Source organism: Myripristis murdjan, chromosome 1, assembly GCF_902150065.1.
Source record: "Myripristis murdjan chromosome 1, fMyrMur1.1, whole genome shotgun sequence".
Taxonomy (NCBI): Eukaryota; Metazoa; Chordata; class Actinopteri; order Holocentriformes; family Holocentridae; genus Myripristis; species Myripristis murdjan.
Genome location: NC_043980.1, coordinates 8,910,881 through 9,030,805, shown reverse-complemented (window position 1 = coordinate 9,030,805; position 119,925 = coordinate 8,910,881). Strand labels below are relative to the sequence as shown.

The 119,925-nt window shown below is 40.5% G+C and overlaps 5 protein-coding genes across 8 annotated transcripts; 1 reads left to right on the top strand and 4 right to left on the bottom strand.

Moving 5' to 3' along the window:
- Window positions 1-11,156: 11,156 nt before the first annotated feature.
- On the bottom strand, window positions 11,157-36,369 carry LOC115374458 (ras-related C3 botulinum toxin substrate 2-like). 2 transcript variants are annotated; one of them, XM_030073444.1, is made up of 8 exons: window positions 36,349-36,369; window positions 35,593-35,667; window positions 30,019-30,090; window positions 28,967-29,084; window positions 27,376-27,438; window positions 15,066-15,225; window positions 12,585-12,718; window positions 11,157-11,766 (listed from the first exon to the last, which is right to left on the bottom strand). In XM_030073444.1, exons 2-7 carry the CDS (start codon window positions 35,625-35,627, stop codon window positions 12,588-12,590), a joined length of 579 nt encoding a protein of 192 aa, XP_029929304.1. In that variant the 5' UTR covers window positions 35,628-35,667; window positions 36,349-36,369; the 3' UTR covers window positions 11,157-11,766; window positions 12,585-12,587. The 2 variants fall into 2 exon arrangements, with proteins under 2 accessions (XP_029929304.1, XP_029929382.1); XM_030073522.1 differs by lacking the exons at window positions 35,593-35,667; window positions 36,349-36,369 and adding an exon at window positions 34,579-34,643.
- A 5,462-nt stretch (window positions 36,370-41,831) lies between these two features.
- On the bottom strand, window positions 41,832-58,292 carry LOC115374372 (ras-related C3 botulinum toxin substrate 2-like). 2 transcript variants are annotated; one of them, XR_003929618.1, is made up of 7 exons: window positions 58,193-58,292; window positions 53,006-53,077; window positions 51,185-51,302; window positions 50,690-50,752; window positions 45,722-45,885; window positions 43,282-43,415; window positions 41,832-42,439 (listed from the first exon to the last, which is right to left on the bottom strand). XR_003929618.1 is itself a non-coding variant. In XM_030073270.1 (7 exons), exons 1-6 carry the CDS (start codon window positions 58,225-58,227, stop codon window positions 43,285-43,287), a joined length of 579 nt encoding a protein of 192 aa, XP_029929130.1. In that variant the 5' UTR covers window positions 58,228-58,292; the 3' UTR covers window positions 41,832-42,439; window positions 43,282-43,284. The 2 variants fall into 2 exon arrangements, 1 of the variants encoding a protein (XP_029929130.1); XM_030073270.1 differs by having other exon boundaries at window positions 45,726-45,885.
- A 1,911-nt stretch (window positions 58,293-60,203) lies between these two features.
- Window positions 60,204-76,749, top strand: cyth4b (cytohesin 4b). Its single transcript, XM_030062801.1, has 13 exons — window positions 60,204-60,295; window positions 64,791-64,873; window positions 65,172-65,236; window positions 65,379-65,445; window positions 68,393-68,511; window positions 69,134-69,214; window positions 70,323-70,435; window positions 73,035-73,183; window positions 73,974-74,085; window positions 74,474-74,550; window positions 75,357-75,428; window positions 75,588-75,742; window positions 76,460-76,749. Exons 1-13 carry the CDS (start codon window positions 60,277-60,279, stop codon window positions 76,539-76,541), a joined length of 1,194 nt encoding a protein of 397 aa, XP_029918661.1. The 5' UTR covers window positions 60,204-60,276; the 3' UTR covers window positions 76,542-76,749.
- Window positions 76,750-80,820: 4,071 nt separating this feature from the next.
- Window positions 80,821-92,195, bottom strand: fam83fb (family with sequence similarity 83 member Fb). Its single transcript, XM_030062789.1, has 5 exons — window positions 91,618-92,195; window positions 84,810-84,977; window positions 84,028-84,149; window positions 82,029-82,762; window positions 80,821-81,471 (listed from the first exon to the last, which is right to left on the bottom strand). Exons 1-5 carry the CDS (start codon window positions 92,098-92,100, stop codon window positions 81,425-81,427), a joined length of 1,554 nt encoding a protein of 517 aa, XP_029918649.1. The 5' UTR covers window positions 92,101-92,195; the 3' UTR covers window positions 80,821-81,424.
- Window positions 92,196-93,465: 1,270 nt separating this feature from the next.
- On the bottom strand, window positions 93,466-103,813 carry grap2b (GRB2 related adaptor protein 2b). Of its 2 annotated transcripts, none has more exons than XM_030058084.1 (7): window positions 103,754-103,813; window positions 101,157-101,248; window positions 99,740-99,831; window positions 97,476-97,598; window positions 96,385-96,547; window positions 95,231-95,302; window positions 93,466-94,133 (listed from the first exon to the last, which is right to left on the bottom strand). In XM_030058084.1, the coding sequence occupies exons 2-7, from the start codon at window positions 101,232-101,234 to the stop codon at window positions 93,927-93,929; spliced, it is 735 nt and encodes a 244-aa protein (XP_029913944.1). In that variant the 5' UTR covers window positions 101,235-101,248; window positions 103,754-103,813; the 3' UTR covers window positions 93,466-93,926. The 2 variants fall into 2 exon arrangements, with proteins under 2 accessions (XP_029913944.1, XP_029913952.1); XM_030058092.1 differs by having other exon boundaries at window positions 93,466-94,112.
- Between the last annotated feature and the right edge of the window lie 16,112 nt (window positions 103,814-119,925).

Here is a 119,925-nt window from a genome sequence, read left to right as displayed (position 1 = left end):
TATAAATTGGGGAGTGAGTGTAAATACAGTTTTTTTAAATTGCTAAAACACAAAACCCAATTCTCTAAACCAAATGACCAGTTCTCTAAACACATTTAATAAAACTAGCCCCCATTTGCCAAAACCATAAACACATTTCACATGAAGACACAATTCACAAAACGCAATCCTCTTTTTCTCATAAATCTAAACACATTTTGTCTTGCTAAAACACAAGTTGCAAAAAACTCTGCTCAGATTCTCAAATTAAAGCTCATGTGATGCAAAATGCTTGCCACAGTCAGCAAAATTTGAACACAATGAACATACCTGGCTTCATTCATTAAACAAAGCAACTCAAAATTGAAGACAGTTGTTGCAAATGATGTGACCACACCTATATAAGCCAGTTCAGAGTGCACAGTTTGCTGAAGGTTCCAAATGTACACAGTTCACAGTACAGTGGGTGCACATATTGTGTTGCTCAGTGGTCTACAGTACTACTGTACAATACTGTGCTAGTGTATTGACTGTTGATCTGAACACCTGAAATCACTTTCACATTTTCACAGAGGATACCCGGTTGGACTCGATGGCTGCACAAATACCTTTTTTGGAAAAATATTATTTATATGGACAAAATCTTGTTTGCATAAAAAAGCCTCCAGTCACCATCAGGCGTGCTGGCCGTGGCACCGGTTGGCATCAGGTGAGCCGGTCGGCATCAGGCGGGACGGGCATGGCACCGGCCTAATGCCGACTGGTGCCGCGCTCACCCGGTCATTTCTGCCGGATCTGACGGGTGAGCAGCGCACACATACTGCCATATATGCCTTTCATTATAAATCAACTTTTGTTCATAAGCGGCTGCAGCAGCACAACGGACAGCGACACAGACAACATGGTTGATTATTGACTGCACAATGCGGCCATTCGCTGGTAATCGCGGCATCAGGCGAGCCTACCTACTGGTTTACATATGCAAGTACAATACATGTGTATTTGCTTTGACCCCCAATATTAGACAAGGGTGTTTTTTCAGGGCATTTTCAATGGAAAAAATATATTCCTATATTCAGATGAATACGGTAATAGAAAACTGCTTTGCAGCGCTGATGATGCCGCACAATGATTGTGGTGTGTGTGGTATAGTTCCATAAATAATAATAAAAAAAAAAAAACATCACACCCTGAACATTTTGTTTTCAATGATGTGTGTAATGGATCCTCTGTAGTGTTTGCACTGAGTTGTGATACAGTACAGTAGTGTACATACTGTATTTTCTGTAGATTTACATACTGTTCATATGAAACACACAAATCTATGAATGGCCAATACTCTACAGTAATATATTTTGAGAACAGATACTGTAAGATTTCTAAAATTGTGCTTTGGCAGTTGTGAAAAAACGTAACGTAAGAACATTCTCACACACTGAACACTGTTTTCAGTTGTTTTGTTGTAGAGTGTAATGATGCGTATAGTGTTTAAATTTTTGCAGGCTTTGAGCAGCTGTTTTGGTGTGAAAGTTTGAGTTTTGAAAAGAGAAGGTGTGGTTTTGTGTATGTAGCTTTAGAAAAGTGTGTTGTGTTTAGAGTTTTGAGAAAATGGAGGAAAGTTTTGTGAAATGTGTTTTAGCAATTTAAAAAAACTGTAAAGCTCATGTGATGCAAAATGCTTGCCACAGTCAGCAAAATTTGAACACAATGAACACACCTGGCTTCATTCATGAAACATAACGACTCAAAATTGAAGACAGTTGTTGCAAATGATGTGACCACACCTATAAAAGCCAGTTCAGCATGTACAGTTTGCTGAAGGTTCCAAACGTACACAGTGTACAGTACAGTGGGTGCACATACTGTGTTGCTCAGTGGCCTACAGTACTACTGTACAATTCTGCACTAGTGTATTGACTGTTGTTCTGAACACCTGAAAACACTTTCATATTTTCACAGAGGATATTCCGGTTGGACTCAGTGGCTACACCTCATGAGTACATCTTCCTGGATGAGGCTGTCTTCAACCTCATGAAACAAAGGAGAAGAGGCCGTAACATCATTGGCCAAAGAGCTATCATTGAGGTTCCTGGCCAACGCGGGGGTAACATCGCTCTTTGTGCTGCCATGAGTTCGGAGGGGCTTGTCCACCGGCATGCCGTCCTTGGCTCATACAATACCCAACGTCTCCTCACCTTCCTGGCAGAGCTACGAGACAGCCTCCAGGACCGCCAGCAAGAAAATCCTGGGCCTGCAGATCATCCCATTTATGTAATCATTTGGGACAATGTTAGTTTCCATCAAACGAACCAGATTAGAGAGTGGTTCAACATCAACCAACAATTCCTCAATGTCTGTCTGCCACCCTACTCACCTTTCCTCAACCCCATAGAGGAGTTTTTCTCATCATGGAGGTGGAAGGTGTATGACCGCCAACCTTACACAAGAGAGAACTTTCTCAGGGCCATGGACCTGGCCTGTGATGACATGCCTGTGGAGGCCTTCCAAGGCTGGATCCACCATGCCAGGGCGTTCTTCCCACGTTGCCTGGCAAGGGACAATATTGCCTGAGATGTAGATGAGGTCCTGTGGCCCGAACCAGCTCGAGGACGTGATGGGCTTCGGAGGGGCCTCTAGCAGCCCCTCCAGCCGCTAGAGGCTATGAGGCCAGGGTCGCCTCATATCATATATGTGCAAAACAAATACATCTGCCACATATTCACACTTAAAGTTCTTACAGTTTTTTTTGATTGCTTGAACTCATTTTACAAATGCTTTGCTCACTGTGCCAAAACTCTAAACACAACACAAATAAGACACAACACCTGGAAATAAACCATACACATTTATGGCAAACTGAAACTCAGTCATCAAAACTTAAAAATCCTTTGTCAAAATGCAACTCTATTAACAAAAGGATACACATTTCTATAATATGAACACACTTTCACAGCAGCAAGCAACACAACAACATACTTAACACAAAACACTGCAGTTTTTACTGCTTTTCATTTATTTCTTCAAAAAGAATTCTGCAAAGCTCAAAACAGAAATTAAGCATCTTTTCACAGTAACAGCTGTTTCCAAAACAACCAAAAAATAAAAATAAATAAGAAAGGTGTCAACTCTGTCAACTGTATACAGTATACAGTATATTGTACTTTACAGTACAGTTTTTTCAATCACTTTTTCCAGTATAATGAAACTGGGATCCACTTTGCCATCATCTTCACCTCCAAACCACAGCAGAGGTTTTGTTTTGCAAATATGTTCATACCTTTTCATTGGATTCACACATTTTTCACACTCTTTTGCACCTGCATCTCTATGAAATCACTAGTGCACCTGCATCACTGCCCTTTCCACCAATCACCAATCAGTCAGGATGCACCTACAAAAAAGGGGCATATAAATTGTTTTCTGTATTTTTTTCAACTCCTTTGAGTTTTTCTATGTAATACTGTATGTGAATTAGTATTTCAGTTTTTCCATCAACACAGTAAAATTTCACTTCAAAGTCTTTCTGAGTTTGGATGCAATTCTTCAAGTTCACATTTGAATGTGTAGCACACAGGAGAACCTTGTTCAAACTAACAGCTGTATTTTGTATTCTGCTGTCAGCTGTGTTACAGTACAGTAGAGCTGACTGAAGGAATCTACTCATTTGGGCAGAAGTTGAGTTGTTTGAGGGAAATATTGGCTTTTGCTACTTGCTTTACAATATGTGACGATGTAAATCGTCAAAAAAATATGACTACCGTACACGCAGGAAAAGTAAGGTTGAACCTGCTCAGACTGAAAAGGCTGTGTTGCATTCTGGTGTTGAGTATGAAGTGAGTGAGTGAGTGGATTAGTTGTATTGGGCGATGACAAAATGTGCTTTTGCTGCATGTTTGAAATTTTTTGTCAAGGTAAGAGCCTTTTGCAAACAAAATGTGTTATTTTGGGAAGAGAGCCTCTCATTAGGCCGATGGATTTACTGTTTTGAAACCAGGGTTTGTGAGTTGACAAACATAAATAAACATACATACATAGTATGTAAAGCAAAAATAAAACAGTACAACAAAATCAAACTACATACAGCTACAAAATATCATCCACATCGCATACGATGTCTTCCTGTGCCTCTTTCTCTCACTGCCTCCATGCAAAGTACTCAACATGGCTGACCTGGGGCCACTTTATAGTGCTTCGGCCCTGAATGATTGGTGTTCAGTTTTCTAAGTAAGTGCTTTCACGTGTGTGTCTCAGGTTTTCTTATAACTTGATGTGTTTTATATTTTGAACATAAGTGTTTTCCCAATGTTACCACATGCTTTCATTTTTGAGCGAGGTGTCTTCTGTAGGAAATAGTGTCTAGTGTTCAGGAGGAAGTGTGTTGCAGAATTGCAAACACAGTTTAAAGCAGCACTTGTGTCTAAGGTATGGCCACGCTGTGTTTAAGGTTTAGTTCCAATGACTTCAAGTTTTGTCACATTGGTTTAAGAGTATGTTCTTAGTGTGTAAGCAATCGAAAAAAACTGTAATATATGTGGAAAATAAGTAAAGTAATCCAGTATATGCACATACACTACTCACAAAAAGTTAGGGATATTTGGCTTTTGGGTGAAATTTATGGAAAATGTAAAATGTTCACGCTACAGTCATATTATATCATGAAAGTAGGGCATTTAAGTAGAAGCATACACTGGTAATTTCCTCATCTCAAACAATTTCTTGAAACAAAAGTCAACAACAGTGGTGGATATACCACAACAAAAAATGTCAGTGTCAATAACTTGTCATGTGCCCTTGAGCATCAATTACAGCTTGACAACGACGTCTCATGCTGTTCACAAGTTGACTTATTGTCTGCTGAGGCATGGCATCCCACTCTTCTTGAAGGGCGGCCCTCAGGACATTGAGGTTCTGGGGTACAGAGCTCCAAGCCTCTACGCGGTGACTCAGCTGATCCCATAGGTTTTCTATGGGATTCAGGTCTGAGTAAGTGCAGGCCACTCCATTTGAGGTACCCCAGTCTCCAGCAGCCATTCCCTAATGATACGACCTCAGTGAGCTGGAGCATCAAACACCTGATGTGAATTTTGCCGTTAAACTCCTTGTTAGAGAACAGCAACTTGTGCAAAAAGTACTGAAACATTGAACAGTTGGACATGTGCATTCAAAAGTTTACAGAAGGTCACATTAAGTTCACCTGTAAAGGTTATAATGCATTTTAGGTTCATCCTGAAATTTCACCCGAAAGCCGAATATCCCTAACTTTTTGTGAGTAGTGTATATGTTACCTTATGTCAGAGACGAAATATTTATTCTACATATTTGCGCACATATCCTGAAATATATGTGCTAAACAAATACACTATATTACCAAAAGTATTCGCTCACCCATTCAAATGATCAGAATCAGGTGTCCTAATCACTTGGCCTGGCCACAGGTGTATAAAATCAAGCACTCAGGCATGCAGACTGTGAAACAAGACATTTGTGAAAGAATGGGCCGCTCTCAGGAGCTCAGTGAATTCCAGCGTGGAACTGTCATAGGATGCCACCTGTGCAACAAATCCAGTCGTGAAATTTCCTCGCTCCTAAATATTCCACAGTCAACTGTCAGCTCTATTATAACAAAATGGAAGCGTTTGGGAACAACAGCAACTCAGCCACGAAGTGGTAGGCCACGTAAAGTGACGGAGAGGGGTCAGCGGATGCTGAAGCGCATAGTGCAAAGAGGTCGCCGACTTTCTGCACAGTCAATTGCTACAGAGCTACAAACTTCATGTGACCTTCAGATTAGCCCAAGTACAGTACGCAGAGAGCTTCATGGAATGGGTTTCCATGGCCGAGCAGCTGCAGCCAAGCCACACATCACCAACCTTGTGCTCCCAACCTTGTGGGAACAGTTTGGAGCGGGCCCCTTCCTCTTCCAACATGACTGTGCACCAGTGCACAAAGCAAGGTCCATAAAGACATGGATGACAGAGTCTGGTGTGGATGAACTTGACTGGCCTGCACAGAGTCCTGACCTGAACCCGATAGAACACCTTTGAGATGAATTAGAGCGGAGACTGAGAGCCAGGCCTTCTCGACCAACATCAGTGTGTGACCTCACCAATGCGCTTTTGGAAGAATGGTCAAAAATTCCTATAAACACTCTCCTCAACCTTGTGGACAGTCTTCCCAGAAGAGTTGAAGCTGTAATAGCTGCAAAAGGTGGACCGACATCATATTGAACTCTATGGGTTAGGAATGGGATGGCACTTCAGTTCATAGTATGAGTAAAGGCAGGTGAGCGAATACTTTTGGTAATATAGTGTATATCTGCCACATATTCACACTTAAAGTTCTTAATATATGTGGAAAATAAATAATGCAATCCATTATATGCACATATATGTTACCTTATGTCAGAGACCAAATATTTACTCGACATATTTGCGCACATATCCTAAAATATATGTGCTAAACAAATATATCTGCCACATATTCACACTTAAAGTTCTTAATATATGTGGAAAATAAATAATGCAATCCAGTATATACACATATATGTTACCTTATGTCAGAGACCAAATATTTACGCCACATATTTGCACACATATCCTGAAATATATGTCCAAATATGTGAACTTATATGTCCCATTATTTAAAATATATGTTCATATATGGCCATATATCAGATTTGCGTATGGGAATGCCCAATACTCTACAGTAATATATTTTGAGAGCAGATACTATAAGGTTTCTAAAAATGTGCTTTGGCAGTTGTGAAAAAAACGTAAAAAGAACATTCTCATACACTGAACATTGTGTTTTCAGTTGTTTTGTTGTAGTGTGTAATGATGTGTATAGTGTTTAAATTTTTGCAGGCTTTGAGCAGCTGTTTTGGTGTGAAAGTTTTGAAAAGAGAAGGTGTGGCTTTGTGTATGTAGCTTTAGAAAAGTGTGTTGTGTTTAGAGTTTTGGGAAAATGGAGGAAAGTTTTGTGAAATGTGTTTCAGCAATTTAAAAAAAAAATGTAAAATGTCACATAATGATGGGAAAAAAAGATGTAATGAATAAAAACTTTGATGAATCTGTTGGCATTTATTGGCTTTGGGGTGTTTTAGGTAGTGGGAAGGTCTAGAATGCAAAATAGTGAACTTGAACTAAGGTGTATTTGCAATGGTGGATATGGAATTTGGCCAAAAAAAAAAGAAGAAAGAAAGAAAGAAAGAAAAGGAATGCAACTCCAACACAGCCGTCACCTTTTACACACAACAACTCAGAACTCACATGTTTCTAATGATGTGATCAGACCAGTTGGGCAGGATAAAAGTCAGTTCAGAGTGCACAGGTGGCAGAGGAGGAAGAGTACGTATGAGAGGTGGTGAACGAGGAAGAGGCTGAGGAAGACCAAGAACTATCATTACTGGTGAAATTCGGGCAACTATTGTTTACCATGTCCTTGTTCATGGGATGACAATGAGGGAAGCAGGACAAAGAGTCCAACCCAGTTTGAGTAAATATTGCCTGTGACATGGATGAAGTCCTCTGGCTGGACCCCCAACAAAGACATAATGTTGGAGAGTGAATTGTGCAGTAATGTGCTTTTCATTTAGTTTTATTTTTTGTTATGAAAGTGCTGAATGTAGTCTAGATATTGCTTTGACTATGATATTATTTTGCTAAATGCATTTACAATAACCATTTTCTGCTAACTACATGTCCTGGTTGCTGTGTCCTAAATTATTTGATGTCGTGTCTTACGAATGCTCTGAGGTGACTGTGTTTTACTTGCTGTGTTTATGACCTGAACACAGTGTTTGGTTTGGAACACAGGAGAACTGGCCTGCTCCATGGCCTGAATGAGGGGCAAACGGTTGTAGGGCCAAAGGTCATATACCTTCCACCGCCATGCAGAAAAAAACTCTTTTGGGTTAAGGAAGGGGGAGTATGGTGGAAGGTATAGGACTGCAAATTCAGCGTGCTGATGGAACCAATTTTGGACCAGAGCGGATCGGTGGAAAGATACATTGTCCCAAATGACAATGTACGGCATCAGGGGTCCGTTTCACAAAGCAGGTTCAACAAACTCTGAGTCTTACCCCGAACTCTGAGTTGATCTACTCTGAGATAGGATACTCTGAGTTTTCGGTTCCAGAACAGCTGATTTGAGTTAGTTTGATCAACTCGGAGAAGTTTCACCTGGAGTTAAGCGCGTGCACCACAGCTATAAAAAGACAGTGTCAATGGAGCCCTGACTTGATGATTCACCATGGCAACGGTGAACTCATTGCAAGTGAACTCATTATTTATGTAAAAGTGTTTTCACAGTTCTTACAGTTTTTTTCAATTGCTTACACACATTTTCAAAGTTCTGTGTCTTTTTCTCAAAACTTTACACACAAATCCAACTATTACGCTGAGCTGCAATAGAAAATGTTATTACCTTTTTGTTTGATGTTTGTTAGGTATGGCAGCTCCACAGCTCAGCAGAGGAAGTAGCTGGAAAGGTCGAAAATCCTCTGCTGCAAACTCGACCTGTGTTCAGAGCAAAGGTCTGCAAACCCCCTCTTAAAAACTCAGGGTCCTCAGGAAAAAGACTCTGGGCCATCCATACTAAGACATCCCATTTCCCAAACAGCTCTCACTGCAAAACCATCCAGTTACTAAATGGCTCCCCAATTGTGCATCAGCACTCTGTGGAAGAAAAGTACTAACTACCACTGTACTTTACTGTATTTCGCATTTTACTCTATTTTAAAACACATTTATAGACTTAATTCTTATTTTGCACTAGATATTTTCATCAATGGATGTATGCAGTTTTTTATGGGGTGGAGGGTTATGTGTTTTTATTTTTTACTGTGTGTTATGCTGTGATTGTTTGTTGTTTTGTCATGAGCACTCTGAGACAAATTCCTAATAAGTTGTATGCAATAAAGAAATTGAATCATGAATCCTTTTAATTCCTGGATATCTGTGAATCTGCATGATAACAACAACTTAGTCATCATCATATCTTTCCTGATTATCTCTGATTATTTTTTTCCCCTTTACATAACATAGTATTTCTTTTTTTTTTTCTTTTTTTGACTTGACTTGTCTTTGTGCCTTCCCATCGATAGTTTATCATCATCTTGGTGTTACAAGGTATTTTTTTTTAACCTTTATTTAAACAGGAAGGCCTCTCTAAGATTAAAACATGTCTTCATTTCAACAACCTAGAGATATTTTTACCCATCCTTATCTCTGCTGAAGTCTAAGGAAGCTGGTTCATGAACTTCCTTAGGTGGTTAATCAACACGCTACCTTAATAAATAAACCAGTTCAGTTGATGATGGGAGCTTAGTGGAGGCGTGTGGTCTCCCCATCCCCCAGGGCAGAGCTTGTTCTCCCACTTTTTTTCTAAACAATTTAATCATTAAGGCAATAGTGACCTGGGACGAAAAAAACCCAGCACCTCACCACTTCAGGTGGCTATGGACAGATAAATGGATAAGCCTTTGAAAAGACTTTGGACTGGCAATCAAAAGAAATTGATTTTAGCAGGAGAATTTCTACAGACATGAACAACAAAAACCCATTATTTCACAACAACTACAGTAACACCGACAGATGGTGTTGAGGAACCCCAATGATCAAGATGAATAAAATACTCTTTATTACTGCAGAAAGTCCTTATCCTCCAATTTACACCATTAATCAATTAGCCGCTGCTGATTACCACAAGCAAATAAGTCAGACTGACATCGCTGGGTGTCATGTGGTTGGACCCATGAGGGAAGCTAAGTGGGACAGATGATCGCAGGAATGCTGCCACAGTTTCTAAAGATGTGTGCGACAGATGGTGCAAATGGAATCAAATGAGCCTGAAAAACTGCTCATTAATGTCACCAAATTTGGCACTGCTTCCCATTCATTTGACTGCTCATTAGCATGTTTCTCTACAGAGTTGTAAGGTGGGTGGAGCTGCGGGTGTTTTCCCTATTGTTTCAATTTGGAGTTTTACTTTTAACAATAACCACCATACTACTCAACACAGAATCACAGCAGTCTCCTGGATAAATAATGAATACTATAGGTTTATTTTATAAGCATCACTTGTAAATATTTCAGTTTCAGTTGCTGAGAAATCCAACCCTATCTCACAGGAGTTTGTGCAGCAGTCATGAAATTCACAGATTCAGTCACAGATTTGTGTCCATGGACATGAATCGTCCATTTTTTTTTTCATGCATATGGACACAAATTAAATCAGTATCCATGAAGAGGAATTTTACCTTTTCATGCATATGGCATAGGCTAAAAGTACTTCCAGAAGGGCTAAAATTGTAGTTCTGTAGCTTTAGACAACAAAAATGTATATCGAGGTAGGGAAAGGCTATATATGTGGAACATGCACAAAATATACTTCCAATTGAAATACTGTACTTTTAAAGTCGTGCTGACTGATGCAAAAAATGGGCAATTCATGTCCGTGGACACAAATCTATCGATTCAGTTCTTGTACCCAAGAGCCCCATCAACAGTTACTATGGTGCCACTTAAAGCCGTGAAACATACTCACTCATATTATTTAGTTTTTCAGAACAGTGACTGCAATCTAAGCTGTTTGAAAAGTGTCTATAAAGTCAATGCAAAGCTACAAAGCTCAAGTTTACTTTTTACTTCTGGAGCTCTGGCTGCCAAAAGTCATGACATCGTTGATTGTGGCAGAGCAAAGTAACTACTGTGTTTTGTCAAAGTCAGGCGTCCTGTGATAAACTTAATCCCATCCGAATGGAAGCCCATGTATGAAATCAAGAGACATTTTCACAAACATTTTGACAGCTATTGGAAGTGCTATTTGATTATTTACTTATTGTCCAGATGTTGTAGTCCTGGATAGAACAACATACCATTGCAGCTGCCTTATGATGGCTCTGGAAATTTCATCAACCATCTTAAAAAAAAATGTCATGCATCGCCTGGTAAGAATCAGCCCTTGACCAAACAAAATAATACTACAGGCTTAAAACGATTATGCATGAAGTGCTTCAAATGATTTTGCATGCTTAGCATAATATCTACCAAATGTACATTTCTTCTCATCCCAAAGCTTGCAGTCATATCAGAACCCTGATATCATTTTTCCCCCCTTTTATCCAGCCATTGGTTTCCATTTATTCCACGACAATATGAAAATGAACTTTCAGGCTTCAAACTTTATTTACATTATTATTCCATCACCTGAGATAATATTCTCCAGTGTAAGCATGTTTTATTTTAATATCACAAAAAATAATATTTATATTTTTTCTGTTAAATTATCCTTCCAGTTATTCTTACATATTTTCATTGTCCTTTACTCTCAAAAACACCATGATCTGAATGCTAATCATTCCAATGGACTCCACGTTTTCAGTTTACAGTATACAGTGTACAGTAGTGTGTCTGCATTTGATCAAAATTTCATGTTTGCTCTCATGAATAACTGTTATGATTCTGTGAGGCTGCATTTTGCAGCGTTGCTCACTGGCAACCCCTGATGGCAGTGAGAGGCAGCCTTTAACATCATTTAATGTGAGCAAACACGATGAATCCACAGTGTCATCATTACAGGAAATGGGAAATGGGTTTCAGTGCCACCTCCTAATTTGCTTGGTTACGAAATATGTCGTTCTTTTATTGTAATCAATATTAACTTCTCTATTATCTTATCATCATTATTACCCTTACAACTCTAAGGCAATGCTGGTTGTAGTTTCCCATCAATCTTCTTTCAACCTCGGGTCAGTAGCCCGTCTCTCACTTTCTCTCCCCACTGGTCCTGGGAGAAATACAAAATAATAGAGACATTATCAAAACTTTAATATCTTTACTACCAGACTCACAGGTTGAAATTACAATATTAATCAAAGTGGCAGAGTGGTATGTTTTTTTTTCAGTTGCCCCCAAACTTAATTTAATCTCTGCTTCAGAAATGAAATGAATCTGTCTCAGAGGAGAAATGAGTCATCGTTCTGTTACTTATAATAGTTTTTTCTCCCATTACATTTCCTTCCTGTCACTTTCTCACTTTACCGTCACCAAAATCCATTCATGCATTCAGTCCTGTTTTCGTCTGGTCTGTGTGTTTTCAGGTTGCAAATATATCTTGATGTGATAAAAAGAATATCTTAATGTGTCAGGTTGACTGATTATGTTCATTGAACGGTGGGATTAATAAAATACAAGGAATGCACTGAAGTCGAAGATGCATCACCACTGGCTGCTTTCTAAATGTGGTTTAAGATTTTAAGAGTTTACATTTTGCATCATGTACTAAACAAAGATGTTGCATCACAAGCATCACAAGCTTGATCATCAGCCGCATCTTGTTGCATGGTATTCAGCCAAGATTATCTCCAGTTTTGCAATGCCACAATTGAACTAAAGATGCAGTAAATCCAAACGAAAAGCAGCGACACCTTGAGGCTGTTTAGTTTTTGACTCATTTCTTTTTCCTGTGTCTTCTTCCACATAACTCCTCCACTCTCCTTCTTACTTGTTTCTTTCGTAGTTCCCTCAACTGCTATTCCCTACCTTCTTCACTCTCTTCCACCTTCCATCTTTCTTTCTCTCCCTCTGTCTTTCTGACACTCTTACCATTTACATCACTGTGCACCTCCTTTTTTTGATCTTGCTGGGCTTGGGGCTGAGCGCAGCCAGGATGGCCTCATCAAACACAGTTTTCACGCCATGCTGGGTCAGAGCCGAGCACTCCAGGTACTTCACTGCTTCTACACATGCACATACACACATACACATGCAAATCAGTACCTTTCAATTTGATGTATTTTTCAAGATCATTTTTTGGCATTTCTTCTTTATTTGATAGTGACAGTAGAAAGAGACAGGAAAGGCTAGAGAGGGGATGACATGCAGCAAAGGTCAAGCAATCAATGATCAATTTTGAATGGTTCCTCGATCTCTGGTCTAGTTATCAGAAGAAGGTTCCACGCAGGGCAAAGAGAGTTCCCTAAGCTCTTGTGTGTTTGTGTTTCTGCCACATCACAAGGACATCTCCCAAACGCTATGTATCATCTTTATGCTGATGACACTATAATTTATTGCTGTGCATCATCTGCTCAAAGTGCCTTTGAATCTTTACAGACAGCTTTTGATGTTGTTCAGTCCCGCTTGCAGAAGCTTAAGCTTGTTCTAAATGCAGATACGTCAAAGGTCATGCTATTCTCCAGCGCTAGGTCACTAGCTATTCCGCCAGACCTTGTGACGTTCCAAGGAAATGTCATTGAGCTAGTCCCAAGTTATAAGTATCGTGGCTTCATTATTGATAGCCAACTGTCTTTCAAGGCTCATATAGCCAGCCTGGTCACTGACCTCAAGATCAAGCTAGGTTTCTATTTTAGAAACAAGTCTTGCTTTTCCTCGGCATTTAAGAGATATCTGGTGTCTGCAACAATTTTGCCTTTACTTGATTATGGGGACATACCTCTGCCCAATGTTTGCGTTCTCTTGATACTGTGTACCACTGTGCATTACGATTTGTAACCGGTTGTAAACAGCTCACCCACCACTGTACCCTGTATGCCAAATCAGGCTGGCCATCTCTGTCTGTACGCATGTGAACACGCTGGTTGAGCTTTATTTACAAATCTCTTTTGGGCGTGGTTCTTAGTTATCTAAGTGTTTACCTCCAAAGAAGCCAGAGCCATTATGGCTTGCACTCCCACGAAGTACTAAAACTGATTGTTCCAAAAGTAAAAACGGTGAAAGGCAAAATGGCATTTAAATATGCTGCCCCTGCAGATTGGAACACCCTCCAAACTACCCTGAAGCTTCCAGATTTAGTTTCTTTCAGTGCCTTTAAGGACACCCTTCAGGATCTGGAGTGTGAATTTTGTGGGGAATGCTCCTGTCCTTGAACTCATTTGCTGCCTACTACATTGAAGCCTTGACATTGTTTTTTGTTTGTTTTGTTTTCCCATGTCATGGAACTTGTTTGGTCATGTGTTTAATGTGCTGCCGTCTTGGCCAGGTCACTCTTGAAAAAGAGATTGCATTTTATCTCAATGAGTTTTATCTGGTTAAATAAAGGATAAATAAATACATAAAAACATCCAGCTTAACGGAAATAAGAAAGCGGTGTCTAGTCATTCTGTGTGACTGATGCCAAAGATGCCAAAGCCATCGCTATGTTCACGATGATGCTGCTGTGATGCTGCATTTGCTTTTAGAAAAGAGGAGCAGAGGTCAAAAATGAGATAAAAAGGCACAAGAAAAGGAAGAGCTCAAGGAAGGAAGTAAGGAGGGAAGGAAGCTTGAGGAAACTGCTTTTACATAATGGAGTAACTGAGATCAACTGGAGACAACTGATTACTTTGACTTTCACTCTCGTTTTTAAAAGTGGTTGGGGTGATTCTTTTGTGCATTTACCCATCCTGATACCTCAAATTTAGGAACTTTTTTTTTTTTTCCCAACTGGGGCCAATTTGACCCCAACAATTTAAACCTCCTGAAAAATGATTAGAATACAAATTGTTTATGTGTCAGGTACTTTATGTGTCTTGCGGACTATCTAAATAACTGTTTAAATCAAACATAACTTCACCTACTCATCCCCTCTTATACATAAAAGTTCTTGAGGGAATCATCTTTTTCGTTCCCAAATGTCACATGAACTACCAGTGGTTCTCATACAGGTATGATCATGTTCAGAGGGAAGTTTTTTTGCCATTTATTTTCAGTATTTCTTATATGTTTTATACTGTTAAAACAGCCTGGGATGTTATGTCAACCCAGTCGTCCCCATTAAACTAAGAAAATTCATTAAAATATGAAGCTACAAAATGATGTTGATTATGTATTTAGAGATGTTCAACACTGAATGGGGTAAAAGTGACCACAAAGACAATAGGAGGGTTAGCCTAAACTCCACCCCAACGGCTCCCTGGAACTTGGACAGTCCCTACCTCGGTCACAGGAGCCATTCTGGGGCACAAGAACTCAACAAAATTAAAACAAAAACACCGACTGGTTCCCCCAATGCAAGCAGCGGTTCCTCAAAAAAGGGCTCTGTGGGTTCCAGTGGTGGAAAATGAGTAATGCGAGGCCTGAGGGACTGACCTATCTCCTTAGCGAGAGCCAGGCCCTGAGGGTAGGTGATGGGTGCCAACTTCTTTTCCTTCAGCATCTCAATAGTCTCCTTGTCATCCCGCAGGTCCAGCTTGGTACCGACCAGGATGATGGGCGCGGCTTTGCGGTAGTGGTGCACTTCATTGTACCACTGGTGGAGGAGAGGGTGAAGGGAACAAAAGAGGGAAGGGGTGTGAGGGTGGAGGAGTGAAGGGAGACCGTGAAGGGGACAGGGAGTGATGGAGGCAGACGGAGAGAGAGGGGGTGAAGGGAGACGAGAAGAGAAGGCAGGAGGATGGGATAGCAGGGCGAACAAAAAAGCCTGGTGTCAAGAAACTTTGGCAGATGAATGTGACATCAGCATCAAAAAAAAAAAAAAAGAAAGAAAGAAAGAAAAAATCAGCACAATCAGTCATTCTAGATGGTTTCTGTGTGTTGGAGTTGGACGGGTATTAATTTATGGAGCTCACGCCATCAATCGGCGTGAGCTCCAAAATTTAAGTGCTGCTTTAAGTGCTCCATAAATTTAAGTGCTGCAGCTCAGTATCAGTACATAGATAGAGCTTTGACAGTGCCACACAACTTGAATGGAGTGAAATGATCTTTCCCCATCAGATGAATGAATGAATGAATGAATGAATGAACTTTTTTTTATATAGCACCTATTGTGCACACAGTCCAGCTCAATGCGCTTAACAGTCTGATAAAAACGAAACACAAATTGAAAACCAGACAGAAACACACACAAAAAAATCACATTTCATTAAAGACTCACTAATAATAAACTGCAGTATCTCACAAAAGTGAGTACACCCCCCACATTTTTGCAAATATTTTATTATATCTTTTCATGGGACAACACTATAGAAATGAAACTTTGATATTACATAGTCAGTGTACAGCTGGTATAACAATATAGATTTACTGTCCCCTGAAAATAACTCAACACACAGCCATTAATGTCTAAACAGCTGGCAACACAAGTGAGTACACCTCACAGGTTTCTCTAAATGTTCGCTCTGTTGCTCACCCACCCACATGTACGCTTCCCCTCTTCTACTTTCTCATTTGCTTTCTTTTCACACCTCCTATCTCCATTTTTTCCTCTCTTGCCTAAGCCCTTCCCTATGATTGTTATCACAGTGACGGTGGTGTAATCTATATTATTTACTGTATGTTTTTATATATACATGTTTTTTTGTTTGTTTGTTTTGTTATTTTAATCAGTTTTCCTGGCTCAGTGAGTAAATGAGAAATGCTATCTGCTCAATGAATCTAACACAGCTTCAGATTCAGATAACATTCAGAGGCTGATGATATGACTGTCAGCTCTGTGATCGGCTAGTCCAACCTGCTTCAGCGCACCAGTGCCGGCCGGTGGATGCTGGGGTATTACCCGGGTGTTAACTTTGAGATTTGCTGCCAGACACAAGGTTTATTCTTCCTTTTTTTTTAAAATTTCTTGCCACATATACCTATCTCCTCATCTAGAAGCACCATGTAATTTAAACGCATGGATTCCCAGTCTTCCCTGAGCCTCTCTCTCCCTCTGCTGCTTTATCTCTGTCTCTGCAGGACTGTAGGAAAAAAGAGAAATTTAAATGTAACCTGGATGCTGACATCATGTCATACTCACAGCCGTCTCAACTCTATTCATGTGGTAGCTTTGAAACTTCATATTTAGTTTCAGATAAATGAAATTATTCAGTCTTAGTGTGTCCCGTGAAGACAGATGTGTGGCTCTTACTAGTCCCTAATGTATTTTTGCACATCCACAGGAAGTAAAGGTGAATTTCCCCACATCCACTTGATTAAGTCCAACTGGAAACATGCAGTTACCTGCAGATACGTCATTTTACGTCCAAAAATGTCTTGCTCGGCCGGTTTTGTCGGTGTTACATCCGTTCTGTCACAATTCAGGACGCAGCTCCTCAATTAGCCATGCACAGCCAGCATTTCAGTTTCCTGCTCGGTTTTGTTTCCCAGGGGAAGATGATTTCTTGAACACCGTGTCGTGACAGTAACCAGTTTCGTCTTGCACCTCAGTTTTAGGCGGCTGCAGCACGGGCACGTGGAGGAGAGAGGCTGGATTTAGAGACGAGTTTGTGCGACATGAAGGCTGTGTCATGATGACCAAATGAAAGTGCATTTTGAATTGCTCAATAAAGCCTTGTTAAAATGCAAGAACATCCCCGGTCTGTTCTCTTGCATTCACTGTGACACTAATTTATTGCACCTAGTTTGTTTTTTCTGTTTCTGTTTCTTTTTCTTTTCTTTTTTTGTGATTAATTGTGCAGCAGTGCCGTAGTAACCAAAGTGGTGGATGTACTGTAATTACACACATCGCACTTTTTTTTTTTCCTATGGAACTACATTGTGAGTCTTCTGGTGTGTCTGTATTGCACCTGTTATTTCTAAAAAATACCAGGTGCAATTTTTTTCGTTTAGCTTATTTCCATTTTGCATGAAGAAACTAAAACTCTGAACAGTTTTTTTTTTGTTCAATATAGGTACTGTCAGGTGTGGATGTAGGGCCCAAGTTCAGCACAACGCCAGGTAGTAATTAGAAACTACTTTACTGACTAAAGCTCACACACTGTAAAAACGCAAACTTATGATTTGTTCTCCTAACCTGTTTTTTTAAGTCAAGTGAACAACCACTTGGGCAATTTGCTGAGCTAACTTGAAAAAACAAATTTACGCAATGTTTCTCAAAAATAGTACTGTCAATGTGAATAGTTTAGTTCAGACAACTATTGTTTGTGAGTTATACAGCACTATAAAAACTCCAACTTATGAACTGTAATTCTAACCCATTTTTTAAGTGGAATGAACAACCATTTGGTCAAGATGTTTAGCTAACACAAAAAAACAAGTTTACTCAATAAATTAGTTGAGAAAAATCACTTGTGTGACTTGTACATTGAGAACACTATTTGGGCTCTAGTTTCCCGGCGCAGCGCAGGGTGGCGCAGTGAGGCGAACCCAGCGCAGAGCTAGTTTCGACCGGCGAAACGGCAGAGGCGGACAGTGTCCAAGTTTCGCAGGCGGAGGTGCCGACAGATTCGGCTTGGCGCAGTGACAGTTTCGTGCCAAAAGGCTTCGCCGAGGTGCGCCAAAAGCTCGCCATCTGAAACCACGTCTACTTTCAGCGCAAGGCGGAGCGGAGCCGGCGCAGTGGAAGTTTGGCTGGCTGGCGCACATCACCAAACCTCACAATCAGCATAAACGGTGCCAATCTCCTTTGATCTGACATCAGCTGTGACGGGACAGTTGATATGGAGATATATGTATGTGCTGATTGTGATCGTAGCATTGAATAGTGTTTTTTTTCGGTATTTATTGCATTGTTCATGTGCCTGACATTCCGGAAGCCTGCCTGTGAGGTTTTGGTGACGTGTCCGCACTGCTCGCCGGTCTCCGCTCCGCGCCTGTCTCCTGAGCTCCGCTCCGCCTGCAGCAATAGGCCTCCATGTCAGCTGTGTAAACTTTCATTACGCCTTCGCGCAGCGCATTTTAAAGGCGAGGACAGGAGCTCATTTGATTGGTTAAATGTGAATCGGCTGTGTCAAACCCACTCCACGCCTTCTCTCCTCCCCTCCGCCGGTAGGAGGGACGGCGGAGTACTTGCGCCACCGAGAACGGCGTGCCAAACTTGGAAAATCCGCCTGGCCACACCCAGTTGGCGAAGCGCATCTGCGCTACGCCCCCGCCTCGCCTGGTCTGCGAAACTAGAGCCCTTTGACTCTAAAGGTTATTATCACAATAATTTGGACGGGGGCAGCCAGGGTTCTGGAAGCCACCGCAAAGGAGTGTGCTTAAAAAGCATTAATGATGTTGTAGAAAGGTTTAGGAGATGAACAAGACAGGACGAGGTCGCTCTGACCTTGACCTTTGACCTCCAAAATCTAATCAGCTCATTTTTTTAATCTATCTATCTATCTATCTATCTATCTATCTATCTATCTATCTATCTATTTGTGTGTGTGTGTGTGTTAATTGACTTGTATGATATACTGTGTTGAGTGTGCTTGAATCTTGAAACAATCCATCAGTCTATCTATATCAATATACTTATACCTTTACCTCTCTCTCTCTCTCCCTCTCTCTCTCTACATGTATATATATATATATATATATATATATATATATATATAAACACACACACACACACACACACACACGTGTATATATATATATATATACACACACACACACACATATGTGTGTGTATGTATGTATGTATTTGTATATATATATTTTTAATTTAATACATTTTTTCTTTCATTTATAATTATTTGTCGTTTCTCCTCCCTAATGTGCAATAACCTGAGACTTGTCTGTTGTCTTATTTCATTGCTAAATGGCATATTCACAAATGTCGTCACACTAACCAAAACCATCTCATTTGCATATATTAGGACCATTAGCCACTCCACGAATATGAAAGCCTTTAAAAATTTTAATTTATTTGCTCTTTTTAATATATTTATGTAATATGATATTCTGAATTTGTCCTTGAACGTATGTCAGCCCCTGGTGATTGTCTCTGTATGTTTTGTGTGTTTTAATAATAATAATTTAAAAAATTACAAAAATATGTATTTATATATGTACTTCCGCCATAAAACTCAACAGAAGAAGAAGAAAAATACTTCCCGGAAGAAGAAGAAGAAGAAGAAGAAGAAGAAGAAGAAGAAGAAGAAGAAAAAGAAAACAAACATTATCGATCAAATCTATTTTTAACGCGGAATTTGACATAACACCTGCACCGGCACTGCACGGGCCAAAAGGCAGAGAAACTCTCCAGCTACAGCAGCGCACTGACATAGATTGTGTAACAAAGCGAAGAGTTGCCACTCCGCTATATTTTCACTGGCTAACAGCAGCACACTGGCTTAGCTTGTCTATTCAGAGAAGAGGTATCACTTCGGCTTATTTTTCAATCTGTGTTATCACAGGCATACTACTGCTCATTCTTTGGTAGCTGAATTGTTAGGTCTGTTTGATAAGTAATTTACATTTTTAAAACAAATAATAATTTAACACTGGGTCGGGTAGCATGAGCAGCACTGACATATAACATGATTACTAAATTGCATGTTAACTCTGATGGATAACTAGACATTAACAGAAACAATAATATTGTCAGCAGGTATAATCTGCCAGCCATAAAATTGATAGTGTTATCAATTATTATATAATATACATAAAAAAGATAAGACAAACAGAAAAATCTGTGATTGAATGAATATTGATCACAATACATTCTATGTATTTGAATTTGTCATGTACCCTTTTTTGAGTACAGTTTTAACTATTTTGTTGTTTTGATCTATTTTTAGGAGTTGAATGCAGTGTAAGGAGTGCAAGTTTTCACGCCCTGATCGAGAGGTCCTCTTCAAGCATTACAGACTTCGACATTGCCAAGGGGCGATTCTGGCCACTGTCGTGCCTGTACACAGACTGCGTCTGCACTTTCAAGACAACTGGTGCACTGAAGTCCCATCTCACTAGAGCACACAAACAGGCCTCTAAACCTAAAGAGCATATCACTTTTTTCTGTGAATTGTGTGATTTCTTTGCACACCTGCTAAATATAGTAAATCTCTGTGACTGTAATGTTTAACTTTTAAAAGAAAATGTTGTTACATGAATGAAGTTGTTATAATTTGTGAGTTTTGGTACTGGTTTGTCATGTTTTTTTTCCCCCTAAAGAGATAGAATATTTTAAATCATTGTGCAAAAAAGAAAGAGGTACTTGTACAATTATTGACAAAGCACTTTAAAAAAAAAAAAAAAAAAAAAAGTTAAATTATTGAGTCAGTCACAGCAAATGTTTTTCATTGTTATTAAAAAAAGAGTTATGTTGGAAGATCAGTGTTCTTGTCTGTTACTGAGAAGGGTCCAGCAGCAGCTTTCAGACTTAAGGCGGAATGCTCATATACAGCAGTCAGTTTTGTTGTAGTTATCCCAACTTAAAAGCATGTTTTTTTGTGTAAACCTGTTTATGTAACTAAATTAAGCTAACTTAAAAATGTAAGGCAACCAGCTGCACATCTTTTTTGAGTTTACTGAACTTCTGGGCACCCAAGTTGCATTAACTGCAAATCTTGAGTTTAAATAAAAGTTAGCTCAACAAGACATATAGCTACAGTCCAGTGTACCTGTAATTATAATTTTACTGAACAAACAACTTCAAGTTGGCTAAACTTAAGAATTTAAGTAAAGTTAACCTATGTATGTTAGTACATCACAATAGTAATTTTGAGTTTTTTCAACTTGACATAACAGTTTGAGTAAACAAGCAGTCTAACTCACAAATTTAAGTTGTTTAAACTTTACAACCCCAGAAGTTGAAGAAACTCAAAAAGGCTGTGCAGCTGGTTGCCTTACATTTTTAAGTTTTCTCAACTTCAGAATTTTTACAGTGTAGAACATAGTGGAATGAAAGTGTCATTTGCTGATCAACCTGTCTATGGCACCATAGCACAAGTCACAGGTGACAATTTAGGTTTGAACTCAATTCTGGGTTATGTGGAATCATTCAGTGCCAACCATTACGGCAGAATGTGTCTTATTGGTAAAGCCTCCGCTCAAACAGTCTTTAGTGAAAGTGATCCACGTGTGATGTTACGGACCAGATCAAACAATGAGGAGCATTATAGTCATCTTGTTGAGAACCTAAGAGAAAATTCTTGTTTTGGAATCAAACACAACAGTATTCTCAATTCCTTGTCGTACTTCAATGTATCAGATAACTTTGTGTTTGATATTATGCATGATATCTTATAAGGTGTAGGACAATATGAGATTAAATTATTGTTTAAATACACTCCTGATCAAAATCTTAAGACCAGTTGAGAAATTGCAAGAATTTACATTTTGCACTGTTGGATCTTAAGAAGGTTCTAAGTAGAGCTTCAAAATGTGAGTAAGCAATTTATTGCAAACAACTATTAAACTGAGATAGGCTGTTCATCAGCTGATCAAAAGTTTAAGAACACAGCCTTTAAAAGCCCAAATCTTGGCAAAAATGTGGATTCAGTGTCATTTCCTGTCAGGTATCCACACTGTCATGACCTCCTGATGGCAAAGGCAAAAAAGCTTTCTCTCTTTGAACGCGGTCGGATTGTTGAGCTGCATAAGCAAGGCCCAACAACAAGGCCCTCATAGCATGCCATTGCTGCTGAGGTTGGACGCAGTAAGACAGTCATTTTTAACTTCCTAAAAGATCCTGAGGGTTATGGAACAAAAAAGTCAAGTGGTAGACCCAAAAAAATTTCACCGGCCCTGAGCCGGAGGATCCGATTGGCTGTCCGTCAAGACATGGGACGATCCTCAGCCCAAATTAAGCTTGTCACTGGTGCCAACTGCAGTCCCATAACCATCAGACGGCATATGCGAGAGAAGGGTTTTAAGAACAAAAAACGTCTTCAAAGGCCTCGGCTCCTTCAATGGCACAAAATTGCCCGTTTGGAGTTTGCACGAGAGCACCAAACATGGGACATTGAAAGGTGGAAGAAAGTTTTATTCTCTGATGAGAAAAAATTTAACCTTGACGGTCCTGATGGCTTCCCACATTACTGGCATGACAAGGAGATCCCACCTGAGATGTTTTCTAAACGGCACAGGGGAGGGGGCGCCATCATGATCTGGGGGGCTTTTTCCTTCAGTGGAACAATGGAGCTTCAGGTTGTGCAGAGGCGTCAAACGGCAGCTGGCTATGTGGAGATGTTGCAGGGGGCATCCCTCATGACTGAAGGCCATCGTCTGTGTGGTAATGACTGGGTTTTTCAACAGGACAATGCTGCAGTTCACAATGCCCGCTTGACAAAGGACTTCTTCCAGAGAAATAACATCACTCTTTTGAACCGTCCTGCATGTTCCCCTGATCTAAATCCAATTGAGAACATTTGGGATTGGACGGCAAGGGAAGTTTACAGAAATGGACACCAGTTCCAGACAGTGGATGCCCTCCGTGAAGCCATCTTCACCACTTGGAGCAACATTCCCACTAGCCTCCTGGAAACACTAGCATCAAGCATGCCGAAACGAATTTTTGAGGTGATTAGCAAGAAAGCTTTTTTGCCTTTGCCATCAGGAGGTCATGACAGTGTGGATACCTGACAGAAAATGACACTGAATCCACATTTTTGCCAAGATTTGGGCTTTTAAAGGCAGTAGTCTTAAACTATTGATCAGCTGATGAACAGTCTATTTCAGTTTAATGGTTGTTTGCAATAAATTGCTTACTCATTTATTTATTTATTTATTTATTTATTTATTTTTTGTCTCACTCCCATTTCTTCTTTTTGCATTTTGAAGCTTTACTTAGAACCTTCTTAAGATCCAACAGTGCAAAATGTAAATTCTTGCAGTTTCTCAGCTGGTCTTAAGATTTTGATCAGGAGTGTATTTGAATCAGAACTTCATTTCTTATGAAAACATACTCCAGCATGTATATGCATTCAACTATGGATTCATGGATAAAAAAAATCGACCAACAGGCATAAACATCTTTTGTACTGGCAGTGGTATTGGGCTCAAACATTGTGCCTTATTCGGAAACTCCCACTTATCTTTGGAGATATTGTACCAGAAGATGATAGACACTGGCATTTGTTTTTACTGTTGTTGCATATTGTGAACATAGTGTTTTCACCTTGTATTACAGAGGGAATGACTGTTTTTGAAACACCTAATTGAAGAGCACCATAGATTATTTACAGTTTTGTATCCTCAAAATAATTTGATCCCAAAACATCACTTCATGGTCCATTATCCTGAATGTATACGTCAAATTGGTCCATTAGTACATTTTGGATTATGAGGTATGAAGCAAAACACAAATTCTTTAAGTCCAGCATAAAACATTTCAAGAACTTAACTAAGACATTTGCCAAGAAACACCAAATAGCTGTTGCCTATCACTGGGAATCACTTTCTGCTAAAGGTATTGAGTCTGGACCTGTGTCATCTAAAATATTGACTGATGTTGAACATGGTGATGTGATTGCAGATTATTTTCAGATTGATATTTCAAGTGAAATAAGTGTTACAGCTTGTGTTCTGTCTTGAGTATGTTTTATATGTTGAATGATAATTAAGTTTGCTGTTAAAATGTTTGCACAGATGATGTGAAGAGCCTTTATTTTGAAATACAAATAGCTACAGGAAGCAGGAAGTAACTATGTAAACAGTGAGGAGACATGACATGTACCTCATCTCATGGGTGGTTGAACTTTGTGTTATCCTTCAGAAAGCAATGGCTGTATGTATTATGTTCTTTACAGGTTGATGTCATGTCATGTTGATTAGTTTGCGGACATTTTTTCTGAGTTTCCATTGTTAACTGTTAATTACATTATTCTTTTTTATATTTACTTGTCTGTTGTTTACATAGCAGTCCAGTAAGTTACTTTTGTATTTTCTTTCTTGTTTTTAGTTTCACTCCAATTCAATGTTGTCATCCTGACTTACCTGATGTGTGAAGTTATTAAAGGAGCAAGCATGCTCACCTGGCTCTTGAAGAGGAGTTTGGCTGGCTGTTTATTTACATTAACACTCAGAAAGTAAAACACGTAGAGAGAACAGTACAACTTGGGTTAAACAAAATGGCATTGAGTTTCACTCTGGTCTTGTTGTTTGCACAGATTTTGTTAATGAGATGCCAGTGATAAATAAGATTCTTTGCATCTGTTTTAAAGTTGACATTTATTTTTTATTATCTGAAATGGAGACTGAATTTGTGGAACATTTCCATGCCTTTCATGTTGCTGACATGGCGCATAATGTTTCAGTTTTAGACCTGATGACCTGAGATACTTGAAACCCTTTGATATTCAAATGTATTTTGAATATCATATGTAATATTTTATGTTGTGCCACACAGTTGCATTATTTAAGTTATGCAAATATATTTCATATGTAATTTTCCTTGTTAATGAAAAATAAATATTTTTGATATAGTCATTTTTGGAGTGATTATTTCATGTACATGTTATCTTAATACCAGTGCTCCATAAGCTGTATCAGCAGCACAGTAAATACTAGTTAAGTATACATTTTACATCAGTGTTACTGGTCATGACATAACTGGTCAATGACATAGTGTTGATTAAAATGAACTGGTGTTAATATTTTACACTTGGTTTGTTAAGTAACACTGCTGTAGTGCCAATTAATGAAAATGTATCTACATTTGTGTCACAATTTTACACTATCAGAGTGTGAAGTAACACTACTGTAGTGTGAATTAATGTAAAGTATTGGTGTCAAAATGTTACACTATAAGAGTTTGAAGTAACACTATTGTAGTGTGAATTAATGTAAACTTATCTATATTGGTGTCAATATTTTACACTATTAGAGTGTTTAAAGTAACATTGTTATGCTACTTGATTTAAATGGATCAATTTGGGTGTTAATGTTTTACACCATCAGACTTTGATAAGTAACACTATGATAGAGTTAATAATCTCAACACTCTTGAAAATGTTAATTCAACTTTGGACCAGTGGTTCCCATATAAACACTGGGTCAGTGTTAATTTTAACTCTGGGAGAGTTAAATTAGCGATTTCAAATTTGCAGTGTAGATTTTCTTCTCTGAGAAATGTGCTTATCTTACCACACAGCAGCTCACAGCATTTTCCGGGAATCTGAAAGTAGTTGCTTGATGGCAAGACTGAGACTTTGTCAACTCGTTACACTCTGTTTCGCTCTAAACTTTTTAAAGTGAACGTGCGATTCACGGGTCTGGAGCCGGGCTACCTTACAGATGAAGCATGCAGTTTGCACTTGGAGTTGGTGATAATGGGGGCGATTTGATTTGCTTGCTTTTGAACGCTTGGTCACAAATCTATTTCTCTCTCTCTCTCTCTCTCTCTCTCTCTCTCTCTCTCTCTCTCTGTAGTAGTCATCTAGTATTGACTGTGTATTTCATTTTGGAAATTTGAAAGTTCATTTCATGTGACTTTAAGCAGAGTTTTTTATCCTCGATCATGTTTGCATATGAAGTGCTGTGAGCACCAGCTGTTTTATGGAAAGCGCTTCAGAAATAAACTTTCGCAAATGCTCTTTCTGTTATTTTTCATTCTCACTCTGTTTCACTCTCACTCCTCATCTCATTTCATGTATTTTTAGTCTCGCTCTTAACCTCGCTATGTTTGTCTTTCTCTCATTGGTGTTCTTTTCTCTCTGCTCGTCTTTTAATTTCCATTTTTATTTGTGAATGTCACGCAGCTTGAAACAGAAACCGCTGTCGTCTCACATTGTCCCTTCATCTCTTCTTCCTTGATGAAAGACAGAGGTCTTGTTGTCACCTCATAACCCTGCTGTTGTCTTTCTTTTTCGCTTCCCTCCTCGCTGACATAAAATCCAGCATAAACTCCTTTTTAGCACTCCACTCTGTTACTATGGCAACTCGATTGGGGATTCGGAGGAAAGACTCATCTTAGATCAATTTAATCAAGCTTTTGGCTGTAGCTTTCTTAGTGAGTGTTAAATAAATAAATAAATAAATAAATAAATAAAAAAAATGGTGGCTTATATTGTACGTTTTGAAAGTCAAGTTGCATTGTCATCAAAACTCTTTAAAAGCAGGGATTGGTGATTTGAATCACATTCCTGGTGTTATTTTTCCATTGGTAAAGCTGCAAATTAAAATGGAGCCTAATGGGAGAAAGATTAGTGCTCTCTCTTTCCTGTGCTGGATTTCTCCCTTTATTTTTACTTACTGTGGCTTCAAGCAGGACTTAAAAAAATACTTGTTTTTTTTTTTATTATTTTCTTTTCTTTTAGTTAGTTCATTCTGCACAGAACCAGTATTTTACCATTTCTCTTCTAGTGCTCCTCAACCGGACATTTCTACACAGGTTATATACATATAAACAGATCATGTCATTCTTTTGTTACATTCATTCATGCGGTCAGTCTTAAATGAAATGTTATCTATATGAGACGGTACTGTATGTCACAGAAGCCTGGGCTTAAGATAAAAAAATGCATTTTAAGCTGTCTTCACATCATCAGAATAACCATATGAAAATGTTTCTCTTCCAAATCGAGACTAATCTCAACATAATCAGTTTGTTAGGCTTGTTATACATTTACTACTCAAAAGGCTGAAAATTAGCTCGTCAGGCTTCGTAAAGAGCTCCATGTCACATGACTGCAAAACACAGACTCATCAGATCTAATCAGATAAACAAACAAACAAACAAACAAACAAACAAACAAACAAACAGGTGACTGATTAAGAGGTCCAGTCAGTAATGTGACAGACCGGGCAGGCTCACCTTAGCTCGTACGTTCTCATAGGACGCAGGGCTCACCAGGGAGAAACAGATGAGAAATACATCCTGGATGAATGGAGAAAATGTTCAGAGAGAGGATGGGGAGATTAGCTGGCAGATTATTCCAGATTATTTTAGGCACAATGTCAATATACCGTATTGATCTGAATATAAGACGATATTTTTTCCATTGAAAATGCCCTGAAAAAACGCCCTCGTCTTATATTGGGGGTCTAAGCAAATACACATGTATTGTACTTGCTTATGTTCCATGCTTGAATGTGTACACTTCCCCCGCTCTGGCACGGTTGGAAGTGGTGTGCTCCAGCACGGTACGGGCGTTCATGCACGAGCACATGAACGGTCACGCACGCAGCGCGCGAACGTGGATACAACGTAAATCATGCAACTTTCCTCCTGCCTCCGCAAAATCGTTTAATGCGAAGCGCGATTACCCGGTTGAATGTAGAAGCCAGCTGACATGCCGCTCCGGCTGTCAGTTGGACGCTTTCTGAAGTTATCTCCGAAACTGTCAAGGTAAATAAACATCCCTTAACCCTGGCTCTGAGTGCAATGTGAGACGGTGGCGGTCTCAGAAAGAAGAGCTAAAAAATGCCCACAGCCAGAGGAGGGCTTTTCGTGGTCCACAAACTGGTCGATTCAACGAGACTGACAGGAGGGTGTGCAATTTTGTGAATGAGAAACGTAGTGAAGGACTGCCCGTTACGAGGGCTGTGATGCAGCAAAAAGCACTTGAAGTTGCCACAGAGCTCAAAATACCCCGCACTGAGTTCAAAGCTAGCATGGGCTGGTGTTGCAGAATGCAGTGGCAGATTTAAGAAATTTGGGGCCCAAGGCAAAGGCAGGCATGGGGCCCTCTTGAGATGAGAGGACAACACACAAAACAGGGGCCCCGAGACACACATAATACGATAAGCATTCTGCTGGCATTTTAGCAAAAGTATTTTAATCAAAAACATAATTAATGTGCGCAAATAAGTAATAACTGTATTAACCATAAGTGTATGAGGAGTTTTATGGGGCCCTCAGGAACTTGAGGCCCTAGGCCACCGCCTAGTTTTGCCTAATGGTAAGTCCGCTCCTGGCAGAATGTCCATATAAAAAGTATTTTTCCAAAAAAGGGTCTTGAAAAAGAGGGGTCGTCTTAAAATCAGGGTCGTCTTTTATTCGGGTCAATACGGTAGTTAGATATTTCATTAGATTTCGTTTTATAAGCACCTTGCATTTTATTTCACCTGAGCATTTGGTCTAATTTGTCACTGTAACTGCAACTGCAACTAAATGAAACAAAAATAAAATAGAATAGAATCCAAAAATCAGGCTTGTTTTGATTTTCCCTCTCTAGGGTGTCAGTCACATGACCCATCACACAGTTTTTTCTGTCACCTGCCTTCTCTTATTTTCATTTTCCCCCTCGGTCTCCTCATTTTGTGAGTCTAAGCCTGGAGTAAGTGTCTGACCTCAGCATCATCCAATCAGTGGTTAGTCAGTTACAGTTGTTAATCAGCTGATGACAAGTGTGTGTGTGCGTGTGTGTGTGTGTGTGTGTGTGTGTGTGTGTGTGTGTGTTTACCGTCTGGGGATAGGAGAGTGGGCGGAGCCTGTCATATTCTTCCTGTCCAGCCGTATCCCAGAGGTCCAGTTTGATAGGGCGGTCGTCCACCATCACAGTCGCTATGTAGTTGTCAAATCTGTTGGGATCATTTCATTCAGTTTAGTTCATTTGGTTTTAAAACTGCGGAATCTGATAATGTCTCAGAAATTGAAGAAAAGGAGGCATATTAAAGTGAATTTTAGAGGAGGAGGTTTTATTGTTGTTTATTGTTTGCAAATGTCACTAAAACTAAACTGTTCACCTGTTTCTTAGTCTCTGAGGATTACATACACTTTCATTTATTTCATTTCATTTGGCTGGAATAATATCCTGCAGAGTCTTGGGCCTAAACTGTACAAGATTACTCACTATGGAGTTAAAAGAATGAGAACCAGTGGTGGCAAAGAAAGCACTAAATGCTTTACTTTAAGAATAATTAGCAATATCATGATGGAAAAATAAGCAGTAACTAGTGAGCACAACAGTCAGATGAATGTGGTGCAGTAAAAAATATAAACTTTCCCAGTAAAGTGTCAGTATCTCATCATTGCACTGAAGTACAGTGCTGTAGTAAAACTACTTTGTTACTCTCCAGTTGTGATGACCACTGATGGACACTCCTCTATTTAAGGCGTAATGCTGTATGTTCTATATATTTTAAGCAGTGCTGCGTCCTTGTGGTTAAACTGAAGCACTACAGCTTGTCAGCTCTGCGTCATCATTCTCTCACTGTAACATAACATGACATGTGAAACATATATATATATATATTTGTTCTGCAGCTTTTAATCAACTTTTAATTTAATTAGTTTCACATATTAATGTGCCACATCAGCCACTGAGAAATGTGACTGGAGCAGTTTTGCCTGCCAGGGTCTGAACTCTCTCTCTCCCTCTCTCTCTCTCTCTCTCTCTCTCTCTCTCTCTCCCTCTCTCTCTCTCTCTGATATTTGGTTTGGTCTCTCTGTGCATTAATATAGTAATACAGTAGGTGCAGTATGTGTGTGTGTGTGCGTGTGTGTGATACTCACACAGTAGGAATGTACTCCCCTGGGAAGGCATTGGTTATGAAGCGGATGAGAAGACAAGTTTTTCCCACACCGCTAAAACAGACAAGGAGAAAACGCACACTCATAAAATGACAAGTTGAAAATGGCAGGAAGAATGAGAGAGAGAGAGAGAGAGAGAGAGGAAGAGAGACCCCTTAGCCAACTGGTTCAAGGTCTCTGTTCACAAACACAAACAGAATCTCAAAACAGGAACCCTATTTTAACTAAACCAAATGATAAGAAAACCACAAGAAAACGATTTGACACACTGGAAAGAATCAGAGCAAACTGGAAGACTAATGGGTCCTAAACAGAGAATATTTGTTGGCAGATTACCATGACCTCTGTGAGCAATCCAGAACTGAGGAAACCCCTGACACAGAGACTCTAAACACATGGCGAACAACAAGAAAGTCCCACAGCGAGCCAACACACTGAGCTGCTGTGAGCGCAAAAGACAACCACCATGACGACCAGAAGAAGTATGGTAATATCGGCTTTGGTTGTCAGTTTCCTTCTTGTCCTCCACACATTTTGATCATAGGGTTAGAGGTAACACAATATGAACACAGAATGCTTACAGGAAGGCTTTTGCTTTTTTTTTTTTTTTTTTTTTTGTGGCTTACAATGTGATTTTCACATTGTAAGCAGCTGATTGATGGCCACTGGTGGGTGCCTGGTTGATATCACATATGAGTGAAACACATGAAGTCAGTCTCCGCTCTAATTCATCCCAAAGGTGTTCTATCGGGTTGAGGTCAGGACTCAGGCCAGTCAAGCTCTTCCACACCAAACTTGCTCATTTGCAGTTTGAATATCAAATCAACCTGCTGTCACTTTCAGCACCATGGACAGCGCCGCGAATGATCCGCGGGTAAGCTGCAGCTGTGAGTGTCAGTGGGTCAGGGCTCATTAGGGACTGATGCGCAGCACCTGAGAGACGCCACTGAGAGAAAGCTACTCTCGCCAGACGCTAACTTTGTTCCACCTCCCCTTTCCCTTGATTTTAGAGTTGTTAACTAAAAGGAAATAAAATCTATATTTTTTTACTTGCAAAAACCGACTCCTCCTGATATCCGCACCTCACATCCATGTCTTTATGGTCCTTGCTTTGTGCACTGGTGCGCAGTCATGTTAGAACAGGAAAGGGCCATCTCCAAACTGTTCCCACAAAGTTGGGAGCATGAAATTGTCCAAAATGTCTTGGTATGCTGAAGCATTAAGAGTTCCTTTCACTGGAACTAAGGGGCCGAGGCCAACTCCCGAACAACAACCCTACACCATAATCCCGCCTCCACCAAACTTTACACTTGGCACAATGCAATCAGACAAGTACCGTTCTCCTGGCAACCGCCAAACCCAGACTCGTCCATCAAATTGCCAGACGGAGAAGCGTAATTGGTCACTCCAGAGAACACGTCTCCACTGCTCTAGAGTCCTGTGGCGGCGTGCTTTACACCGCTGCATGCGACGCTTTGCATTGCGTTTGGTGATGTAGGGCTTGGATGTAGTTGCTCGGCCATGGAAACTCATTCCATGAAGCTCACTACGCACTGTCCTTGAGCTAATCTGAAGATCACATGAAGTTTGGAGATCTGTAGCTATTGACTCTGCAGAAAGTTGGCGACCTCTGCTCACTATGCGTTTCAGCATCCGCTGACCCCGCTCTGTGATTTTACGTGGACTACCACTTGGTGGCTGAGTTGCTGTCGTTCCCAATCGCTTCCACTTTGTTATAGTACCACTAACAGTTGATTGTGGAATATTTAGTAGCGAGGAAATTTTATGACTGGATAGGATGCCTGGCACATTACTATTACAGCACCACGCTGGAGTTCCCTGAGCTCCTGAGAGCGACCCATTCTTTCACAAATGTTTGTAGAATTATGTTTGCATGCCTGGGTGCTTGATTTTATGCACCTGTGGCCATGGTAGTGATCGGAACACCTGAATTCAGTGATTTGGATAGCTGAGTGAAAACTTTTGGCATTATAGTGTATATATTATTTTATGTGATTGTGGATGATTTTTCAGTTTGACTTTTTCTGAGCTGGCTCCAGTTTGAACTATTTGAGCTGAGCACACCAGTTCTCCTTTTTTTCAGTTTCCTGTGACACCCAGGTGTCTGTCATGTGGACAACCCTGCACATTGTAAGGCCTTTTTTCATTTTGAAAAGTTTAATTGCATAATTCATAAATGAGGTACTTTTGAACAATTAAGTGGAATCTGAGAAGAAAGAGCCAATAAATTGTCAAGTTTGGAGACTGTATGAAATATTAAAGCACGTGTCTTGTTAAAGAAAGAAAGAAAGAAAGAAGGAAACAATGACGTAACAATGACAAAAAAGTGCCCACAATGTAAATGTGCAGTAACTAAATATTGCAAGTGTGCAACATGTCATGTCACACACGGTCACCCTTCAGCCTTGCCTGGACGCGACGCTGGCAAACATGCCAGAGATTTTGCCACGGTAACGGGCCACATGGTACATGGACCTGGAGGCTGGTGTGTCATTTGCAGAGAGGAGATTTTCCTGTCACCTGCTTACTCAACCAGACAACGTGACAAACCAGTTTTGACAGCACACCTCAAGGAAACAATTATCTCTTCAAATGAAACTGTGCTGTTCATGCAAAGTGTTTGTGGTGAGCCACATTAATAAGAACCCAGCTGGGAAGGGAAAGCCCCAAACTGATGTATTTTTAGACCAAATTTCTATATAAATCATTGCGAAAAATCAGTCCTCTTGTGTTTTTATGCTTCCATTCTAGGCTCACCTTTCCTATTCTATTCTATTCTATTTTATTCTATTCTATTCTATTCTATCCCAACAGTAGAAGAAATACTAGAAATTGCTACTCAGGCACAGGTGTTATTACAGTTTTTCTCAGTTGCTAAAACACTAAACTCCATTCTCTGAACCAAATCAGAAACACTCTTTGGGCCAAACCTTAAACACTGTTCAGGTACTTGGACACAATTTGCAAAACTCATCCACTCTTTTTTGCTAAACCTTAAACACATTCTCAGTCGCTAAACACATTTCACACTGTCATACACTTGTGCTGCAAAACTGTAAACACAGACAGCTAAATGTGAACTCCAACACAGCCGTCACCTTTTACATACATCAACTCAAAACTGAACACATATGTTTCTAATGACGTGATCAGACCAGTTGGGCAGGATAAAAGTCAGTTCAGACAGTACAGGTGGCAGAGGAGGAAGGGTACAACATGTTCTCACTCCCAATGCGTCAACAGCCTGATGAATTAGGCACCCGTGTCTCGTCAGTTTTCGAGTTGGGTAACCCGATAGACTTACATAGAACTCCCACAGCGTCTGAAATAGACGCCACAAGAATCATTTGGGGCGTCAACTGACTCTTTGTTGTCATGGTAACGTGACGTTTTCTGCGTCACATAACGTGGTAATATGCTGCGTTCCAGGCCACCCGTAACTGGTGATTTACCGGTGAAAAGTGGGCGGGGCTATAGCCAAACCTGCGAATTCACGCCTGTGAACTCGATTGTGCTCAGCGTACTCCAACTTCCTCGTTCGACGTCACGCAGTTTATGTTTTGTACACAAGAATGGCAGCCCAACTGGAGACGGTTGTTCTTATCGGCTATGCCTGGAATGGTTTGAAGTCGTGACTCGTGACTTTGAAGTCGTGATTCACAGGGATTCACTGGATTAGGGATGCAAAAATTATTATGGATTAGGGATGCAAAAATTATTATTATTATTCTGAATGTTTTTTAACCGATCACTTAACGCTAATCAGTTAACGAGCGTTCGTTAACCAATTAGCCAATTAACTGATAGGCTTGTGCCAATCGGCAACCCGATTCACTATTAGTGATTGAGAGGATGATCGAAGACGTTTCTTTGCCGTTATAAAACACACACACACACACACTCTGCTACAGCCTTGCAGACACATCCGCTGTGCCCTGTATCAGCTGATCAGCCAAACACCAGGCTAAAGAGAGAGGAGCAGAGCTACTCCGACAGCTGAGCTCGGTCAGCTGCGTGCTCCTCGCAAACAGTGTCCTTTGAAAGTCAATTAGGATCAGTGAAAAACTCACTTCACATTTAGTTTGAACACAAAGTGATAGATTACGTGCTTTTTCCATGTTTTTTTTCTCCTCAACTGGCCCTCTAAAATTCGGCATCATGCACCTATTCTGTCCCTGATACGCGTGTCATCTACACACCACTGACAGATAGCTAACAGACAGGATTCAGAGAAAGTCGAACACAGTTCCTCTTCTTTCCATCCTTTAAGTAAAACTGAAATAAACACAAAGTTACATAGCTTTAGTTACAAACATATACAGCACAAATGAATTTACATTGCTTGTGTGCACCTGCTACAACAAGAAGCTACATTTAGCTTATATTTTAACTGTAGCATTTTTACCCTTAGCAAGCTTAGCAAATTAAATAATCACAGTGTAGTTCGTTTTTAACTCAAACACGAATTTCAAATTATATGTATGCACATTTGCACAAAACACTGAAAAAGTATGAACTTACAAGCAAAGAGTCTCCAAGGCACAAACGAGAAGAAAAAGAGGAGAGGAGCTCTCTGTCTGACCGCATGGAAAGATTTTCACTTTAAGTTTCACTTTTCCTGGCTGACTTCTCGCCTATGACACATGTGATCTGAACTGACCACTCAGAAATCACTTAAAGGTCAATATTGTTTTATACCATAAACCACCACCAGGTGGTGCAAACGAGAATGAATTTGAGGCGACAAAATGTGTGCCATGACAGCACCTTTAAGTAAAGGTACAAAGTTGCTTATTCATAATATATTCAGAGTGGAAGTTACTGAGCAAGTTTTTAGAAATAGTAACTTTGTTAAATATGAAACATTCACTCATTCAAGGACAAGTGTGCAAAGTTAAATCTTATATCCATATGTTTGGAAATTACACAATTAAAGTCCAGCAACAAAGAAGCATCTCTGTTGACTGACTGTCCAATTGAGCCTTGAGAGAAATCTGTACTGTGATGGATGTGATTTAAAAAGTGCAAAACATCAGCATACAATTATTAACCTTAACAAAAAACTCACCATAAGTACACAAAAAGCTACTTGGTTACAGTAACATGAGTAAATGTTTCCTGGGTGTTCATCTCTGTTGCATGGCAGCATTTCCCTGCATGTTTTGGCCTGCGCTGCTCATTTGGCTCCCTCACTCCACTCCACTAAACTCCACTGCTGGATCAGTACAGTCAGACACCCAGGATCTGCCTGTCCCAACTAACACACATTCAGGTGGAAATGTAGAGTTAAGTCAGTGAGTTGATGCTGTATCACACGAGCACACTGCTGTTGAAGCTGTCTAACCCAAACTGCATGAACCTGGCCAACAAGTTCGTCAGATAGCTCTGTTGGCTGGCACACGGGCTACAATCAAACATCACCCTTCATCCATCAGCAGCATGATTCTCCACCGTTCAACAGGTCACATTGGAACGGCAGTTTAGGTGATAAAAGGCGAGCGAGGTAAAGGTAAGCAAGGTGAAGTAAAAGCGTACCCGTCTCCCACGACCACACATTTGATAGGCTCCATCCTGCTCCGCTCAGCGCCGTCTCTGCTCCTCACTCTGACACTTTGAGAGGCACAGAGGAAAGCACACACACACAGACACACACCAGTCAGTGTGCACAAGTTGGTACACACCTCCCTCACTCCCCTCCCTCTCTTGTTTTTGTGTCTCCTTTTTTTCCCCCTCCCTCACACCTCTCACACCTTCTTCCCTTTTTTGCAGAATGACAGGGCATGTGCAAACAGTATGCAAGACAAATAAGCACAAGTTCAATATAAATTGGGGAGTGAGTGTAAATACAGTTTTTTTTTTTTTTTTTTAATTGCTAAAACACAAAACCCAATTCTCTAAACCATATGACCAGTTCTCTAAACACATTCAATAAAACTAGCCCCCATTTGCCTAAACCATAAACACATTTCACATGAAGACACAATTCACAAAACGCAATCCTCTTTTCTCATAAATCTAAACACATTTTGTCTTGCCAAAACACAAGTTGCAAAAAAACTCTGCTCAGATTCTCAAACTAAAGCTCATGTGATGCAAAATGCTTGCCACAGTCAGCAAAATTTGAACACAATGAACACACCTGGCTTCATTCATGAAACATAACGACTCAAAATTGAACAGACAGTTGTTGCAAATGATGTGACCACACCTATAAAAGCCAGTTCAGCATGTACAGTTTGCTGAAGGTTCCAAACGTACACAGTGTACAGTACAGTGGGTGCACATACTTACATACATTCAACCTCATGAAACAAAGGAGAAGAGGCCGTAACATCATTGGCCAAAGAGCTATCATTGAGGTTCCTGGCCAACGCAGGGGTAACATCGCTCTTTGTGCTGCCATGAGTTCGGAGGGGCTTGTCCACCGGCATGCCGTCCTTGGCTCAGACAATACCCAACGTCTCTTCACCTTCCTGGCAGAGCTACGAGACAGCCTCCAGGACCGCCAGCAACAGAATCCTGGGCCTGCAGATCATCCCATTTATGTAATCATTTGGGACAATGTTAATTTCCATCAAACGAACCAGATTAGAGAGTGGTTCAACATCAACCAACAATTCCTCAATGTCTGTCTGCCACCCTACTCACCTTTCCTCAACCCCATAGAGGAGTTTTTCTCATCATGGAGGTGGAAGGTGTATGACCGCCAACCTTACACAAGAGAGAACTTTCTCAGGGCCATGGACCTGGCCTGTGATGACGTGCCTGTGGAGGCCTTCCAAGGCTGGATCCGCCATGCCAGGGCGTTCTTCCCACGTTGCCTGGCAAGGGACACACTGTATTTTCTGTATATACAGTATATACAGTATGTACATACTGTACATACTGTATTTTCTGTAGATTTACATACTGTTCATATGAAACACACAAATCTATGAATGCCCAATACTCTACAGTAATATATTTTGAGAGCAGATACTATAAGGTTTCTAAAAATGTGCTTTGGCAGTTGTGAAAAAACATAAAAAGAACATTCTCACACACTTAACATTGTGTTTTCAGTTGTTTTGTTGTAGAAAGTTTGAGTTTTGAAAAGAGAAGGTGTGGTTTTGTGTATGTAGCTTTAGAAAAGTGTGTTGTGTTTAGAGTTTTGGGAAAATGGAGGAAAGTTTTGTGAAATGTGTTTCAGCAATTTAAAAAGAATGTAAAATGTCACATAATGATGGGAAGAAAATTTGTAATTAATAAAATAGTGAACTTGAACTAAGGTGTATTAGCAATGGTGGATATGGAATTTGGCCAAAAGAAAGAAAGAAAGAAAGAAAGAAAGAAAGAAAGAAAGAAAGAAAAGGAATACAACTCCAACACAGCCGTCACCTTTTACACACAACTCAGAACTCACATGTTTCTAATGATGTGATCAGACCAGTTGGGCAGGATAATAGTCAGTTCAGAGTGCACAGGTGGCAGAGGAGGAAGAGTACGTATGAGAGGTGGTGAACGAGGAAGAGGCTGAGGAAGACCAAGAACTATCATTACTGGTGAAATTCGGGCAACTATTGTTTACCATGTCCTTGTTCATGGGATGACAATGAGGGAAGCAGGACAAAGAGTCCAACCCAGTTTGAGTAAACATTGCCTGTGACATGGATGAAGTCCTCTGGCTTGACCCCCAACAAAGACATGATGTTGGAGAATGAATTGTGCAGTAATGTGCTTTTCATTTAGTTTTATTTTTTGTTATGAAAGTGCTCAATGTAGTCTAGATATTGCTTTGACAATGATATTATTTTGCTGAATGCATTTACAATAACCATTTTCTGCTAACTACATGTCCTGGTTGCTGTGTCCTAAATTATTTGATGTCGTGTCTTACAAATGCTCTGAGGTGACTGTGTTGTACTTGCTGTGTTTATGACCTGAACACAGTGTTTGGTTTGGAACACAGGAGAACTGGTTTTGAGGTGATAGTTTGATTTTGATAGAAAAGTCTGGGGTTTTGTGAATGCAGTTTGAGTGTTTGGGTTTGTGTTTAAGGTTTTGAGAAAATGGGTGGAGGTTTCAAGAAATGTGCTTTAGCAATTGGGAAAAACTGTAACTCTAAAGAAAAACTTGTCAAGGCACCATTGGAAGAATTGCCATGTGTGACGAATCCACCCCTGCACAGAAGCTGCTTCGATAGTATCACAGGCCTGCTCCATGGCCTGAATGAGGGGCAAACGGTCGTAGGGCCAAAGGTCATATACCTTCCACCGCCATGCAGAAAAAAACTCTTTTGGGTTAAGGAATGGGGAGTATGGTGGAAGGTATAGGACTGCAAATTCAGGGTGCTGATGGAACCAATTTTGGACCAGAGCGGATCGGTGGAAAGATACATTGTCCCAAACGACAATGTACGGCATCAGGGGTCCGTTTCACAAAGCAGGTTCAACAAACTCCGAGTCTTACCCCGAACTCTGAGTTGATCTACTTTGAGATAGGAAACTTTGAGTTTTCGGTTCCAGAACAGCTGATTTGAGTTAGTTTGATCAACTCGGAGAAGTTTCACCTGGAGTTAAGTGCGTGCACCACAGCTATAAAAAGACAGTGTCAATGGAGCCCCGATTTGATGATTCACCATGGCAACGGGGAGGCAACGGGCTCCGTTTTTCACCCCAGTTGAATTGGAAATCTTAATGCATTCATACAGCGAGTTTGAACATGATCCAACAACTGGAATTCATCTGAAAATTGACACAGATATTTAAACATTTATAATTCACAATCAACAATTTGGGGGCTCTTGCAGCTCTGGGCCCTGGGATGCAGCCCCAGTCTGGCCAAGGGTAGAACTGTAGTGTGCAAAATATTAAGAAAAAAAAAAAAAAAAAAAAAAAAAAACTTTTGTCATTAACACTACAATTAAGCAGTATACAAATATGAAAGGGAACAGGGTGAACAGAAAATGAACTGACACAGTAAGTTTTGACAGAGAGACAAAAGTTGCTTCTGTCAGGTTTGTGATGTTCACAAGACTAGTATGTGTTCACAGTGAGGCTACGCCACCTGGGGGAAACAGTCAGTCAGTGAGACAGAGGCTGTTGTGTATGAATGTGTATTCCTAACATAACACACTATCCACTATCAGTACAAATAAAGGGATTTTTTAAATGTCCAACTGTAACTCTCCTCAAAGAACAAAATCACAGTAGAAGAAAACAAAAAACACTTGTGCACATGCTGTCCTCTTTTTAAGACTTCATCTTACTTCTTCACCTCCTCTTCCTCCTCTTTCGCCTCACCCCTCTTCCTCTCTGTCCAACATTAGCCTCCATTGTTGTCCACACCAAATGATGACCTGTGGCCCAAGCCCTGATTTGCAAGTGAACTCATTATTTATGTAAAAGTGTTTTCACAGTTCTTACAGTTTTTTTCAATTGCTAAAAAAAAGCGCCCTATTCCTGATAATGACATTGTTAGACGCCATGTTAATGTACCAGTTTCAACCAAAGACTCACCTGTGCTGCCTCAAAAACTTTGGGGTGTCCAGAAATTGGATGCTGCAGTTCTTCAGAGCTGCAATAGAAAATGTTATTACCTTTTTGTTTGATGTTTGTTAGGTATGGCAGCTCCACAGCTCAGCAGAGGAAGTAGCTGGAAAGCTCGAAAATCCTCTGCTGCAAACTCGACCTGTGCTCAGAGCAAAGGTTTGTAAACCCCCTCTTAAAAACTCAGGGTCCTCAGGAAAAAGACTCTGGGCCATCCAAACTAATACATCCCATTTCCCAAACAGCTCTCACTGCAAAACCATCCAGTTACTAAATGGCTCCCCAATTGTGCATCAGCACTCTGTGGAAGAAAAGTACTAACTACCACTGTACTTTACTGTATTTCGCAGTTTACTCTATTTTAAAACACATTTATAGACTTTTTTATTCTTATTTTGAACTAGATATTTTCATCAATGGATGTATGCAGTTTTTTATGGGGTGGAGGGTTATGTGTTTTTATTTTTTATTGTGTGTTATGCTGTGATTGTTTGTTGTTTTGTCATGAGCACTCTGAGACAAATTCCTAATAAATTGTATGCAATAAAGAAATTGAATCATGAATCTTTTTAATTCCTGGATATCTGTGAATCTGCATGATAACAACAACTTAGTCATCATCATATCTTTCCTGATTATCTCTGATTATTTTTTCCCCTTTACATAACATAGTATTTCTTTTTTTTTCTTTTTTTTTGTCTTTGTGCCTTCCCATCCTCCATCCTCGTAGTTTATCATCATCTTGGTGTTACAAGGTATTTTTAACCTTTATTTAATCATGTAGGCCTCTCTAAGATTAAAAAATGTCTTCATTTCAACAACCTAGAGATATTTTTACCCATCCTTATCTCTGCTGAAGTCTAAGGAAGCTGGTTCATGAACTTCCTTAGGTGGTTAATCAACATGCTACCTTAATAAATAAACCAGTTCAGTTGATGATGGGAGCTTAGTGGAGGCGTGTGGTCTCCCCATCCCCCAGGGCAGAGCTTGTTCTCCCACTTTTTTTTCTAAACAATTTAATCATTAAGGCAATAGTGACCTGGGACGAAAAAAAACAGCACCTCACCACTTCAGGTGGCTATGGACAGATAAATGGATAAGCCTTTGAAGAGACTTTGGACTGGCAATCAAAAGAAATTGATTTTAGCAGGAGAATTTCTACAGACATGAACAACAAAAACCCATTATTTCACAACAACTATAGTAACACCGACAGATGGTGTTGAGGAACCCCAATGATCAAGATGAATAAAATACTCTTTATTACTGCAGAAAGTCCTTACTCTTCCAATTAACACCATTAATCAATTAGCCGCTGCTGATTACCACAAGCAAATAAGTCAGACTGACATCACTGGGTGTCATGTGGTTGGACCCACGAGGGAAGCTAAGTGGGACAGATGATCGCAGGAATGCTGCCACAGTTTCTAAAGATGTGTGCGACAGATGGTGCAAATGGAATCAAATGTGCCTGAAAAACTGCTCATTAATGTCACCAAATTTGGCACTGCTTCCCATTCATTTGACTGCTCATTAGCATGTTTCTCTACAGAGTTGTGAGGTGGGCGGAGCTGCGGGTGTTTTCCCTATTGTTTCAATTTGGAGTTTTACTTTTAACAATAACCACCATACTACTCAACACAGAATCACAGCAGTCTCCTGGATAAATAATGAATACTACAGGTTTATTTTATAAGCATCACTTGTAAATATTTCAGTTTCAGTTGCTGAGAAATCCAACCCTATCTCACAGGAGTTTGTGCAGCAGTCATGAAATTCACAGATTCAGTCACAGATTTGTGTCCATGGACATGAATTGTCCATTTTTTTTTTCATGCATATGGACGGATGTATGAAATCAAGAGACATTTTCACAAACATTTTGACAGCTATTGGAAGTGCTATTTGATTATTTACTTATTGTCCAGATGTTGTAGTCCTGGATAGAACAACATACCATTGCAACTGCCTTATGATGGTTCTGGAAATTTCATCAACCATCTTAAAAAAAATGTCATGAATCGCCTGGTAAGAATCAGCCTTTGATCAAACAAAATAATACTACAGGCTTAAAACGATTATGCATGAAGTGCTTTTGCATGCTTAGCATAATATCTACCAAATGTACATTTCCTCTCATCCCAAAGCTTGCAGTCATATCAGAACCCTGATATCATTTTCCCTCCCTTTTATCTAGTCATTGGTTTCCATTTATTCCACGACAATATGAAAATGAACTTTCAGGCTTCAAACTTTATTTACATCATTATTCCATCACCTGAGATAATATTCTCCAGTGCATGTTTTATTTTAATATCACAAGAAATAATATTTATATTTTTTTCTGTTAAATTATCCTTCCAGTTATTATTACATATTTTCATTGTTCTTTACTCTCAAAAACACCATGATCTGAATGCTAATCATTCCAATGGACTCCACGTTTTCAGTTTACAGTATACAGTGTATAGTAGTGTGTCTGCATTTGATCAAAATGTCATGTTTGCTCTCATGAATAACTGTTATGATTCTGTGAGGCTGCATTTTGCAGCGCTGCTCACTGGCAACCCCTGGTGGCAGTGAGAGGCAGCCTTTAACAGCATTTAATGTGAGCAAACACGATGAATCCACAGTGTCATCATTACAGGAAATGGGAAATGGGTTTCAGTGCCACCTCCTAATTTGCTTGGTTACAAAATGTGTTGTTCCTTTATTGTAATCAATTTTAACTTCTCTATTATCTTATCATCATTATTACCATTACAGCTCTAAGGCAATGCTGGTTGTAGTTTCCCATAAATCTTCTTTCAACCTCGGGTCAGTAGCCCGTCTCTCACTTTCTCTCCCCACCGGTCCTGGGAGAAATACAAAATAATAGAGACATTATCAAAACTTTAATATCTTTACCACCAGACTCTCAGGTTGAAATTACAATATATGTCAAAGTGACAGACTGTATGTTTTTTTTTCAATTGCCCCCAAACTTAATTTAATATCTGCTTCAAAAATGAAATGAATCTGTCTCAGAGGAGAAATGACTCATCGTTCTGTTACTTATAATAGTTTTTTTCCCCATTTCCCTCCTGTCACTTTCTCACTTTACCATCGCCGAAATCCATTCATGCATTCAGTCTTGAAGTTATGATGGTCATTTGCAAAAAGCAGGGAGTCTAAATTCATCCTGTTTTACTTTGGTCTGTGTGTTTTCAAGTTGCAAATATATCTTGATGTGATAAAAAAATATATATCTTGATGTGTCAGGTTGACCGATTATGTTGATTTAATAAAATACAACAAATGCACTCAAGTGGAAGATGCATCACCACTGGCTGCTTTCTAAAAGTGATTTTACATTGGAGTTTACATTTTGCATCATGTACTAAACAAATAAGTTGTTGCATCACAAACTTGATCATCAGCCGCATCTTGTTGCATGGTATTCAGCCAAGATTATCTCCAGTTTTGCATGCCACAATTGAACTAAAGATGCAAGTAAATCCAAACGAAAAACAGCGACACCTTGAGGCTGTTTGGTTTTTGACTCATTTCTTTTTCCTGTGTCTTCTTCCACGTAACTCCTTCGCTCTCCTTCTTACTTGTTCCTTTTGTAGCTCCCTCAACTGCTATTCCCTACCTTCTTCACTCTCTTCCACCTTCCATCTTTCTTTCTCTCCCTCTGTCTTTCTGACACTCTTACCATTTACAGCACCGTGCACACCCTTTTCTTGACCTTGCTGGGCTGGGGGCAGAGCACGGCCCGGATGGCCTCGTCAAACACAGTTTTCAGGCCACGCTGGGTCAGAGCTGAGCACTCCAGGTACTTCACTGCTTCTACACATGCACATACACACATATATGCAAATCAGTACCTTTCAATTTGATTTAAGATTATTTTTTGGCATTTCTTCTTAATTTGATAGTGACAGTAGAAAGAGACAGGAAAGGCTAGAGAGGGGATGACATGCAGAAAAAGGTCAAGCAATCAATGATCAATTTTGAATGGTTCCTCGATCTCTGGTCTAGTTATCAGAAGAAGGTTCCACGCAGGGCAAAGAGAGTTCCCTAAGCTCTTGTGTGTTTGTGTTTCTGCCACATCACAAGGACATCTCCCAAACGCTATGTATCATCTTTATGCTGATGACACTATAATTTATTGCTGTGCATCATCTGCTCAAAGTGCCTTTGAATCTTTACAGACAGCTTTTGATGTTGTTCAGTTCCGCTTGCAGAAGCTTAAGCTGGTTATAAATGCAGATAAGTCAAAGGTCATGCTATTCTCCAGCGCTAGGTCACTAGCTATTCCCCCAGACCTTGTGACGTTCCAAGGAAATGTCATTGAGCTAGTCCCAAGTTATAAGTATCTTGGCTTCATTATTGATAGCCAACTGTCCTTCAAGGCTCCTATAGCCAGCCTGGTCACTAAGCTCAAGATCAAGCTAGGTTTCTATTTTAGAAACAAGTCTTGCTTTTCCTCAGCAACTAAGAGATATCTGGTGTCTGCAACATTTTTGCCTTTACGTGATTATGGGGACATACCTCTGCCCAATGTTTGCGTTCTCTTGATACTGTGTACCACTGTGCATTACGATTTGTAACCGGTTGTAAACAGCTCACCCACCACTGTACCCTGTATGCCAAATCAGGCTGGCCATCTCTGTCTGTACGCATGTGAACACGCTGGTTGAGCTTTATTTACAAATCTCTTTTGGGCGTGGTTCTTAGTTATCTAAGTGTTTACCTCCAAAGAAGCCAGAGCCATTATGGTCTGCACTCCCACGAAGTACTAAAACTGATAAGTAAAAACGGTGAAAGGCAAAATGGCATTTAAATATGCTGCCCCTGCAGATTGGAACACCCTCCAAACTACCCTGAAGCTTCCAGATTTAGTTTCTTTCAGTGCCTTTAAGGACACCCTTCTGGAGTGTGAATTTTGTGGGAAACGCTCCTGTCCTTGAACTCATTTGCTGCCTACTACATTGAAGCCTTGAAATTGTTTTTTGTTTGTTTTGTTTTCCCATGTCATGGAACTTGTTTGGTCATGTGTTTAATGTGCTGCCGTCTTGGCCAGGTCACTCTTGAAAAAGAGATTGCATTTTATCTCAATGAGTTTTATCTGGTTAAATAAAGGATAAATAAATAAATAGTCATTCTGTGTGACTGATACCAAAGATGCCAAAGCCATCGTTATGTTCACGATGATGCTGCTGTGATACTGCATTTGCTTTTGGAAAAGAGGAGCAGAGGTCAAAAATTAGATAAAAAGGCACAAGAAAAGCGAGAGCTCAAGGATGGAAGGAAGGAAGGAAGGAAGGAAGGAAGGAAGCTCGAGGAAACTGCTTTTACATAATGGAGTAACTGAGATCAACTGGAGACAACTGATTACTTTGACTTTCACTCTCATTTTTAAAAGTAGTTGGGGTGATTCTTTTGTGCATTTAACCATCCTGATAGCTCAAATTTAGTAACTTTTTTTTTTTTTTTTTTACCAACTGGGGCCAATTTGACCCCAACAATTTAAACCTCGGGAAAATGATTACAATAAAAATTGTTTATGTGTCAGGTACTTTATGTGTCTTGCGGACTATCTAAATAACTGTTTAAATCAAACATAACTTCACCCACTCATCCCCTCTTATACATAAAAGTTCTTGAGGGAATCATGTTTTTCCTTCCCAAATGTCACATGAACTACCAGTGGTGCTCATACAGGTATGATCATGTTCAGAGGGAGGTTTTTTGACGATTATTTTCAATATTTCTTATATGTTTTATACTGTTAAAACAGCCTGGGATGTTATGTCAACCCAGTCGTCCCCATTAAACTAAAAAAATTCATTAAAATATGAAGCTACAAAATTATGTTGATTATGTATTTAGAGATGTTCAACACTGAATGGGGTAAAAGTGACCACAAAGACAATAGGAGGGTTAGCCTAAACTCCACCCCAACGCCTCCCTGGAACTTGGAGAGTCCTTACCTCGGTCACAGGAGCCATTCTGGGGCACAAGAACTCAATAAAATCAAAACAAAAACACCTACTGGTTCCCCCGATGCAAACAGCGGGGGAAAAAAGGGCTCAAAAAAGGGCTCAGTGGGTTCCAGCGGTGGAAAATGAGTAATGCGAGCCCTGAGGGACCGACCTATCTCCTTAGCGAGAGCTAGGCCCTGAGGGTAGGTGATGGGTGCCATCTTCTTTTCCTTCAGCATCTCAATAGTCTCCTTGTCATCCCGCAGGTCCAGCTTGGTACCGACCAGGATGATGGGTGCGGTTTGGCAGTGGTGGTGGACTTCATTGTACCACTGGTGGAGGAGAGGGTGAAGGGAACAAAAGGGGGAAGGGGTGTGAGGGTGGAGGAGTGAAGGGAGACCGTGAAGGGGACAGGGAGTGATGGAGGCAGACGGAGAGAGAGGGGGTGAAGGGAGACGAGAGGAGAAGGCAGGAGGATGGGAGAGCAGGGCGAACAAATCAGCCTGGTGTCAAGAAACTTTGGTAGATGAATGTGACATCATCGTCAAAAAAAAGAAAGAAAAAATCAGCACAATCAGTCATTCTAGATAGTTTCTGTGTGTTGGAGTTGGACGGGTATTAATTTATGGAATTCACACCATCAATCATAAATTTAAGTACTGCAGCTCATAGATGAAGCTTTGACAGTGCCACACAACTTGAATGGAGTGAAATGATGTTTCCCCATCAAATGAATGAATGAATGAATGAATGAATGAACTTTTTTTATTTTTATATAGCACCTATCGTGCAGTGCACGCAGTCCAGCTCAATGCACTTTACAGTCTGATAAAAATGAAACACAAATTTAAAACTAGACACAACAGAAACACAATTTTAAAAAAAATCATATCTCATTAAAAACTCACTAATAATAAACTAATCATATACTGGCTACTAGTTATAGGCTGTATTATAAAGATGTATTTTGCGTTGTTTAAAACTATCTACTGAATCAGGAAGTCTTACATTTGTTTTTGATATGTGTTTGATATTGGTTTTATACATGATATATGTTTTTGTGGCGACCCTGGGACCAGGATTGTAATACAACAGAGAATCCATGATGTTAAAGGGGGCAAGGCCATTTAGAGAATTAAAAACTATTGATAAAACTTTAAAATCAACCGTTAAAAATGCAGGGAGCCAGTGTGAGTTGTGTAAAATGTAAAATGTATGAGCGATAATTTTAATGTATAGTGTTTTAATCTCACTGCTTTTAATCTATTTTTCAGTCTTCAAGTTTGACATTCATCACAAAAACAGTAATTCTAGTATATTATGTTATCTAGTAATTATAAAGTTTCTTGTAATATTTTTTAAAGTAATCATTTTTGCCCTTTTCTATAATATTTATTATAGAAAGTTATTATTTATTTTTTCTAATTTGCTAATAGCTTTTTCCCATGTTTTTGAAAGAAACCATGTGAATTTGCTGAGGTTTCAAAGGTTTATACAGTCGTATTTTTTTTTTTCATATCAGGGTTTCTAGTACCAAATCAGTTGACCTGGGTCTGCAGATGAATGAAAGTCAAGAACATTCAGCCGGCAAGACAAGCACAGGGTCTGATGATGTTAAGTCAGATTTTTAGTTTTAGTTTAGTTTGATTTTCTCAGTGTGTGTTCATGTAACACACTGGTACACACCAGTTTATTAATTTGTGCTTTTAGCCTGCAGCCCCAGCACAGCACATCTGAGTGTCACTTTGCTGCCATACGGGCTTGTGTTGTTACCATAGCAGCTAACTGTAATCACTGTTTCACACTGCACTTTACATTTTACACTGCACTGTGTCATGTCCTCTCTTTTTCACTCTACCTCACTCCTCCTCTCCTTTCTTCCATACTCATCTCTTACTTTTGCTCAGTTTCTCTAAATGTGTTGCTCACCCACCCACATGTACGCCTCCCCTCCCTCTACTTTCTCATTTGCTTTCTTTTCACACCTCTCATGTCCATTTTTTCCTCTCTTGTTCAAGCCCTTCCCTCTGATTGTTATCACAGTGACGGTGGTGTAATCTATATTATTTACTGTATGTATGTATATATACATGTTTTTTTTTTGTTGTTGTTGTTATTTTAATCAGTTTTTCTGGCTCAGTGAGGAAATTAGAAATGCTATCTGCTCAATGAATCAAACACAGCTTCAGATTCAGATAACATTCAGAGGCTGATGATATGACTGTCAGCTCTTTGATCGGCTAATCCAACCTGCTTCAGCGCACCAGTGCCGGCCGGTGGATGCTGGGGTATTACCCGGGTATTAACTTTGTGATTTGCTGCCAGACACAAGGTTTATTCTTCCTTTTTTTTTTTTTTTTTTTAATTTCTTGCCACATATACCTATCTCCTCATCTAGAAGCACCATGTAATTTAAAGTCATGGATTCCCAGTCTTCCCTGAGCCTCTCTCTCCCTCTGCTGCTGTATCTCTGTCTCTGCAGGACTGTAGGAAAAAAGAGAAATTTAAATGTAACCTGGATGCTGACATCATGTCATGCTCACAGCCGTCACAACTCTATTTATGTGGTAGCTTTGAAACTTCATATTTAGTTTCAGATAAATGAAATTATTCAGTCTTAGTGTGTCCCTTGAAGACAGATGTGTGGCTCTTACTAGTCCCTAATGTATTTTTGCACATCCACAGGAAGTAAAGGTGAATTTCTATATTTGCTTTCCCCACATCCACTTGATTAAGTCCAACTGGAAACCTCTAGCCACGTGCAGTTACCTGCAGATACGTCATTTTACGTCCAAAAATGTCTTGCTCGGCCGGTTTTGTTGGTGTTATATCCGTTCTGTCACAATTTGGGGTGCAGCTCCTGAAGTTTTAGGCGGCTGCAGCACGGACACATGGAGGAGAGAGGCTGGATTTAGAGATGAGTTTGTGCGACATGAAGACTGTGTCATGATGACCAAATGAAAGTGCATTTTGAATTGCTCAATAAAGCCTTGTTAAAATGCAAGAACATCCCCGGTCTGTTCTCCTGCATTCACTAATTTATTGCACTTAGTTTGTTTTTTCTGTTTCTGTTTCTTTTTCTTTTCTTTTTTTGTGATTAATTGTGCAGCAGTGCCATAGTAACCAAAGTGGTGGATGTACTGTAATTACACACATCGCACATTTTTTTTTTTTTCCTATGGAACTACATTGTGAGTCTTCTGGTCTAATTCAGTATAATACCATCTGATTGGCTTGGACAGCGGCTGAAGAGATTGTGCAGCAATCTGGAGGCCATTGTGTCATCATGCATTGACTTCCTGTTGACTCGCCTGATAATTTGCTGCTCTTGTGCCACCCTGTCAATACGTATTTATCTGTGCACAGGAACAGCCAGCTAAACGTGACAATGGGAAGACAATGACAGGAGACAACAGACTGTTCTGCAAAAAGTTCTACCTGCTCACATGAATTTTAATTACTTGTAAAACTCCACACTTTGTTAATAATTTTTTTTTTTTGCGAGGAAGACCGTGCAATTTGGTTTGCAACCAGTTCAGTTTCCTCAAATAACTGCAAGATAATTAAGATCCTTTGCATGGTGGAATGAAGATTTTGTAGATTTTTTCCCTGAAAATGTGCTTATCTTACCACACAGCCGCTCACAACATTTTCTGTGAATCTGAAAGTACTGTAGTTGCTTGATGGCAAGACTGAATTGTCAACTTGTTACACACTCGTTCTGCTTAAAAACTTTTTAAAATGTGAATGTGCGATTCACGGGTCTGGAGCCGGGCTACCTTACAGATGAAGCATGCAGTTTGCACTTGGAGTTGGTGATAATGGGGGCGATTTGATTTGCTTGCTTTTGAACGCTTGGTCACAAATCTATTTCTCTCTCTCTCTCTGTAGTATTCATCTAGTATTGACTGTGTATTTCATTTTGGAGATTTGAAAGTTCATTTCATGTGACTTTAAGCAGAGTTTTTTTTATCCTCGATCGTGTTTGCTTATGAAGTGCTGTGAGCACCAGCTGTTTTATGGAAAGCGCTTCACAAATAAACTTTCGCAAATGCTCTTTCTGTTATTTTTCATTCTCACTCTGTTTCACTCTCACTCCTCATCTCATTTCATGTATTTTTAGTCTCGCTCTTAACCTCGCTATGTTTGTCTTTCTCTCATTAGTGTTCTTTTCTCTCTACTCTCCACTTTTAATTTCCATTTTTATTTGTGTTCTGAATGTCACGCAGCTTGAAACAGAAACCGCTGTCGTCTCACATTGTCCCTCCATCTCTTCTTCCTTGATGAAAGACAGAGGTCTTGTTGTCACCTCATAACCCTGCTGTTGTCTTTCTTTTTCGCTTCCCTCCTCGCTGACATAAAATCCAGCATAAACTCCTTTTTAGCACTCCACTCTGTTGCTATGGCAACTCAATCGGGGATTCGGAGGAAAGAATCATCTTAGATCAATATAATCAAGCTTTTGGCTGTAGCTTTCTTAGTAAGTGTTTTTTTTTTTTTTTTTTTTTTTTTTTTGAGAGGGGTCAGATCTTAAAAGCTCTCCAAGAGAAGAGGCTGCTGTCGTAGTTTAGTGCAGCTCCTCGGCTCATCCTGCTGCTGGAGAGACGCCAGAAGGAGAAGCCGTGAAGCTGCCAGGAGACAGTGACCTTCAGATGAAACGGCTGCATGTGAGAGCTTTCATCTCAAAATGGCGTGAACCATCCAGCGAAAAAAAAAAAAAAAGCAGTTTCATATGCTCTTGTCCAGCTGTTATTGTATCTGACTATCTCATATAAAATGTCTAAAATCAATGAGCATTGTATGTGAGGTTTAATTGTTTCTGCACCTTTACCCGTGCATCAGAGGCTTTTGGCCATAGTCAGGTTAAAGGAAAATTCCACCTTTAAACACATCAAAACTCTTTAAAAGCAGGGATTGGTGATTTGAATCGCATTCCTGGTGACATTTTTTTCCCATTGGTAAAGCTGGAGCCTAAAGGGAGAAAGATTGGTGCTCTCTCTTTCCTGTGCTGGATTTCTCCCTCTATTTTTACTTACTGTGGCTTCAAGCAGGACTTTAAAAAATACTTTTTTATTATTATTATTCTTTTATTTTCTTTTAGTTCAGTCAGTAATGTGACAGACCGAGGAGGCTCACCTTAGCTCGGACGTTCTCATAGGACGCAGGGCTCACCAGGGAGAAACAGATGAGAAATACATCCTGGATGAATGGAGAAAATGTGCAGAGAGAGGATGGGGAGATTAGCTGGAAGATTATTCCAGATTATTTTAGGCACAATGTCAATATAGTTAGATATTTCATTAGATTTCGTTTTATAAGCACCTTGCATTTTATTTCACCTGAACATTTGGTCTAATTTTTCACTGTAACTGCAATAGCAAATAAAGTAAACAAAAATAGAATATAATCCAAAAATCAGGCTTATTTTGATTTTCCCTCTCTAGGGTGTCAGTCACATGACCCTTCATGCATTTTTTCTGTCACCTGCCTTCTCTTATTTTAATTTTCCCCCTCGGTCTCCTCATTTTGTGAGTCCAAGCCTGGAGTAAGTGTCTGACCTCAGCATCATCCAGTCAGTGCTGTTACAGTTGTTAATCAGCTGATGACATGTGTGTGTGTGTGTGTGTTTACCGTCTGGGGATAGGACAGTGGGCGGAGCCTGTCATAGTCTTCCTGTCCAGCCGTATCCCAGAGGCCCAGGTTGATGGGCTTGCCGTCCACCATCACATTCGCTGAGTAGTTGTCAAATCTGTTGGGATCATTTCATTCAGTTTAGGTCATTTGGTTTTAAAACTGTGGGATCTGATAATGTCTCAGAAATTGAAGAAAAGGAGGCATATTAAAGAGAATTTTAGAGGAGGTGGGTTTATTGTTGTTTATTGTTTAGTGCAAATGTCACTAAAACTAAACTGTTCACCTGTTTCTGGTCCAACTGATGAGCACTCTTAGTCTCTGAGGATTACATACACTTTCATTTATTTCATTTCATTTGGCTGGAATAATATCCTGCACAGTCTTCGGCCTAAATTGTACAAGATTACTCACTATGGAGTTAAAAGAATGAGAACCAGTGGTGGCAAAGAAAGTACAAAACGCTTTACTTAAGAGTAATTAGCAGCATCAAGATGGAAAAATAACCAGTAACTAGTAAGAACACAGTCAGATAAATGTGGTGCAGTAAAAACAAAATATAAACTTTCCCTTTGAAATGTGGCGCAGTGACAGTAAAAAGTCTTACACAGCAGAAATACTGCAGTAAAGTGTCAGTACCTCATCATTGTACTGAAGTACAGTGCTGTAGTAAAAGTACTTTACCACTCCACTTGTGATAACCACTGATGGACACGCCTCTATTTAAGGTTGAAGTAATGCTGTAGGTTCTATATATTTTAAGCAGTGCTGCGCCCTTGTGGTTAAACTGAAGCACTACAGCCTGTCAGCTCTGCATCATCATTCTGTCACTGTAACATAACACGACATGTGAAACATATTCTTTTTTTTTTTTTTTTTTTTTTTTTTTTTGTTCTGCAGGTTTTAATTAACTTTTAATTAAATTAGTTTCACATATTAATGTGCCACATCAGCCACTGAGAAATGTGGCTGGAGCAGTTTTGCCTGCCAGGATCTGACCTGGCACAGTGAAATCTTTGTGAAGTGATTCAGGGGAATTCACTCTTTAGCTGAAATGTGTGTTACAGTGTGACTTGTCCTCTCTCTCTCTCTCTCTCTCTCTCTCTCTCTCTCTCTCTCTCTCTCTCTCTCTCGCTCTCTCTCTCCCTCTCTCTGTCTCTCTACTATTTGGTTTGGTCTTTGTAATACAGTATGTGCAGTTGTTGTATGTGCTTTGATAGATAGATAGATAGATAGGGTACAGGGTCAGCAAATGACATTATTTTATATCCGGCCATACAAGTTATAATGAATGTACTTTACAGCAATACAGCAATCAGTTTACAATAATAACAATGAAAGTGAATCAGCAACATTGAAAACCACATTAAAAACATCAATGATAAATAATTGTTAAAAAGTGATATGTCCAGCTAAGTTTTAGGGGAGGCTGTAATGTAGTGAGTAAAGGTGGGTTTTCAGTCTTGATTTAAAGATTTCCACTGAACGCGCTTCTTTGACATGTAACCGGAGGTGGTTCCAGAGATATGGGGCACGGGAGGAAAAAGCTCTGAAGCCAGCCAATTTTTTGTTAAAAGAAAGAGTGACCAGGAGACCAGCATTAAGAGAACGAAGAGGGTGTGCTGGTGTATATGGTGTAATTAGTTCTGATAGGTAAGTTGGTGCAAGACCATGCAAGGCCTTATAAGTTAAAAGAACCTTAAAATCAGTGAAGAGAGGCCAGGATATATGTAAGATTTAATGTATTTACTTAGGCATAAAAGCTTGCCTAAGTAAAGTTGTGTGTGTGTGTGTGTGTGTGTGTGTGTGTGTGATACTCACACAGTAGGAATGTACTCTCCTGGGAAGGCATTGGTTGTGTAGCTGATGAGAAGACAAGTTTTTCCCACAGCGCTAAAACAGACAAGGAGAAAACGCACACACATAAAATGACAAGTTGAAAATGGCAGGAAAAATGAGAGAAAGAGAGAGAGAGAAAAGAGAGACCCCTTAGCCAACTGGTTCAAGGTCTCTGCTCACAAACACAAACAGAGTCTCAAAACAGGAACCCTATTTTAACTAAACCAAATGATAAGAAAACCACAAGAAAATGGTTTGACACATGGGAAAGAATAAGAGCAAACTGGAAGACTAATGGGCCCTAAACAGAGAATACTTGTTGTTGGCAGATTACCGTGACCTCTGTGACCGATCCAAAACTGAGGAAACCTCTAACCACGTACAGACTCGGCACAGAGACTCTAAACACATGGTGAACAACAAGAAACTGCCATCTCTGCCGGGTGAAGTCCCACAGCGAGCCAACACACTGAGCTGCTGTGAGCGCAAAAGACAACCACCATGATGACCAGCAGTCACCTGTGTGTTCCTGCACCGGCCATTTACACTGATGCTAAAGTCACTTACTGTGCATGCATTAAAAAAAAAAAAAAAAAAAAAAAATCAGAGTTTGTATGGTTACTACTTCTTTGTCATTTTAAAAAATCTAAAATTTTGCATTTTTCCTTTATCTTTATATAAAATTCTAACAGCAATTCCTCTGTTTGATGTTCACTTTGTTGTTTTTATTGCACATTTTGCTTTGGCAATGTAAATGTCTGTTTCCTATACCAGCAAAGCTCTTGGAATAAATATTTGAATTGAATTGAGACAAAGAGCGAGAAAGAGCAGAACCGATTGAGAATATGGCAAAAAACTGATTTTAGTGTCTTTGCGTAATCACCACGTATATCATAAATGCACCTTTTTTTTTGTACATGTTTCAACATATTTGTCTCTGCTTGTGTCTTTAAGCCCCTTGGACTTTGATGAAAGGACCAAAGCTTTTACATGCCAAGAGAGCCACCATGTGCAGCCTGTGTGTGTCTCAAGTTATGAAAATGCATGACCAAATCCTCACAGAGGCACTGACACACGGGGCAGCTCATGTTTTGGGACATTTTGCACGAGAAACTGCCTTTGCTTTTGTAGTCAGGTGGTCAAAACCAGGAAATATGTGGATCAGTTTCCCGTAAAAATTACAGAAAAAAATTATCTGTGCTCATCTAATCTTTTTTTATTCACACATTAGCTGAGAGAACACGCAAGCTTCAGCTCTTTTCCTGCCTGTCTCATACATCATGTGTGTGACGTTTATTTACCAGCCACCCACAGTGGCTGGTAAATAAAATGTCTCCCAATGAAAAATCATTGGGAGACAAAAAAATTACATATCACAGTGTGAAATCATAAAAATGACAGGCTGCACGCAATATTAAATATTTCTATTATTTAGACAACAGGATGCCTCAAACATGTTAATACAAATTCACACGACATTACATATACAGTAAATTAATTTTAAACATCTGTTTTCAGTAAGTAAGATAATATCAGCTTTGGTTCTCAGTTTCCTGCTTGTCCTCCACACATTTTGATCATAGCAAAATTGCTCTGTGTTAAAAAAAAAAATTATGAACACAGATCACTTCCAGGAAGGCTTTTGCACTTTTTTTTTTTTTCCTCCCTATGATTTTCACATTGTAAGCAGCTGATTGATGACCACTGGTGGGTCCCTGGTTGTCATCAAATATGAGTGAAACACATGCAATTTTGGAAATGCTGAGGGAGGTCTGGAGCTGAAACATCTTTTTCTGCTGCTGTGTTGGACAAAAAATACATATATTATTTTATGATTATTTGAAATATCATGATTATGATTTTATTTGTGATTGTGGATGATTTTTCAGTTTGACTTTTTCTGAGCTGGCTCCAGTTTGAACTATTTGAGCTGAGCACACCGGTTCTCCTTTTTTTCAGTTTCCTGTGACGCCCAGGTGTCTGTCATGTGGACGACCCTGCACATCGTAAGGCCTTTTTTAATTTTGAAAAGTTGAATTGCATAATTCATAAACGAGGTACTTTTGAACAATTAAGTGGAATCTGAGAAGAAAGAGCCAATAAATTGTCAAGTTTGGAGACTGTATGAAATATTAAAGCACATGTGTCTTATTAAAGAAAGAAACAAACAAACAAACAATGATGTAGCAATGACAAAAAAAAAAAAGTGCCTACAACTTAAATGTGCAGTAACTAAATGTTGCAAGTGTGTAACATGTCATGTCACACACAGTCACCCTTCAGCCATGCCTGGACGTGACGCTGGCCAACATGCCAAAGGTGTTGCCACGGTAACGGGCCACATGGTACACGCAGCTGGAGGCTGGTGTGTCATTTGCAGAGAGGGGAGTTTTCCCGTCACCTGCTTCCTCAACCAGACAACATGACAAACCAGTTTTATCTCACAAACAGAGGCTCATGTGTGTGACAGCGCACCTCAAGGAAACAATTATCTTTTCAAATGAAACTGCGCTGTTCATGCAACGTGTTTGTGGTGAGCCACATTAATAAGAACCCAGCTGGAGTCCAAACAATAGATTTAGATCAGGAAAAGTGGCATTTTAACCTCTTGAAATCGCATTCCTTGAAATTCCCCTTCAAAGTTTTTCTTTTTATTTATCTCTAATTTGTATGACAGTGCCAAGATGCATTATTATTATCTGCATTTACATATTACACATGTATTTGGTATCTCTGGAAAGCCTGGGATTTCTACTGGAATCTAAAATAAAGTTTCATGGGTTTGATCAAAGTGAACTTGGGCTGAGGACAAACCAGGGCTGAAGAGGTTTTCAAAAGAGTCCGCAGAGCCACCAAGCAACACCACAGTGCCAAGAAAAGCCAGGTTGTCAAGCTGTGTGTGTGTGTGTGTGTGTGTGTGTGTGTGTGTGTGTGTGTGTGTGTGAAATGATGTGTTTCAGAAACATCAGTCAGTGCTGCAAACAGGAAACAGCCAAATTGGGCGATTATGGAAAACAAGCGTCTACTTCTGATCTCTCTCGCTCTGCTTTGGTCTTAATCTGGTTTTTCATCAAATTCTCTGTCCCCTGGCCCACATCGCTCATCTGGGATACAGCCTGGCCAGGTCTTCAAAGGGGTTTCTCTCTCTCTCTTTATCTCTCTCTGTCTCTCTCTCTCTCTCTCTCTCTCTCTCTCTCTGCAGTTTATTCCTCTTCTTCCTCATTGACTCTCTCTCTGTCTCTCTCTATCTCTCTCTCTGCTTCTCGCCAGTTTATCCTTCCTCTTCCTCATTCTCTCTCTCTCTCTGTTTCTCTGCAGTTTATTCCTCCTCTTCCTCATTCTCTCTTTCTCTCTCTCTCTCTCTCTCTCTCTCGTTTTGTCTGTCTCGCACCTTACCTTCCTCTATCTCTATTCTCTGTTTCTCTCTTTCTCTATTCATCTGCCCCCCCTCTCTCTTTTCCCCTTTAGACCTCTGTGTTGCGATGTGTTACGGCCACGATAACAAAAATCCCCTCACTTCTTTCAGGTTTCCTTCCTCCAGCACAGTCGACCGCATGCACCTGCAGGACCAGGTGAACAGGTGAGGGGCGGAACTAGAAATAGATTCCTTCCGGAAAGACAGCTGGCACTGCCGCTGCAGCCGGCAAAGCAAAACTCACTTCTGGATATTATTTTAAGTCATTACAAGACAAAATAAGATCATACATATTTATTTGGACTTTCACTTACGGGGAAGGGAAAGCCCAAAACTGATGTATTTTTAGACCAACTTTCTATATAAATAAGTGCGATAAATGTAACATCAGTCCTCTTGTGCTTTCATGCTTCCATCCTATATGCTCACCTTTCCTGTCCTATTCTATTCTATTCTATTCTATTCTATTCTATTCTATTCTACCCCAACAGTAGAAGGAATACTTGAAATTGCTACTCAGGTATAGGTGTTATTAAGTACAACTGTAAAAATCTTCAGTGCAAAATTACTAAAAGCCAGGCAAAGTGAAGACTCAACTGAAAACAAAACAAAACAAAACAAAAAAAAACATGGAATAAGTGTGTAATTTTATTCTATTCTATTCTTTTGTAGTTGATAGTTGAGTCTACATCATTCTCATTGTCAGACCAACTCATGATAGGTGTGTTCAGACCAAACACAAAGTGAATTTTGGTGTGACAGACTCGCGTGGAATAGGGCCGCAAAATTTTTCGCTCAAGTTGCAAGAATCTGAATTCAAGTGCGCGCACAAATTACGTGTATTTTGAGTTTTTGCGTCATTTGTGACACAGAAATTTGCGTCATCCGGCGCAAATTCGCACCTGTTCACATCTTTGCGTCGACTTTGTGTGTATGAAAAACTCATTTCACATTTAGTTTCAACTCAAAGTGATAGATTACGTGCTTTTTCCCTCTAAAATTCGGCATAGTGCACCTTTAAGTAAAGGTACAAAGTAGCTTATTCATAATATACTCAGAGTAGAAGTTACTGAACAAGTTTTTAGTTTTAGTAGTTTGTTAAATATGAAATGTTAAAGTGTACAAAGTTAAATCTTATATCTATAAGTTTGGAAATTACACAATTAAAGTACACCAACAAAGAAGCATCTCTGTTGACTGAGATAATAAATCTGTACTCTATAATGGATGTGATTTAAAAAGTGCAAAACATCAGCATACAATTATTAACCTTAACAAAAAACTCACCATAAGTACACAAAAAGCTACTTGGTTACAGTAACATGAGTAAATGTTTCCTGGGTGTTCATCTCTGTTGCATGGCAGCATTTCCCTGCATGTTATGGCCTGCGCTGCACATTCGGCTCCCTCACTCCACTTCACTAAACTCCACTGCTGGATCAGTACAGTCAGACACCCAGGATCTGCCTGTCCCAACTAACACACATTCAGGTGGAAATGTAGAGTTAAGTCAGTGAGTTGATGCTGTATCACACGAGCACACTGCTGTTGAAGCTGTCTAACCCAAACTGCATGAACCTGGCCAACAAGTTCGTCAGATAGCTCTGTTGGCTGGCACACGGGCTACAATCAAGCATCACCCTTCATCCATCAGCAGGATGTCTCTCCACCGTTCAACAGGTCGCACTGGAACGGCAGCTTAGGTGATAAAAGGCGAGTGAGGTAAAGGTAAGCAAGGTGAAGTAAAAGCGTACCCGTCTCCCACGACCACACATTTGATAGCCTGCATCCTGCTCCGCTCAGCGCCGTCTCTGCTCCTCACTCTGACACTTTGAGAGGCACAGAGGAAAGCACACACACACACAGACACACACACACATACATACATGCACCAGTCAGCGTGCACAAGTTGGTACACACCTCCCTCACTCCCCTCCCCTCACTCTCTCTCCTCCCCTCACTAACTCGGTCTCTCTCACACCTCCTTCCCCTTTTCTGTAGAACAACAGGGCATGTGCAAACAGTGTGCAAGACAAATAGGCACAAGTTCAATACAAATTGGGGAGTGAGTGTAAATAAAATGTCATATAATGATGGGAAGAAAAGATGAAATAAATAAAAACTTTGATGAATCTGTTGGCATTTTTTGGCTTTGGGGTGTTTTAGGGAGTGGGAGGATCTAGAACGCAAAACAGTGAACTTGCTGTATTTGCAATGGTGGATATGGAATTTGGCCAAAAAAAGAAAAAGAAAGAAAGAAAAGGAAAACTCTTTCCGCATTCACAATCGGCAATTGCACGCACCCACACACACACACACTTTTCCTGGAGACTTATTCTGACCTTAACCCTAACCTTAAGATAACCCTCAGCTTTCTGTAAGACTTACGTTTAAATCAAGCCTTCACCCTAAAATTAATGATTTTCACTAAGGGGTCTTGGTTTTTGTCCCCATAAGGGAGGCGAGACCCCACAATATGGCTATGAAAACAGATTTATGTCCCCACAACATTAGTAAGACCTGACACACACACACACACACACACACACACACACACACACACACACACACACACACGCACACACGCACACACACACACAGTAGGAGGAGTGTGATGTTGCTTTATGACCACTAGGGGTCGCTTTTGCATAACTTTGCATAACTTTTCCTGCTTGTGTTTACAGTTAAAGTCTTTGACAATCCAACATTGAGTGTGAAGTGAACAAAACATGAACATGAACATCATTATAATATTACTATAAACTTCTTACTGTGCCTGTGATAGTTGATAGTGAATTAATTTGACCTTATCCTGTGTTAAAGTATTTTATCTGTCTCGAGTTGCATCATTATAATATTCCAGAGGCATATCAATATTCCTGTGGTATTATCATGTATTCTGAAAATGCTCATACTTTAATATTACAAATAGTTATCAGTTGTGCTGTAGCATTATTGGCATTATTATTCCTATTTGAGTTGTAGTGGTCATAGTAACCGTCGTATCTGACAGCTGTTACGGGCACAGTAATATTTCTGGATCATAGTCCTAAAAAAGCCCAATGTATAAAATTCAAAATCTGTATAATATTTTAGACATGTTAACATAGACCTGGTGCTCTCTTTTGTTGAAAATTACTGCCATATATGCCATTACTGGAGGTTTACAAGGTACAGTTGTGCCTCAGATATGGCAGAGTAATCTGAAAGTAAGTAAAAGTAATCAGAATACATCTGAGATTGGTTAATCTAACAAACAAATGTAATCTCAAATTGATTTTTCAAGGCACTAGTCTAGAATATAGCCTGACTAAGCATAACTGTTTGGCAACAGCTAGCCTGTGGCAAGTGTTTTTTTTTTTTTTTTTTTTTTTTTTTTTAAACTTTTATTATACTTTATACTTATTTAGAGATGTCCAATCAATTAATCAATCAATCAGTCAGGCTAAGAGACATGCAGAACAACAACAGTTTCATAACTATTTCCCAGCATGCCACTGAACAATGTCACCAAGAACAAAGGCCTATACTAAAGAACAAAGGGCCATATAACTCTGCCTGACAGCTTCACAACATACAGATGAGGGTTTTATTTTGAAAACTGTGACGGGAAGTTCTGCTTTTCATTGTGTGTGTGCGTGTGTGCGTGTGTGTGTGTTGACACTGATGTAGGTTTGACACTGTGATGGGGAAGAGGTGGAGTTACAGGGGGACATCGGCTTCACAGAGTCGAGTCTGCACAGTGAGTGTGAAGGCAGTTCGCATGGGACAACTTGATATTTCAACTTGACTGCATACTGAACCGTTTGGGTTATTGTGGCTTTTTTCTTGGATATCAATGACTGATTGCCCAATGGGTAAGTCTCTCATTCTTTTCCTGTATCAGTGCTGTAGAAAAATATATATGTATGTTATTATTATCTGCAGAAATTTGTTATATTCACGAATTTGCCATTTCATTTTATTTATGGTTTTAGAATTCTTAATTCCCCCATTTATTAGATGACACTGAAGGGTGAGAGGGCTGTATCTCCTAATGTTAAGATTTCATTGCTATTTAACAGTGTCTTTGAAACGTATTCTTACATATGATGAGGTACATGTCTGGCATGTCATCCATGTTGATTCACTTAGTTGGATATTTGTTGCACTGGATCCCTGAGCAGTGGTCACCATAAAACCAGCTCTAGATAATATTCCACTTGAATGCTGGTGCTGCTGTGTGGTGTAAGAGCGCATCTCCTCCCTCTCGCTTTTCCTCCAAACTCTGCAAGCTCTCCAGTCCTGAAATGAGTTTGGATGCAGAGGCGTCAAAGAGAAATGAATGAAGTGGTGTGTGAACAGATGGACAGTCAAACTAAGAAAAAACAGAGTGTACGCTGCAATAAAAATGAATTGTTTGTGACTTCTCTGGGAGGTCACTTCCTATCCAAACTCTTATCGGAGAGAATTTAGTTAAAGATATATGGTTATGGTTTCAGAAGTGGCTGCCAGAAATGCTTCTGAGATAAGCTGCTGCCGAGCACAGCTGTCTTACCACAGATTATATACTGTGGTAAAATGATGCATGGGGCAGGCTTTAAAGGTCTCCCTGAAATAGGGAAGAGACACGCTCAAACAAACGCTTTTGGTGAGAATCATAACCTTGCAACACTGACAAGACTGCTCAGAAAAAAAAAAAAAAAATGAAGTTGCTGTCTTTGGTTTTTGACGTTGAAACAATCCTCCTGACCAGTCACTTTTGGCCCAAATCGTTTTGTGCATGGTCCAAAATAAAGGACAACTCTGATCACGTCTGCTCAGCAGGTTTGCGAGGTTGTGGTAGGAGAGGCGTAAAGGAAGGGCGGGGAACTGAAAGACTCTGTGGTCAGATCTGTCACACTGAACTCTACAGGAAGCCAAGGTTGCTGGGTGTAAGTTGCCTTCAAGTGACGCTCGGAGGCAGGGGGCGTTGCTTGGCTCTGGGGACATCAGGAGCTGAGCCCAGTGAATCACTCGGTATTGCCAATGACTTTGTGATGCAATTCGTACAACAATACGGAGGCCGCGGTATGATCCAACACTGTTCTGAGGAAGATGAGCCATGAGCTGAAACATCAGCCTCTATACCAAGGAATAAAGTTTCTTACTTCTCTTATGTCATGTTGGATTTGAATTAACACTGCTCCTATGGCACAGTGTGTATTTACTATTTCCTAGTGCAGTAGAGTCATCACAGCACTTATTGCCTTAGATGCCTGCCAAAAAAATCAACACACAATTCATGTAGAGATGGATTAGACAAAAAAAAAAGAATAAAAAATGACATAGATTTTTAACCCAACTGGCCGATTACAGCCAGACATTATTATGTATATGAAAAACATAATGTTCATGTGTATCATGTAGATTTCATTTATTAGGCCTTGTTCACTCTGCCAAAACCTACAATAACTAGGCCAGCATATATATATATATATATGGATAACCCTTTTAGCAAATTACTTTATTCTATTTTATTTTCAATATTCTATATAATTTCAAACCTTTGTGATTAAACATGATTGATGAAATTTGGTAAGAGATCACGCAAATTAATGCCGAATTCATTAGGGGAGGTCTGTAATTGACAGGCAGTTGTCTCCAGATGTTTTTTGGACTGTTCTGTTATGTGAGTCATATATCAGCAAATAGAAACATCAGCAATGAGGCATATGGCTCCATCAGAGGCAGAATATCTGGCCTATTATTCGCTAAAAGGCGTTCTGCTCATTCAACAGTCATACAGGGACAAATCAATGGTCGAAGTGGCTGACGTACTAATTCCTCCACTGACAGTAGATGACAGCAGCAAAACATGTTTCGTTTTGAGTAAAGGGTGCAACTTTCACTTTTTTTATCGACTGGAAACACTTCTGCACTCTTTGCTATGCTGCCTTTATCAGCACGGGCACACGCAGTGATTTTGCGGCCCGAGGCAAAGCGAAACATCGAGCCCCCTGAATGCCACTCCTCGCTCTTTTAAATCCATCTTTTAAAAACATTAACCTTCAAGTTGGGGCTGAGCAAAGTGTGCAGGCGAAGACTTGCTGTGCATAGCAATGGTGTTTTTTTTTTTTTTTTTTTTTTTTTAATGCAGCTTGTGCAGTGCCAAGAAAAACAACCTTAAAGGGTTACTTCACACATAATGCATGATATTTTTGTCAAATACTCAACCTGTGCTGCTTTGAATCCCTGATGAAGACAGTTTTACTCGCAAGCCTGACTGAATGATATTCCAAAAATATCCCAAAAATGCATGCTTTTGCACTGGCAAACTAACAGCAGAAGAAAAGTGTGAAGAAAAGCTCACACTCGCCATGCAGCATAATCCAAACAACTCAAGTCTCCGTTATGAAGCCATGTGCTAATTTCGTGCCATGTATCATGCATGGGAGAGGATTTTCTGGAAGTGGTCTGTTTACGACATTTTTAACAAAAATACATGCGTTTGGGAAGTAATTGACATGCAGCCGGACAATGGAGAGTGTTTTGCATGGGACTTTTGATTTTGTTTTGCTGTTATAAAAGCATGGACTCAAGTGATTGCCATGACAAAGTGTTCACTAATCTTCCTTCATTAAAATCACACTGTATCGATAACACAAAAAGGCAAAAACAAGCCAAATAAGTTTAGTAAATAAGTCAAATAACTCTACATATTAAAGTAAAGGTCACCTACACGCAACAAAAAGTGAAAAAAAGTGAAACTGTACTTTTTGTCTGTCTGATATTGTCTGAGTATTATGCCCATGACGAAAAACAGTAGATACTATCTTATCACGAAAGAACTGTGGAGTGCTATTCCAAATAACACTGTGCATGAATCGCAGAAAAAGTAACTGGGTAACTGGGACCCCTGGCCTACTTTCCTCTATGAGAAAGAGTTTTTCATGGTCACCGTCATCACAGCTCCCCCCACCCACACGTGCTGCAACACACAAGCATCAAGTTATTAATGAAGGCAGGTTTTTGTGGTTGGGTTTGTCAAAAGGCATTCCAGCAAATGACTGCAAAAGTCAAAAGAGACAAGTGGATTTATTGAAAGTTGGTGCGTCAAAAAAAAAAAAAAAAAAAAAAAAAAAAAAATGATAATACTTCACATTAAACATCCCATACCTGGCAGTGTAAAAGGACGTGAAGGTGGATTTTTGTGTCTTGCTTGAGGATATGTGTTTGTTGATACAGACATTACCTGTCTTCGAGTTACAAAAAAAAAATATATGTATGTTATTAAATCCTCATTCTTCTCTCTCGCCACACAGTAAGCCAACATATTTATGAGTTACAGACCTCTTGAGCTCTGTTTTCAATACCAATAACAGGATTTTGTGGATCAGCAATAGCAACACTAAACAGTCACCGCCTAGTCTAGCACACTGCCTCCATAGTGACTCAAATAATCCCGGGGCTTAGATGAAAGCCTTCTCTCAGTATGACTGTGTAATTTATTTATAATCTCGACAGTATCTTTGAGTTCCGGTGGGGTGTGAGTGGTGAGACGTGGTGGCTGAGAATGACTTTTAATCATCCTTCACACAGTTTGCCTGTGTGTTTTGCAGGAGCGCACTGACAGGGTGTGTGTGTGTGTGTGTGTATGCGTGTGTGCATGCGTGCAGGGTGTGCAATAACACCGGGTTTAATATATGAGCTTGCGTGTAAATGTGTGCATGCTGTGTTTGGTGGCGTGTGTAATCGTGCTTCAGTAAACCTTATCACTTGTTGCCTCAGTCCTCTTCCAGTTAATCTTCCTTCCTTATTTTGCGGTTAACTTTAAAGGTACAATCGTCATTTTTTTAACCCTTTAAAACCTAGGAGCTTGTGTGAAGCAGGGCTTTTATTTTCAAAGGTTTTATTTCAGAATCTGAAATTTCACTTCAAAAAAATAATTTTCTGTTTTTTTTTTTTTTTTTTTTTTTTCAATTTTGTGGTATTCTATGGTAATTTGTCTTGTAATTTAATTGTACTAATTGTCAGGTCATTTTCTTGTATGATTGTTTGGTTTTTACAGATTTTCAGGTAATTTCTTGCAAAGTTGCTCATCACTTTTTCCCTCGTGCTTTTGAAATAAATCAAGTGAAAGCTGTGTTCAGATGCCTTTCACGGGCATTTAATCACAACAAACCTAACATCAAAACAGTCAAGCATAACCTTGAGGATGTTAATACAGATTGTTGAGCAGTTTGAATAGGGAAAATTATTTTTGATCTTTAAAGTAATTCACAGCAGAACCACATTTTAGCCGATTTTCGCAAACAGGAGGGAAAAATCTTTCAAAATGGATAATCGATACCTCTATTTATCTGTGTGACATTTGTTCTGTTTTCTCCCCAGTGTCCCCAGACTTCACGGCGGATGAGCGGATGGAGATCGAAACCATCAAGATGTACAAGAAAGACCTTCTGGACGACATCCAGGTACAGTCTAACAAATAATTTCAGTCAAATAAATGTGCAAGACTTCATGTACCCATTTGGATTTACACACACGTGTAATGTGTTACACATTCTCTTATGCATATACTTAAAAATAAAATAAAATCCATAATAAAATCCATCTTAATCCATCAACAATCCAAAGGCTCTCTGTCCTTCCTCTGCATTTCTATCTGTAATTTAAATCTGCATATATTATTTGGGTAAAGTGAGTTTTCCTTTCTTTCTTTCTTTCTTTCTTTCTTTCTTTCTTTCTTTCTTTCTCATTTGTCCTGTCCAGAGGTTAAAAATGGAGATCGATAGCGTCATGGCGAACATACTCAGCTTTGAGTCTGCAGAAGAAAAGTGAGTTTCCATCTCCCTCTTGTTTCATAGAACTTCTCGTAAATGCTGGCATGCCGGCTGGGGCAATTTTATTTCAGTTTCAAAGTGACCAACCACCCACTCCATTCATCGTTATTTCCTTCAATGTTGCTTTTACTTTTAGCAAGACCATGGAGAAGGGCAAGCAGTTCTCCAGTGGGAAGAAGAAATTCAACATGGATCCCAAAAAGGTGAGCTCTGACGTGTGTGTGTGTGTGTGTGCACGCATAGGGATGTCATTAGATCTGATACTGCAATTGAAATTCTGTGCAATCTAGTTGACTTATTGTTTTAAATACTTGAAGGCTTAAATACTTGAATGATCAACAAATTTTAATAGAGGAGTGAATGTTGAAGGTTTATTTTTTTATTTTTATTTTATTTTTACTGTGGTATTGGAGTGTTTGGTGTCCATCTGAGCTCTATCTTACACGCGGTGCAAAGTGGCCCCAAGGACGGCACAAGTGTCTTTGCAAGTTTCCAACCAGCGCAGTCGTCATTTTCCCGTCCAGCGCCCACATTGCACAAACTGCCAATGCACTCGTGCCCATCTGTGTACCTGTGGGCGTGTTGGTCGTAAAACCAGGTGTGGTCAGGTGTGTGGTTGGAGCATCGCTGTCTCGAGGCAGTTGAAAGAAACAAAAAGCACGTCTGACGTCGGTGGTGCACTTTTCACTGTTGTTTTAAGGTGCATCATCAAAGTAGTGATGCTCGCCTCCATGGGTCGGTGCACAACGCGGGCCCACTCTGCTTGTTCCATTACACACCTTCCTTCGTACCTGTCAAATCCACCATTATAATATCAATCCACCGAGGTGCAAGTGCCCCTGGCTTTTAATAAGGGGAATGGGAGATGGTGCTCTGATTGGTTTCTTGCAGGTCACACCCAAAACACACCCATGATTAATACAATCGACCCTTTTGAACCATCTTTTAGTGAGCCTTTTTTTTTTTCCCACCATTGAAATACCAAAAGTTAAATAGAGTCCAAAAGCAGGATGGGTGTTTAAAGAGGCAGGCTTGTGACTGTAACTTGCTCAAATCACCATTAAAGATATTCCATTCTCCAGGAAGTAGACGTCATAGGATCTAATCTCATGGTGTCAAGTGGGTCCTTGTGAACCAACAACAAAAGTATGTACATCACATGGATTTCAAGCATGTGCACCACTATGCACATACTTGTGATTGGACCCTGTCAAGCCTGTTGATAGGGTCCAATCAACCTGTTTATTAATGAGTTAAATCATCAATAAACATAATGATAATAATAAATAATAATGATAATAATCAGAATCCAAACATAGGTTTCAGGTTAAAGATGAAAAATCCTGTGTGGTCATCAAGGCGGTTGCTATGGTGTTCTGGGTTGTTGCTAGGGTCTTGCTAGGTGGTTGCTACAATGTCTGGAGATGTTGCTACGCAGTTGCTATGGTGTTCCTGATCATAGCTAAGGCATTGCTAGGAGGTTGCCATGGTTTTGCTAGGTTGTAATAGGCCAAAAATCGCGTATAGACTGGAATTGCCAAAAATCGGTAAGTGGGAACACTTAGAAAAGTCATAGCACAGTTCTCGTTATTGTTTTTCGTGTTTGGTGTATCGGCGTAATGCCAAAACTGTGGGCGGAATTACGCACCGAAATTTGGTAGAATAATAAAAATTTGCTGATGGATGAATTGGTGTTGGCATGGTTACCTGAAATACCTGCAATCAGTGGTTGGTCAGCTCCGGGATTTCAAAGCATTTTTTTCAACCTCTTATTACAGCGCCCCCACTGGGCCAATCAGGGCAACTATGGAAAAAGACGCAGCATCCCTCCAAGTTTCACCAGGTTATACAGTTTGATCGCCTCTTTCTCTCTCTAAACCAAACATAGCCATATTTCCATAAAAATAGCACATTGTTATTTAAAAAAAAAAAAAAAATTATCATTTTGGCCAAGTAATAGGCAACACTTTTCTTTTTGTTTTCAGTTTTTTTTTTAAGTTTATTTCAGGTAATGCAGAATCAACTCTGGATATCATATAGGAGAGAAAATTATTCATCTATATAAAATTTGGTATTTAGAGAGGGTTTGCTGTTCCCCCAGTTTTCGAAACCTTTGAAATCCCATCTTGCTGTGCCTCTCTTTTGGGGGCTGAGTTAAACACCTTCAGCATTTGCGAATCGAGGCACCCCCCCCTCCGCTTCGGTACATTTTCTTGTTGCGTAGACTTCCTCTCTGACTAAACCAAAATGTATTTCTTGTGGGTCTTTGCACCAGCCGTGACTCAGAACCACAGCACAGCTCCGGCTGTGGTTTCAGTAGGTGGCCAGGCTTGTTGCAACTTTACAAAACAATTGTGTGCGATGCTAAATACAAAAAGGAATGAATTAACTTTCTGTGCTGAACTTTTTTTTTTTTTTTTTTTTTGGAAAAAGCATGTTATGTTTTAGACAAAATATATGAAAGACAAGTACAGTATCTTGGAACAATTTTCATCAGTTATACCTCAGTCTAAAATATATACAGTGTGTCACATGTCATACTGTTCCCTCAAGTTTTTTCTGACTTCTGTGTGGTTGGTATAAGCTGTGTATAGCTTTCTGTTGAATAGATGGGGTTTTCAGTTTGAATAGACTGTGGTCAGGAGAGACCGTGAACCTGCAACCTTCTGCTCTTGCTTGAACTGCTTGACTTGAAAGCTTTATGACTGTTGGGTCTTAAAAACAAATAAAAAAACAAACACAAACAAACAAGAAACAGCTTGCATTGCATCATTTCAGAAATACTGTTATTTAGAAAATGCGAATGCTTTTTATATACTAGAGACAGAAGAAAAAAAAAATCACAGTGTATTGCTTTTGCCCAGAAACAGTGCTGGCAGTGGCTGCTGCAACACATATTTTTAGAGACATTCCTGTCTTGGCAGTTGTAATGAAGAGTAAGCGGAAGAGAAACTGATTTTAAGGAATTGGAATTACAGAAACGGTGAGCTCACATGGACCGAACAGCAGCTGAAAGAGTCTGTCAGAAACTTGGAAATGAGATCATTACGAAACTAGCATTAAACTTCCATGCTCAAAGAGAAAATACACTTAACCACAGCATTTGGTGTGTGCGTGGATGTGTGTGTGTGTGTGTGTGTGTGTGCGTAGGGTATCAATTACCTGGTGGACAATAAGCTGCTGGAGGGAAAAGCCCAGTCCATCGCCGAATTTCTCTACAAGGAGGAGGGCCTCAACAAGACAGCCATTGGAGAATTCCTTGGAGAGAGGTAAGGAAGAGGAGGAGGAGGAGGAGGAGGAGGAGGAGGAGGAGGAAGAGTGGTAGAGAGGTGTAGAATAGGAGGAAACGAGGAGAAGGAGTGGGTGTGTGAGGAGTTGCATAGGAAGGTGGAAAGAAGGAGAAGGAAAATGGAGGAAGATGAGGAGAGACTGAAGGAAGTAGAGAAAAAGCGTCAGAGCAGGAAGAGCAGGAGGAGGGTGGAGAAGTGGGAAAAGAGGAGTCAAGGAGTGAGATGGGGGAGAGAGATAGACAGAGAGGATAGAAAAGGGGAACAACAAAAACAGGAGAAGAGAGGAAGATGCAAACAAGAAAATCAGCCAGGATGAGAGGAGGAAGAGGACAGAGGATGATGAAGGTGGGAAAAATTGTGAAGCAGAGGAGTCAGAAGAGGAGGGAAAATGGGAGAAGGAAAGAAATAAGAGCTGGGGAGCGGGAGAAGTCATAAAAAAGAGGATAAATAAAGGGAAAACGCAGCAGCATTTGGAAAATAGAGGGATTATGAGGACACTGACTGACTCCACATGCAGATTCAAACAGAGAAAAAAAAACAACAAATACTGAAGCATTTGTTTGGTTTCACACATCCTCTTCCTCCAACCTTCGTCCTGCAGGGAGGAGCTGCACCTCCAGACCCTGAAGGCCTTTGTGGAGCTGCACGAGTTCTCCGACCTCAACCTGGTCCAGGCACTCAGGTCAGCTCCCCTCATCATCACCTGTCTACGGTGGCCCTGAAGTGCCAAACATAAGAACATTTCAGAAAAATAAAGAGAACTAAAACTCAAAGTGACCCTAAGCCTTTGTTATTGGTCAGAATCTGTATTTATTTTTTATTGTAATCTAATGTTAAAGACCTCACACAGCATGACCTGAGCATGAGTTGAGATAAAAGTTATGGCAACACACATTGGAATAATGAAGGGATATTTTCTACAAAGGCATTCATAATATCTCATCACATGAATCATATATTAGACTTATGCTGTTTCTTCATTTTTGTTTTTAAAAAATACCCTTTGTGGCTGTTTCCAATTCAGTGTGGCCACATGTCTGCCTTTGCTGAAGTAGCATGCTTGTGTTCATACCTGGTTCAAAAACCGACACAGATGTTGACCAATAACAAAAAAAAAAAAAAAAAAAAAGTCATTCATAGCATTTAGCTCTTATCCAAAGTAATTTACAGTAAGAGGACAAAACATTTAGCTGTTGGCTTAACAGATAATGGCATCTCCATCAGTTGCAAAAATTTTAGCCTGTACTTAATTTTCCATCCATCGAAACTGGCAAAAAATTTTATGGAAACACATCAACATCAAACAGACAATTCTCATTGAAAAACAGTTAAAAACAGACAGTAAAAGACAGACACGGTGGATCAGTGTGGCCTCAGCCGTAAAAAATGTTGAATCTAAATATTGGCACAAAAATATCAGCCACTGGCATCACTAAAGCCACAGCTGGTTTAATTATGTGGTGTATACTGTAAAATCGTACGTGTGTCTGGGTTTGTGGCCGACCTGAATGTGTGTTTGTGTGTGTACAAGTGTTGGCACAGTCGCTGTAGACAAGACAAACAACAAACAGCGGCTAAAATCCCAAATGACTCATGAAATGTGTCAGGCTCGTCACTTGGAAAATGGGAATCTGCTGGCGGCGCACGCTCACATTGTTCTCCAGATTTATCCCCGTCCATGTGCTGTGCGTGTGTCGAGCTGGCGAACACACGACACAGGCATTGCTCACAAGCCTAAAAATGTGTAAACTGAGCTGTCCGCCTGCTGTTCTGCTGGTTCTGGGTGACAGACAGTTCCTGTGGAGTTTCCGCCTGCCGGGTGAGGCCCAGAAGATTGACCGCATGATGGAGGCCTTCGCCACACGCTACTGTGACTGCAACACTCACGTCTTCCAGTCAACAGGTGGGCTTCGCTTGATGCACGTCTGTCCACTTCCTGTCTGTCTCTCTCTGTGTGTGTGTGTGTGTGTGTGTGTGTGTGTGTGTGTGTGTGTGTGTGTGTGTGTGTGTGTGTGTGGAGGTGTGTGTACAAGATCTTATTCTGCTTTTCCTCTGAGAGCGAGTCTGAGTTTCAAAGTGGGGCAGCTTTCAAAAGGGAGTTCATGTCTGGTCCTCTTTTACTGTAGACATAGAGAGGCGCCACTCTTACTCATAGTGGAAAAATAGAATTATTTTATTTTATTTTAGGCTCCATATTTAGACACATGACATTTCAGCCCGTCTGTTCACCCGGGGCGTTCATGGCCCTTGAGCTGCAACTTCTCACCGCCAATTGAAGCGCTGTTTTCGCTCCTTACTGGTCGTCTTTTACTCAAATGAAAAGTAAAAGTAATATTCTGTGACATTCATTAGTTCATTCTTACAAATAAATGTTTCTTTAGTATTTGATATAACACAACAGTGATTCAACTTGTGCACACTTTAATTTGGTTGTGCAGCACACTCAGCGTCAAGTAGTCTTTTCCGAGAAAAGACGCCACAGAAAGTCACACATCAAGCACCATACCTGTCCTGACCGCTCATCAGTCCTGATTGTCTCTGTTTACCACACATATCGTCTGCTTAATTGTGTTCACAATATACTTTGGTAGCTCAGAGGTCCAGGCTGACTTACCCGCATTCACTTCCATTCATGTTGAAACAAGTGCCGGCCCTCAGTCACTGGTGCCCCGCTGGCTTGGTGCAAGTCATGTAACCATGGCATTTGCACATTTTGGCCTGAAGGTGGTGCTAGAGGAAAGGTCATGAGGTCAGCAAAGTTGACAGGGTTCATCCTCAGGGGAGTATGGAGCCCTGGAGAGGCCATCGATTCACAAAATACCAATTTGTGCATACAATTTCCAAATTGATGACATTTTGCCCACATGATGCCAGAGACTGAGGCCCTGCTGCTGCACGTGTGCCCTGGGAGGTTACTGCACCCATGCTGAATGATATATTGTAATATGAACTGCATCAATGCAAATTCATAATACATTCAAAATTCAAATTCCCCCTTGTGAAGTGTATGCACAACCATCTAGAGCCATGCAGTCTGCTGTTGCCTTGCAGTTGGCTCACACTGGAGTCAGTGATTTGATTCAAGTCACTGTATTGCTGACGGTGGAGTCCATGCACCCTTTGGATCCTCCTGCTCATTAAAAATCCATAAGAGGTCATAGTTCTCAACCTAGGTCATTAACATATCCCCATGTCCAAAAAAAAAAAAAAAGAAAAATGCCCCGTTAAATTTAAAAGTACCACACACAGGTTGTTCAATCTTGTGAATACCTGCTGAGCACGTATGCTTGCTGGAAATACTGTGTCAACTCTGTTATAAATTCACTTAAACTTTAAGTTGAACTGGAAGAGGTTTTTTTGTGAACTCCTGAGAGCTCTGGTGAAATTTAAGTGGCCTCCTAGCTAGAGAAAGCTGCTTAATTTAGTCAAAAGTCAGGCTGAACACAAAGTGCTGCCTCTAATTCTAATTTAATCAAGCTATCAATCCCATACATTTAGTATTTAAGCGTGAATTTTAAGTGATTATAATAGAGTAAAGCAGTAATTTTAGCTTACATGCTGGCCAAGTATGGAATTAACAGACAAAAAAACAACCCCATAGGTCGTTTGTACAGCAGTTTAGCACAGCATAGGGTTACGTGTTAAAGTTAAGCGCCCTCTAGTGGTCCTGTAAATGACGGCACTGCGGTGTAGCGTTAAGGGAGCGATAAAGTCCAAGGTTCAAGGTGGATGTTGGTGTGCTGGATGGGTCTGTCAAGGCGCCATTCTCTCAAAGTTCAAATCTAAGCTAGAGTGGTGTTCGTTCTTAGGTTGCTTCCATTTTGTAACCTTAAACATGACTTTTTCCGAACTTAACCACTACAACAAGCCTTTCTCCAACCTTCACAATAACCTTAACCAAGTATTTTTAGTGGCTCAGTCAAGAAACAGTCATCTGGGTCATATCAGAGGGTTGGAAGAAGCAAATTATGTGGTTGTATGGATTGAATACCAACTTTCAACTTTTATGGAGCAGTTTTTTCAGATTTTTTCAACATGAGTGGAAATGAATTGGGGATAAGTCACACTTGACTCCTAAGCTCCCAAAACTTTCACGTACAATCATGAGAAGCGAGAATAGGACCGGTATGGCCATTCAAATTTCCAGAAAGAGCGACAGGGCTTTGTTTAGAATAAATAGAAGAAGATCTGGGCAGTTAGTATAAGCAGCGATAACCTCCATGGCTGAATAGATTAGAGAAGAGCATCACCAACAGAAACTCATTTATGAATCTTTATATGAGCAATCGCATCATCTCGCTTTGTGTTCTTCTGTCTGTTTCTCTTCCTGCATCTTTTTTTTTGTCTGTCCAACTTTCTGCGCCTTTTTTTCTCAACGTCGCCATCTTTTTTCTTTCCCTCTGTGTCCCTGTTGTGTTTCTCTTCACATGTTACGACCGCCACGCAGTGAATTCAAATTTTGCTTCTTCTTACCGCGTGTGTTTGTCTACCTGCAACACCAGACACCTGCTACATCTTGTCCTTTGCCATCATCATGCTGAACACCAGCCTCCACAACCCCAACGTGAAGGACAAGACCACCCTGGAGCGCTTCATCTCCATGAACAGAGGCATCAACAATGGAGGGGATCTGCCCAATGATCTGCTCACGGTGAGTCCCACCAGCCAATCACGGCAGCCACACCGGACACCACAAAATACTAACAGACCATCAGACTTCAGGTTCCAGACGTAAACTCCCAATTTGTTTTCCCAACTAGGGAATTTGATTATTAGTCGTAATGTTTTAACAGTATAAGGTCGACTTACCCCGAAACTGAAATTATTGAAGAAGCCATTAGTCAGTCTGCTTTTAATGTTCTACTCAAAAATTGGGTTTTAATCCTCACTTCTTTGGGAAATACTATACTGCCCCAAAATACTAATTGGTTAACTTAATTTGGTCATTTGCACTGGGTCAGCACCAATTGCACTCCTGAATGGCCAGGAAGGCTCCTTTTGGTCCTTTTCGAGGTTCTTCCCTTTTTCCCCATCATCTGTGCTTTTTTCAAGTTCAAGTTCAAGTCAGGTCTGTTAAGCCCTTTGAGACTGCAAGCAGTGATTTTGGCCTATAATTAAACTTGAATTTAACTTGAACTTGAAAAGATTTTCCACCAATCGGAGCCATTGTTGTTTCCCTTGAAACACTGCCAGCTCTAAAGTTGTGTGTGTTATAGGAAGGCCACCTGTATCTCTGATTGGTGCTGCCAGTTGAGTTATGATCAGACTTGATATTATCGGACAGCTGATTGATTTGTTTCATGGCAGGATTCAGGGAGTTGCTGTCCAGAAGTTGAACCACAGCAAATATGGAAACATGGAAAGATAGAGGCAGGGAAATATACTGTGAAATGATGTTATCCATGGTGTTTTTATTTTTTATTTAACTGTTTCCCTCTTAGAAACTGTATGAGAGCATACGCAACGAGCCATTCAAAATCCCAGAGGACGACGGGAACGACCTGACACACACCTTCTTCAACCCTGACCGAGAAGGCTGGCTCCTCAAACTCGGTAAAACACCTCTCACCAGGATAGTGTGCGTCTTTGCCTGTTGTTCATTATTTGAGCCATGAAAGGGAACGAAAGCACCAAAAGCCCGTCACCTGCAGAGCGAGGTGTCTCAGATGTCTCATCTTCACTGAAACAAGAAGTCACATCCAGCGTTGATTACACACATGAAGAAGTGGGACAAAAAGCAGAAATGTACCAAGGAAATGACAAGGGAATTACTTAGTATACATTCATACAGCCAGATGCAAACCAGACATTTTTAGGTTGTAGATTAACAAACTCTAATTAATCATATGTATGATTCAGAAAACAATATTTTCATAAATGTTTTGGCAGCAGATAACTGTGGCTCCTTTCGTAATTTCTTATTTAAAATGGTGTATTTCAGGAGGCCGAGTGAAGACGTGGAAGAGGCGATGGTTCATTCTGACTGACAACTGCCTGTACTACTTTGAGTTCACCACTGTAAGGCTTTCCATTTCACCTTCATATCTGCCTGAACCTCTTCTCCTCCTCTGATTCATACCACCAATCTCCTCATCACTTTCTATTTTTACCTCTTTGATCTAATCTCAGCTCCGACCCACAATCCTTTCCCACAAACTGGGTAACACAGCCACATTACATATGATACTGACAGTATTGAAATATTAGGCAGTATTTCATTTTTCAGTGTGAGACTCAAGGAAAAGGAATCCTTCTCATTCAGATGATTTAAGTCTTTGTAGTCTCTGTAGAAAAAATATGTGAATGTGGAAAGGTACATATTCTAGCTGCTTTAAGTACAGCATGTCACTATTAATGCATGTCAATATACTGTGCCATTAGATGTTACATATAAGCTCCCATTTTTTTATTTATTCATTTATTTATTTAAATTTTTTGCTTTTCTTTTGGCCATATCTCTGATCGCTTGTCAGTCAAACTGTGCGGGCTATGTTCTTTCGATTTCTGTTAATGAATTTTGAGTTTCCGTAGGTGCCACTTTGTTCTTATTTCTTCTTTTTTTGTCTGCTGAATAACAATCCAACTCTTCTGTTCAGTCTAAACAAACATTTATTTATTTGAAAATGTCTTGCATTAATACTCTCAAGCTTCTCAACTTTCGACCACACCAATTCTCTCTTAACTTCTCCGTTTACCTCCTCATCCATCCTCTGACTCGCTCCATCTCTTTATTGTTGTTTTCATCTGTCTGGATGTCTCAATATCTACATTTCTCTCTCTCTCTATGTGTGTGTGTGTGTGTGTGTGTGTGCGTGTGTCTGCAGGACAAAGAGCCCAGAGGCATCATCCCTCTTGAAAACCTGTGTGTCAGAGAAGTGCCCTATCCACGGAAACCTGTAAGTTACTGTCATCTTATGTTTTGCATTATAAGGCATCATATGCAATTACGTATGTATAGTGTGTAGTATGTGTATATTAATGGCTGTACAGTTAAATACACTGCTGCTCATACACTGCTCATACACTGATCCTGCTGTATCATCTCTTTCGTCTAGTACTGTCTGGAGCTGTACAACCCCAACAGCCGAGGGCAGAAGATCAAGGCGTGCAAAACAGAGACAGACGGCCGAGTGGTGGAGGGGAAGCACCAGTCCTACACCATCTGTGCTGCCAGCGCTGAGGAGAGAGACTCCTGGATCGAGGCTATCAGGTCAGAGCATGCACACACACACACACACACATACACACACATCCAAACACACAGCATGAAAACGTGCAAACAAAAACCTGCACAGGAATATGCAAACATCCATACACAATGGGATGCATAAACTTGTGTATATGCAAATGCAAGCAAACACACACACAGAGCTTTCTAATACATGCTGCACTGTCCTTGTGACGACTCTCACTGGCTACATTCGCTCTGTGACCGTGAACCCTAACCATAACGGTCTAGATTTCATGCCTTACCTTAACCTTAACCTGGATATAATCCTGATTTTGTCCTACAAACCACAAAAAAAGGGGATATTATGGATTCAGCGTCACATTTGCTGCACACACACCTCCTCGCTGTGAATGCAATAACTCAGACACCTTTTATATGAATCTTCTCAATGTTGCTGAGCACATTCATGACCCATAGAGGTGGAACCATAATAATTTTGGTGAAGCCATGACATCTCTTCTTGGCACTAGCATCAGGTCAAGCTTTGTTAATTTGTGAACACAGTAAGGATTCAGGTTGTTTCATGTCTTAATCCTAATCTAGCAGGATATATTCCTCATCTTTCTGTGCTTTATGAGGTTTGATCACCTTAAGTATTGGAATACAAGAACATGCACAAACACAAACTACACACACTTTTCACTGTTCTACACTGCAGCAACGTCTCCATGTGACGATCTTCTTTACCTTAAACAGAGCAAGCATCACCAAGGATCCGTTCTACGACCTGGTCTCTGTCCGCAAGAAGAAGGTGATAAACCAAGCCCCCCAGGACTGAGCGGACTAGCGCCCCCTATGGAGACATTCTGGTTACCACAATGGGCCTCCACCCCCTCCTTTTAGACTGTATTAATACAGCCACGTGAACTCTGCCAGGAGACCGGAGGCTAGACAGTAGGAAGTTAACAGAGGTCATTCGGGATAAAAGAGGGGCCTCTCTTTCCACTTCTCATTTTTGGGACTTAACTTCATGGTGTCAAAGGTGACAAAAGTAAGCAATTATTTGTTATTTGCACTGTCAACTTGACTGGCTAGATACTGTTTGTTGGGAAAATGACAAAAAAGGGAGATAAAGGAATATACTGATCCACGCATGCGAATAATTTTTCTGCCTCTGATCACAGTGTTGGAAAGGATCTCTTCTTTCTTTCTCTTGACGTGACATGGCTATTGCGTTTTGGTGTTTTGGCGCCTGTCCGCAGTATTTTTTACTTTATATGAATACGACAGTGCCGAGGAGACAAATCAAGCATGTGACAGCGCATCAGTTCTGTGTATGCTATTAAAAGAGAGGGAGGCAAGCAGCGCTGTCAGCTTCCTCTTGGCTCTCGCAAGTCACCAAAGTAGACACCCTCAAGTTGCGCTGTTTAAAGCAGCTCCGCTTCAGCAGGGCAGTTCAAGCCTCACTCCAAAATGGCTCATCGGCCGTTTGAAAGTAAACGTTCTCTGTTCTGACAAAGGGATCCTGGGCTTGAAAGTCGGTCGCTGTTAATGTTTTGGGCGTCATCTCGACATATTTCCTTATGAAACGCTCAATGTGCATTGTATTAACACTTTGAAAAATGAATATACAGTGATTAGACATTTGTTCAGTGTGTTTGAAATGTTATAGTGCTTAGTGAAGTGACTTAGCATTGCATTTTCAGTATTTCACTTAGCTTCTAAGTACAGTGCAGCAGCGTCCGTGCAATACGCAGCAGGTCCAAATCGTTTTCAGTAAAATGTGTACATACTGTATAAAATAAGTATTACATCTCAACTTTATATGTATTTGTAACTATTGCATGTGTTCTGTTCCGATGAAGAGGATATTTAAGAATAAAAAATGTGTGAAGATTTGTGTTGACGTGTGAAACTACATGCTGTTTTTGTTCATAAAGGCAAACAATATCACCTGTGTTTCCAGATGAGCGCTCTCTGAAACTAACACGCCATGTCTCATTTCCTCATATTCAGCGTGTGTGTGTGCGTTTAAAGCTGTCAGTGTGTGACCACAGAAATTTAACCAGCATTCGTAGAGATAACAGCAATATTTCTAAAAAGCTACAGGCAGACTCTATACTCCCAACATTTTAGTTTAGTTTATTGTGCCATGGTATATGTAGGCTTAATTACCACCAAGGGTCGTGTCGGTCTGTTTTGCAGTAATTCCCTTTCATCCAAAACAGTTTTCTCTCATGGGAGATATTGAAGTTAACGTTGACCTTGAGGTCACGTACATCTTCCTCTACTCAACGTTTGCAGATAATGTCTAATATAAATATGTTGAACAGTCTGTGCTTGCTTTTTTAACCTTTATTTAACCAGGAGATCTGGCCAAGATATCACACCAGTTATAACTTAAACAGAATAAAATGCAGCAGATAGGGAATCTAGACATCAATCACATACAAGGAAGAGGACAAGTCCAGCTAAAATGAGGAAGTTGCATTTCTCACTTACATTTCACATGGCTCTAAAGTCTTTCAAGGGGACCAGATCAATAAGATATGGTGTGTAGTGTGAAGTCGTCGACGTAGACTTAGTGACAGCTTGTCTGCTGAATCATAAAATGTAAAATGATGAGTGCAGGAACCAGAGTTTGTTCTAAAACGTGGAGCACTGTGGTACACAGAATGTGTGGAGGATGCAGCCTGCTTGTAGATAACATCTAGTCGAAAAGGCAGCCTGCACAGGTGAGGGTTAGGGCTCACATGGTGAAACATGAGGTTGTTGAAATGCTGCCTGAAGCTCATTAAGGGCTTGGCTCAGAGAAGGGGCGACTGAGTTTACAACTATATCATCCAAATAAGCACCTTTATTTGATTATAATGTGCAATTTTATATTAATTGCACATTTAGCTGTTGGCAAGTCCCTCCCAATGTTGTGTACAAGCACAGAAAATAAATAGGAGTTAAAAACAAATCTTGTGAGACACCCTTCGAAATATCAAAATATTCTGATTTACGACCACCGGTAAAAAAAACATGTTGTGTGCACTCTTTAAGATCATTTCTGCACCATTTTAAAGCCATGTCCCCTATTCCAGTGTCTGTGGAGGTTCTTAGTCATCTAGGTCATGGTTCAAGTCATCAAGTCACGGGCCAGCTTAATTTGTTTGTACGTTCTCAAAGACGTTTCACCTCACACAGTGTGGGGACGTTATCCACCAAGCCAGCGACCCCTTCTTAGATGAGAGATGAAATGTCTTCGAGAATCTACAATCAAGTCCAGGTCATCTCACTTCAACTCTATGTGGAGCCCTTAGTCCAATATCACTTAATCTGTTTAGCCAATAGACTCTGAATCTTAAAAACTGTTTTCACTTCCTTGTTTACACCATGGATTAAGACTGAAATAAACCAATATGGTGCTGTCATTGGACATCCCTGCAGAGATTCTTAAAACGAATCTAAAATTGTGTCTGGATTTACACAAAACATGCCCACCCCCATTGCACTCTTGTGACCCGTGACGATATACATAATTTTCCGTCCGTGATTTCGACATTAGTGAAAAGATTTGATCTGCATCACTGAGTTTTGAGAAGCATGTTTTTTTTTTTTTTTTATGGGGCAAATGTAGCCCAGGACTGGACTTCATTCACTTTGGTTAAAGCAGCATCTCTGATTTGAGATATTATAGCCGTCATTTAGAGAAACTCATGTTTGCAAACAACTTATCCTGGAATCCTCCTGGAATCCCCTTTTTGAAAATGTTTATAGGACTTGTCACATCCTTTGATAAGCATATGGTTAGCCCTTAGCTCTTTGCTGCTGCAAAACCACTAAATGATGGTTGCATTGGTAACTAATATTTGGACATGATATGTGTCAGTAAAATTAGTTTAAGTATTGGCGTGACTCCATCTCTTCCTGCTGCAACTTCCTGTTTCACTGTTGCACCATATCCCCCACCCCACCCCCCATCCTCTCAACGCAAAGTTTCCGTCAGACCCGCTGTTAGTTCCTCTCTTGAGGTTAGAGCTGTTAGCAACAACAGATATGAAGGGGTGGGGGGGTGGAGGGGGTGATGCTTTCTCTCACTGCGCACACCCATACAGGCACGTGTGCAGTTCAATTCACTGGTTACAGGGTGCAGTGGATGTTTCTCTCCACTAGGTGGCCCCATCCTCCAACTGAAGCCTCATGACAAATCTCTTTCAAGGTCCAACCCTCAACTCAGAATGTGAATGAAATTCACATTCTGTCATTTCTGTCACAGAAATAAATACAGTGAAAGCCATTTCCACTTTAAAATTCATCAAGATGTTGTTGTTGTAAGGGCCAGCTGTGTCTGAGAGGAAACTCAAATTAACTCATGTTTTAAATGTTCATAGTTACACGGGAAAAGGAGCAACAGAGCTATATGTTAAGTTACGCTGGAATAGAAAAATGTGAGAACCTCACTGTTCAAATATAAGTCCCACTGTTTGACAAGAAAATCACGTTGCACCTTTACAGCTACTCATTAGTAACCATTTATTGAACACAAAGAACACGACATCCCACAACTATTTAGTGCATCAAATACAAACTGAGACAAATGACAACACAAAGCAACAAAGCATGTACAGTCATAAAAACTCTATCAGGACTCCAGACAATTAAAATAGATCCAAGACCTCCTCGCCACACTAGCAATGTGGCTATGCACGTCATCACGTTGAAATACACAGGCATGGCCCGACATCATTATAAATCAATAGTTCAAATACAGTCATCATGTCTTCCATTTAACTAAAAAACGTTTTTGGTCCTTTTAATCAGACATGGGATGTTTATTTACCTTGACAGTTTCAGAGGTCAATTGTCACTCTTCTCTGACAATGTCACACTAACCTCGCGACAACTGCCACCTACAGTACATGCAGTAGGTTACTGTAGTGGGTGGCAGACGTCAGACTGGGAATGGGCAGCTAGCCCCGGGGTATTATTATTATTTTATTATATTATTATATTATTATAATCAATGCAGGTTAAATACGGGAAATTTACGGGAAAATACTAATACGGGAGGGGGCCGGGAAAGGAGGGTAAAATACGGGAAAATCCCGGCCAAAACGGGATACTTGACAGGTATGAAGTAGTGCAATAGAACAGTGCTTCATTTGGCACATACATGAGATGAAATTACTCGCTTGGTGGAAACAAATACCTCTGTAACTTGAAGGGGTTTGAATTGGGGTGAATTAGACACATAACCTCAAGTGCTGGTGTGGCGGCCCTCTAAGAATGATTTACGAGTTGAAGTCTACACAAAGAGAGGCTTTACACGCTGGCAGCTTCAAATGGCAGCAAGAGGTAACTGTGAAAAGTCAAGATGTTTGTTCTTCTTAGCAGCTGGTGGAGGTGGAGGTGTTAAAGAAGTTCACCCATTGTTAGTAGTGGCACTGGACTTTGGCATCAAACACATAAAAGAGGACATTTTACAACAGCAGGAAGACACATTCGCTTGGTCAGGAGGCACCTACTTTGTGTAAGGCACTGATTTTGTTAAGAACTTTGTTATAAACCAAAAACACACCTGACATACATTCAGTACGGCGTGATGAAGTATCCACAACACTGCACAACCCGAGGTGTCATGAGTTTTAAGGAAGTAATTATGGAAGTCTTAAGAATGTGTAATGACACTCTGCGGTAAAAGACTGGTTGGACTTCATAGCGCGGCACCTTGGATCAGGACAAAATGCAAGATGGTTTTGACTCCTGTCCAGACTTTAGGCCTGTGAGGAAAAAGAGAAATAAAAACATTATACAGAGCTTGGTGTGGAGAGGGAAAGAAATGAAAAGAAAAGGGAGAGATAAAGTCAAAAGGGCACAATAAAACACGTGTAAACTTTTGTCAAACATTTCCTACCTACCATGACGCACACATACACACACACTCTCCCAGCAGAAGACGGGGAAAGAATGGTGTCATGTTTTTCAGAGAGTGAGGGAAACAGAAAACAGCTAAATAAAATGAGAGTTTATTTTTTTTCTCACAGAGAGAAAAAAAAAACATACAAAGAGAAAAAAATGAAGAGTTTTATTCCAAAATGCTATATCGCCATTATAATAAAAAGTAATGATATGAATTGTCTCATTCACTATCCTTTCAAAATAGTGTCTCAAAACATGTTACTGCCCTATTGAATAGTGATTTACATTGCCACTACTTACCATGCATTCCATAATTCATCATTTAATTTGTAAGAACAGATAACACTGTTTTCCAATGGGCGATATTTCAATTTGGAACCAATCTCTTCAAATATCCAGTTATTCAGTCCCGACTTACTCTCATTGTCCTGTCCCGTCAGCACAGATTCACTCTTTGAGCCAAACTTAGAGAACTTCTTAGTCTTACGCCTGGATGGAGATTTCACAAACACCTCCAGGCTGTCCTCGCCCTCATCGGCCTTGCTGGTTTCCGCAGGGGACGGGCACCGGCTGCTTTCCGTGCTATTGACTGAAAGCTTACTGGGCGACTTCCCCTTGAAGAGTTTCGACTTGAACGTGAACCGTGGTTTCTTGCTCAGAGAAACCCCAAAGGGCTTCTTGAGGCTTTCTTGCATGTCTTCTGAAGGCAGTGGATTCAGCCTGTCCATCTTCTCACTGCTGGCTGCTCTGGGCCTCCCTGCGTCCATGTCCTCTTGAATCTCAGCCAGGACCGACGCCTTCCTGATTCCTGACTCTTGTAGGGACCCAGGTGGACGCGGCCGGTCCTCAAACACCAAGAAGTATTTGGGGTTGTAGTATTTGTGTGCAGGCACTTTGATGTCACCCTTCCGCGAGTCGCCTAAGCTGACCTGGAACCGGGATGTGGTGGCTGGTAAAGGAGGGCGATCCACTTTAGCGCGCGTAAAGGTGGCAGTCCTGTTGGCGGGCCGGCCGATGTTGAACTCTTTGTAGAGGTCTAATTTGTCGGAGATGGCGTAAAGCTCCCGGAAGTCTCGATCAAAGAACTCAACCACCTGGCCCGTCATCACCGTGATCATGTTTCGGTCCATACGAGACGTGCACCAGGAGAAACTGCGGAAAAGAACAGTTCATGTTCAGGTTACAGCTTGAAATGAAATTTCAAATCGTCACAAGGCAAGCGAACAACAGTCAACTGTGAACGCAAGATACTGATGACGGTTTCAGGCATGCAGCATAAATCAAATGATTCAACATCACTGACAAACATCCATGGCCCTTTGCTTTTTCTTTTTTTCTATACAGTAGCATCATTATGAATAAAGCCTTCTTGACATGGCTTGTCTTAACGGTACCTTACGCCCACCATGTTCAAGATCTAAACACCCTAATGGACACAAATCTATGCATCAAAAATTGTCCATTTTGTTTACAGAACCAATTTGGCCCCATAGTTATGATGCAGAGAAACCAAAGCAGACAATGTGGACACTGAAATTTGTCAGCCAAATAAAAAAAAAAAAAAAAAAATGGGGAAAAAAAGAAAAAAGAAAAGAAAAAAATAATAAAACACTATTTGATCAAAGAAAACGAGTGCTCAGTTACTAAGTTATTTGTTAGGTTTGTCTCTCGTCACCAGACATTAGGCAAAGTCTTCAGTCTTCTGATGTTACCAACCCACATAACGCTTGAATGAGTTAATGAGCTTTAGTCAGTGGTTTTAAATGCCATGAATGAGGAAATGTAACTCTATCAAAGAAAATCCTTCGCAGGTGATTTCCAACTCACGGTAAAGCATTGTGCTCTTTCAACATTTCAGGTAAGAGGTGCAGGAACTGAAGCAAAGAAAATTAGTGAAACGTGTAAAGTCTGCTCCCGGAGTTTTTGTTTTTCTCTCTCTGATGTGGGGTTTCACCCTGAAATGGTCGAGTTTTGACCTTGGTCTGATAAGAAGCTGCTTGAGCTGGAAATGTTATACTGGTGACAGAACAGATTTCCTTGGAAGTATCTGACAGTGTTGTGGTCACAAAAAAAAAAAAAATGTCTTGTAAACAGTTGAAATTTCTTATAAACCATTGCATACCACACAATCCCAGACTTGGCAATGGCCAGTTTGAGGCATAGTTGTCAACTTTAGTGGCAGTACTCCTTAAATCTTTATTATGAGAGCAATTCTCCAGAGCACATCCATATGAAAAAAAAGTGAACACACAAATGAGAATAAAATATTACACAAGCACAAGAGGAATAAAAAAGCAATTGTTCAAAAAGTGAAAAGCTTCATAAAGTTAAAAGCTGGAAAGTGAAAACACACGCATACGCACTCTATACACACACACACACACACACACACACACACACACACATACAGAGCTCACCTATAGGAGCCAAACATGACTTTTTCCCCATCTACCAGCATGTATTTATTACAGAGCGAGCCGGGCAGTCTGCCGAAGGACAGGGCAAAGCCGGTTCCACGCAGGGTTCTGGTGCGGATGTTCTGCACACACAAAGGGTTAAAGTCACAACCCTGGTAGGAATACTGCACACCATCAGCAAATGCTAGTAGGATGTCAATAACAAGGGATATCTGAACAACAAATGATGAGGATTTAGTGTCCCTCCCAGAATTTATTCTTGTCAGGGTGAAAAAAAAAAATAAAAACAAAAACCCTTTGAAACAGAAATGAGACCATCATGGGAGCCAAATTCTCCACTGAAATCCAGACTAATGAAATTCTTGTAGGTTTAAAAGCTCCTATTCAGTGGTAGAGGAAATTGAAATGGAAAAAAAAAGAGCACAGAAAATCATATTTTACAGTAGGATGACCAACGTTTTTGTAGCTGTTCCCATCATGTCAGCAATGACAGACTGCCCAACATCTGATATTTAATAAAGGGCTGATATCTAACAAAATGTATTGGTTAACTGATATCCTAACTCCTTTGCTCTTGTAAAGTAGGCTTATTTCTGATTAACAGAAGCCGTTGCACTTCATACACTGTGGCAGGTTTTATAACACTATGGCATTTCAGATTTTAAGCACATCTATCATGATAATGGAAAAAACTAGAAAAATGAGGCTCAGGTTGAAAATCAACACAAGTTTCCCTCAAGGCCTGTGCCATATTCATCTCCTGTGTGAGGATGCCCTCTTACCCGAAGGTGCTGCTCGGCGATTTTCAGCCTGTGGCACATATCCAGGAAGTGCGGCACGGCTTGGTCATCCAGCAAGATGTAGACGGGCACGGCGCGACGCCAGGCCGCGTCCATCAGGTCCTGGAGGATGTGCAGATCTGTGAGCATGTCCATCACTATGGCGATCACCTGGGAGAGACAGGAGTCAAGCAGTTTTATTTTGCACAGTTTAATCAATCAATCAATCAATCAATCAATCATACTTTATTTGTCCCCAGGGGGAAATTTGGTTTAAAGCGCAGAACATATCTCCGGAGGAAAATACAGGGGAAAAAAAAACTCTGAGGTACTTGACTGACAGCAGCCTGAGGTAATTACATGATTTATGATAACAATAATAGGTATGCCACTCATCTATTCACCTTGCTGCGTCCAAAATATTGAGCTACCAAGGCACAGGACTCCCATTAAGCACAATACAGCTCAATACAGTGCCAGAGACTTTCTCAAACAACCTGTTCAACATATCTGTTCAATCCAACTGTAATAATAATGTTATGATAAGAATATAATGATAGAATAATAAAAATAGTCATTAAAATCAGACAGAAAAGAGGCAGCGACTGACTGAAGAACTGACAAGGTATTTTCCAAAAGACTATTTCCACTTTAAAAATCATAAGTAATAGAACTTCATAACTGATGTTTTCAAATATATATCTGGTATCCTCCAACACTAGTATTTTCTCAGTATAGGTCTTAAGATGAATGATGTTTTCAACCAAGGGCTTCACTTAACAAACATGGTCCTATATGCCTTCATGATGTTTTAGTTATGATAACAATGACTCCAATTATTCAAGTAACTGGATAAAAAATACATTTATTAAAGAGCAATAATGAATACACACAAGAAAAAAGAGTAGGCCAGGTGACTCTCGTTAAATAGTACGACACGTTCGGCTCACTTCGCGTGAAGGCTGTTTCACAGGTTCTGAAAGGATTTTCCATCGGCAGCTACAAGGTGCCAGGTTAAATTCCTGAAATCTGATTTAGTCCCGGCTGAGGAGGTGACACTAAAATTTGAGTTCCAGGAACTTTTAGGCGGAGCCTGCGGGGACGTGGTCCAAGCGGTGATTTGGCAACACTTCCGTATGCGCTATCAGATGACAGCAGCACAAAGCAGCCAGCGCAAAACAAACAGCAAAACAAACTGCAAGTTGCACTAACAGGTTCATGTCCTGATGATTATTTGGTGAGAATAAAGACCCTGAACTCTTCATGTGCACAAAGGATTTTTAGTGATCAAATTATTCAAGTTCCTCAAGGAATCATTTCAGCCCTAGGTATATTCTAAGACAATCAGCTATGATCCATCCCAATATTTAAGAAACAATTCTTTAGAAAAGGCAAAATAATTTTCCAGTAAACAGGAATCAATCATGTTTTTCAGTGTTTTACTACGCACAGTGACAGGACAGTTCCAGATAAAATACCTAAAGGCAGGGACCAAATACAACGCAGGGTAACTCAAATATGCCATCTGTGCAAATTAAACTGAAAACTGGCATCAATCAATAACATCTGACAAGAGGAAGTACAGTGCTATACTGCATTATCGATTTCTTTTTCCATCCCTAACCAACGTGCAATAAAGCAAAAGTTTTCCTCAAAGTTCCTGAACGCTTATTCCCTCCAGGAGATCACTCTTGGTCTTGGTGTGGTGAGAATATATTTTTTTTTTTTGCAGCTGCAAGAGGTTGATTTTAGGCCCGGCCGCCCACTGAGCATCTCGACTCTCTTCCCTGTCCACAGCCAAGAAAAAAAAAACAACATGAGACACTTAAGCCGACGAAGAAACCAACAGGTGAAGCTAGTCTAATCTAATCTAATCTGTTTAAGTGGAGCATTTAGGGCCCCGTTGGAGTTGTGAAGCCACATGAAACAGTCTCAGCTGGCTTTCCAACAGCACAGGCAGTGAGGCACAACACTGCATTATCACTGTGCTGTCTTCCAGTAAAGCCAGCAGACAGTGTTGTGAGGAAATCAGCTGAGGAATTTGTCTGTGTAAGCAGCGTTTTTATCTCAAGAACGGCTCCCATACTGCTTTCACTTTCCCCTCTGCCTGAACCGTCACCCTCGAGATCTCCAGACGTTTCTCTGTGCTTATATCAAAGAAAATAATAACTGGTGATATAAGCAAAACAAAATGTCTCATCTATAAAAAAACTTAAGATTAAAAGTGAGTATTTACATGCCCGCTGTATTGTGCATTCTTTTATGATGTTTCATCTTGTTTCACCATGTAAAGCCCTTTGGAACGGTATGTTTCGGAAAAGTGCTGTATAAATAATTTATTATTTACTCATTTTACATTGGCCTAAACTTCCCCTGCCACCAAAATCCCAGGTAATCCGCTTCAGATTAAGGCTGGGCAAATTATCACAATATATTTTTCCTCAATATCAATATCAAAAATAAGTTGAACAAAATATTGATCAGTTTACAGTCAGATCATGTGGCAAGAATAGAGGAAGAGACACACACCGCACACAGGAACTGCACACTGTGTTGTCTTGGAGGCTAAAAGAGATTAGCATAATGCTAATTATTAAGACTAGCACCCTCCATCGTTGGTATTGACTGAAATAATGCATTATATTGTGTATTATATTGTATTATAACATTTCCCAGCCCTACTTCAGCTCCAGTCAGCGAAAGTGTGTATGTGTTTATCATGCAACGATTCAATGCTGCAACCCTGTCACCATAATAAAATGTCGCATATTACGTCTGCAAATCAACAAATACATTGAAATTTCTAAGGTTAGCTGCTTTCATTTGCTTTGTTCGCTTCGTTATCCAACAAAACTACTTGGTTAGGAGGTCAAAGTCAACGTGACAAATGTTAGCTAACGTTAACTAGCTAATGTTAGCTAGTTCAATAATATTGGCTAGTGAACATATAGCTAGCAAATGTTAGCTTGTTAGCTGCTTTCATTTGCTTTGTTCGCTTCGTTATCCACCGAAACTTCTTGGTTAAGGGTTAGGAAAAAGTCAAGTTCAATGTTACGAAATGTTCGGTAACGTTCACTAATATTCGCTAGTGAACATTAAGGTTAAGGTTAGGAAAACGTCAAGGTTAAATCAACAAATACAATGAAATTTCTAACATTCACTCATTAGCTGTTTTAGCTACTTTCATTCGCTTTGTTAGCTTCGTTATCCACCAAAACGACTTGGTTAAGGTTAGGAAAAGGTCAGGGGTAACGTCGTTACATTAGCTGGCTACTTCGGCCTGAAGAAGCAAAGTTCTGCTGATTGTGCCGTCTGACACCTGCCTGCTAACACTTTATTTTTTATTATTTATGTATTTATTTTTACATTTTTCGCTGTCTTTGTACTACTTGAAAACAAGACATTCACAGGATCCTTGGTGTGCAAAAACGTAAAACACCAATATTTTTCCCCCCCTGGTGCCGGGGCTGAAACGTGTGTTTCTCAGTGCACAGACAGCAGATGTTGCTCTGTATCCATACATCCATAAACGACCATGAGTGACAGAGAGAGGTGCTCGGTAAAGAAACTAGAGCCAGACGGAGGACAAAGACGATCAGAAGAAGCCGTTCTTTGTAAACAAGTTAGGAGAAATCCAATTTGCCCTTCTGCTGCTCAAATTGCCAAGAAATTCATGGGGGAAAAAAAGAGTCTCTTTAAATTTGTGACAAATGTTCACCTCTTAGGGCAGAAAGGAGCTATTGTTTCCACGCGGTGAGTCGCCAAGGTAACAACACACTGTGACCTGCAGTCATACATCATACAGGCAACACGACACACAGCACACAATAACAATTTCAATATCTGTGTGTGGAGAGACGAACATGGTAGCACTCTGGAAACTGGTCGGTCAACATGTGTTATCTCATGCGTGCATGTGTGTGTGCGTGTGTGTGTGTTTGTGTTTGTAAGTATTTTAAGATCAGCTCACTCCCTTTCTTATAAATGAGATCAAGTTAAAATTCAAAGCAGCTACATTTTGTTCTGTGGAATCCTGTTTGGCAAACGCACAAACACACACGCACACACACACACACACACACACACAACCCAATTTGTTATTTATTTAACACACAGGTATGGCGACATGCCGCCACCTTCCTTTGGAAAACACCCTTCAAAGAGACGTAAAAACATTAAGATAACACTGATGCAGATTTCCTTCTAAACACATCTTGTCCTGTAAAAATAAAATACAGTTAAAAAAACAAACTAAATTTCACACCAGAGCACATTGTGTATGATCTTGATGCCTTATTAAATGATGCCTTAAAGCCTTACATATGTGCATGTTGAATGTTCATTTCACAGCTGAATGCGATGTGAACGTAATGTAAAGAATGCTGTGGCAGATAAAGCCGTCACTGAATTAACACATAAAGCCGATTTCATGCACGGACGTGATCTGCTCAAAATGACCCTTTCGGAAAAAAACAGGAAAAGAAGAGGCTGTAAGGTGAAAGACAGTAAGAGGAAGGAAGGAAGGAGATGAGGACAGAGGTGAGGGAGGAAGGGATGAAGGAGAGATAAAAGACGAGGAAAAGACACAATGGGACTTTACAGATGAAATCAAAGTGAGTGTGCATAGCCGGGTTGTGCAATCAAAGTTACGACAGCAGACGTGAGTGACAGATACATGATTATTCCCTCCTCCTTGGCTCCAGCTGGAAGACATGAGCAACACAGTGAGCCGAGGGAAGCCTGTGTGTGTGTGTGTGTGTGTGTGTGAATGGGTGGAACAAATGACTCAGCGAACCTCCAGGAGGCGGTGAGTAAACATTATGATGGGCAACTCACATTAAGTAGGCCGGTTGTGCCTCCTGTTGCTGTGTGAGTAGGCATTATTCACCCCAGCACTCACTCACCGAGCCATTGAACTCCAACCCAAGAGCCTTCTGGGAGTTTAAGTTAGGCTCTACAAACATTTCTCACAGGCAGGACTTGTTTAAAGAAATTGTTTAATTGTATTAAATCGTAAAAAGGGCAGAGCCAAAGAAACAGTGTGCCTGGCAAAGTAAAAAAGTGAAAGGCTAAGAGAGGAGGTCGCTAGTATTATCAAGACGATGCTCTTGTACTAAGTGCAAAAAAGTGATTGCATATCAACTTTGCTGCTTTTCCAAGTTCAGACAGGCCAAACTGCAGCCTCAGCTTTGGAAAAATCCAACCAGAGAGCATTAAACAGAGTTATTCCTTGGCTTTTAGCTTCTCTTCAGCTGTTTTCATCTTTAAACTAGTTCCACTGTCATTTTTATTACCTTTGACCCTGTACTGTTCTTATCTTAATCTGTTTGTACTCTGTGTACAGTGATAATAATAATAATACCATGATATCAGGTGCCATTAGTACCTTATCCACTTCATTTGTGTTTGTGAAGCACTTTGGTGCAAAACTTTTGTGTTTTTCCGAGTGCTATATAAAAGAAATAAACCTGAAACTTGAAACTTATAGCTATCTAGGAAAACTAACTTTCTGGGAATACCATAATCATAAATCAATGAAAAACAAATGTAATAAAGTGATCACACCTGCACTGGGAGTGTGTGTACTTCTGTAAGGATTACACAACTTAAAATTAATTGTATAATTGGGTAATCCAGTAATGGTTTTACTCATTTGCCAAGTACAAATATCAAGCATTTGCTGGTTAGACATTCATAACTGGTTGATTTGATTGATTTCTTTTATTTATGTTTCATGCACCAAAGTACCCAAACCTTATGGCTTTATGAGACACCAGAGGTGTGGCTGTAGTGGTAAACCTTTCAGTACACTTCATTTCATTAGCACAATAGGTTTTTCATAATCACCCAGCCAAAGGGAGAATAAAGGGACATTTCTCATTTTACTAAAGTACTTCCCTCATGTTCTCATAGATGGGACAGTGAAACAACAAAAAAAGCTTTGTCTTCTGTTTATATTATACTCTACATAAGGTTATATATACGGAAGCTATTCTTTATGAGACTCATAACTATTGTTTATACCATAAATTAACAGAACATTTCCATTTTTCTTTACACCTGAGAAACATTTTGCTCCCAGTCTCGCGAAAATCACAATGTAACCTGCTGTGGAAAAATCGTTCAGCTGAAATAAGGATTTCAAGTCATTTACCCGGGGATGACCATGACAAATGTCCCAATTAAATATCCTTTCAGTGAGTCTCTGATCTGACATCTACTGAAGTCTATTCCACAGCCAAAGCCTTTGACATTTATTTCTGCTATTTGGAGGTTCCCAAGCCTCACCTAATGGCCAAGACTGAAGTAAATTTATGGATCACAATTGCCAATCGTAAAATGAAATCTTAGCAATTAAAAAACCTGACACTAATTCTTGCCAGTGTTAGAGAACTGAAATGAGCTGAAGAGAGGCAGGGCAAGTGAGGAAGTGCCTGTGTGACGCTGGCAGCAGTAAAGGCAGCGTGCACAGACAGGTTTCCAGGAGGCAATCAAAGCCTAACAAGCAACATAGCTGGGCTTCCTGCATGTTATTTAAATGTCACACCTTAAATGTCACACATTAAGAATTTAAATGCCACACATTCAGAAGAGAAAAGAGCATACACTTGCCCCCATCTCTCTCTTTCTCTAACACTCTCCTTTGTATTCTCAAATCATCTCGAGAACATTATTCTCTCCTTTCTCTCTCTGGCTCTCCCTTCTCCTTGTCCTGTTCCTCTCTCTCTCCCTCTTTCTCTCACCCATATTCACTGTAGGAGCCCATTCATCTGAACCAGGATGTCGTCCTCATGTGCGCCCCGGATCTCACCTTGCTGGCCTCCTGGATGAGCCGGCGCACCACCTCCTTGATGTGGGGCCCGTTGTCTTTGGGCGGGTGCGTGTGCATGGTCACCCGGGTCACCCCTCTGAACAACATCCCGCTGGGCCAGCCGATGTCCAGCGGCGGCACCTCGGTGTCCGACATCTCCGGCCAGTAGGTGGAATGAACCCCGGAGTCTGCGTCCGTGCCGGTCCGTTCCACCGACTTGGACGGCGGCGCCCGGCTCTCCTTCTCTTCTTGAAGCGCCTCGTACTCTTTGAAAACGCTCCGGATCCATTTCACCTCTCGGGCGGATAAGAAGTCTTTCACCTTGTCCTCCTCCAGGCGCATTTTGAAGGCGCCGTCCCCCTTGCGCAGGAGCTCCTCGATTGCGGCGCGTTGCTCTTCGCTGTAGTAAAACTCCGGTTTGGACTCCGGGATCTTGGCGTGGATGTGGCCGTCTTCCATGCACATGAGCTGGGATTCGGCCATGGCTGCGGAGGCGGCAGGGACCCCGCACCCCTGGAGCGCAGAGACGCTGTCACAGCTTGTTTACCTGTGAGAGTCCCGACAGGTAAACCCGAAAGCTGGGGAAGTTTTCTTACCTGGCAAGGAGGGGGAGAGAGAGGTGTGGCCCGGAGCGAGGGACTCTGCCCTGTGCGTTACCTGTGCTGCCTTCCCGTGCTATCGGATTTAGGATTTTCTGAAAGCCTCAAAAGCGGTAAAAAAAAAAAAAAAAAAAAGACGGGAATAGTGAGAATTCAAGTCCTGTTGGGTCATTTGACATTAAGTGTGTGAATAATTACAACTGTTGCATGGTTCTAGTTTTTGATCCATTTGGCCTTTACATTTTTTCGCCTTTTTCTCCCCACTGTAAGACAGTTACCGCTTGATTTGTAAAAGACGCCAGCACATCTGCTGGACACATTTTTAATGCATTTATTCAGTTCATCAAATTTCGGCTGAAAGCACTGTGCAATACCGACAAGTTTACGCTTTTACAAGTTGGAAGTTAGAATTTACCAGGAACACTTGAACGCAACATCGTTCACTAACAAGAGAGGGCTGGTTTTGGAAATTATGAGGCTGTAGGAGTTTCCCTTGCACTTTGTAACTCTTTTTTCCCATGATTGTAAAACTGTAACAATCCAGGTTATAACATGCAGTAGGCTGCTTGCTGTATGCCACCATAAAACCTGGAAACATGACAGCTATGCACATTTTCTTGGAACTTATGAGATTTCCCAGACTTTGATATAACAAAGTTTTGTGCCAGTAATTCCTTATTTATGCAACAAACTCAGCAGTAGGCCTGTCTCCTGTATCTTTGGTGCATACCTGTCTTCAGTTTTGGCTTCTGCAATGTTGTTGGTGTAGAAATTCAACATTATTTTATTTTCATTCCTTATCAGTCGCTCTTGACAGCACCAGCTTAACCCACATTTCTGTCAGAGGCTTATGAGTGTGTGCATACCAGCTGAGGGGTGTAGATAGGCCCAGGAGAGGAAATCCAAGTATCAAGGTTCATTTGCCTGATAGTAGTGACCTAATGTGCCTTATTTTGCCTTGTTTCAACATGTTCATACTTGTTCCCAGGAAAAAAAAAAAAAAAAAAACTGCAATGGAAACAAGTGGGATTAACTCACCCCACTGTCATGTTTTTTTTTTTTTTTGTTATCATGTTTGGGGAAAAACACAATTTTTATCATATGAATAGACTGAATGACTTCTTAAAATGGAGATCTGTAGGCTTTCTAATGTTTGGATTTGATCATTTCCATTTCTTTTTCAATTCAGTCAGTCCGTTCTCATGCAGTTGATGTATAAGCGTCTTTATTTTTATTACAGCAGGCGACTTCCATAATCAGTACAGAGAAGATTCAACTCCTCTCACCAAATACAGTAAAATAAATAGATGCGGGTCATTCCATTACCCCTTAGCTGTTTTACTTGGTGTTAATTATTTTTAAAGGTAGGTGTCACTTATCTCAACTTGGAGTGAAACTTTTACACACAGAATACTGAGGACATTCCTAATGACCGTAACTGAGTCCTATCCTACATGTTTGTCCATCACCCAGCCAGTCTTTCTTCATTCTTGAACAATTTTTTGTGTGTGAAAATGCTGTATGTGTGTGTGTGTGTGTGCTCCTGTGCTTCTATCCTTATGAGGACCAGATGTGTCACTAGCTGTGGAAAATCCTCCAAAATGAGGTCATCTTGCTGGTTCCCAGTTCTCCACGGGCCTGTGTCTTTGGTTTAGACAGATTAGCTTTGGGTAAGAGCTGTGGCTAAGCGTGCCTGTGTGTGTGTTCCTCTTAGATGAGCGTGGTGTAGTTGGAGGGGAAGAGGCCCGTTTTGCCCCTCAGCTGGCCTCTCCACCAGGCCGGGTCGGATTTTTCCAGGACCTCGATGATGTCGCCGGCGCTGAAGTCCAGCTCATCTCTCTCCTCGGCACGAAAACTGTACAGAGCTCTGACCTGCACCGTGGGCGTGGCTGTGTGCTGGAAGTGGAGGGGGGCATGCAGCGTGGTGAGACACAGACAGACAGACAGACAGATATATGTGACCAAACTGCATGAACCCAGACTCAGACCAGTCATCAGCACAATAATGATGAAGATACTGTTTTGATCACCGCCTAAGAAACACTAACACAATCCGATTTTTCTCTCAAGGTTTGATTCTTTACTCCCTGCGTATGCCCAACATCAGATGGGGACAATCTACGACCTTGTCCACAGTGCTGATTACAAGTGGGAACAGGGGGTTTAATTTGTCCCGATGCCTCCCCAACAGCACCGAAGCACCACCACTTTGTTGATGGAAGGCATGTTTGATACAGAGCAGACTGTTAGAAAGAAAATCTAACCACAGTGACGTTTGGTTATGCGGTGAAATGATGCCATTTTCATCAAGTTATCTTGAACACAGAGTAGCTGGTCAAAATACTGTGTGAATAGGCCGGAGATGGAGAAAAAAATGGGTGGGGGAATGTTGGGAAGATAGTGACAGCATGGAGTATCGAGGTATCTAAGTAAGAAAAGAAAGGAGATAAGTAATTCTGACAGATTAGAGGTTGATCACAAATATCATTTCAAGTTGTTAAGAAAGATAAGAAAGAATTTGAGGCGTTTGATATTGCCAGATGTGAACAGGAATCTGTTTTGCTGTCCACCTGAGACAGATGTTCAAGTTTGGATAGTGGCTGTTGATTTCAGTCAGGGGGAAATACGATGTTTTTCTCTGTTTCAGGCCCATTTCAAGATTTATTCTGAGAGACAGGCTTAATTTTTTTTTTTTTTTTTTTACGAAAGACCTCTCCTAGTGTAGCCTTCATAATTCAAATTAAAACATATCTATTGTAAAATGTTTTGCAGATTTCTTTGACAGTGAAAACTGATGATCTGTATGCTTGCTGCGATGCGATATGGTAACAAAATCGCACTGCCAACTGCCTGCAACTGAAACACTGAATCTCAATAAAACAAATGTTTGGATTTATAAAATACCAGGCAGGGCTAGCCTGTTGCACACCCATACACACACACATTTAAATACTGCATGCACACAGTCATCGCTGCGTGTTCACACACACACACACACACGTGCTGCAGAGTACCTGTGCTGGTGCAGGGCTCGCCAGGGGGTGTGGACCAGGAAGAGGTGGTAAACTGTCTCTGGCTCCTCGTTGCTGTCAGGACATACACAGCATCGGTTTAACCCTTTGGTGCATAGCGGTCACTACAGTGGACAGCTTAAAAGACAGTTTAAAAGTCATTTTCTCCTAAATGCAGTGGTTTCTATGGTGGAATTGCATATCAGCTGTTAGAATGCTCTCTGCTGCTCCCCCCCATTGAGGTTTATGCAGAGACTGTCAGTTCTTGTTGCTGAAAACATATTAATACTAGTATCATGACATGGTAATACCAGTCCTGCATCCTTAAAGAAGTATGGAGACTCACAGAAATATTCATGCCCTAAGAAGAGTAAAAACACATAAGAAAAAAATCTGGACTCAGGCTTTCATAATTCATGCATGAAAGGGTTAAGGAAAATAAAATGTACAGTCTTGCAGGGGTTGGATTATGGCATATTTGCTCAGCTGATGTGTGCAACAAGCTGTGTGCTGCAATCAAAGAAACAGCTGGCACTCAAAAAACAATGTTCAAGTGTGTTTTAATATGATCATTTTCTTTTTTTTTTTTTTTTATCAGGTCAGAATATAAAATGTTCACACTGAGGAAGACCTTAGTGCTGGAGCATTTATATTGAGCACATTATGTCCTTTGTAATTTCATTTTTTGTTTGATCCACACAACATCCAGTGAGGTGGTAGTAAATGAAAAGCTGTGTAATCTATGCCTTCCAGCTGTGGCCATTATAAGCACCAGGATTAACAGAAAGCATGCTATTTTTGTAATATAATGTAGTCTTCTTTTTTTTTATATTTTTTTTATTTTACTTTTATTTTACATACTTTGTAATATGATGTATGTTATGAATAGCGTATGGGCTTGGGGTGGGATTAAGGGAGGGTTAAACTGAGATTAGGTTGGTTTACCCTCCACTACATTCTCATACATGCCGTTTAGCCACTTTTATGCAAAGCCTCTTACAGAACCATAAGTGTATACATATTTAATATGCGTAATCACATTGAGGAGTGGAACCTCTAAGAGGCAGCACTGGTGCCTCTCTCTGCCAAATTTTGCTCTGAACTGAAAAAAAAAACAGAGAGAGACGTAGAAATGTGGTTTCTATTAGCAGCTCTACCTGTTGCCCCGTCACCTGCAGGAAGATTTGGCTTTGTCTGGAGATGGAGTTCCTCTTGTAGTAGGACACCAGCTGGTTGAGAGACGGGAACTTCTCTGTCCAGAGGTAATACTGCCCCCTGCTGTCCCGCATCACCCTGAAGTGCTGCACGTCCGTTTCGTGTCTGCAGTGAATCAGGATAAAGGCCATTTATTTTTCTGTGGTTTAGGCCATGCACCATTTTATTGACCAGTTAAACTCTCATTATGTCCAGCTAATAATTTCTGGCCATTTCTATGACAATTTGAAATATTTTACATAGGTTGCACCCATATTTTGCAAATAAATCCTTTTTACAACATATTTGCTTACTTTACAACATCTTAATGGATGTTTTAAGTTATATAACATGTATAAAATGCACAATGTTGGTACTGTATACCTATAAAGTATAATACAAACACTACACCGAATAGAGCTCTAGGTGAAGCTGTTGTTGTGAATCCCATGACCCTGAGCAATACACACCATTGCTACAATCAAACAACCAGTAAGAGAGAGAATGGGGAAGTTAATGAGTGAGAATAGGGTGTAAAAAGAGATAGAGGAAAGAGAAAATGCCCTCGTTTTCCACTTCTGTTGGAGAGTATGATGTGGGAGAGAGAGAGAGAGAGGGAGAGCAGGAATCTGAGCACGACGAGGAGAAGTTATTACTAATTTGTTGCAGGAAAAAAAAAAAATCATATCCTCTGACAGTAGCTTCAGTCGACCTGAAAGCGATGCAGCCAGAAGACATGCTGTGTTTTGAGTCAAGGGTGTTATTCTCACTTTTTGTTGACAGGAAATACTTGGTCACAATGCTATCAAACTCTGCACACACACACACACACACACACACATTGTGCACAGCTGACTGCAACAAGCGTATAATGTGTCTCTGGGGCTTGTCACAAGGCATTGTGGGAAATGAGGAGAATCACAAACTTAAAGCAGAGGTAGACGAGGCAGCAGGTAACCCAGATGAGTGAATTACAGTATAGCAACACAAAATAACTCCTGGAAGGCAGTGAATATACCAACTTGGTGGGATGATGCTGAGCGTATAAACAGACCTGACAGAGATGGAGAAGTCTCCCGGTGCCCCAGTTTGGCTGCCCCGGATGAGGAAGGCCCCCACAGGCTGGGCCTTCAGCCTCTCCTGGGCGTCACTACGGCTGGCGCTCTCCTGGTACCAGCTGGAGCCGAGGAGGAGCGAGGGGAAGGAGCGATGGAGAGCAGAAGCAGGGAGGGGAGGGGATTCAGGAGGTAGGAGTCAGGGTTGGTGGAGGAAGGGAGAGGAGGAGGGAGGATTAAAGAAGGGAGCCGGAGTTAGAGTGAAATGATAAGGGTAAGAGAGAGGAAAGGCAAGGAGGGAGCAGTTGCAAAGCATGGGTGAAAGAGAGGAAGGAGAAGATGGAGAAAGGAGAAAAGCGGCAGGGTGGTCAAAAAAGATAAAAAAAAAAAGAAGTTTTCGTGTTTGCGAGAAGTAGGTGTGAATGACGGCATGACGCGCGCGGTGCAGATAACATCAGGTTTTTCATGCAATACTTACAACATACATGTTCTGATGAATCACCGTTTCCTCTTTATGTACCTCACACTGACCCTGCTTTTTTTTTTTCTCCTCCCTGACTGGTCCTCAGTTTCCCCTTTGTCACCACTCACGAGCCTCACTACGGTCCATTTCTTTCACTCCTTATCTAAATGCTGCAGTCGCAGATGATTCGGGGGGAGGGGAGGTGTCACTCAGATCAAAATGATGAAAGGCGATATTCTCTGTAATTTGGCTGCAGCCCATAGTGGACGATATTGCTAGCTGCTCTTACAGTGGCACAATTCTATTACTTACATTGTTACTATGACGAGTAAATCCATCCCTTTCATACATGAGAAAGAAAACAGTTTTGCACCAAAGCATTGACTAGGCCTACGTCGTCAAATTGCACTAAAAATCATTTTTTGGGGGGGAAAAGATCCGCAGAATGACAGTCGGAGTTAAACACTTGGTGAAGAGATCAGACAAATTTCATGAAAATGTGTCATGAAAGAACTGTCTCACTTCCTTCCCGTCTCATGGCCCTGCGGTCAGTTTCTCCCTCGTCAACTTTGTTTTAGTTTTGTTCGAGTCCTGTTACATCCCTGTTTTGACAGCATCCCAAATTTAAAGCATGATCCCTATTTATCATTGAGTGTTTCATTTTCCATATGAATTTGATTCCTGGGCTCATTTGTTTGTTTTGCCAGGCACTGAGTCTCTCTTTTATTTTGTCTCATCTTTCCTCAGGTAATAGTCCACCAATTCAGCTACTTCATGCCCACATGTGTACATCATCTCTGTAACTTTTCTAGAACAATTAAAACCCAAGAAGCTGCACTTGTTCTGAGCAGCCGTTTTACTCTTACTGGCATTCTGACCGGTGCCGATTAAAGACAGTCACCAGCTTGTCCTAAATTTAATTTTCCACATTATGGACAATAAACTGGGCAACCTAAATCCAAGCGTCCTCCACAAAATATTACCGCTTCTACTATCCTTACATTGTATTTGCATTTTTTTACTCGACCTTGTCTTTGTCTGCTGGTTTTGTGTTGATTCCTTATGATCTGCTGGTTTGTGTGAATATGGTGATTAAGGAATTGAGTCTTATTCTGTTGCATTGACTGTGAGCATATAAAATGTAAGTGCAATGACACATTGGTGGTGCAAAAGAAACTAAAATAAATTGCAGAAACTGAAAACCAAGCTCAGTATTCATGGTGATCGTGTATCAGCCATACAGGCTGTTTAGCGCAAACATTTTTTTTTTTTTTTTGGTTAAATTTAGCCATTTACCAGCTAAAGAGGAAATACAACACGCCTTAACAAATTCCCTGCAGCAGCACATTTACAAAATGCATGCTGACAGCAACATTACGCTGTCTTTTTTCAAGAAATCAGGGAAATGTTATTTTTAAATTTTAATTTTTTTTCTCCGGTATCCATTTTCTGTTTTATGCAAAGCTTACGGTTGACTGACACAAGGACATTTTAGAATAAACAGAGACAAAACAAACAAACAGGGAAAAAAAAAAAAAACAGGGAAAAAGCACTTAACATGTCAGTGAGTCGGGCCGATGACGAGTAGTATGTTCAACTTCAAATTTTGTGCTTATTCCACATTTTTCTTTTGATTTTAGGGGTTCCTTACTTCGATGCAATTTCACATGTTGCACTTTTAAACTGACTATGTGTACCCCTCGTTTTTATCTTTTTTTTTTTGTTGTTTTTCTGTCTGAGAAGTCTCATTATCACGAGTGTCTATCCTTTTCTATAGGTGCCGCTGTGTGAGAGTTTTACCTGGGCAGGTGAATGTTGATGAAGTTTTTGGGGACGTAACCCTCGTCTCCATTGAGTTCTGCTCTGTACCAGTCGTCTTTTGTTCCCATGATCTGAGACACACACACACACACACACACGCACACGCACAGATGTGACCCATATGTACACAGCCCATATGTGACCGAAGGCAACACACAAAGATTTACCACAGTTTTAAAGAAAAATACAATGGAATTATTCTTATTTTGTGTATAAAAAGGCTTTTTCATCAAAATCGGTTATGCTATTTTGCCAGTGGTTTGGCAGCCCACCTGACATAACGTCATGTACCACTATAGTGCCATGACCCAAAAGTTGTAAAAGTTGCTATGTAGCCTTACCAATTGATGTTTACCTGAACAGTATACACTTGGTTTTGTGTTGTTTATTGTGTTGTTTATGTGTTTGGTAACACTTTACAGTAAGAGTACAACAATTAACGTTAGTTAATGTTAGTTAATGCCGTAATGGTTAATTAACTGTTAGTTAATGATTATTATGGCATTTACTAATGTTAATAATATCTACAATAACCCTTAAATAACATAGAAATTAATACCTTTGCATGAACAGCATTAGTACATGATTCTTAGACACATTAGTTAACGGTTAATTAACTGTTACTTAATGTTTATCACCTGTTACTTAATGTTTATCACCTGTTACTTAATGTTTATTACGGCATTAACTAACGTTAATTGTTGTACTCTTATTGTAAAGTGTTACCATGTGTTTTAATTGTCAGCAAACCAGATTTCCCTTGTAGATAATAAAAGTTTTAAAGTGAAATGAACCAATAGCTGAGTTCTGTGACATAATAGATAATTTTTCTCTCAGTGCACGCTGAGTAAGCTTCTCTAAACGCAGGTTACACCTGGATTTGAAGAAAAGAACTGACATAAATCTCAAGTATTTTATAACATAAAAAAAAATACACGTAGAGCCTTTTATAATAGGAGTCCTGTTGTGGGGGTGAATGCTCGGGTCAGGTGACCCTGTGACCTTTCCTGCAACTGAATAGGAACTGTACTTCTTGGAAAGTGACATGTTGGGGAGAGACGCTGACCTCATTACCAAGAAGGTCGCAGGTTCAGCAGCGCATCACTCCTGGCTGCCTCTGACCTCTGACCCCTCTGGTGAAAGTAATGCTATTAAAATATACCATGCTGCTTCTTAGCACAGAGGGGACAACATGTTCAAACTCATAATATGTTTATATAGCTTGCTGCAAAGCTATTCCCAAGTCCATCCCTGAAAACAGTCGGTGTAAAGATGTACTGCTCAAATAAAAGTCAGACTGTTGATACTACACTGCAAATTAGAGTATGTCGTCCAATGCAAAACGTAAAAGTGTGGCTCATTGTGTGTGTTTGTGTTTGTGCGTGTGTGTCCTTACGATCAAGAGGTCTCCCCTTCTGAAGCTGAGTTCATCATGGGCTGTGGCGTCAAAGTCATACCTGGCTATAGCCTCCATGTCACACAGATGGACTGGGGGTGGGGGTTCAGCAGAGGGCCACACAGGGAGGAAGTGAGAGGGAAGTTAAAAAAAAAAAAAAAAAAATACAATGTGACAAAGCTTGTAGGTGGTGTTTTAGGGTGTTTGACAAACACTACAAAACACTATTTAAAGACACAGACATGCAGACAGGCTGTGTGAATAGTAATAAACACAAAACCACATTGAGAATGACTCCTTAAAGTGAACAGTTTAAATTGTCTGTACTTTCATTTGACTGGGTGCATTTGAAGTTGTGTTTGAAGTATTTATCTGAAGCTCCTACCCAGAACATGCAAGGAGAACAACAACCTGTTCAGATGAGTTCATTTTAACCCCTTAGTTACCCCCAAGGTAGAAAAAAAAAGATATTGGACGGCAATGTCACATAAATATTCTGTATTTGCTGATTACAATGCTTCACTGAAGATACACACACAAGATTTCATTGTTCACTGATTTATTCCTGCGATCAGCGCTCACTCTTTTCATTCATCCTCTAGCTCGCTCAACCATCGCTGCTCTCTCGCTCTCTTTCTCTTTCAACTGCTATCTCTCTTTTTCTCTTGTGAAGACGTGTGTTATCAATAAAACTAGTCAAATACAATTTATCTCTCTCTTTTTTTATCTGATCAAAGAGTGAAGTTTTTAAGGCGGCATTCTAACTTTTTGTACACCGAGTCAATCAGGCTAAGCCGAGTAAGGTGGACGGATTTCAGAAATATTTGGCCAACGGGCGTCAGAAGTTTGTGTGCAATGCATCCTGGTACATGTAGGCACTGCCAGCACAGCTGGAGAGCTCCAGATGTCTACACCGCGTGAGGATTTTATTGCTTCAGGTGACTATATTTACCATCAGCACTGACTGAATATCCATATAAACAGTGGCAAAATTGCCCTTTAACTCAGCAGGATAGATATGTTATCTTTGGAAACCTTGGGATCTCCACTGGGATTTAAAATAAAGTTCTGTGTGTTTGAGCAGCTTTGTCTGAGGCTGATTTGTCTGTTATCCAGTTATAGGAGACCTACCTAAGAGCTGCAGTTTTTCCCTGTGAGCTGAAGCCTTTTAGTCCCAGCTGTGATGCTGTGTTGTCTGATGCCTGAGAGCTGAAGACCTGCTGCAGCTGCAACAACAAACCTTACTTTGCTAACCACTTTGAGGATGTGAAGTGGGCTACTTGCAGATAAAAGCGCAAACACGCTGAAATAAACACCGGCAAGTGGCTAGCTCACACACAAGCACAGACACATGCAGTCACAGACGCAGAAGACAAATACTGCATGCACACAAAGATGCACACACTTCCACACACGTGCACACACATGCACATGCCGACCTACTTCACAGGTCAGTCTCTCTTTCCACTGTTAAATATAAGCCGACAAATTGCACTTTTTTCCACTGTATCACTTTTACACTTGTTTCTACAGACATGGCCATATTTAAAGAAGCAGTTCACCCAAAATACAAAAAAAAAAAAAAAAAAAGATATACTTCCACTTACCTCTAGTGCAATCTATCCAGATGGTTCCTGTGTGATTTGTCAAGGTTTCCAGTCTTTCATACCCTGAAGAGTTTTGTTGGGAACTATTTCTTGTCAGAAATAGTTAGCTCAGAACTGGGGAAGACTGCCTTTTCTTATGATGGGCCAAAATCCTGGAATGCTCTCCAAAGCTTTTTAAAACTGGAAAGTCTACCCACTTATGCAGAATTTAACTCTATTATCACGAGCCACTGTGTTTCTAATTGTAACTGTTTTAATTGAAGTCCAGGCGCATTTCTAATTTTACATAAGCCAGTTTTATAACTTTATTTATTAACGTGTATTATGTGTATTTCCCTTTCTTCTGTTTATTATGTGTATTTCCTGTCATTATAATGTATGAGGTATATCCTATTTGTTGTTGATGTATTTTAAAGTGTATCTCGGCGGCATTGTAAAAGAGGGAAACCTCAACTGTCTTCCGAGAATAAATAAAGGTTTCAATTCAATTCAATTCAATTCAAAGATAATAGCAGCAAAATGTATTTGATCACAATCTCATCACAAAAACCCTTTTTGTATTTGGAGTGAACTGTTCCACACAGAGGGGTGTTTTGTAGTCAAGCCTCACTGAGAAAATTCTTGTTTTTAGATGGAGGTAACATGGGAAGAGAGAAAATCTACAACTTTAGCTTTCAGTTTTTCTCTTGTACAGTTTGTTTATGAAAATGTGTAATCCAGCCATCCTGGAATCCCTCCAAGGGCCTCTAGGGGCTTCAAGATGCCAATTACAGGCAAGAGGGAATTTGTCATAGACAGGAGTAGCTTCACTGTTGTGGGCATAATCCACCGATACATATCTGAGGCAAATAACCTCCCATCTGCATGCCTCACCCAAGCTGAATAGCACACTGACAATGAAATGTAACTACAGTGCAGCCTTTGGATCAGCAACTTGATTCCTTAACCAATTCCTTAACACAACAAAACAATGAGCGCTGCTTTACTTACCTATCAAATGAGCTGTGTGTGCAATATCAGAGCAGACTGAGACCCGACGTCTTCGCTCCGGTCAGCACCAGCTCACTTGTGTCTAAGAAAGGGGAAGTTCAATTCATGCGAAAGAAAGGAGTATGACTTCTGACAAGCATGCATGCTGTTTCTTTCAGTGGCTTACCGTCCGAATGTGGTTTGTCAAACTTGCTGCTGACATGGCCCTTCACTGTGCACATGCAATACCTCATCTAGTCTGTCTTTCTTTGTTAACCACCGGTAAAGTCTAAAAACAGTTAGTACAGCATTAAGTGATATTTTAGCATGATGGAGAATAAAAGAAACATGACTTTGTATGCATACGTTTCCCGGCTTCATCCTCGTCAAAGGCCAGTTCCTTTTTCTTTTGCCCCTTCTTAAAATCCTATTTAATTATGTAAACTATTGGAAATTTCCCCACTGTGGGAATAATAAAGGAATGTCTTATCTTATGTGTTTATTTACTGAGGACCTCTCCTGTCACATCAGTTGTCTTTTCATTCCTTGTCTGATTTTATGTGTGCAAATACATAAAATGAAAACAAAACTAAAACTAAAATGTGGTGCTGACATGTCAGATGCTGCTGGCTGCAATGCATGTTTGAGTGCATGAATTTTAAGCTTCAGCATGTGTTATCCCCAGTTACAAGAACTACAGTAATAGAAGAATGAAGAATAGAAGCCTTTACTGTGATTGCATCTAGACACAACGGAATTGGAGATGCTACTCTGAGAGGTGCAAAACACAATGAATAAATAAAAAGAATAGTACAGCTATATGTTCGTCAACTTCTTTCAAATTTTTTGTTTCAACAGCTGTTGCATATCTCCTGCCATTCATCTCTAAGCCTTTGCTCCGACCCACTGTTGTTTGGACCAGTAAAATGTGACATACGCTGAAAAACTGAACTGACATGCCGCAACACATTTGACAATTCCTTATCTGAAATTCTGACCAATCACAGTAGTTCTGGTGGGTGTATCTTACCAAGAACTGTATTATAATTTATAATGACTCACCAGTTGTGGTAAATTGTGTTTTAAGGTCACTGAGGGTTGGATTCTGCTGTAATGAATATGTTTCGCCACTAGATGGCAGCACAGCAGAGGCTTGCTGGGTTGAATGGGCTCTCTGTTCACATGGCTCTGGGTTTGGTTGTTCACAAACATATAAGATAAATCTAGACACAATCAGACATTAAGTGACGGATCCAGACACAAATTCAAACTCATCAAATAACAGCTTCAACTAAATGAGAATCTCAGTCCTCAAGCAAGACAGAGAGCATAATCTGAGCCAAGTGCAGGACACGACCTCAAAACACAAAGGCTTATGGGTATAACAAGCTGGATCCTCACATATGACAGCCATGCTTGGAAAGCCTAACATGATAACTCAACTCAACTCAACTCAGCTTTATTTATATAGCACTTTAAAAACAACCACAGCTGAAAACAAAGTGCTGTACAAAAATGATAATAGAACAACAAAACAGAAAGAACAGTAGAAAGAATAAAAACAATCAAACAAATTAAAACAGAGCAATAAAACAATAGAAAGAATAAAAACAACCAAACAAATTAAAACAGAGCAAGGTCTGATGCTATAATTTAAAATCAATGTGCATAAAAGATCATAAAACAACAAAATAAACAGAAAAAAGATAAAATAAACAGAAGTAAGGAAATAAAGCCACCATCACCGCTGGAGCTCACTTTCAGCCATTTCTACATACTGAATTTGAGCACCAAAGAAGGTCAGCTGCAGCAAACAAGACAAGTCGATCATGCTTAGCTAATATTACAGAGACTGAAATCCAATTTATTTTGAATGTTCACACATACACACACACACACACACACACACACACACACACAAAACACTAATGGGGCAGGATCTGTCCAGTAAACAAACTACTTGTGAGTCCATGTTTTAAAAGCCCTGGTTGTAAGCGGATAACTGTTGTTCCACTATGGTTCAAACCAAAAGAGAACAAGTTATGGGAGGGATTGCACTCATAAAATGTGGGAAAATTTTCAACCACAGCTAATTAAAGACAAGTATAACGGAGGGAGAAGGAAAGGTTAAATCTCTCTGTAAAAATATCAACAGGCAGTAAGTCAAAGGCAGCCGGACTTTCTGGATAAACTTGCATATGTTTTGAGAAAGTCCAGCTGCCTTTGACTTGCTCCCTGTGGATGACCTGGATGACTGGAAATCATCACTGACGTCTCTGTAAAAGAGAAAAATGAGGCAGAAAAAGAGGGTTGGAGAGGAGGAAATGGATCAATAAGACAAAATAAGAAGCTAGAATAGAAAGAAGGAATGAGAGACAGAGGAGGAGAGGCTTAAAGGAGTTGGTGGCAATGAGTCTCTCTCTCTCTCTCTCTCTCTCTCTTTCTCTCTCTTGCTGATGTTCGCTGTTGGCCTCAGTGGCCAGCTTGCCATGAATGCACAGATCTCCGTGTGGTGTTCGGTGGGGATTTGAGCCAGTCACAGGCCTGAAAGGTAAATGTGATTTCAAAAAGCAAACCCTCCTCCTGGCAATCAGCACTGCTACCACGAGATGCATGATGAATGAGCTGCATGTGCTTTGATAGAGGGCCGCAGATTGAGGCTGTGTGTGTGTGTGTGTGTATGGATGTGTGTTTGTGTGTGAGAGACATGCCACTGATTCTTCATCAAACTGTGTTTAATGGGCTGTACCCATGAAATATCCCATCTAGCCCAGTGACAGAGCTCATAAAACTCTGTTTAAACAGGTGGAAAGGCCTCTTATGTCTCAACACATTCAGCCATTCAGTGTTAATGGGCCCGTTAACTCTGCTCGGTGCTCTCTGCAAATGTGTGTGTGCATACGTGTGTGTGTGTGTCTGGTTGAATGAGTGGGTGTCTGTGTGTGTTGGCACTCTGCAGCAGTGGTGAAGCACTGACAGTTGCATTTTTAAGGTGTCAAGGGACTTCAAACTGCAGGGAGAGGGAGTGCAAATGGAAGAGGGAGAGACTGGGAGCAGGACGAATGCATCTGACAACACAGAGACCGAGAAGTACGGTAAATAAATATGCTCTGAGCAAACACCACTTTTCTGTTTGTTTACTGTACACAACTCTGCTCTTCTCCCGTACTTCTGTCCTCTTCCAGCTCTGAAGATGCAGGGGGAGCAAAAGAAGCTCGACAAGAAAAGAAAAACGTCGACTTTTTGAAGTTCTTCAACAAAATGTCTATCTAAATAACTGCAGAGGCAAAAAAAAATAATCCAGCAACTTTATGAAAGAGCAAGACAGACAGAAAGACTAAGCACGCCAAAATAATTCCTATAAATCTATAAATTTGTCATCATCATCCCCTATAGGAAAATATGTACAGTCCATACAGATACTGAGGTGCACAGCAGGATAATAACAATTATCATCCAGTAAAAGATCATAGTCAAAGGTGTGTGCAAAATGTCATATAATAAACTGGTTTATTAGATTCTTAAATGAACATGCTTTAAAAACGGCATCTAAAATTCCCCAATTCCTTCATATTTCATAAACTTGTGAAATATGAGTGATGCTCATTAGCTCCTGTAGAAAGCATGTGAAATATCAGATCCGTTTTTTCTGCTAGCACTGAAGACCATTGTGCTTTGAAATGAAATGGAAAAAAGAAATAGTGGTATTATTCTGTTGAAAATAAAATAGTAAAATAGTCTTAGATGCAAGTTCATTTCCTCTGAATTCGTTCCATACTTTTTATTGCAGAAACTCCTTAAGGACTGCACTGAAACCACAAAACAAAACCAAAAAAGTCATTAATGTCTCCAACTTTGGGCTGGGAACAGTTTGAAGCATTTCGGTACCGCTTCTGGGACCTTCTTTTCGATAATGGTACTTTTGTGAATGATTTTTCCAAATGCAGTCAACTTTATTGTAAGGGCTGGTTTGCAAATGGTGTATAACTGCAGCCTACAGGGGTACATTTATACTGAGTAAAGATCTTAGCTATAGTATAGCAGTTATTTTTGCACATATTTTGTAACTGGCCAGTGTGCAGATGTCGGATGTGTCAGACTTTATGGAGGCAGAGCTTACATAGCATTTCCTGGATTTGATTTGTCTGAAAAATGAGTCACATCTGCTTGAATCAAGCAAACGCTGTTTTTCGCTAATATTCAATTCGCTAATTCAGTTAGTATCAGAGACAGTCAGCAACCTGCACCAGGTCAATCAGAACAGCACGAGTCTGTGATGAGCATAAATGTACACATCTGTAATGGCTTAAAGATCAGCCACACCAGAAAAACAGCCATGCTGTTTACCTCAAGATGTTTTTTTTCCTTTGTAGTATCAAATGTATTCGGTTATTTTGGAAAAACCTACGAGCAATAGTACCAGCCTGATACCAACCTTCTTTACAGTTTATTTAAATTTAGAGCAGCGGGATGTCTTTGTTAGCAGGAAGACCATCAATCGTAGAACCTTCAAGCTGTTTTGTCAGCATGCACCCACCCTGTTGAAGTGTCCTTGAGCAAGACATTGGATCCCCTACAAGCTCCAGTAGTAGATGGCTGTGACTTCATGAGGAATGGATGTAAGTAAACGGTAATTTCCTGTTGGGGATCAATAAAATAGTGCATTACTTGTAAGGCTCCCCTGCAATTCTACGTCCTGGCCTTGTCTTGGGCGTAATGATGGAGCTGAGCCCGTCCCTCTTTCAGTGAGAGCCTATATATCACTTTAATCTTCTGGCCTCATCCATCAACAGCTCATGTCCATGCATCACACTGCATCATGCCGATGGTGCCGTCGGGACTTAAATGGCCGTGAAATGAGTGGCAGGGCCTTTACTGACACTCAGTCCATCAAACAGAATCATCAAGAGCTTAGTTGTTTGCTGGAAGAGTTGAATATGCCGAGGTAAAGGTCAGCTTGCTCTCGGTACAGTCAAGTAAAGACATCGATTCTCATCTTATTTCAAAAACTGGAAATTCTCATATCATGGGAAAGGATCAAATCTGTTCTTTTAACTGAAATGCTCCATGGTCCAGGACAAGCCAACTTTGACCTAATCCTCAGAGTGGGCAAGAAAAAACTCACCTTCCCAAAAAATAGAAGAAATCTTGAGAAGGATCACAGATAGAGGAGGTTGTGTGGTGACACCTGTCCACCGCTCCAGCCACCAGTAAGTCAGCAGGATGATTTGAAAGCCAATGGATAGATTTGCTCAAAACTTGGTGGTTTGTCATGGGTCAGTGAGGAAGCAGGTAATGATTTAAGCCAATAGGCCACAAGCGGGAACGGTAATGGGCGGGGCTTAGCACAAACAGGGCCATACATGTCTGGTCATGGGTCTAGGCAGCACTGACCAACTTTCCACATTTATTGGCTGGAAGGGGAAAAGCTGGTAAAAAAACAAAAACAAAACTGTTGGGCTTAGCACTAACAGGGCTCTAGTTTCCAGGTCTGCACCAAACTAACTGCCCTTTTGTTTTATGAGCAAGTGATACAATTAAGTTTTTTGTGATACCCACTGTCCCTCAACCTGTCCCATCCACTTCCACTTCTGTTTGTGATGTCCTACATTTCCCATAATGTATTTAGACAACTGAGACAGCACCAGAGTGAAAATTTTGGATTTGGATTCTATTTGGAGGTGAAGACAGCAATAGTGAGCATTGTAAGAAACAGATAGTTACCAGGTAAGAAAAAGCAGGAGTCACTCTTCTTATTTACAGTGAAACATGTTATGTGGCTTCATTGCATTATGGTCTTTTGAGGTTACTGTCAGGGGGGGAATTTGCCCTTGTGCCTCTTCTACAGCGGATGTCTTCCTGTTTATTGAGTTCTGGAAAACGGAAATGTTGTAAGGTGGATTTTTTTTTGCATGAATAAAGTCCCACTGCTTGTTTGAAGTTAGTGCGATCAATTATTTCCTAAGAGTTGGTGTCACTCTCTTGGTTCAGATGACTACTGTCTCTTTGAAAAGATGATAGGATGATGCTGTTTTGATTTTCATGTGACAGTAATAATAATGATAGTCTGGACTTACTGTAGTCTCTATGGGGAATAGGTTTAATTGGAATGCATGCAGGAACACCTTGGGAACCCATAGTTGCAACAATTAATATTGCTTGCTGTTTAAATGGAAGACTGATTAAAGGAATGTTTGATGCTGCAGACTTGTGTGTGTGTGTGTGTGTGTGTGTGTGTGTGTGTGTGTGTGTGTGTGTGTGTGTGTGTGTGTGTGTGTGTGTGTGCATGCGTGTGCATACATGCATGTGTATGATTGACAGTCAGGCAAGGTGAACGTGAACGGAGAAGTCAGGGTTGTAGAGGACACATACCACATACCACTGCCCTCAGCAACACCTCTATTCTGCTGAATTATTCAACTCTCTGGCCTGGCAGGGGGCCATGTGTGTGTATGCACATTTCCATGTGTGTGCGTCCTGGGTGCATGTTTTATATCTGCATTGGTGCCCATATATATTCCTGTATTCCTTCCTCAGCCTCACCTTCCTTCCCTTCCTCCACCCCGCTTCCATCCTCGCCCAGTGTCTGTCTGTGTGTCATACAGATTAAATGAATATGCATGTTATTGAAATGAAGGTCCCTTCAATGTGTTTGCAGTAGCAGGACACACATAAGAACTGTTGCCATGGAGAAGGGCACCTCATGCTGAACCATTAATCAATCGATCCCTCATGCACTCCGGATAAAAATACTTTCTATTGTAAGGTTTATTCAATTGCCTTTTAATTAATTATAAAGTCCATTGAACTGAGCAAATAGTTATTAAAGCTTAAATGAAGTATCTGTCAAACAAAACAACTTAAATCAATTTTAAAGCTACATTAAGCAATATTACATGCATTTTTTTTTAACCATAAATAACCCCTTGCAAATGTGAGAGTCATGACTGTGGGTCTTCTTTCCACCATGTAATTTACAGCCAACCTATTGCTAATTCCTAGTTTAAGCTTTCTAAATGTCTGTATTGGCTCAGTGATGAGCTCTGCCTCTGCCCTCCACTTTACCTCCTCAATGCTTCAACTTCAATCAAAATGTCTCAGAAAGTGCACATTCTGCAGATGAACGTATCCAAGTTTCAGATCACTTGAGTAAGCGCCTCTGTCGCTGCAATCGGTATTGACAGAAAAACACACACATACACACACATACACAAATCATTCAAAGTAGCTTGCCTTGCACCTGAAAATCTGTTGCTTCACCACATTTTTGAAACTGGATGTCAGAGACGAGACAAATCCAGCAAGAGCTTTGTGAGAGTGAAATTTATCGGTCATTTCCATCACAAAAACACATTTTTAGCCTTCAAGTTCGATTTTACAAGCAAGCTACTGTGAACCTGGCAGCAGGACTGACTGACTGTTTGTTTAGAACCAGAGTTTGAGCCCTCAGCACCCTCTAGTGGTCAGAAACTGGTCAGGGCCTTTCTGTATGCAGTTTGCATGTTTTCCTCTTGTCTGTGTGGTTACCTCTGGGTGCTCTGGTTGTCCTCCACCATTTAAAACATATAATTATGTTTGGTTGAAGCTCCTCTCAGTGTCCTTGGCCAAGGCACTGGTCTGTTCCTGGAGGTGTTCCCTGGGTGCTGTGCTGTGGCTGCTCCTCACAGCTAGGATGGGTTAAATGCAGAGAACAAACTTCCCCACAGGGACATTAAAGGGTAACTTACTTTTTTACCTGAAACCACTTAATGCAGCATTAAGTTGAAATTCTCATTTTGGGAGCATTAGTGCCATCTTTGACCACCTCTAAGAGACCACCTGTGTGGGCAGCACTGACACATCTTCCCTTTGATTTTCTTTTGGTGAAGGTTGAGTTTTTGTAGTTGCTGCTATTTTCTTGGCCTGTGTAGTCATGGTAGCTATCGCAGCACACGGTAACTACCTGCTTCGTCTTCTTTTATGGAGGGATTTTTCCAAGGACGTCACCACCAAACACTGAATGTACCAGAACAGCAAATGTAAGAGCTTTCATGACAGGGATTTAAGTTGATTCACTGGCAGGACAGATATTATTTATTTGAAAAGGTTGTGGATTTCTTAATGTTGGCAGTTTATGCTCTTAATGCCAGGGTATTTCAACAGTGTTGGTTTTATTAGCATAATAATACAAATGTCCTTCAGATTGGAATAACACCAAGACATGTCCAACAGCTTTAATTTGAAACTTAGGTCACTCTCTCGCGTAGGTCACTCTCTCTTGCTCCTTCCCCTCTCCCATTCCTTTTTATATTCTCTCAGTGTAACACATGCAGTCATTTTCTCATCTCTATCCTCTCATTTATTATATTGTGAGTCAAACACACACACACACACACACACACACACACACACACACACAGTATAACAAAATGCAGTGACCTTTTTGTAAGAGGTTAACATTTTGCCCTGTGTGCAGAAACGTTGGAGTTGTATAAATCACCATCTGTTTGACAAGACTGTGTGCCAGTGATTTGTTTGGCTCAACCGAACACTTGTTAGAGCAGCTATTGATTGATTCAAAGGGACTGAAACCGAGAACGAGAAGGGAATTGAGAGGGAGAAATAGTAAAAGAGAGAGACAGACAGGAGATGAGACAGTCAGGCTAATGAGTTTCTTGCTTTCCGGCTCAGAAACACAGACTGAGCGGTGTAATCCACGAGCTCACTAACTCCTGATGTGGATGCAAATATGTCACTGAGAGCTATCTCTGTACCAATTAAGCAACACATGCTTGGCAGATCAGGACTTATTAAGAGTCAGTTTGTATTGTTCATCCCGTTCAGCGTTTGCCATGCTGCCGGAGTACCAGACAGGCTCAGAACAAATATGTTCATTTCCCAAACTGGTTTTCGCTGCCACTACAAACAACCAATAGGACTAGAACAGAGATGGAAGAAGTAGGTTACCAGTTTAACAATAACGTGCAATAAAAAATCATTACACCATTTCAAATTTAATCATCACAATAACTGCCTCTGATTAGCACATTTTTAAAAGGTTCATTTCTTTGTGCCCATCATCAGCCAATCAATTCTTATTATTCTCCTTTGTCTGTAGTACTTGCTACACCTAAAGTAATTCTCCAACTTTTTGGACAAAATACCCGACTTTCCCAGACTGAGACAAGGTGTTCGTTACCATTTTCACCTCCCTACGTCCGGTGGTTCGGTTCCAGTGGGCAGCATTTCAGATCAACAGCACAGCATCCAATAGCAAGCTATGAAAATCATGGACGCGGACCACAGATTGCAGAAAACAGGAATATAGCAAAGCTTGTTCCACAGCGAGAGTGAATCTGGGGTTGGATTTCACCTGCTGGCGAGCACAGAAGAAGAGGATGGGGATGAAGAGCGACTTGGTGTTGGCCCGTTTTCTGTTGGGCAGGTTGGTGCCAACAGGCCAACGTTTTGGGTGGTCATTTCATCCATCCTAGGAAACAAAAAGTGCTTATGTTTACAAACTGCAGCCGACAAATCCTACTCTTTCTGCCTTGAAGCATGAGAACATCATTTCCCTTCACACTGGACTGCTGGTTGGTCTGACCAGGGTCCAGACGATATTGTTACCCTGATAGAATCAAATAATAAATAGTAAAAGGACAGCATTTCTATCATTTTTTTAGTCTAATGACCACTCAAAGCACTTTACAATTTGTGCTTCATGTTCACCTGTTCATGCATGGCCATCAGGAGCAGTTAGGAGTTCAACATTTGCTCAAGGACACTTCCGACACAAAAGGACACAAACCGAGAACCCTCTGCTTACCAGATGAGCCATGCCGTTCCATTAAATGCATACAAGCATTGAGCACAGACTATAGAGTATATGTGCAAGACAATAAAGTGAGCGAGCACTTTACCAAGACGCAGATGCACTGACACTGAGGATGTTTACGACAACACTGTGCAGTGGCGGTGCATGACCGCATGTCAGCTCAAGTGTCCTGGAAGCAGCGGGGGGAGAAGCTGATGTTGAGGTGGGTGCTTTTAGGAGAGGGTGACGTCAATCGTCTTTAAGAGGAGAGCATCTGGAGGAGAAGGAGGAGGAGGAGGAGGCATCCCCATGGGAAAAAAACAGCATTCCAGAGAGTCTTAAAGGAATACTTCTCGCAAAATACAAAAAAGATTTCTTCCTGCAGTGAAATCTATAAATCCCGATAGTTTGTGATTTGGTGAGGTTTCCAGTCTGATTTTCCTTAACACCTCAGTACAGGGAGGCTGAATGGGTATTGTTTTGTGAAGCTCATTTCCACATTTTAAATATGGGAAAACTAAACAGATTTGTCCAAAAACAACAGGTACACAGGTTCCCAACATAATCCACAATCCTCAGGAGTTAGGAGTTTCTTTGGGAACTATTTTCTACCTAAGAACAGCAGCAAACGGTGTCCTTACGCACTGAATTTGTACTCTGATTGATCAGCCTGTCAATCTCACTGTGACTGTAAAGCAAAACTGAACTTCAGTAGAGGGCTGGGTTATACAGTTACACGGACGTGATATGAATCCACATGGTGGCAAAACATCCTCATTAGCCGTTCCGTACCGCACTGGGCTGCTAATCCAGAGCGCTGTGTTTATAGCTCTCTTTTCACTTCCATCGCATGGCAAAACACCTCCCAGAATATCACTTTTGGCACAGACACACACTGAAAGCTAAATGTGTTATTTGGGGACCTGTCTTGATATGCTGTGAAAGTGAATGGAGAGAGACACAAACACAGTATTGTGTATTAGCAGCCCAGGGGAGCACAAAGCAATTAATGAGGATTTTTCACTACTATGTGGACTCATATCACACCTTACAACCCAACACAGCACAAAAGGTCAATTTTGCTTTAAGCTTTGAGATAACCGATATGTGGATGGTGTAAAGGGTGCAGCAGCTCAGTGTTTATTCATTCATACTCGGTTATTTTGTTCATTCTGGTGTATACAAAACAAAAGAAAATGAGAACTCAGAGCGTGATGTCCTCTGAGGAGGAAGCTGAGCTGTGTGACAGTACTGAGTCTGACCAGCAGGGGTCAGCAGAGAGCTGTGGTCTGATTAAAGATGCAACTGCTGAAGCTGAAAGGAAGAGATATAGGAAAGCAAACAGACTTTCAGTCAACAACATGCTGACACAGAGGTAGTGAAGAGACACAGATACACACACACACACACACACACACACACACACACACACACACACACACACACACTCCGGCCTGTCCATCAGATGCATCCTTGACTGAGTCATGATGTCACAACATGGACACACTGCTCTGCAACTGACAGCCACCAGCCTTGATGGTGCAGTCCTCTGACACACACACACACACACACACACACTAGATCTCTCTCTTTCATCATTTCTGTCTCTCTCAGACACACATTCAAGCACTATCACCATCATCCTGTGCATCCTGCCGACTGAAAGCATGAAACGTGTTGATCCATTGCGGTGTTGAGGTGGTTTCTCTCTCAGTAATGTCTTTGTAGTTCTAAGTCCAGTTAACTGAACATCCATCATCATCATTTAATAGGAGAACCCTTGGGAAACGTGGGATTGACTTGCCAATAATATTAGACAAGAACAAGCTGGCTTGCTGCCAAAAAAGAAAGTACAATGGGGCATCACTGCCAAAACATATGAAACAAGAAAATGCACTCAATGAAGCACAGACCTCCGCCAAGGAGGCAGCTCACATATTGCGTCACATTCATAGAAAACTTGATGGAAAAAAATGGGAAAAGAGCTGCTGCGCAAATAAACTCGAAGAGAAAGGGTTACCAAAGAGAGAGGTCACCAAAATCAAAAGAGAAAAGAAACAAATGAAACAATGTTTATGTAGTTTGTCCTCACACCATTGTACGTAAGACTTAACACACACGTCTGCTTTATTTGGTAGTGACAGTAGAGTGAGACAGGACAGGCAGGTGAGCTGCTGGGGCGCCCCGACAGACAAAAATTTTGTCAAGATTGTCCATCATTTTAAAAATCGAATAAAACTGTCAATACAGAACGCACTGACATGCTTCAGAAAACAGCTGAATCCACAGAATGTAGCCCAACGTGCTAACAAACAATTTCAGTGACGAGCCATGAGCCATTTTTAGTCGACGAACAAAAAGGGAAAAACCTCACACCTTGTAGTCCTAAGCTGTGAGGTGTTTCTTCTTCTTGTTGCTGTTATAACTTTAAGATTCTTTTCATGTCAAAAATCAACAAACGCTTCTTTTCTTGGTTCAGAGCCATTTCTCAGTCAGGCAGCAAGCTGTCTGTGTGACCCGACTGCTTAAAGGGAGCGTCTACAAAACCGAGCCATCCAGATGATCCTGAGTGAAAGCTAGCAGGTTTTAAGACGGAGAGCAGTCACACTGTCCGTCCAGACTCGTTACATTAATTCTCTGCGCTGACGGACGGGACGGCACACAGCCACACAGACGCTGCAGGGAGGGCTGCTGAAGGCTTTCACCTTTAACAAGATGCCTGTCTTGCCTTGCCTTGGGCATGCGTCGGGAAAACAAGAGGTTGGCGAAAGTCCTGGTAAAATTCCAAAGTGAGCAATATACAGTGGTGGAAAAACGTTTTCGGACACCCCATGCATTTGTGAAATATTGCATTAAGAATCACTCTTAGGTCTTCAAGTGCAACTTCTTTTAGTACAGTCACAGCCAAAATACTAAACAAATCCTAAAAAAGCCATTAAAAACTTAAAATTGATTGGTTCCATAAAAATACATAAGAAATTTTGAGTATTGGGTCATTTTGGTACCACTGATGGAGGTTGTTCTTTTTATTAAAAGACACAATTTTTATTGCCAAGCTTCGTGTCAATATAAAGCCAGCACATTTGAAAGTTCTTCAGACACAAAAATTGCTAAAACAAGGAACCTAACGTAGGAAACATGACTGAAGATAAAGATTCTCAGCCAGAAAGGGTACAGCTGCCGCCAGATAGCCAGGAAGTGCAGATGCAGTCCTTCAGCAGCTGGATATACTCTGCAGAAATACAGACGAACCAACAGCTTGGAAGACAAACCAAGATCTGGGCGTCCAAGGGTTTCTTCAGCAAGAAATGACCACATCCTGATCCGCATGTGCAGGCAAAACCACCGAATGACATCACAGGAGCTTCAGCAGCAGTGGTCAAACCAAACTGGTGTCCAGTGTTTCACCCGCACTGCACGTGGCCGACTTTTAGATCATGGCTTAAGGTCCTACAAAGCTATCAAGAAGCCCCTGATCAATGAGAGACAGAGGTTAGCCCGGCATCGTTGGGCCCAGGCACACAAGAACTGGACAGCCAGGAACTGGAAGAAGATTCTGTGGTCAGAAGAATTTGTCAAGAATTTAGTTTTGCTAGTTTTTCTTGTAAACAATAAACAAAAAAATATAATTTGTATTTGTTTGTATCTGTCTAATGCAGCCACACCTTTTGAAACACAAAAAATATTTTTCCGCAAATATTTCTGGATAATATTTGAGATTGTGTAAAATTTCAAGGGTGTCCGAAAACTTTTTCCACCACTGTACGATGTCTTGCTGCTTTTTCTTGTTTGTGAATTTAGTGCATAAGTTGATTTCTTGAGCGTTCCCGAAAAGATAGATACCAAGAATGCATGGATCATGTAGCTGTCCGTTTCTTTGTAATCATTTTCTAAGGACAGAAAACGCAAACTTGGAACGGCTCCCTAAAACGTTTCTCAACTTTCAAACAAGGTATCAGATATAATAAACAGTGTGAAAATGTCATTAAAGTCTTCCTTTGCTCATGGCTGATCTTCCTACAAAGTTCCATGTAAATCCGTCCAGAACTTTTTGAGATATCTTGGTAAAGAAACAAATACAATAAATAACCTATAGCATTTTGACTACATGATGTATGCACAAATTCGAGTTATTATATTGGTTGATTGCATGCTGTATATAGGTTTTGTATGAAGTGAATAATCTGGTAATTGGGGTTTTTGGAGGATACTTTAAAAATTAAATTGCCTAAATGCATTATACCTTCGGTTGACAGTGGTGAGAGCCAGATATGTTGGAGATGACGCGGGTGTTATCGCACGTTAAACAGACGTTGAAATGCAGAAATGCATCTCAGAAAATGTGCAACCTTGACATCCTTGAATGGGGAACAGCACATTCTTGCCAAAGTGCCACGTCCCCACGTAAAAACAGATTATAATCATGTTTCTGGGATTATAAGTTTGGTCTTGTCCATCCTTTTTTATTTCTGTTTTTCTATCTATCTGCTGGATCTTGTCTTATCTCTTGCCCTGTGAAGTCATTCGCGAGGGGCTTCTTGCTTCCGTCTAAAGTGTGATAAGTTAGTCTCCACATTTACAATCATCATCATCATCATCATGATTGTGATGTTTATCATCCAAATCATCATCATCTACACTCTCAGCTTCACCACTGGAGCTGTGGGGAGAGGGGGAAAATTTGGGGGAGCTAAGCAAGCATCCCTATCGCTGTCAACCACACCACCTCAATCGTCATCATCATTATCATCTTCATCGCTACCGTCATCATCATCATCCCCACCACCACCTTCACACTGCCAACATCTCTCACCTTTCCTTCCTTTCATTGCTTTCTCGCTGTTTTCTATTTTCTGTTTTTACGCCTTTCATTTTGGTGGTAATGCCTCTCGATGTTTAGCGATAGCCTTCGTCTACCTGCGTCACGCTGAGAAAAGCGCGCATGTACATCATCTCCATCTGTATCATCACTGCTGCCGCCACCGCCGTCTTCCTAATCTCCTCTCTCACCTTTCCTTCATTCCTCCAGCCTTTACCTTTCTCTATGTTTGCTCAGCTTGCCATGCTTTTTTTTTGTATTTGTCTGTACAGCCCAGGTCATATCTTTGCCCTTGTTTGCCAGGGGCACCAGATGGTACATCCACAGGAGTTGCCCTGCCCACAAGGCCCCCATCCCCCACTATACAACACTGATGCCCACCCAAGACCCATCCAGCTCTGCTATGCCACTGCACACCAGACCGGTGGGTTTGTTTCATCTTAAACCAACTACAATGCATTTTACATTTTTAATTTACATCTCAAATTTTAGTCATGTTGCCGAGGCTCATATTGTGAGTTAATTGCAATAAAAGCAGAACAGCAGGGTAATTACATCAACACTTCCAATGCAAACACTACAAGCATTTCTTCAGTGTTCAACTAGGCTGACTTCATTTTCATGCATTGCATTGTCAGGGATTTAATATCTCTAAATGTCTGTGTAATGAGGCAATGCGGTGTACGGAGTATGTTCTAATAATGATGCCCATTCATTGCTATACGCACTTATAAGCCACCTAACTGCAGATGAAAAAAAAAAAAAAAGGACAGAGGCATTTTGATGTGATACCACATATACATCTGACAACTGCCTTTAGTCTTATATTCAGTTTATTTCAGTCATGTGAAAAAGAAATTCACATATCAAAACCAGTCCTGAGGGGTTTTGGAATAGGTTAGCTCTGTTCTTTATCTCTAAAAAATAAAAGGGCCTTAAGGAACATGCAAATAAAAATAATGCTCATTGATTCTGAGGGACTGGCAGCAAAGCCTAACATTAACATTGATGTTTTTAGATAATTGAAAAATGTTTTGCTATCAAACTCCATTGTATGTGGGCTGCAAATATGACTAATATGACTGAATATGTCCACGCTAAGCAAGTTAGTTACACAGCACGAAGCAACACCAGGCCCAGAACTGCACAATACATCATCAGTAACTATCTGTAAAGTGGTTTAGTGAAGCTCTGACATGGTTTAGAGGGTTTTCTTCTAAGAGTTCTTAATTATGTAACCACGGAGGAATCCTTAAAGCTCCCCTGAAGATCATCTTCACATGTCTGGCTGAATATCCATGAACATATATAGACACACTGATAGGCATTACTGGAAAGAGAAACTCTTTAAGGAATGCATCATCCAATCCATCATCCTATATCTTTTGAAATATTTGCTCACCCAGTGACGGTGTCTTGAGTGTCTGACCAAAAAGCTTTCATGCCTCATGGGGAATGAAGAATGAAGAATGAAAATTTGAAACACTGTCACCATCTGTCATAGAATGGAGTTGATTGGTGACTTTGACAAGCAGCAGCAAAAGCGACGTGAAAACATCTGCTCTCCTTTTGTAATTTCAC

What these genes read in the sequence shown, in the direction of transcription:
- LOC115374458 (XM_030073444.1), bottom strand. Translation starts at nt 35,627, where the DNA reads ATGGAGCCTATCAAATGTGTGGTCGTGGGAGACGG. An exon ending in GGGGAGTACATTCCTACTGT is followed by an intron (nt 29,085 to 30,018) that starts GTGAGTATCACA and finishes TGATCCCAACAG; the next exon opens with ATTTGACAACTACATAGCGA. An exon ending in GGCTCTCGCTAAGGAGATAG is followed by an intron (nt 12,719 to 15,065) that starts GTCAGTCCCTCA and finishes GTGCATGTGTAG; the next exon opens with AAGCAGTGAAGTACCTGGAG.
- LOC115374372 (XM_030073270.1), bottom strand. Translation starts at nt 58,227, where the DNA reads ATGCAGGCTATCAAATGTGTGGTCGTGGGAGACGG. An exon ending in TGTGTGGTCGTGGGAGACGG is followed by an intron (nt 53,078 to 58,192) that starts GTACGCTTTTAC and finishes TGTCTGTTTTAG; the next exon opens with CGCTGTGGGAAAAACTTGTC. An exon ending in GGAGAGTACATTCCTACTGT is followed by an intron (nt 51,303 to 53,005) that starts GTGAGTATCACA and finishes TGATCCCAACAG; the next exon opens with ATTTGACAACTACTCAGCGA.
- cyth4b (XM_030062801.1), top strand. An exon ending in TGCCCAATGATCTGCTCACG is followed by an intron (nt 73,184 to 73,973) that starts GTGAGTCCCACC and finishes TTTCCCTCTTAG; the next exon opens with AAACTGTATGAGAGCATACG. An exon ending in AGGCTGGCTCCTCAAACTCG is followed by an intron (nt 74,086 to 74,473) that starts GTAAAACACCTC and finishes GGTGTATTTCAG; the next exon opens with GAGGCCGAGTGAAGACGTGG.
- fam83fb (XM_030062789.1), bottom strand. Translation starts at nt 92,100, where the DNA reads ATGGCCGAATCCCAGCTCATGTGCATGGAAGACGGCCACATCCACGCC. An exon ending in TCGCCGAGCAGCACCTTCGG is followed by an intron (nt 84,150 to 84,809) that starts GTAAGAGGGCAT and finishes TTGTGTGTGCAG; the next exon opens with AACATCCGCACCAGAACCCT. An exon ending in GACGGGACAGGACAATGAGA is followed by an intron (nt 81,472 to 82,028) that starts GTAAGTCGGGAC and finishes TTTTCCTCACAG; the next exon opens with GCCTAAAGTCTGGACAGGAG.
- grap2b (XM_030058084.1), bottom strand. Translation starts at nt 101,234, where the DNA reads ATGGAGGCTATAGCCAGGTATGACTTTGACGCCACAGCCCATGATGAA. An exon ending in GACTTCTCCATCTCTGTCAG is followed by an intron (nt 96,548 to 97,475) that starts GTCTGTTTATAC and finishes GATTCACTGCAG; the next exon opens with ACACGAAACGGACGTGCAGC. An exon ending in CGAGCCCTGCACCAGCACAG is followed by an intron (nt 94,134 to 95,230) that starts GTACTCTGCAGC and finishes CTCACCACGCTG; the next exon opens with CATGCCCCCCTCCACTTCCA.